Source organism: Lampris incognitus, chromosome 2 (assembly GCF_029633865.1).
Source record: "Lampris incognitus isolate fLamInc1 chromosome 2, fLamInc1.hap2, whole genome shotgun sequence".
Taxonomy (NCBI): Eukaryota; Metazoa; Chordata; class Actinopteri; order Lampriformes; family Lampridae; genus Lampris; species Lampris incognitus.
In genome coordinates this window covers 82,969,676-83,087,102 of record NC_079212.1, presented here as the reverse complement: position 1 = coordinate 83,087,102, position 117,427 = coordinate 82,969,676, and the positions used below count along the sequence as shown (strand labels likewise).

Sequence of the window (117,427 nt, the reverse complement as noted above, 5' to 3'; positions counted from 1 at the left end):
CATGGAACCACCAGCCCGTGGGCCCAGCACACGCGGGGATGAGCATTGAGGTAGGGTGCAATGCAGGCCGGGCTGCAGGTAAAGCTGGGGACCAGGGTATGCCGACTTCCGGCATAGCAGATTGGTCCTCAGGACGTGGAATGTCACCTCTCTGGCAGGGAAGGAGCCTGAGCTGGTGCGGGAGATGGAGCGGTGCCAACTAGATATAGTTGGGCTCACCTCCACACATAGCATGGGCTCTCATTACTTGTCCAGAGTTGGCTAAGGTGACAGGCGCCAGGCAGGTGTGGGTATACTCACAAGTCCCCAGTTGAGTTGTTGGAGTTCTCCCCGGGGAATGAGAGGTTCGCCTCTATATGACTGCGAATCGCTGGGTGGAAGGCTCTGACTGTTGTGTGTGCTTATGCACCGAATAGCAGTTTGGAGTATCCGGCCTTCTTGGAGTCTCTGGGTGGTGTCCTGGATAGGGTTCCGCCTGGGGACTCTATTGTTCTGCTGGGGGACTTCAACGCTCACATGGGCAACGATGGAAAAACCTGGAGGGGCGTGATTAGCAGGAATGGCCTCCCCGATCAGAACCCGAGCGGTGCCTTGTTATTGGACTTCTGTGCTAGTCATGGACTGGCCATAACAAACACCATGTTCGAACATAAGGTAGTTCATAAGTGTACTTGCTACCAGAGCACCTTAGGCCGAAGATCAATGATAGTCTTTGTGGTCATAGCATCACATCTGCGACCGTATGTTTTGGACACTCGGGTGAAGAGACGAGCAGAGCTGTCAACTGATCACCACCTGGTGGTGAGTTGGATTAGATGGCAGGGAAGGCTGCTGGACAGACCTGGCAAACTCAAATGTGTAGTGACGGTGAACTGGGAAAATCTGGTGGAGGCCCCTGTACGTGAGGTCTTCAACTCCCACCTTCGAAAAAAGTTCTCGTGTATCCCGAGGGAGGCTGGGGACATGGAATCTGAGTGGGTTATTTTCAAAGACTCTATTGCAGATGCGGCAGGCAGGAGCTGTGGTCATAAGGTCATTGGTGCCTGTCGAGGTGGCAACCTAAGAACCCGCTGGTGGACACCGGCGGTGAGGGAAGCCGTCAGGATGAAGAAGGAGGCCTTTTGGGCTTGGTTGGCCCAGGGGTCTCCTGAAGCAACAGTCAAGTATTGTAAGGCCAGAAGGGCTGTGACTTAGATGGTCGCGGAAACAAAACCTCCGGTGTGGGAGGAGTTCAGTGAGGCTATGAAGGATGACTTTCAGTTGGCCTCAAGGAAGTTCTGGCAAACCATCCAGCGACTCAGAAAGGGGAAACAGGGCCTGACTCAGGCTCTGTTCAGCTGGGGAGGGGGAACTGCTGACCCGGACTGGGGATGTTATCAGGCGGTGGAAAGAACACTTTGGGGACCTCCTGAACCTGGCTAACATGTCCTCAGTGGAGGAGGTCGAGTCTGAAGACTCAGGGGAAGCCCCACCCATTTCCCTGGCAAAGGTCTCTTAAGAAGCTCCTCGGCGGCAAGGCGCTGGGTGTGGATGAGATTCACCCTGAGATGCTGAAGGCTCTGGACATTGTTGGGCTGTCTTGGCTGACACGCCTCTTCAGTGTTGTGTGGAGGTCGGGGACAGTACCTGTGGAGTGGCAGACTGGGGTGGTGATTCCCTTTTTTTTTTAAAAGGGGGCCAGAGGGTCTGCTCCAATTATCGGGGCATCACGTTGCTCAGCCTCCCTGGGAAAGTCTACTCTAAGGCCCTGGAAAGGAGGCTCTGACCAATTGTCGTCGAACCTCAGATCCAGGAGGAACAATGCAGATTGCATCTTGGCCATGGAACAACGGGCCAACTCTTTACCTTTGCAGAAGTGCTGAGGGAGGCATGGGAGTTTGACCAGCTAGTCTACAATGTATTTTTTGGAGAAGGCTTATGACCGTGAACCCCGGGGCACACTGTGGGGGGTACTGCGGGAGTATGGAGTGCCGGAGCAATTGCCACAAGCCATCCGGTCCTTGTATAACCAAAGTGAAAGCTGTCTCCACATTTTCGGCGCAAAGTCAAACACGTTTTTGGTGGGTGTCAGACTTCGCCAAGGTTGTCCCTTGTCTCCGGTTCCGTTTTTGATATTCATGGACAGGATCTCAAGGTGCAGCCAATGTGAGGAGTGTGTCCGTTTAGGGAATCTCAGAATTGCATCTCTGCTCTTCGTAGATGATGTGGTTTTGTTGGCTTCATCAGAACGCGACCTCCAGCACGCACTGGGACGGATTGCAGCTGAGTGTGAAATGGCCGGGATGAGAGTCAGCACTTCCAAGTCTGAAGTCACGCTTCGCTACAGGAAAATGGTTGATTGCTCCCTCCGGGTGTAACACACACTAGGCAGAGGACACAATAGCACGACACAAGAGACGAGGTCAGAGTTCAAAAGTAGTCGTTACCGAAAAGCAGGGTACGGTAAAAGGCAGTCCAGTAATCCAAGCAAACAATACCAAAGGAGTAGGCGAAGGCAAGGTCCAGGGACAAAGCAAGGTAATCAAATCTTTTAGTACAAACAGATCTAAAAGGGTTAAGCAGAAGCGAGGTCCGGGGGTAGAGCAAAGATATACACAAGAAATCCAAACACTAGAGAAAGGCGGGCGCGAGTTGACGCTAGGCACAAAACGAACTGGCACAATGAGAGAGCGGCACAGAGACTGGATACACTGCAGGTAACAAGGCGCACAGATGAATCCAATCAGGGCGGGGAAAGTAATCATGCTGGAGGACACAGACACTGGGGCAGGAATAGTCCATGGGGCAGACGATATTTCGGTACACTCAAGGTGGCAAAACTTACTTATAATTTTTGAAAGGATCCATGTCTGTAGATGATATTTTGGTATGATAACCATTCCTGAGTGGCAGCTGTATCACAGTTATCAGCTCATGAAGTTAACCACCCGCTAAACTAAATTGCATTTTAGACGCTGGTGCATATCCTGGTTTAGCCTCATGGTCAGGACATTTTTCAATGTTCTATAATATTGTCTTTGGTATCATTTTAAAGGGGACCTTCTTAGCTTTCATTCAAGCCCTGTTGTGGATATTTCTCACAAATATAGAGGTCACTTGAGCTCTTCAACCCGTCAATAACACACATCTTTCTGCAATTTTCGCCTAAACTATATACTTTCTTTTAGCCCTGTGGCATCTAGGAATATCAGGGACACAAAACACAAAAACTGGAATACTCACAGGACTGTAAAGATTCAGAAAATGTATAATATACCCATACTATTTCATTGTGTGAGGTGACTGTGAGCCTTAAATGAGAACTAGACCAAAGCCAGTTAGGTCACAAACTGGTCTCTATACATTTGTTTAAATACACAATCAAAATACATGATAAAAAGGAATACCATAGTGAGGTAATGAACTATTTTAATATTTTAAACAACATTGACATTTACATATACTTAGTCAATGATACATGTAATCCCATATCATTAGTGGGTATATGTAATGGTAATGGGTAGGGTATTGGGTATATGTGAATATGGTTACATTATTGTTATCAATCTCTGGGTAACCAAGTCCAGAATCAACATCCTGTGCATCAATAGACTACTACCACAGTAATACCATCAGAATCATCACACTGTCATTCATCAAACTGCTCGTTTCTCTCATCATCTGACTCCCCAAGTTCAAAGTCCAGTTCTGGACCATCCTGCTGTTTTTGGTTACTGCAGGTCTGTAACCTGCACATGTCTGTGCATGGAAGTCCATTTGACAGGGACATGCAGCTTGGCATTTTGCATGAATGCACACACTTGCATGTTAGCATTTCCAAGACCACATCTGGTGCAGGTGGGGAGCGCATCCAGTAAATGGCCAGTTTGCCTTCATCGTCTGTCCATCCATACTCAGTAGGGCTTGGCACCACAGGGTTAACCTGCAGACAGCACTTCCATATTGCTGCCTGATAGTTGGCTCGTTGAACATGCATAAAGAGACAGTCTCTACATGGTGGCAGCTGGCTGGACTCAACCTCTCCCCTTTTGGTGCAGAAGAGCTGGTAACGCAGTTTGTTCACCTCAGCAGTGCTGCTATTAGCAACATACATCCGACACGTGAACTGCTCAATTTTCTGGAACAGCTCATCACTCACATTCCATGTCTGTCCCAGTTGACTAAAAGTCTCTTGGCAGGAAGTGTGCTTTTTCACTATCTCCAGGGCATTCAGCTTCCCTCGACCAGCGAATGCACTGACAGTGTCGCAGCCTGTGAAGGCATGTAAGCCAATTAGGCTGTCACAGATGCTGTCTCCAAGTGAACTTGCCAGTTTGGTGATGTCGACAAACCGTGTGCGGTTCTGAGTCCCACACTTCTGGTAGATGGGACAGGTGATGTCCTTCTGGAAGCCAAGACAAAGCACCATGACATCAGTGTCCTCAGCTGTGATGATAACTGACTTTGAGCCCGCATTTGCTGCATGCAATGCATGCAGGAGCAGACGGGTGTCAGCTTCTTCATGTGTGGAGTGCAGTTCTGCTGCTTCCTCACACCCATCTTCTGTCAACTTGTAGCAGGTTTCCTCACAGGTCATGTACAACACCTTGCCATGCAGCATAGCTCTGTATCGTGGGAGTTTCCACTCTTCCACCAGAAACTTGATGAGACTGGTCTTGTTGGAGGAACTGCACAGAAATTTTCTCCACTGCTGGACGTGGTGTCCCCCTGCAAGATTCTTGTACTGGAGAGTGATGTCTCCACCCCGGTTCAGTCGTTCAGCATCTTTGATCGAAGTCTGGTGATAGACATCAAAAACAACATCAATCCTCCCACTCTGTACTCCCTCATGGAGGACCTGGGTCAAGGCTGACTCTGCCACCTGTGCAAAGGTTTTGTTGTTGCCATTCATTTTTTGGACCAGGCTCATCCCATCAATGATGGAAGTAGATGGGATTGGGATGTCTTCTGCAGGAGATACATTCTTTTCAAGCTCTCTGGCAAGTGCAGCCTTGTTTGTTTTTCGTAAGGACCCATCAGCATTTGCCAGTGCCCATGGTAGTGGGCCCAATGGGTAGGCAAGGACATCCTTCAGATTCACCTTCCTGCTTTCAGCCACCAGGATCATGTGACTGAAAAGGTTTCTATCTGCCTTCAGAACCACATCCTGTGCTTTCTTTCCATGAGCTTGTTTTGTGCTGACATTGGAGAATGTTTTCAGACTTTGCTTGGTCATCTTGTCGTGGAATTTCACAGGTGGTGGGTCTGCATCTAACCTTGTTTGCTGGAATGCTTGGTAGGCCTCTTCTCCTTTCTCAAGAGCTCTCAAGAGATCTATGGTCACATCAGGTGGAGCCATGTTGCCAGTGGAGAGGCTAACCAAATCAATCTCATCAGGGGACATAGGATTGAGCCAGTTATTCTCCATAAGGTCCATGAGAGACTGGACATCTGCTTCATCTCTCTTGATCCTTGGACTCTGTAGATCTGGATGAGACCATTTGCACCTGCCTTGACCTGTCAGGTCTCTCAGCTGTCTGAGGTACATGCTTCTATACTCAGCTGTGAGATAATATTTGGTCACAGCTCCTGGCTTCAAGCTGAATCCCTTTGTCCCTCCAGCTGTTTGGGTGTCTTTGTTCACCGTTTCTTCTATAGCTTGGTCAACAGGGATTCGGCCAAAGGGATTGGTGGAGCCCAGTTGGACTGAGGAGCCTCCTTCCATGAATTCTGTGTACACATCTGGGTGTGTGATGGGCAGCTCAGACATCTGGGCGTAGTAGTAGGGGAGGTAGCGTGCATAATTCATCCTGTCATAAGCAAAGCACCATGGGATCATTGCTCGAATGCTAGCCAAGTGTAGCATCCAGTCTCCCTCTCTGGATGCTCGGATGAGCCCCAACAAGATTTCAACCATGTCCAAATAGGACATCCAGAAGTTCGAGAGGCTGCCGTTTCCACCTCTAAGGAACTCACGGTAGACTTCAAATAGATCCATGATGCGTGTACAAGAGCTGTTCTCGAGGACCTCCTTCAAAGCATGTTGTGAGACTTCTTTCCCAAGGCTGTCAATGGTCTTCAGTGTCTCATTCAGGTGAACCATGTCATTCCTGTGAGTTTCTTCCAACCAGGACAGGAAACCATTCAAGGTCAGTCGCATGAGAGCCTCATACAGGAGCTTGTGTAGTCGCACTGCCCTGTTGTACTTGCGGCCATCCATAACACCAGCAATTGAGCCTTCTGCAATCATGCCAGACTCAATGCAGAGGTCTTTGAGTCCAGCATCTTGGAAACGCTTTCCTATTATTGCCAGCAGTGTGCAGATGGTGTGGAATACCCCAAGCCTAACGATGATATCATGGAACTTGTCATGGTGTTTCCATGTGATCTCGACAGCCTTCGCATACAGGGCTTGGTCAAAGACACAGACAATCTTCCTCAGGCCTAAGCACTGCATGATGCTCAGTGACTGGTTAAGCACCTCGTTGACAGTAGACATTTGTGTCGCTGGAGCATTGATGGTAGGCAGATAGCCTATATTGTCGGGGATGACCGTCATCTCTCCTCGAGTCAGGATGTTGAAGCCTGTCCAGCTGCTGACTGACTGTTCTTCTTGTTGTGACATGCGTGCTAGGACCCAAAGGAGGTTTTTCTCTCTGGCAAGCTTAGTATTGGCTGCAGTATCGGCATCTGACTTTTTGCTTTGTGGTGGCCCTACCCGTTGTCCAGCATTGTAAGTTGGTAACATTGGTGGGGGTCCATCAATGCTTCTCTTCTTTGTTTTGGGAACAGTGGGCATGGGTTGGACAGGAAGTGGGTTGACTGGCTTTGCTTGCACAGCAATCCCATTGACTCTGTGAGATGTTCCCTCACCACTGAAAGTTTCTTCAAGACGGTCGATATTGTCCCAGGCTAAAGTTGTGAATATGCCAGGATGGATGTTAGCTGGAAGGGCAATGCCACTCCCTGATGATGAGAGTTTCTGGAGACACAGGGCAGTGTTGATCTCTTCCATCTGTGAATAGGACACACTGTGACCAAGTCGGTTGAGGATGTTTATCAACTCTACATTTCCTGTCAACGATTTGACACTGAATGGCAGAACAATGTGCTTGGAAGGCTTGGTATTTCCACATGTCACTGCATATACTATGTCATGGCCAAATGACTGCAGAAGGCACTGCACTCTCTGGGATGCATGATCAGGATCATTTGAGCCTGTGAGTAGAGAGTACAGGAAGATAATGAGCGACTCTGGAATGGTAGGACATTCTGCTTCTGGTTTGACTTCAGGCGGCCAGGTTTGAGGAACATCTTGACTTTTAATGTCTGCTCTCAATTTGATGGCTGCTTTGGCTATAACATTTTGTGCACTGACACTTTTCAGGGTCTGCAGCTCCCTTTTGAGAGACTGATTTTCTTTGGCAAGTTCCCTCATGGACAAGTTATCGGGATAGAGGAGGAATTTTCCTTTCTCATCAGGGAATATCTGCAAGGCTCCAGCAAACTCACTCTCCAGGTTTCGCCTTATGTGCTTCTTGGTTGATTCCTTGACTTGGGCAATGCCTTGGGAGTTCATTGAAGCTACCAGTTTAGAAGAGAGATCAGTCATTGTCATCACTTGAGGATTGCCAAAAAGCTCCATCCTGATGAAGAGGAACAGCTCATTGTATGCCTTATTCACAGCAGCTTCATACTGGGCTGCAGCATCATCATCTTCATTGCTGGCAACCTCTCCTTTGGAAACCTCTTCTTTGGTGTAAAGTCTATAGCATGACCTGTGGTAGTGCCCTTCAGCTGCTACAAGGTCTCTACTCACAATGGCAAGGATTCTGCTGTCCCTTTTCTTTGTGGCTGCACTCCTGATCTTTGCATCAGCTCGCAGTTCTCGACACTGCACCAGTACTTCTCTCGTATTCTGTCTCTTGGAATATTTGCTGTTTTTCTGACAAAATATACACTCTGCATCATAAGTCCTAGATGTACTTGGAGCATGTCGAGCTACTCTCTTAGATTGTTTCTCTTCAGCAGAGACACACCTTTTCTTTTCTTTTGCAAGGAGGCCATCAAGAATTTGCTTCATAGTGAAGATACTGCGACACTTTCTGTGGTAGTAGATTGCTGGAATCTGTCCCTCAGGAATGTCTTTTGCCAGTTTCAAAACTGGTGCATGATTTCGTATCTGAGCTGCCCTGAGCAGAGTTCTCCATGAGTCGACACTTTGTAGTGAAACCAGCTTATCTGTATCATCAGAACAGTGGATAATGCACTCCACCCGTGGGCGCTTTGGTATTGGGTAAAAACTTGCTTGTTCACCAGTGGCCATATTCAGTCAGTTTTCACCTGCCACATACAAACAAATACATGTAACTTAGGTGTATGAACACTACTAAAACAAAGTTTACTTTGCTTCACCAGCGTCATATTACCATTATTTATCTTACATAGCCACAAATAGATACATTACCTAGTTGCTATGCAACAGCTGTATTTTGTCCACATGAGGCCGCTAAAATCAACACAAGATGAAAGTTCCTCGTAGCCACTTTAACTAATCATATTAACATATACATTAAAAGAACATGCTAACATTATGGGAAATTAGCTTACAATCTTCTCCAGAGTGAGACAAGAAGATAGATACCAGTTTCCTCTATATGTGTTTAGTAGAAAGCTATCTGGCTGCACGTTAGCCTAGCTTAGCACAATGAATGGAAGTACACAGTACTGGTTATCCTTGGTTGTTGGCCAACTAAGAACTGTCCCAGAGTTTAAGCTAGGCTAATCAGTACCATGGGTGTTGAAATGCTATATTTGTAAAAATCTGGGCAAATACACAATCGTGAGAGGCACAGAAACAGGTTTCCTGAAAGAAAAATGAAATAGCTGCTCATTTGGAAAGGTTATCATGTATTATTTTACGTCTGTTAGTGTACCAAATAAAATGGCACCAGTGAAGTTGTGTCACCTTGGGTGATATCGATATCTGGTCTGACCCATGGACTAACTGACTTTGGTCTAGTTAGTTTCTTAGTAATAATGCCCTTCTAATTTTGCAGATTTGTCGGCTGCACATCCATGATGCGAATCTCCCGGTCCACCACATCCCAAAGGTGCTCTATTGGATTGAGATCTGGTGACTGTGGAGGCCATTTGAGTACAGTGAACTCATTGTCATGTTCAAGAAACCAGTCTGAGATGATTCGAGCTTTATGACATGGCGCATTATCCTGCTGGAAGTAGCCATCAGAAGATGGGAACACTGTGGTCATAAAGGGATGGACATGGTCAGCAACAATACTCAGGTAGGCTGTGGCATTGACACGATGTTCAATTGGTACTAAGGGGCCCAAAGTGTGCCAAGAAAATATCCCCCACACCATTACACCACCACCACCAGCCTGAACCGTTGATACAAGGCAGGATGGATCCATGCTTTCATGTTGTTGACGCCAAATTCTGACCCTCCCACCCGAATGTCGCAGCAGAAATCGAGACTCATCAGACCAGGCAACGTTTTTCCAATCTTCTATTGTCCAATTTTGGTGAGCCTGTGCGAATTGTAGCCTCAGTTTCCTGTTCTTAGCTGACAGGGGTGGCACCCGGTGTGGTCTTCTGCTGCTGTAGCCCATCTGCCTCAAGGTTCGACGTGTTGTGCGTTCAGAGATGCTCTTCTGCATACCTCGGTTGTAATGAGTGGTTATTTGAGTTACTGTTGCCTTTCTATCAGCTCGAAACAGTCTGGCCATTCTCCTCTGACCTCTGGCATCAACAAGGCATTTTCGCCCACAGAACTGCCGCTCACTGGATATTTTCTCTTTTTTGGACCATTCTCTGTAAACCCTAGAGATGGTTGTGCGTGAAAATCCCAGTAGATCAGCAGTTTCTGAAATACTCAGACCAGCCTGTGTGGCACCAACAACCATGCCACGTTCAAAGTCACTTAAATCACCTTTCTTCCCCATTCTGATGCTCAGTTTGAACTGCAGCAGATCGTCTTGACCATGTCTACATGCCTAAATGCATTGAGTTGCTGCCATGTGATTGGCTGATTAGAAATTTGCGTTAACGAGCAGTTGGACAGGTGTGCCTAATAAAGTGGCCGGTGAGTGTATGTAGTATATGGACACAACATCTTCCCCTTTTGAACAAATACTTCTAGTACCTTAGATTAGAACTGACAGCATTACACTCTGAATAATGTATGTAACCCAATAACATTCACTTTTTACATTTTCTTTTCCCTCCCCACATTAGTCAGCAGTATTTTTTTTCCACTTTCCCATGACAAAGTCTTTGGTCCAGCTAGGTGGATTTCTAATCCTGGTAAACCTGAGCTGGTTATCAGAGTTAGAGTCAGGTGGTTTATCAGTCTCTGGTTTAGTACAGTCCATTGGTCCGTCAGAGTCAGTATTCGGGATCAACTCTGGCAGTGCAGATAAGCGTGAGGCGTTCCAGATCCTTCCATCATCCAGTAAGTAAGTCGTTGGTCCTTTTTTTTGTCACAACAGTCCTTGGTTTTGTGAACTTCAGTTCTCCTTTCTTTACTTTCCATGGCTTCCTAATCTGTACTTTGTCACCGGACTGGAAATCAGTTGATTTAGCGTGTCTGTGAGCATCTGTGCATTCTTTTGTCTTCACTTGTTTTTGCCTCACACTTTCAGCACAGTGTGTCCATCTTTTGGAGGTACAGGCATCTCCATCACCTGTAGCTTTGTTCTCATTTGTCGACCATGGTGCAGTTCTGATGGGGATACTCCAGTCGTAGAATGAGGCGTTGCTCTGTAATCCATCAGGTAAATTCTCAGGAATGATTTCCAGGGTTCTCTTTGGATTGATGCGGTCTGTAGGCAGTCTTTAAGGCTTCTGTTGAATCTCTCAACTTCTCCATTGGATCTTGGATAATAAACTGAAGATCTCAGGTGTCTGATTTCCCTCTTTTTGAGAAAGTCAGAGAACTCAAAGCAGAGGAATTGAGGTCCATTATCACTGACCAGTTCTTTTGGATTCCCTTCTCAAGAGAAAACAGTGGTCAGGAACTGGATGACAGTAGCTGTGTCAGCACGCGGAGCAAAGGCTACTTCAGGCCATTTACTATAGTAGTATAACAGTGTTATGGCATATCTGCAATCAGCAGGTGCCATCTCAAATGGACCTACGATGTCCACGGAAACCTTTTCCCAGGCAGCAGCTGGTAGGGGAACGGTTTGGAGTGGAGCATCGTGGGTTACAGTCGACTTATCATTCCGTCCGCAGGCTGTACAGTTCTTAATCAATGTCTGTATCTGGGAGTCCATTTTGGGCCATCAATACAGTTCTCTGAGGCGTTGTTTAGTGTGCACAATGCCTTGGTGGGTTTCATGAGCAATATTAATTAGTCTTTTCTGCAATGACTCAGGCACTAGCAGCCGATGAGTACCTCTGACAATACAGTCATCCATGACTGCAAGCTCATGGCGGATCAGGAAGAATGTCTGTAAGTCAGGCTCAGTTGCTTTCTTTCGTGAGGGCCAGCCCTTCCATATCTGTGCATGGAGCTTTGTGAGCACTGGGCAGGCACAGCACTCAGACTGGAAGTCATCCACAGACACAGCACTCAGATCAGTGAGAATGATTCCACATTCTCTGCACATGCAGTGTCTGTCTCGGGAAGTGGGAGTCTAGATAGACAGTCAGCAACATAGTTCAAAGATCCATTTCTGTATTCAACATCATAGTCAAACTCCATCAGGTGAGCAGACCATCTGGGTATCCGGAGACCAGCATGGTTATTGCCTTTGGTAATCATGAGTGTTGTACGTGCTTGATGATCGGTGCGTAACAGGAATTTCCTTCCCCAGAGCCATGTATGCCATTTCTCAGCAGATCAGACGCAGGCCAGTGCTTCCTTCTCGGTGATGAAATATTTTCTCTCAGCGTCCGACAGACTGCGAGATGCAAAAGCAACAGTCTTTTCCTCACCAGTACTGTCCAGCTGAGTCAAGACGGCACCTAGCCCATAGCCTGAAGCGTCTGTAGAGACTATGGTAGGCTTGTTGGGTTTGAACAGCACTAGAGCAGGGCTATTCATGATCATCTTCTTGACTCGGTCAAATGCTGCTTGAGCTGCATCATTCCACTGGAATGAACTGTCCAGCAGAGCTCTCATAGGTTCAACAGTAGCGTAGTTGGGCACAAACTTGCTGTACCATGCACGCAGCCCAAGAAATGAGCGCAGGGTTTCAGGATCAGTAGGGGGCGGGGCATTCAGGATAGCAGTGACATGAGAGTCATCTGGCTGCAGACCTTCTGTACTGATCTTTTGGCCAAGAAAGCTCAGAGTAGTTTGACGGAGCTGACATTTGTCAACATTGAGTTTCAGTCCCGCTTCATTGATTTTGTGCAGCACAGCACGGAGATTGGCCTCATGTTCAGCTTCTGAGGATCCGTAATGATTACATCATCGAGGTAACATTGCACCCCTTTGAGGCCACTGAGGATCGTTGTCATCATCTTCTGAAATGTAGCAGGGGTAGAACTCAGTCCATAAGGAATTCTGCAGTATTGGTACAGGCCTTCATGCGTAATGAAAGCAGTGAGCCCTCTGCTCTCTTCATGCAGCTTCAGTTGATGGTATGCAGATTTGAGATCCAGGGTAGAGAACATGACAGATCCACGCAGCTCAGACAGTATGTCCTCAATCAGTGGTAAGGGATGGCTGTCAACGACTACTGTGTTGTTAGGTTCCATCAAATCGATGCACATGCGTATGCCACCTGTCTTCTTCTTAGTGACTACAATTGGGGATACCCATTCATATGCATCAACTTTCTCAATAATCCCATTTTCCTCCAGGTTCTTGAGTTCATCGGAAATGGCATCACGGACTGAAAGTGGTAAGCGTCGAAGCTTTTGTTGTACCGGCTTCACTTCTGGTCGTACCTTCACTTTGTGTGCAAAGTCCTTTGCACATCCAAACGCAGCTGAAGTCTCACTTTTCTGTTTGCTGGTAGTGGGCGGAGCTTCGGTTTGATGGAGTGTCGCACAGACATTGGCAGTCTCAGGTATTAACTGTCTTCCTTTGATCTGTAGCTGGAGAGCAGTCACCAGGTCCATACCTAGTATAGGTGTCCCTGTTTTCACTATGTAAAAGTCTGTGGAGGCACTCTTGTCATAGTAAGTAATGTCAGCTTTGAGACATCCTAGCACATTCATCTCTCTCTGGAATATGTAACAAGCTGCATTCTATGTTCACTTAGCTTACTTGAACCAAAATATTCACTGTAAACATTCTCAGGCAGTACAGAAACACCAGACCCCGTATCAACAAGTAATTCAACAGTGCATACCTGTGCAGTAGTAGAACCCAGCCGCTGAGGATGCACAAGCCAGTGCATCCTTAGTGCCGGTCCCAAGCCCGGACAAATGGGGAGGGTTGCGTCAGGAAGGGCATCCGGCGTAAAATCTTTGCCAAATCAAATATGCGGATCATAAATAAGACTTACATACCGGATCGGTCGAGGCCCGGGTTACCAACTACCGCCACCGGTACTGTTAACCAGCAGGGTGTCGGTGGAAACTATGCTACTGTTGGGCGAAGGAGAAGGAGAGGGGGAAAGCATGTCCAGAGGCAGCTAGAGAGGAGGAAGGGTAGGCATGTGGAGGTGAGAGTTGGAACTTTGAATGTTGGCACTATGACTGGTAAAGGGAGAGAGCTGGCTGACATGATGGAAAGAAGAAAGGTAGGCATACTGTGTGTGAAAGAGACCAGGTGGAAGGGGAGTAAGGCCAGGAGTATCGGAGGTGGCTTCAAACTCTTCTACCATGGTGTGAATGGGAGGAGTAAAGGGGTAGGGGTAATTCTGAAGGAAGAGTATGTCAAGAGCGTGCTGGAGGTGAAGAGAGTGTCAGACAGAGTGATGAGTATGAAGCTGGAAATTGAAGGTTTATTGCTGAATGTTATCAGCGCATATGCCCCGCAAGTTGGGTGTGAGATGGATGAAAAAGAAGAATTCTGGAATGAGTTGGACGACATGGTGGAGAGGGTACCCAAGGAGGAGAGAGTGGTGATTGGAGCGGACTTCAATGGACATGTTGGTGAAGGGAACAGAGGTGATGAGGAGGTGATGGGAAGGTATGGAGTCAAGAAGAGAAATGTGGAAGGACAGATGGTGGTGGATTTTGCGAAAAGGATGGAAATGGCTGTGGTGAATACATATTTCAAGAAGAGGGAGGAACACAGGGTGACGTGCAAGAGTGGAGGAAAGTGCACACAGGTGGACTATATCTTATGTAGAAGGCGCCATCTAAAAGGGATTGGAGACTGCAAGGTGGTGACAGGGGAGAACGTAGCTAGGCAGCATCGGATGGTGGTCTGTAGGATGACTTTGGAGACCAAGAAGAGGAAGCGAGTGAAGACACAGCCGAAGATCAAATGGTGGAAGTTGAAGAAGGAAGACTGTTGTGTGGAGTTCAGGCAGGAGTTAAGACAGGCACTGGGTGATAGTGAAGAGTTGCCAGATGGCTGGAAACCACTGCAGAAATAGTGAGAGAGACAGCTAGGAAGGTACTTGGTGTGTCATCAGGACAGAGGAAGGAAGACAAGGAGACTTGGTGGTGGAATGAGGAAGTACAGCAAATTATACAGAGGAAAAGGTTGGCAAAGAAGAAGTGGGATAGTAAGAGAGATGAAGAAAGTAGACAGGAGTACAAGGAGATGCAGCGTAAAGCAAAGAGAGAGGTGGCAAAGGCAAAAGAAAAGGCGTATGGTGAGTTGTATGACAGATTAGACACTAAGGAAGGAGAAAAGGACTTGTACCGATTGGCTAGACAGAGGGACCAAGCTGCAAAGGATGTGCAGCAAGTTAGGGCGATCAAGGATAGAGATGGAAATGTGCTGACAAGCGAGGAGAGTGTGCTAAGAAGGTGGAAGGAATACTTTGAGGGGCTGATGAATGAAGAAAATGAGAGAGAGAGAAGGTTGGATGATGTAGGGATAGTGAATCAGGAAGTTCAGCGGATTAGCAAGGAGGAAGTGAGGGCAGCTATGAAGAGGATGAAGAGTGGAAAGGCAGTTGGTCCTGATGACATACCTGTGGAGGCATGGAGATGTTTAGGAGAGATGGCAGTGGAGTTTTTAACTAGATTGTTTAACACAATCCTGGAAAGTGAGAGGATGCCTGAGGAGTGGAGAAGAAGCATACTGGTACCGATTTTCAAGAACAAGGGCGATGTGCAGAACTGTAACAACTACAGAGGTATAAAGTTGATCAGCCACAGCATGAAGATTTGGGAAAGAGTAATAGAAGCTAGGTTAAGAGGAGAGGTGACGATCAGCGAGCAGCAGTATGGTTTCATGCCACGAAAGAGCACCACAGATGCGATGTTTGCTTTGAGAATGTTGATTGAGAAGTATAGAGAAGGCCAGAAAGAGTTGCATTGTGTCTTTGTAGATTTAGAGAAAGCTTATGACAGAGTGCCGAGAGAGGAGGTGTGGTATTGTATGAGGAAGTCAGGAGTTGCAGAGAAGTATGTAGGAGTGGTGCAGGATACGTATGAGGGAAGTGTGACAATGGTGAGGTGTGCGGTTGGAATGACAGATGGGTTCAAGGTGGAGGTGGGATTACATCAAGGATCGGCTCTTAGCCCTTTCTTGTTTGCAATGGTGATGGACAGGTTGACGGACAAGATCAGGCAGGAGTCTCCATGGACGATGATGTTAGCGGATGACATTGTGATCTGTAGCGAGAGTAGGGTGCAGGTTGAGGAGAGCCTGGAGAGGTGGAGGGATGCACTGGAGAGAAGAGGAATGAAAGTCAGTAGGAGCAAGACGGAATACCTATGCGTGAATGAGAGAGAGGACAGTGGAATGGTCAGGATGCAAGGAGTGGAGGTGACAAAGGCATTTGAGTTTAAATACTTGGGGTCAACTGTCCAAAGTAACAGGGAGTGCAGTAGAGAGGTGAAAAAGAGAGTGCAGGCAGGTTGGAGTGGGTGGAGAAGAGTGTCAGGAGTGATTTGCGACAGAAGGGTATCAGCAAGAGTTAAAGGGAAAGTTTACAAGATGGTTGTGAGACCAGCTATGTTATATGGTTTGGAGACAGTGGCACTGACGAAAAGACAGGAGGCGGAGCTGGAGGTGGCAGAGTTGAAGATGCTAAGATTTTCACTGGGAGTAACGAAGAAGGACATGATTAGGAACGATTATATTAGAGGGACCGCTCAGGTTGGATGGTTTGGAGACAAAGCAAGAGAGGCAAGATTGAGATGGCTTGGACATGTGTGGAGGAGAGATCCTGAGTATATTGGCAGAAGGATGCTGAATATGGAGCTGCCAGGGAAGAGGAGAAGAGGAAGGCCAAAGAGGAGGTTTATGGATGTAGTGAGGGAAGACATGCAGGTGGCTGGTGTGACAGAGGAAGACGCAGAAGACAGGAAGAAATGGAAAGGGATGATCCGCTGTGGCGACCCCTAACGGGAGCAGCCGAAAGTAGCAGTAGAGATACCTGTGCAGTAGTAGGCGCAGTAATAGTAGCAGTACACATTAGCTTAGCAGCTGTTTCAGTAGTAGAACTAACAGTTAAGACAGTAATATCAGGCACAGTCACTTCATTAACAGACTTTTGGGAGGATTTGCACACTCTAGAAAAATGTCCCATCTTACCACATGTTTTACATTTGCAGTCCTTCGCAGGGCTAGATTTATCGTTGGCTAGGTGGTCAGCTGAACCACAACGATAGCATGTGTGGGTTGCATCCATTTTCTGAACGGTCTTGTATTTTGGCTTGCGCGCCTTCTTTTACACTTGAACGGCGGCGACGTGCTTTGTGTCACCGTCAGCAATTACTTTTGCATCAGCTATAGCAGCTTCAGTACGCCTAGCTACTTCCAAAGCGCTATCAAGTTTCAGGTCCTCCTCCATTAACAGTCTCTCACGGATACGAGGATTATTTGTCTTCTCTACGATCTGATCACGCAGCATTTCACTTTCCATATTGCCAAACTTACATTTTTTCACGAGCTCGCGCAGCGATGCCATACGTTGACTCACCCACAGCTCGAGCTCGTTGCCTAAAGCGGCACCTCTCCGTGACAACGTTCAGTTTCGGGGGGAAATACGCCTCCAAAGCCTGCACAGATCCATCGTATGTATCAGCCGTGAGCGGCAAGGGGCTGTAGATTCTTTCTCCCTCTGTTCCTAAGCAGTGAACTAGCAAGGCTCTCTTTCTCTCGGCAGGAAAGTCACTTCCCCCGATAGCAAGCAGGTAATTGTCGGAACAACTTTTTCCACGCAGCAAATGTGGTTTTCGGTTCACCTGGGCACTCCGGGAACACAGCAGGAGGTTGCAAGGGGAGCAAAGCCATCTCTTCGTCTCTGCTACTCTCGTCGCCACTTTGTTGTGTAGTTGGTTCAGTATCAAACATCAACACACGAAGCAGAGGAACAGGGGAGCAGGTACTTTACTTAGCACTTTTTTTCATCGACACGTTTTACTTCTTCTACTCCTTCTACACACACACGTAACTCCGAGTACCTGGAACATATTAACCATAGTAGTGCCACCTAGCGGTCTCCAACGTAAATAGCTTCAACAGAACACTGCATCACTATGTATGTGTAAGGACCTTTTAGAATCTGGAGATCTTTGGTGTTTAATTTGCCAGCATGCTTGTGTCTTTAAACGTTTCCTGTGTGGGTGTGGTTTCCAAACGTGTGGACCAATGGGATGTATTTGTCTTTAAATTTTGTTATCGGCCAATGATAGGATGAGGAGTGTTCTGCCCGCGAAATCGCGGGGTGGCAACGGTCGATCTCCTCGCGAAAAGGAGGGAGCTTGAAGATTCAGCAGGACTCCAAGGAGAGAGGTCCCATTTTTTTATCTCTCTCTCTGCGGCCCCGTTTGAGTGCCCGTTTCGCGGAGACTTTGTACACAGCCGTGTATTGGCCCGCATTTGAGGACCCGAGGGTTGCGATTGGCCCACGGTCGTGTGCTTGCTGGTGGGGTTTGTTTCGGGTCGGATTGCTTCGTTTCCCATCGGAGGACCATTGTCTTCGCCGGGGTTTTCGGAACGTTGCGACCTGTGGCCATCTTGCGGACGGAGGCCCTGCCGGGGAGCCGACGGCAAGCACAGCGCCGACCACCGGAGGCCCTGCCGGGGAGCCGACGGCAAGCACAGCGCCGACCATCCTCTGAACTACACACAGCCTCGCGGTCGTGGGAGCGTTGGGTCGTGAGTAACTTGGACAGAGCACTTATACACACACACCCACGCACTTTTGTCTCGTCGCCTGGGTATCGTAGGGTGTCTGCCTTGCCCTGCGCTTAGAGAACTGGTTTAATGTGCACCAACGGGCCCCAACAGAAAGCGCTTGGTATTTTGTATTCTTTTGATACTTTCTTTCTGTGTATTGTGAACGGTTGTCACACCCTGTGACATTTTAATGAGTTTAGTTGATCAACAGTACCACACTCGTGTGGTACTCTCTGTTTTTTCTCTCTCTCTCTCTCTCCCTCTCTCTCTCTCACACACTCTCTCTCTCTCATTATTATCCAATAAATTATATTATTATTAATTATATTTCGGGTGTATTGGCAGCTCATTTACTTTTGGAGTGCTGGTAATAAGCGTGTACGGTATTTCAGTACACAGCAGGGTTACACGATCTGCCTTAACCACAGGTTTGTTTAAATTCTGGGAAGATACACCATTCACTAGCCTTAGGTAAGTGTAGTATTTTCTCAGTGGAGGCACCGCGCTACTACACTGATAAATATCCTGGTTAATTATTTCTATTATCATTTATCACTATTATTGTCATTAGTGGCACTAGCCTACTAGTGCACAGGAGGTTCGGCCAGCTCAACATTCCACCGCTGAGAACTCAGGATCCTGTTGCGCCATTTGATTTGCTTGTAACACTTTAGTAACTGGTAGCATTAGGATGTTGTCTTGTTCAAATGTGCTTGGCGTTGCCCGCCAGTGAAGAAGGGGTTACATATGTATATGGACACAACAACTATCACACACATTGCACCCAGGGGTGTAGTGGGGGGTAAACCCAGCTAAACTCATTTTACCCACCTTCTTTAAATGAGACTGTTTACTCGCTTATTTTCTGATCAACTGTGTTAATAAATGAGGGGAAACAAGGTTGGTAAACTCTGCACTCGACAGAGTTTACCCACCTCTGTATTTACCACTACACCCCTGATTGTACTAAATTGTATCCCACACAGTTATATTCATGCGATATCTAACATCTAATTTATTATGTATTCAGAGCTGAGGGGATGAAGACATAAAGAAACTGAAACTACTGGAACCTTATGCCGCTGTGCTCACTAGTCTGGACTGCAGCGACACCGACTCCACATCGGAATCTGACAAAGAGAACGGAGACCCGCTGGAGCCACTGGTAGCTCTGTATGGTGCCAATCTGAGAGGCCTCTGCCCAAGTGAATTACAGGAGAAGAGTAAAGAGACCTTTTCCAAACTGGGGCAGGAATTAACACAGGACCAGTGTGTAAACCTTGAGCATATCACTAAAAATCAGGCCCAATCCCAGGCTTGGCACACACACAGAGCTGGACGGATAACTAGCACCATCGTACATCGTGTATGCACTGTAAGAGCCGAGACAGCTAAAACGAACTTAGTCAAACAGGTAATGCAAAGACAACAAAGACTTGTCCCATGTAAATGCAATAGATTGGGGAAGAAAGAAAGACGTCCCCGGTTAGCCTTAAAAGGGGTGCGAGTTGACGGAATTCGGTAAAAATTGAGCGTTTTGTTTTGTTTGTCAAAATGATTCTGGGAACCGACTGCACAACACGACATGATGATGCCGACCACTTCCTTGCTGCAGCCGACATGCACAGTAGAACCTGCGTGACGTTCGAGTGGCACAGACTGATAGTGCCCCTATAAAAACTTGCAAGAAACGTTAACAAACTAGCTAGCAAACGTTAGCTTGTAGCTGCTAGCGATGCGATGTTTAAAATGGCGGCATTCACAAACAGTGAAATTTGCAGGACGTAACCAAGACGTAAGGAACGTAGTTCATGCGTATGACGTACTTCCACCCTAAGCCCCCGGGGCTTACTGCTGTGGCCCTGCCTTTTTAAAAGTTTTTATGGCAGGGCTTAAGTTCTCGGATAAGCCCGCCTGAAGCCCCAGGAAAGCCAAAGGAAACACAACAGGAACCAATAGGCCGAGTTCAAGCACTAGGTTAAGCCCATAGTGGAAATGGGGCTATTGATATTGTAGTAACAAGACAGCACTCTGGAGAGGTCTGGAAAGTCAGAACCAACAAAACTGGAGGTGACGCGTAGGCAGGAGTCACAGAGGTATCAGGCACAGGAGACACAGGAGATGAGTAGTCAGGATGCTGAGAATGATCCAGGGTGGAAACGGAACACAGGCAGGCGCCAGAGCAATTCCGGCCCCACCCTGTCACCTCCCCAGTAGTCCAGTCAGGGTGAGGGTTATGGTGTTGCAGCCAGGGTAGGCCAAAGATAAGAGGATGCATTGGGGAAACGGGGGTGGTTTGATGGGTAACTCTGCAGAGTGGACGACCATCCTGAGCGTTGGCCTCTAGAGGCTCAGACAAGGGAACGTGACTGAGTTTCAGCCGTTTGTCTAACCCCCAGTCCATAAAATTCCCATCCGCCCCAGAGTGCACTAACATTGAAGATGAGATGAGCCGTGCCTGAGTGGGTCGAGAGGAATCATTGGAAAAAGTTGTACGGCTCACCAGCGCCCCCTGCCTTACTGATGAGCACGTGCGTTTACCAGACAGGAGGAGATGAAGTGGCCCAGCTGAGCGCAGTAAATGCATCTTCCCTCCTGCAGGCGGCGCTGCCGTTCTTCGGGAGTGAGTCTGGCTCTGCCAAATTGCATCGGTTCCTCCGGAGCAGCAGGGGACGACGAAGAGACGGTCACCGGAACGGCACGGGCGGACGGACGCCGGGGAGGAGGACTAGTGACCGCAGGCTGCCCCCTCTGGACAGGCGGGAGGCCAACAGGCGTGGGTCTTTCCTGCTCTCTCACTTGGAGCCGGGTGTCAATCTTAATGGCGAGGAGCGAGGACTGGCTCTGGAGCTGGATTAGCAGGATTAGGAACGAGAGTGTCCATGTGTGCAGCAGCCTGCTGAAACCGGGTAGTCGCCTCCTGGAACTGGGTAGCCTGGGTATCGAAGGTTTTCTGGAAAGCCTCATGGTGTGCTGCCATCTCCTTCACCCCTGCACAAATAGCAGCGAATTGCTCCTCCTGTTGGTGGGTTCGCTTTCCTTGGGCTTGGAGTGTAGCGCGCAATGTGTCGGCTGAGTCCATAGTATGGCCAGTTCGTACTGTAACACACACTAGGCAGAGGACTCAATAGCACGACACAAGAGACGAGGTCAGAGTTGAAAAGTACTCTTTACTGAAAAGCAGGGTACAGTACACGGAAAATGCAGTCCAGTAATCCAAGCAAACAATACCAAAGGAGTAGGCGAAGGCGAGGTCCAGGGACAAAGCAAGGTAATCAAATCCAATAGTCTAAACAGATGATCCAAAAGGGTTAGGCAAAAGCGAGGTCTGGGGGCAGAGCAAAGATATAGGCCAGAAATACAAACACTAGAGAAACGCTGGCATGAGTTGACACCAGGCACAAAACAAACTGGCACAGAAAGGGGGGGGAGCACAGATACTAAATACACTGGAGGTAACAAGGCACAGATTAATCCAATCAGGGCGGGGAAAGTAATCATGCAGGAGGACACAGACACTGGGGCAGGAAGTGAAGTTTCTGAAACGAGAGGAGAGGTGAGACTCTCAAAATAAAAGACCAGGCAATAGGCAGACATGACATTGTCACCTTCTTAAAATAATGGCCAAAGTCATATTTTCAAGTTTTTCAAAAAACAGAATAAACTGACAAAGTTTTTTTCAGTTTCAGTTTATTCTATGTCTAGTTGGTACCCCTCCACCTCTCGCACCAGCTCAGGCTCCTTCTCTGCCAGAATAAACTGACAAATTTTGTTTCAGTTTCAGTTTATTCTGTTTTTTGAAAAACTTGAAAATATGACTTAGGCCATTATTTTAAGAAGGTGACGACATAAAGAAAACAAAATCTAGGGCACAGAGTGGGGTGTGTCACCGGATTGGGGATGAGTTGTTGCCTCAAGTGAAGGAGTTCAAGTATCTCGGGATCTTGTTTACGAGTGAGGGTAGGATGGAGGGGAAGATTGACAGGCGGATTGGTGCAGCATCAGCAGTAATGGGAACATTGTACCAAACCGTTGTGGTGAAGAGGGAACTGAGTTGGAAGGCAAAGCTCTAAATTTACCGGTCAGTCTTCATTCCAACCGTCACCTATGGTCATGACCCTTAGGTAGTGACCAAAAGGGTGAGATCGCGAATACAAGGGGCTGAAATTACTTTCCTCTGTAGGGTGTCTGGGCTCAGCCTTAGAGATAGGGTGAGGACCTCGGACATCCAGAGGGATTTTGGAGTAGAGCCGCTGCTCCTTCATGTAGAAAGGAGCCAGTTGAGGGGGTTCGGGGATCTGATTAGGATGCCTCCTGAGCACCTACATTTGGAGGTTTTCCGGGAACGTCCAACTGGGAAGAAACGCCGGGGTAGACCCAGAGCTCGCTGGACTACATGTCCAATCTGGCCTGGGAATGCCTTGGGATCCCCCAGGAGGAGCTGGAAGGTGTTGCTGGGGAGAGGGACGTCTGGATTGCCCTACTTAGCTTGCTGCCACCGCGACCCGACCCCGGAGAAGCAGCTGATGATGAGATGAGATGAATTGTTCAAAGTAACGGGAAGTGCAGAAGAGAGGTGAACAAGAGAGTACAGTCAGGGTGGAGTGGGTGGAGAAGAGTGTCAGGAGTGATTTGCGATAGAAGGGTACCAGCAAGAGTTAAAGCGAATATTTACGAGATGGTTGTGAGACCAGCTATGTTGTGGTTTGGAGACAGTGTCACTGACGAAAAGACAGGAGGCAGAGCTGGAGGTGGCAGAGTTGAAGATGCTAAGATTTTCATTGGAAGTGAGGGAGGAGGACAGGACAGGATTAGGAACGAGTATATTGGAGGGACAGCTCATGTTGGACAGTTTGGAGACAAAGCAAGAGAGACAAGATTGAGATGGCTTGGACATGTGTGGAGGAGAGATGCTGGGTATATTGGGAGAAGGATGCTCAATATGGAGCTGCCAGGGAAGCGGGAAAGAGGAAGGCCAAAGAGGAGGTTTATGGATGTGGTGAGGAAGGACATGCAGGTGGCTGGTGTGACAGAGGAAGTTACAGAGGACAGAAAGAAATGGAAACGGATGATCCGCTGTCGCGACCCCTAACGGGAGCAGCTGAAAGTAGTAGTGGTAGTCCTACATTTTAGCCACTCTGGTCAGACTTCCCCACAGTTGGTTGCAGCGGTGGGATCCAGGCCTTCCTGAGAAAGGAAACTTCAAGCAACTGATGTGCTGAAGTCCATCATGACCTTGACCAGCAGGGAGCAACGGTCAACTGCCAGATCAACTAGGTTGTGCTGAACTGTCCAGTCTTTGGTGATATCTGGTGTGGAAAGCCTCATGGTGTGCTGCCATCTCCTTCACCCCTGCACAAATAGCAGCGAATTGCTCCTCCTGTTGGTGGGTTCGCTTTCCTTGGGCTTGGAGTGTAGCGCGCAATGTGTCGGCTGAGTCCATAGTATGGCCAGTTCGTACTGTAACACACACTAGGCAGAGGACTCAATAGCACGACACAAGAGACGAGGTCAGAGTTGAAAAGTACTCTTTACTGAAAAGCAGGGTACAGTACACGGAAAATGCAGTCCAGTAATCCAAGCAAACAATACCAAAGGAGTAGGCGAAGGCGAGGTCCAGGGACAAAGCAAGGTAATCAAATCCAATAGTCTAAACAGATGATCCAAAAGGGTTAGGCAAAAGCGAGGTCTGGGGGCAGAGCAAAGATATAGGCCAGAAATACAAACACTAGAGAAACGCTGGCATGAGTTGACACCAGGCACAAAACAAACTGGCACAGAAAGGGGGGGGAGCACAGATACTAAATACACTGGAGGTAACAAGGCACAGATTAATCCAATCAGGGCGGGGAAAGTAATCATGCAGGAGGACACAGACACTGGGGCAGGAAGTGAAGTTTCTGAAACGAGAGGAGAGGTGAGACTCTCAAAATAAAAGACCAGGCAATAGGCAGACATGACATTGTCACCTTCTTAAAATAATGGCCAAAGTCATATTTTCAAGTTTTTCAAAAAACAGAATAAACTGACAAAGTTTTTTTCAGTTTCAGTTTATTCTATGTCTAGTTGGTACCCCTCCACCTCTCGCACCAGCTCAGGCTCCTTCTCTGCCAGAATAAACTGACAAATTTTGTTTCAGTTTCAGTTTATTCTGTTTTTTGAAAAACTTGAAAATATGACTTAGGCCATTATTTTAAGAAGGTGACGACATAAAGAAAACAAAATCTAGGGCACAGAGTGGGGTGTGTCACCGGATTGGGGATGAGTTGTTGCCTCAAGTGAAGGAGTTCAAGTATCTCGGGATCTTGTTTACGAGTGAGGGTAGGATGGAGGGGAAGATTGACAGGCGGATTGGTGCAGCATCAGCAGTAATGGGAACATTGTACCAAACCGTTGTGGTGAAGAGGGAACTGAGTTGGAAGGCAAAGCTCTAAATTTACCGGTCAGTCTTCATTCCAACCGTCACCTATGGTCATGACCCTTAGGTAGTGACCAAAAGGGTGAGATCGCGAATACAAGGGGCTGAAATTACTTTCCTCTGTAGGGTGTCTGGGCTCAGCCTTAGAGATAGGGTGAGGACCTCGGACATCCAGAGGGATTTTGGAGTAGAGCCGCTGCTCCTTCATGTAGAAAGGAGCCAGTTGAGGGGGTTCGGGGATCTGATTAGGATGCCTCCTGAGCACCTACATTTGGAGGTTTTCCGGGAACGTCCAACTGGGAAGAAACGCCGGGGTAGACCCAGAGCTCGCTGGACTACATGTCCAATCTGGCCTGGGAATGCCTTGGGATCCCCCAGGAGGAGCTGGAAGGTGTTGCTGGGGAGAGGGACGTCTGGATTGCCCTACTTAGCTTGCTGCCACCGCGACCCGACCCCGGAGAAGCAGCTGATGATGAGATGAGATGAATTGTTCAAAGTAACGGGAAGTGCAGAAGAGAGGTGAACAAGAGAGTACAGTCAGGGTGGAGTGGGTGGAGAAGAGTGTCAGGAGTGATTTGCGATAGAAGGGTACCAGCAAGAGTTAAAGCGAATATTTACGAGATGGTTGTGAGACCAGCTATGTTGTGGTTTGGAGACAGTGTCACTGACGAAAAGACAGGAGGCAGAGCTGGAGGTGGCAGAGTTGAAGATGCTAAGATTTTCATTGGAAGTGAGGGAGGAGGACAGGACAGGATTAGGAACGAGTATATTGGAGGGACAGCTCATGTTGGACAGTTTGGAGACAAAGCAAGAGAGACAAGATTGAGATGGCTTGGACATGTGTGGAGGAGAGATGCTGGGTATATTGGGAGAAGGATGCTCAATATGGAGCTGCCAGGGAAGCGGGAAAGAGGAAGGCCAAAGAGGAGGTTTATGGATGTGGTGAGGAAGGACATGCAGGTGGCTGGTGTGACAGAGGAAGTTACAGAGGACAGAAAGAAATGGAAACGGATGATCCGCTGTCGCGACCCCTAACGGGAGCAGCTGAAAGTAGTAGTGGTAGTCCTACATTTTAGCCACTCTGGTCAGACTTCCCCACAGTTGGTTGCAGCGGTGGGATCCAGGCCTTCCTGAGAAAGGAAACTTCAAGCAACTGATGTGCTGAAGTCCATCATGACCTTGACCAGCAGGGAGCAACGGTCAACTGCCAGATCAACTAGGTTGTGCTGAACTGTCCAGTCTTTGGTGATATCTGGTGTGGAAAGCCTCATGGTGTGCTGCCATCTCCTTCACCCCTGCACAAATAGCAGCGAATTGCTCCTCCTGTTGGTGGGTTCGCTTTCCTTGGGCTTGGAGTGTAGCGCGCAATGTGTCGGCTGAGTCCATAGTATGGCCAGTTCGTACTGTAACACACACTAGGCAGAGGACTCAATAGCACGACACAAGAGACGAGGTCAGAGTTGAAAAGTACTCTTTACTGAAAAGCAGGGTACAGTACACGGAAAATGCAGTCCAGTAATCCAAGCAAACAATACCAAAGGAGTAGGCGAAGGCGAGGTCCAGGGACAAAGCAAGGTAATCAAATCCAATAGTCTAAACAGATGATCCAAAAGGGTTAGGCAAAAGCGAGGTCTGGGGGCAGAGCAAAGATATAGGCCAGAAATACAAACACTAGAGAAACGCTGGCATGAGTTGACACCAGGCACAAAACAAACTGGCACAGAAAGGGGGGGGAGCACAGATACTAAATACACTGGAGGTAACAAGGCACAGATTAATCCAATCAGGGCGGGGAAAGTAATCATGCAGGAGGACACAGACACTGGGGCAGGAAGTGAAGTTTCTGAAACGAGAGGAGAGGTGAGACTCTCAAAATAAAAGACCAGGCAATAGGCAGACATGACATTGTCACCTTCTTAAAATAATGGCCAAAGTCATATTTTCAAGTTTTTCAAAAAACAGAATAAACGGACAAAGTTTTTTTCAGTTTCAGTTTATTCTATGTCTAGTTGGTACCCCTCCACCTCTCGCACCAGCTCAGGCTCCTTCTCTGCCAGAATAAACTGACAAATTTTGTTTCAGTTTCAGTTTATTCTGTTTTTTGAAAAACTTGAAAATATGACTTAGGCCATTATTTTAAGAAGGTGACGACATAAAGAAAACAAAATCTAGGGCACAGAGTGGGGTGTGTCACCGGATTGGGGATGAGTTGTTGCCTCAAGTGAAGGAGTTCAAGTATCTCGGGATCTTGTTTACGAGTGAGGGTAGGATGGAGGGGAAGATTGACAGGCGGATTGGTGCAGCATCAGCAGTAATGGGAACATTGTACCAAACCGTTGTGGTGAAGAGGGAACTGAGTTGGAAGGCAAAGCTCTAAATTTACCGGTCAGTCTTCATTCCAACCGTCACCTATGGTCATGACCCTTAGGTAGTGACCAAAAGGGTGAGATCGCGAATACAAGGGGCTGAAATTACTTTCCTCTGTAGGGTGTCTGGGCTCAGCCTTAGAGATAGGGTGAGGACCTCGGACATCCAGAGGGATTTTGGAGTAGAGCCGCTGCTCCTTCATGTAGAAAGGAGCCAGTTGAGGGGGTTCGGGGATCTGATTAGGATGCCTCCTGAGCACCTACATTTGGAGGTTTTCCGGGAACGTCCAACTGGGAAGAAACGCCGGGGTAGACCCAGAGCTCGCTGGACTACATGTCCAATCTGGCCTGGGAATGCCTTGGGATCCCCCAGGAGGAGCTGGAAGGTGTTGCTGGGGAGAGGGACGTCTGGATTGCCCTACTTAGCTTGCTGCCACCGCGACCCGACCCCGGAGAAGCAGCTGATGATGAGATGAGATGAATTGTTCAAAGTAACGGGAAGTGCAGAAGAGAGGTGAACAAGAGAGTACAGTCAGGGTGGAGTGGGTGGAGAAGAGTGTCAGGAGTGATTTGCGATAGAAGGGTACCAGCAAGAGTTAAAGCGAATATTTACGAGATGGTTGTGAGACCAGCTATGTTGTGGTTTGGAGACAGTGTCACTGACGAAAAGACAGGAGGCAGAGCTGGAGGTGGCAGAGTTGAAGATGCTAAGATTTTCATTGGAAGTGAGGGAGGAGGACAGGACAGGATTAGGAACGAGTATATTGGAGGGACAGCTCATGTTGGACAGTTTGGAGACAAAGCAAGAGAGACAAGATTGAGATGGCTTGGACATGTGTGGAGGAGAGATGCTGGGTATATTGGGAGAAGGATGCTCAATATGGAGCTGCCAGGGAAGCGGGAAAGAGGAAGGCCAAAGAGGAGGTTTATGGATGTGGTGAGGAAGGACATGCAGGTGGCTGGTGTGACAGAGGAAGTTACAGAGGACAGAAAGAAATGGAAACGGATGATCCGCTGTCGCGACCCCTAACGGGAGCAGCTGAAAGTAGTAGTGGTAGTCCTACATTTTAGCCACTCTGGTCAGACTTCCCCACAGTTGGTTGCAGCGGTGGGATCCAGGCCTTCCTGAGAAAGGAAACTTCAAGCAACTGATGTGCTGAAGTCCATCATGACCTTGACCAGCAGGGAGCAACGGTCAACTGCCAGATCAACTAGGTTGTGCTGAACTGTCCAGTCTTTGGTGATATCTGGTGTGGAAAGCCTCATGGTGTGCTGCCATCTCCTTCACCCCTGCACAAATAGCAGCGAATTGCTCCTCCTGTTGGTGGGTTCGCTTTCCTTGGGCTTGGAGTGTAGCGCGCAATGTGTCGGCTGAGTCCATAGTATGGCCAGTTCGTACTGTAACACACACTAGGCAGAGGACTCAATAGCACGACACAAGAGACGAGGTCAGAGTTGAAAAGTACTCTTTACTGAAAAGCAGGGTACAGTACACGGAAAATGCAGTCCAGTAATCCAAGCAAACAATACCAAAGGAGTAGGCGAAGGCGAGGTCCAGGGACAAAGCAAGGTAATCAAATCCAATAGTCTAAACAGATGATCCAAAAGGGTTAGGCAAAAGCGAGGTCTGGGGGCAGAGCAAAGATATAGGCCAGAAATACAAACACTAGAGAAACGCTGGCATGAGTTGACACCAGGCACAAAACAAACTGGCACAGAAAGGGGGGGGAGCACAGATACTAAATACACTGGAGGTAACAAGGCACAGATTAATCCAATCAGGGCGGGGAAAGTAATCATGCAGGAGGACACAGACACTGGGGCAGGAAGTGAAGTTTCTGAAACGAGAGGAGAGGTGAGACTCTCAAAATAAAAGACCAGGCAATAGGCAGACATGACATTGTCACCTTCTTAAAATAATGGCCAAAGTCATATTTTCAAGTTTTTCAAAAAACAGAATAAACGGACAAAGTTTTTTTCAGTTTCAGTTTATTCTATGTCTAGTTGGTACCCCTCCACCTCTCGCACCAGCTCAGGCTCCTTCTCTGCCAGAATAAACTGACAAATTTTGTTTCAGTTTCAGTTTATTCTGTTTTTTGAAAAACTTGAAAATATGACTTAGGCCATTATTTTAAGAAGGTGACGACATAAAGAAAACAAAATCTAGGGCACAGAGTGGGGTGTGTCACCGGATTGGGGATGAGTTGTTGCCTCAAGTGAAGGAGTTCAAGTATCTCGGGATCTTGTTTACGAGTGAGGGTAGGATGGAGGGGAAGATTGACAGGCGGATTGGTGCAGCATCAGCAGTAATGGGAACATTGTACCAAACCGTTGTGGTGAAGAGGGAACTGAGTTGGAAGGCAAAGCTCTAAATTTACCGGTCAGTCTTCATTCCAACCGTCACCTATGGTCATGACCCTTAGGTAGTGACCAAAAGGGTGAGATCGCGAATACAAGGGGCTGAAATTACTTTCCTCTGTAGGGTGTCTGGGCTCAGCCTTAGAGATAGGGTGAGGACCTCGGACATCCAGAGGGATTTTGGAGTAGAGCCGCTGCTCCTTCATGTAGAAAGGAGCCAGTTGAGGGGGTTCGGGGATCTGATTAGGATGCCTCCTGAGCACCTACATTTGGAGGTTTTCCGGGAACGTCCAACTGGGAAGAAACGCCGGGGTAGACCCAGAGCTCGCTGGACTACATGTCCAATCTGGCCTGGGAATGCCTTGGGATCCCCCAGGAGGAGCTGGAAGGTGTTGCTGGGGAGAGGGACGTCTGGATTGCCCTACTTAGCTTGCTGCCACCGCGACCCGACCCCGGAGAAGCAGCTGATGATGAGATGAGATGAATTGTTCAAAGTAACGGGAAGTGCAGAAGAGAGGTGAACAAGAGAGTACAGTCAGGGTGGAGTGGGTGGAGAAGAGTGTCAGGAGTGATTTGCGATAGAAGGGTACCAGCAAGAGTTAAAGCGAATATTTACGAGATGGTTGTGAGACCAGCTATGTTGTGGTTTGGAGACAGTGTCACTGACGAAAAGACAGGAGGCAGAGCTGGAGGTGGCAGAGTTGAAGATGCTAAGATTTTCATTGGAAGTGAGGGAGGAGGACAGGACAGGATTAGGAACGAGTATATTGGAGGGACAGCTCATGTTGGACAGTTTGGAGACAAAGCAAGAGAGACAAGATTGAGATGGCTTGGACATGTGTGGAGGAGAGATGCTGGGTATATTGGGAGAAGGATGCTCAATATGGAGCTGCCAGGGAAGCGGGAAAGAGGAAGGCCAAAGAGGAGGTTTATGGATGTGGTGAGGAAGGACATGCAGGTGGCTGGTGTGACAGAGGAAGTTACAGAGGACAGAAAGAAATGGAAACGGATGATCCGCTGTCGCGACCCCTAACGGGAGCAGCTGAAAGTAGTAGTGGTAGTCCTACATTTTAGCCACTCTGGTCAGACTTCCCCACAGTTGGTTGCAGCGGTGGGATCCAGGCCTTCCTGAGAAAGGAAACTTCAAGCAACTGATGTGCTGAAGTCCATCATGACCTTGACCAGCAGGGAGCAACGGTCAACTGCCAGATCAACTAGGTTGTGCTGAACTGTCCAGTCTTTGGTGATATCTGGTGCGGAAACAGTCTGACAGGGGTGTGAGGATGGAGCAGGCAGGCAAGCAGAAGGAGCAGAGGTGGAATCGAGTCCAGCAGCAGTGTGCCCAGCCTCAGGAGGGAGTGCAGAAGGACCGTCAGGAGTGCCTGCAGCTGTTGGAAGGTGCAGCAACCGTCTTTAACCTCTCTGCCGAGCTCAAGGCAGAGTACTCTTACAACCAAGCTATTTGGGAGAGGCCTGATGCGCAGCCATTGGGGACATCCAGTGTAGAACATTTCAGTCAAGTGAGGTTCCCTTACTGGAGAGGTCCAAGGATTCATGAAGAACGGAATGGCTCCGAGAGTTTTTCAAGGACCTTGCTTTACCCCCCCCCTCCCCAAAGTCCACTGGTGTTGCTGCAGAGCCATGGGAGCAGGGAATGATCATCCTGGAAGCTCCTAGCTCCAAAGGCACACAATTGGCGGCAAGGATCTGATGGTCGCCTCTACATGAACCCAGGAAACTTTGTGTGGATTCGGCAGCAACCTTCTGATGGAGCAGCCCTTTTTAGGGACAGCGCTGCGCCCCCAACCAGGGGAAGGCCCTAGAACATCTTGGCTAAAAACAGCTGTTTCCCGTGTCTCCTGACTGGAATACCGCGTCCAGTGGGAAATCCATTTCTTGTGGGAGAAATACAAGTTTTTACACTACTGACTTTTGGAACCTGGAACATTAGGACTCTTCTTGATTGGAATGACTGATAGACCAGAACAACGAACTGCCCTTATTGCACAACAACTCTCTCGTTTCAACATCGATCTTGCGGCTCTCCAAGAGACAAGACTTGCAGATGAAGGCCAACTCGAAGAAAAAGGTCTCAGATATAGGTTCATATGGAAAGGATTAATGGAAACGGACTGCCAAATTTTTGGAGTCGGCTTTGCGATCAGATCCAAACTTGTCCGTGACCTGAATCTAACACCTGTCTGCATAAACGAACGGACTGATCATAGGCTGGTCATCTCCAAGCTCCATCTGCGACTCAAACCCAAGCCTAGACGCCCTGCCATGACCATCCCGCTAAAGAAAATCGACATCCGAAAGCTTGAAGATCTCAGCGTAAGAAGAAGCTTCCGGAATAACGTCATGGAAATCCTCAAGGATGTTGCCCTCATCGAAAACAACCCCATATCAAACTGGATAAACCTAAAAACGACCCTTCTCGAAATTGGTATTCTGAAAAGACGTCACCAGGATCTGTTTGATAAGAACAACCAGGAAAATTTCAACCTGATCAGCCCAAAGAATCAGACTCGTCTCTCCTGGGAGAAAGATAGAACCTCCAAGACGAAAAAAGAGCACTACAAGAACTGAAGTCAAACACCCAAGCTCAACTCCGCTCTATGAAGGATGCTTGGTGGCAAAGTAAAGCCCTTGAGATCCAGGGCTACGCAGACCATAACCACCTTCACGACTTCTTCTCTGCTACCCGTGCCATCTACGGGCCCATCAAGCCAGCACCAACACCAATGAAAGCAGAGGACAATGTAACAATTCTGAGGGACGACATAGCCATCAGTCAACGATGGAAACAGCACTTCCACCAGCTCCGCTGCAAACCATCACTAACATCTCTGGACTGCCTAGATGGCTTACCTACTCTGCCACAAAAACCGTGGATATCTGCACCTCCTTCCACCAAGGAGCTTCAAACAGTGATCGCTCAGATGCGCAACAACAAAGCGGCTGGCCCTGATGGAATCCCTGCAGAACTGTACAAGTATGGAGGACTACCTCTTCAGAAGCAACTGTACGAAATCATCCTGCAGATCTGGAAAACCCGGACCGTCCCAGCTGATTTCAGAGACGCAAACATCATTACCATTTTCAAAAAAAGGGACCGAGGAGTGTGCGGCAATTACAGAGGAATTTCCCTCCTCTCAACAGCTGGGAAAATTTTGTTGTGTATCCTTCTGAATCGTCTCACCACCCTGGCTGAAGAAGTTCTCCCTGAATCCCAAAACAGTCATCGATCCCATGACAGCTCATGGAGAAGGCAAGAGAACAACAGAAGACGATGTTTTTCATCTTTTTCGACCTTGAGAAAGCATTTGATTCTCTTCCGAGAGCCACTTTGTGGGGTGTGCTATCCAAATCTGGATGCCCTGACCATTTCATCCAGATGATTCGCGCCCTCCATGAGGACATGAAAGGCTGTGTCTGTTTCCGTGGAACCCTTTCCGAGCCTTTCCTCATGGATTGTGGTGTAAAGTAAGGCTGTGTTCTATCACCTACATTATTTTCCATATACCTTGCTGCTCTCTTGCAGAAGACAGATCGGTCACTCGACGGTAAAGTCAATATCCATTACCACTTTGATGGCAGCCTGTTCAATCTCCAGCGCTTGAAGTCTAAGAAAAAGACATCCACCAACGTCATCATTGAGCTTCAGTATGCCGATGATAATTCTGCTCCTGCCATGACTCCAGAAGGTCTTCAGTCGATCACCAACTCCTTTGTTCAGGCCTACGAAACTTTTGGTTTTTCTGTGAACATCAAGAAAACCAAAACGCTTGCTGTTGTGCCTTAGGATACCCCAGGATTTCTGCTTCAAATCACCATCCATTGCCAACCTATAGAACAAGTTCAATCCAGACAGCTGGCTGATATGATGGAAAGAATAAAGGTAGGCATACTGTGTGTGCAAGAAACCAATTGGAAGGGGAGTAAGGCCAGGAGTATCAGAGGTGGGTTCAACCTCTTCTACCATGGTGAGAATGGGAGGAGGAATGGGGTAAGCGTAATTCTGAAGGAAGAGTATAGTGTGCTGGAGGTGAAGCGAGTGCCAGACAGAGTGATGAGTATGAAACTGGAAATCAAAGGTGTATTGATGAATGTTATCAGCGCATATGCCCCGCAAGTTGAGTGTGAGATGGAAGAGAAAGAAGAATTCTGGAGTGAGTTAGATGACGTGGTGGAGAGGGTACCCAAGGAGGAGAGTGGTGATTGGAGCAGACTTCAATGGACATGTTGGTGAAGAAAATAGAGGAGATGAGGTGGTGATGGGTAGGTATGGTGTCAAGAAGAGAAATGTGGAAGGACAGATGGTGGTGGATTTTGCGAAAAGGATGGAAATGGCTGTGGTGAATACATATTTCAAGAAGAGGGAGGAACACAGGGTGTAGAAGGTGCGATCTAAAAGGGATTGGAGACTGCAAGGTGGTGACGGGAGAATGTAGCTAGGCAGCATCAGATGGTGGTCTGTAGGATGACTTTGGAGACCAAGAAGAGGAAGCGAGTGAAGACACAGCCGAAGATCAAATGGTGGAAGTTGAAGAAAGAAGACTGTTGTGTGGAGTTCAGGGAGGAGTTAAGACAGGCACTGGGTGGCAGTGAAGAGTTGCTGGATGGCTGGGCAAGCACTGCAGAAATAAGTGAGGGAGACAGCTAGGAAGGTACTTGGTGTGTCACCAGGACAGAGGAAGAAAGACAAGGAGACTTGGTGGTGGAATGAGGAAGTACGGCAAATTATACACAGAAAGAGGTTGGCAAAGAAGTGGGATAGTCAGAGAGATGAAGAAAGTAGACAAGAGTACAAGGAGACACAGCATAAAGCAAAGAGAGAGGTGGCAAAGGCAATGGAAAAGGTGTATGGTGAGTTGTATGAGGTTAGACCAGGGGTGGGCAATCTTATCCAGACTAAACAGAGGGACCGAGAGGGGAAGGGTGTGCAGCAAGTTAGGACGATCAAGGGTAGAGATGGAAATGTGCTGACAAGCGAGGAGGGTGTGCTGAGAAGGTGGAAGGAGTACTTTGAGGGGCTGATGAATGAAGAAAATGAGAGAGAGAGAAGGTTGGATGATGGGGGGATAGTAAATCAGGAAGTGCAGTGGATTAGCAAGGAAGAAGTGAGGGCAGCTATGAAGAGGACGAAGAGTGGAAAGGCAGTTGGTCCTGATGACATACCTGTGGAAGCATAGAGATGTTTAGGAGAGATGGCAGTGGGTTTTTTAACGGGATTGTTTAACACAATCTTGGAAAGCGAGAGGATGCCTGAGGAGTGGAGAAGAAGCACACTGGTACCGATTTTCAAGAACAAGGGTGATGTGCAGAACTGTAGCAACTACAGAGGTATAAAGTTGATCAGCCACAGCATGAAGATATGGGAAAGAGTAATAGAAACTAGGTTAAGAGGAGAGGTGTGATGATTAGCGAGCAGCAGTATGGTTTCATGCTGGAAAGAGCACCACAGATGTGATGTTTGCTTTGAGAATGTTGATTGAGAAGTATAGAGAAGAGCAGAAGGAGTTACATTGTGTCTTTGTAGATTTAGAGAAAGCATACGACAGGGTGCCGAGAGAGGAGGTGTGGTATTGTATGAGGAAGTCGGGAGTTGCAGAGAAGTATGTAGGAGTGGTGCAGGATATGTATGACGGAAGTGTGACAATGGTGAGGTGTGCAGTTGGAATGATAGATGGGTTCAAGGTGGAGGTGGGATTACATCAAGGATCAGCTCTGAGCCTTTTCTTGTTTGCAATGGTGATGGACAGGTTGACGGACGAGATCAGGCAGGAATCTCTGCGGACGATGACGTTCATGGATGACATTGTGATTTGTAGCGAGAGCAGGGTGCAGGTTGAGGAAAGCCTGGAGAGGTGGAGGGATGCACTGGAGAGAAGAGGAATGAAAGTCAGTAGGAGCAAGACGGAACACCTATGTGTGAACGAGAGGGAGGACAGCGGAAGGGTGAGGATGCAAGGAGTACATATGAGTTTAAGTACTTGGGGTCAGCTGTCCAAAGTAACGGGTAGTGCAGAAGAGAGGTGAAGAAGAGAGTGCAGGCAGGGTGGAGTGGGTGGAGAAGAGTGTCAGGAGTGATTTGTGACACAATCTGGTGACTGTTTCCCAGCAGCTGACAGTAGTAATTTGTCTGTGACTGGATCAGAAATATTACATCCTCAAAAAATGTGTCATGATGCAGTGAAATGTCGCCTCGTATTCCTTTATTTTATTTTATACAGCAGGTGTAAATGTCATAACAAGAGACTGCAAAGAAAAATATTCCATAGCTGGACAATATAAGGGACACTTAAAAGCCAAACCTGGATGACGCTGATCACTGGTTTTAACTTTCTGTAGTCAGATTTGACATGCTTTGTGTCAGCAGAGTCATGTGCTGTAATGATTTTATTTTCTGTGTTCATATTGTAAAAAATAGCATGTCGCATGAAACAGGCTTGTAACGGTCTGATTAAAGAAATTACTTGGATCACTGGATTTTTCTAAAAACTATTACTCCTAAAATTATTTCAGGAGGAATATTCAGGATTAGAATGAGATCTAGCGCAGTGAAAAATTTAAACTAATGAAAGAACGTTTTCAGAACACAGCATTCGCAAAATTACGCTACATAGACTTTATAGAGGATGTCCCTAAACAGTAACAAGCAGCCGTTCATTATTGTACAATCTGGTCTACAAATCTACACAAGAATTTTACTTCATAATTTATTATTTGACCATTTAAGATATTAACCATTGTCATTTCATCTGAAGAATTAGGGAAAGTGAAGATGACCTCCCATTTAATGTGAACTACATGGACTATTATAAAATACAGACATTGAGAGAAACGTCTCAAAACAGGCCTTTGTCTTTCTTCATGTGTAACTGTTTCCACTGTGGAAGACCCACAAACTCGTCTCTGGACATCCCAAATGTCTTGTTGAAGTCCGGGTCAGAGAGGTGCTTCTGGAAAGCAAGCGGTGGAAGCATTAGAAAGAGATGCAGATCTGGTTGTGACCGTTCTTACACCTGCAGCATGACGCTGCGGGACAACAGGTGTGCGCTGGTCCTGCATGTAAGCCCATCAATTCAAGTCCTGTTGGAACTAAAAGTCTTGTGTAAGATTAACGTGCATGCCATCCTGCAACTAGTTACTGACATCCATTTTCATAATGACATCCCAACAATGGCAGGTACATGAGGCACTTAAACAGAAACCACACCTGTCAACCTGAACACACTAGATGAAGGGAGGCGGTGATGGAAAACCTGTCAAAACATCTTTTTACAAAGTAGTCGCTTATGCCTACATACACAAAGTCATTCCAATGGTTAAATAAGGGAGATCATGAAATGCGATAGGTTTATATAGACCTGCTCCTCTTACTTATAAGAGGAACGTTCTGTTCTTATTACAACATAGTGTTTGTTGTTTCGCACCGTTTGACTCCCCAGCCTATATATGGCTAATATGCATATATGCATAATATGGGGGGGGTTGCATGTAACTCATGCAACTCATGTAATAGATGACCATAGATGGCTTTGGATCAATGCCTCTGGGACACAAGCCAGGGCCTGATCAACCCTGGCTGGGTCACCTGAGTGAGTGTGTATGATGTTGAAAGACTGGAAACACCCGAGGACCTGAGAAAACATCCCTGATGATGTGTCCCAGTGCATCCTAGGATGTCTCTTCCAGTCTGCCAATTTACTGACTTCTTTCATAACGCAAAGCCATGTAATAAGCGGGATAATCCATTCCGAAGTGGTCTTCAACTGAAAAACATGTTCCCTCGCAGGACGAAAAACCTGCAGTTATTTTTCACTAGAGAACCACCTCGATGTGGATTATCCCTTACTAAGTGACAGTAACACCTTCATTGCTTTTGTCTGTCTTAAACATGCCGCCTCACAGATACCTGACTTCTGTCATCATGCTGCACCGTAGGCACCTGAGTGAGGGAGCAAGGGACGTTTTTACTCCCTCCTTACCAGAGGCGTTTCCTTTCAGATGTTTTTACTCCCTCCCTACCAGCGGCGTTTCCCTCACTAACCAAACTGTTATTTGAACATATTGAATCATGTTCTCTCTCTTGTTCTGTGTTCTGTATAATGCAACATGTCACGGCTCTCTGCCTCGTTTCTTGTTAAGTTCCTTCAAACTGGTGGAAAAGCACCCCTCTAAAATATTTGGAAAACTCGACTGATTGACAGATTTTCTAGGCTTTCGTGGCTACACCATTACTTGATGTAGCCACGAAAGCCTCGAACTTTAAAAGCTATTTTGAAAAGTCAACTGCCCCTGTCTTTTAGTATACTTTACAGAAAGCGTAAATATCCTACAAGTATTGTTTGTTTTTTGGTATTGAAAGCTTGAAAAACAAATAACTGCGTCAGCTGCAGGCCACGTATCTCCACGAGGAAGTGATCTGATAAAAAGTGAAAACATTCAGCTAGTGTTCTGCAGCTGCTTTTATCTTGCAGTTCATACCATCAACCTGTTTGCAGTTCATACCATCAAGCTGTTTGCACTTCATACCATCAAGCTGTTTGCAGTAGAAACTCTCACTGGGTGTAGAAAAAAAGAATTTCATTCTGTGTGTCCTACACAAAGTGTTGATATGAATTGTTGACATCAGGTTGTGCGTATCATTGTGTACAATACATACACAGAGAAATAGGCTATTTAATTCTAGAATATTATAGAATGTGTCATGTATGAAGACATTTCATCACATCACACCCAGTACCTCCCCCTGTCCTCACCGTCTGAGATAGCAGACAACAGGTCTTTCCTAAAGTCTTTGGATTGTGAAGCAGATATGAAGGATTAATCCTCTCAAATCAACAGTCCTAATTTAATGCCCCCCCACACACACATACATAAACTACCTCTTTATGGGTGGGGTCAACCCCCTCAGGCAGCTCATTGGCAGGCTTGTTAATCAAAGCCTCGGGTGGGTACATGTTGGAGCTGCTGTCATTCTCAACACAATTCTGCTCCTAAGAGGTAAAAAGAATTATAAAGTAATGAAAACCTACACCAAGTTAGTGAGGTTGCTGACATCTAAAGGTTAAAAACCATATAAAAGTTAAAAACATGGCAGGCTGGTCTTGGTACCCTGTGGTGTAAGCATAGCAGGATAAACACAGCTGCAGTTAATAACATTATTAATGGATCTGTTTAATTGAATTGACAGACAAACACACATGATGATGACAGATGTAATAAGAGTACATCTGTCGCCATATTACAATGCTGGGATTGCAACTATTCGCCAATCCTCTGTCAATAGTACACATGGCCATTGTAACTCTAGTTAATGGTCACACCATATTTGCATATGAAACTGGTCGTTGGTTTGTGTCGTTATGCCACTGTATTGTTTATAAGGGTGGGGACACCTGCAGTCACTCTATTGTTTATAAGGGGGGGGGGGACACCTGCAGTCACTGTATTGTTTATAAGGGTGGGACACCTGCAGTCACTGTATTGTTTATAAGGGTGGGGACACCTGCAGTCACTGTATTGTTTATAAGGGTGGGGACACCTGCAGTCAGGTGAGACTGAAGAGGTCACTTAGATGATGATGAAACATATCTGTCATAAATGTTGTGTCCAGATGAACCGATTCACCTTTCTGTGATTTCCTTATCTGGATTATTGAGCATGCATAATGATCCTCCGGTCTTTACTTTTTTAAACACTGAAAATAATCTTTGGTGTTTTTTTACAATTTCTCCTTTTGAACAATTTCCCCATCTGGACAGCATCCTCAGATAATGACATTTGACTGTCTGTATCCTCAGATAATGACATTTGACTGTCTGTTGCCACAGGCTGGGAAATGTTGTTCAGTGATTTGGTGATGCAACCAGACCTTGGAAGAGATTGGTAGTAATGCTGGCAAGATGGCTACAGCCCATAAGTACCTGAACTGCCTCGAAAATCTGAAAATAATGAAAACTTCGTTTCCATTGTCACAAGTGCTTGCAAAGGGTCCAAGTAGTATAAGGGTCAGGATATATCGTATACGACATTAATTAACGAGCTTGAATGAAACCATTGCTTACGTTTGTAACATGAATTGGTGATGTTACATCTCCCAGCTCCCTCTTCATCTCTTCATAGGATCTGCCTCTCTGAAATAAAGATCCACAGAGTTTGCTTTTCAAAAATTCTGCTGATATATGCACATAAAAGGGTCGATTTTTTTTTAACTTACGCTCCACTTGTAAGGGTCCCAGGCAGTGAACCAGCCGGTAAAGGTGGGGGGTTCATATCCTTGCTTGATTAAGATGACCGGAGTGTGTGAGTCCCTGCTCCCTGGATGGGTACGCAGGTATTCCTGGCTGGTTGCCACCGCTTCCCTCCGCTCTACTTCATTGGCTTCGTGACCCACCCAGAGAAAGACCTGGATATCACACAACATATGCCAGAATCAGGAAAAGACAGCTGTCAGTCAAAAGGGATTCTCAATGTCAACTTAAGACTTGCATCAATAGTCCTTCTGGTGCTTGTTGAATACAGAAGGTGTCGCTATTGAGCTTTCATGGCGAGAAAATCAAAAGTCTAGGGGCGCTCTGACACACATGTAGTTTGTTTGCTTTGTTACAACTCAGCGACTGATTCAGTACACATGTTCGGGATGCGGGTGGACTGTAAGACCTCAGCCTCTCGCTCCTTCTGATTTTCTCCCTGTGCATCTTTGATGTTGTCGCAGGAATGAGGAAAAACACATGAGACCAAGGCGAGTTTGATGTTTATTCCTCAACTCCAAAAACCAACTGCAGCAGGAACAACCCTGCACCGGCGAGCCCGGGAACGTAAACCACGCCCCCAGCTCACAGTCCTGCTGGGTGAGAGGCATAGCCCCTAGTGTCCGCCACACAGCCCCCCCCCCCGAACACCCAGAAGGGACTCCTGGAAAGAAACTTAGTGTCTCAGCGCTGCCTTGAGCGACCGCTGAAAACGTTCACACAAGCCGTTAGCCTGAGGGTGATACGCGGTAGTGCGGTGTACCTGCACACCCAAGGATCGCGCAAGTGCCGACCAGAGCTCTGACACAAACTGGGGGCCCCTGTCTGAGGTGATATCTGACGGAGTGCCGAAACGGGCGACCCAGGAGGAAAGAAAAGCGCGTGCAACATCCGAGGATGTTGTGGAGGATAGAGGGACAGCCTCTGGCCACCTTGTGGTCCGATCTACCTGTTGAGATATAACACCAGTGTATTTGTATGACTATGTGTTACTGTGTACTATTATTTTGTTTACGACTTTGTTTGTCCACAAGTGGGCGGTGTTGCGCTTGCATGCGTGGATTGATTACGTCACTGAGACGCTGTTCATTTTCTTCTTCTCCCAAAACTACCGAATAAACGGAGGCTGCATTTTTCCCTCCAGCAGAAGTTCGGTAGTCAGTACGATTCTTTATAACGGTTTAATAATCCACTTCATCTGCGCAGAGATAGACATAAAGTATTAGTCTAGTCTTCTAACAGGTTATGGGCCCAGATAACGTTGGATTATTTAGTAGTTTGATAAAAGAAGTACACGAAGTGTGATAACCTCGGATGGCGGGATGCGCGCAGGTTAGCACGGAGTAGCAAGTTAGCAAGTGTGACGCTAGTTAGCATCGAGAGAGGCTATCGGGAAGCTAACGGAACGCTAAGCTAAGCTAACGCTACCTAGGGAGATGGAGCGAAAGAAGAGCAGGTGGCCCACATTCAACGGACAGGCCCATGAGTATGAACTGTGGGAAGAGCGAATGCTCTGTTGCATGCATGGTGTGGGGCTGAAAACCACCATTCTTACCGAGCCCGCGGGACCTTTGACAGCGGAAGAGCAGGCCCTAGACGAGGAGCGGAACGCGGACGCCTACTGCGCATTGGCGCCTTTATTGGACAACACAAGCTTGGGATTGATCTTCAGAGAAACGAAGAACAACGGTAGAGAGAGTCTACGGGTGTTGCGGGAACATTACATTGGTAAGGGCAGACCCCGGATTGTCACTCTGTATGTAACATTGACTGGGCTAAAGAAAGCTGATAATGAGACGATAACCGAATACATTATCCGAGCTGAACAAATCATTACGGCTCTCAAAGGGGCGGGAGAAGCACCGAGTGAGGGACTAATGATGGCCATGGTGATGAGGGGGTTACCCGAGAGATATAAGCCATTCACTCTAATGGTGACACATGGCGACAGTGAGTTGACATTGGGACAATTTAAGGCCAAATTGAGAAACTTTGAGGCGGCTGAAGATGTAGCTAATGCTACAGCATTGGACGAGACGTCCGAGAGGGTGATGAAGGCCCACGCAGCGCCTAAGAAAAAGCCAGTGAAACGCTGTGAGGGAGATGATGAACAAACAGTGTGCTGGCGATGCGGTGACAAAGGCCATCGGAAATCGGACTGTTCACGCAGCGTGTGGTGCAGCTTCTGCCGGATCAAGGGTCACACGGACAAAGTGTGCAAGAAGAAGGACCACGCTGATGGAGCCAGGTGTGCACGCGAGCAAGGTGGCGGCGGCGGTGGTGGTCACGGAGCAGGTCGAGGTCAGGGACCGGGGAATGCTGCGGAAGAAGAGAACTACATCTTCAGAGTGCAGGCTGGAGAGACCAGCTCAGCAGGACCAGGACGACGGCAACAGTTCAAACCAGGATTGATTGTGGACTGTGGGGCTTCTTCCCACATAGTCAATGATAAGAAGAAGTTCAAGAGCTTTGACAGCTCGTTCGAGCCAGAGAAACACTGCATGGAGCTGGCGGACGGTAAGCGCACCTTTGGTGTGGTGCAGGGCAGGGGAGATGCTACGGTATGTCTGCTCGACAGTGAGGGGCGACGGTGTAGAGTGACACTGCGGAACGCACTATATATTCCATCGTACCCCCAAGAGGTCTTCTCTGTGAAGTCTGCGACAGCACACGGAGCCAGTGTGTTCTTCGAAGACGGCAGAGATGCCCTGATGTCACCGGATGGTACCAGGTTTGACATTTTTGTACAGGGGAAATGTACTATTTGCAAACTGAATGTGTTGTTGAAAAGTGCCATGTGAGCCATGATATAGAAACTTGGCATGAGATAATGGGCCACTGCAACTATGACGATATCATAAAGCTACAGGATATCACTGATGTTATGCATATAAAGGGTAAAGTGTGTAAACCTGACAAAGAGTGTGCAGTATGCATAGAAGGGAAGTTTACCCAAAACAGGAACAGGAAATCTACAGACAAAGCCAAAACAACAACGGGAGTTGGTAAACACTGATTTAGCCGGTCCTGTGGCAAACGAGTCCATTAATGGTTTCAGGTACATGCAATCATTTACAGATGTGTGCACAGGGGCAGTGTGTGTTTATTTCTTAAAAACAAAGAGTGACACAGTGCAAGCGACCGAGAAATTTCTGGCAGATGTAGCTCCCTATGGGACAGTGAAATGCATAAGGTCAGATAATGGAACTGAGTTTACAGGCAAGGAGTTTCAAACCCTGTCGAGACGGAACAAAATAAGACATGAGACGTCCTGCCCATACTCTCCCCATCAAAATGGCGTTGCAGAGAGAGAAGGACGCACACTATTCGAGATGGCAAGGTGTATGCTAATAGATAGTGATCTACCAAAGAGCCTCTGGCATTACAAGAGGCAGCCCACACCAGAAACAGATGCTTCAACAAGCACACAGGCACTACGCCATACACGGCAATGACAGGAAAAAAGTGCAACATGGCTAGAATGCAAAAGTTCGGGACAGAACGCTATGCTTACCAGCAGGACAAGGGAAAGTTAGATTCTAGATGTGAGAGGGGGCGTTTTGTAGGACACGACAAGAACAGCCCGGCCTACCTAGTCTACTACCCTGACCAAGAGAAAGTACAGAAACACAGACTAGTTAAATTTGTACACAAGGCAACTAGTGAAAATGAGACTCAGACACCAGGTCTGCACCCAGAAGACTGGGTAAGAGAGAGAAAGTCTGTTGAGACAGCTGCAACTCAGCCTAGAGTACAGAAAAATGTACAGACTGACGGTACACAGTCAGCACCCGAGGATGATGACGAGGAGCACCCAAAGGTGACGTCACAAGCCTCAGCCAGTGGGAGGTACCCCCAAAGGGAACGCAACCCTCCGAGATACCTGATTGACTATAGTCAGGGCGACAGTGATGACAGCTCACTCACTACTATAGATTATGCATACAGGGCAGTGTGCGGTGTCCCTCTGACCTTTAAAGAGGCCATGGAATCGCCAGAATCAGAAAAGTGGTCCAGGGCAATGGACGAGGAAATGGAGTCTCTAAGAGACAACAAAACATTCACCCTTATGAAATTGCCAGAGGGCAAGAAAACAGTGGGAGGAAGGTGGGTGTATGCGATAAAGACAGATATAGACGGACACGACAAGTACAAGGCTAGATTTGTAGCAAAGGGATATAGCCAGAGAGTTGGGGTGGATTATGGGGAGACATTTTCGCCGACGGCCAACCTAACAAGTGTTCGAGTGCTTCTACAGAAGGCGGCTCAGTATGACTTGATTTTACACCAGATGGATGTAATGACGAAGCCCGCATCCAAGGTAAATCTGAAGACATTTGCTAAGGCAATGTTTGGTGTGTGAAATGTGAGTGGTATGGGTTATACCAAGTTTCTTTTCATTTGTTCTATGAATATGAAAAGGTATACAGTAAGCACATGATTCATAAGTGGGAGTGTTGAGATATAACACCAGTGTATTTGTATGACTATGTGTTACTGTGTACTATTATTTTGTTTACGACTTTGTTTGTCCACAAGTGGGCGGTGTTGCGCTTGCATGCGTTGATTGATTACGTCACTGAGACGCTGTTCATTTTCTTCTTCTCCCAAAACTACCGAATAAACGGAGGCTGCATTTTTCCCTCCAGCAGAAGTTCGGTAGTCAGTACGATTCTTTATAACGGTTTAATAATCCACTTCATCTGCGCAGAGATAGACATAAGGTATTAGTCTAGTCTTCTAACACTACCATTGTGAGCAGGTGCGTAAAACCCTGTGAAGAAGGTAGAGGGCCCACCAGGTCCACATGCACGTGGTCGAAACGTCTGGCCGGGATCGGAAACGGTTCGAGGGGCGATTTAGTGTGCTGGGACCTTAGCGCGCTGGCACGCTACACATGCAGCTGCCCACCCCTTGACGTCCTTGCGGAGGCCAGGCCAGACGAACTTGGAACCGACCAACTTCAACGACGCCCGAACTCCAGGGTGCGAGAGGGAGTGAATCGAATCGAAAACTCGACGGCGCCAGGCCACTGGAACAACGGGGCGGGGACGGCCGGTGGAGACATCGCAGAGGAGGGCAGGACTGCCTTCCTGCATCACAGCGTCCTCTAGCTTGAGACCGGTACACGTTGACCTAAGGGCAAGGATGTCCGGGTCGCTGGGCTGGTCGGCAGCCATAGCGGAGAAATCCACACCGAAGTGCACAGGACACACAAGCACACGCGACAGACAATCAGCAACAGGGTTGGACTTCCCGGCCAAATGCTGAATGTCCGTTGTGAACTCGGAGATCGCCGCTAGGTGGCGCTGTTGAGCAGACCACGGCTCAGTCACCTTGGACATGGCAAAAAATCAGCGGCTTATGATCCACATAAGCCGTGAATGGGCAACCCTCCAACAGGAAGCGGAAATGCCGGGTTGCAAGGTACAGTGCCAGCAACTCCCGGTCAAAAACGCTGTACCTGCGCTCGCTATCTCGCAGTTTGCGGCTAAAAAATGCGAGTGGCTGCCACGCATTCGCCACACGCTGTTCAACCACAGCCCCCACGGCTATGTCAGACGCATCGGTTGTTAAAGCTGTGGACGCCGTGGGTGTGGGATGGGCGAGGACGGCAGCGTTAGCCAGGGCGCACTTAGCTCCGTCAAAGGCCTGGACCTGTTCGGGAGTCCAGTCGACAGGGTCGTTAGCCTTCTTAAGCCGCAGGGCTTCGTAAAGTGGCTGAAGGAGGTGGGCAGCGCGAGGGAGGAAACGGTTATAGAAATTCACCATGCCCAAGAATTCCTGCAATGCCTTAACAGAGACCGGGCGGGGAAATTCCGCTACCGCTTGCACCTTAGAAGGCAACGGGACCGCGCCTTGCGGCGAAATGCGGTGACCCAAGAAGTCAATCACCGGCAGTCCAAACTGACACTTGGCCGGGTTGACTATCAGGCCGTGTTCGTCCAGACGACGGAAAACCTGTTTCAGGTGCGCCAGGTGCTCGTCAGCTGACGGACTGGCCACTAATATGTCGTCGAGATAAACGAACACGAAATCAAGGTCACGCAACACCGAGTCCATCAGCCTCTGAAAGGTTTGCACAGCCCCCTTCAAGCCAAAGGGCATGCGCATGAACTCAAAAAGCCCAAATGGGGTGATCACTGCGGTCTTGGGCACGTCCTCTGCGCGCACGGGAACCTGATGATAACCGCGCACCAGGTCCACCTTAGAGAAAATAGTGGTACCTGGCAGGAGATAAGTCAGCGGATTATTATCTGTCCAAACGGTGAAGCTTTGACCCTTCAGCCAGTGGCTGAACTTTTCACAAACACTCCACTTCAGCGCCATGAACTCCAGTCTATGAGCTGGATACTTCCGCTGTGAGGCACTGAGGGACTTGCTTGCAAAACCAACAGGTCTGGCCTTGGACTCTCCTCGGGGCACTTGAGACAGCACCGCGCCGAGTCCGTCCAAAGACGCATCGACCGACAAAATGAAAGGCACCTCAAAGTCTGGATGGGCAAGCACCACACACTCCAGTAACATCGTCTTCAACAGATCAAATGCTTCCCCACATTCCACCGTCCAGTCTGCGGAGGTAAGCTTACGGAAGCTGCCATGGGGCTTCTTATCCTTAGCCGACCTCCCCCTCCTCTTTTGTCCAGCTGTAAGGGCGAACAGGGGCTTAGCCACGGAGGAGCAGTTCGGGAGGAAATGCTGGTAGTAAAATACCATACCAAGGAAAGATTTGATCCTACGAACAGAAGGCGTGCACCCATCACCTTCCATGAGATCCTGCACTGTCATGTTGGAGATGACCTCTACTTTGGAGGGATCGACAGACACACCTCCGCCATCAACCACGTGGCCCAAAAACCGCACCCGCTTCTGCAGCAGATGACACTTCTTCGGAGCCAGTTTCAAGTTGTTCTCCCTCAACCTCTGAAACACAGTGCGGAGCCTCGATAGAGCCTCAACCTCTGACGGCGCGAAGACAAGAAGATCATCAAGATAGCACAAAAGCTTCGTGAAGTTCAGATCCCCAAAGATCCCAATCATCATTCTCATGAAGGCTGCAGGGCTATTACAAAGGCCCTGTGGCATGCGATTGTATTCATGCAACCCAAGGGGAGTCGTGAAAGCAGTGTACTTCTTGTCATCTTCATGCATTGGGATGTTGAAGAAGCCAGAGGTGAGGTCCATCGTACTAAAGAGGCAGTTACCACCCAGCGCGGCAAGACAGTCCGACTGGTGTGGCAAGGGATGAGCGTCTTTCAAGGTCCGAGCATTCAGCCATCTGAAATCAGTGCAGATCCGAAGCCCGCCATCCTTCTTCCATACCATAACCAGCGGTGAAGCGTATGCGCTCGAGGACTTCCGGATAATCCCTTTCTCCTCCATATCAGTGAGAACTTGTCTCAACTTCTGATAGTGGGCTGGGGGAACCCTCCTGTAGGGCAAGCGAAAGGGGCGCTCATCCACCAGATGGATGCGATGTGTGTATCCTGTGACCTCGCCACAGTCCAGAGAGTCCCTGGAGAAGATGTCATGGTACTCGGTGAGCAGCTGAGTGAGCTGGGACTTGCATGCCTCACTAACCTGACAGGAGCTGAGGTCAATGTCACTGAGTCCGAGCTCTGACAAACTCCTAGCTGGCTGGACAGGGGGACAGGCACTATCTGTGGCGTTGGACTCACGCCTCCCTGCAACTGATTGCAGTCCCTGGAAAACATTAAAGTCCTCAATCGCCAAGCATGGAAACACATCAGCCAACTTGCAGTTCCTTTTCAGTGTGATGGCTTTGTCAGATGGATTGACAACAGTCATGGGTACCCACCTATCACCCCAGAGCGGTGTGACAAGTCGACCTACGAGGACACTGCGTGGCATGGCCTTGGAGTCTGTCGGCTCCACAACAACAGTGCTTCCAGCTGACATAGGCACCTTAGCAGGAAGTCTGCCCCAGACTAAGTGCTCGTGCCTCGGTAAGAGTGTCACGGCCTGGGTGAGCTTAACAGTACCTATCTTCTCAGGAACTGCACCACCCCTCCAGCGCTCTACATTCGTGAACATGGACAAGAACTGTTCAACGTCAGGACTAGACGGATGTTCCTGTCTGGACGCGATGTCCCAGTACTCAGTACCACTCTTGAGTACATGGGCCACATGTTTAATGACGTTTGTGCCGACTATCAGATCATCATGCTGACCGGGCACGACCAGAGTGGGTATGACAAAGGAAACACCATAAAGCTGCATGTTGAGGTCATAAAAACCATCAGGCCTAGTCTCCAGACCACCGCAGCCAATCAAGACAATGTTCTCTTCAGGCTGCTGCTTCTCAGGTAAAACACCCCCAGAGCGGAGCTTCTCTACTGCATTTTCACTGATACTGCATGACATAGAGCCAGTATCCAACATGCCATTAAGCTGCACACTCTGGTTGATAAGAACAGGAGCATAGAACAAGTCACTGAAAGCCTGAATCCTCTGTGTCGCCTGAATGACCATACGCGAACCCTGAGGTGCTTTGGCACACTTGTCTTCATACAAGTGAGCCAGGTCGGAGACATCAGTGAGGGATACATCTACATTACCCACACCATCCCTCTCTAGGTGTGGGTTTAGTAGTTTAACGGACGAGACTGACGACCAGCTCTTCCACCAGGCTGAGAACGGAGCTGGTTGGGCGGCTGAGGGTGAGGACAGTCCCTCTTCCAATGACCAGGAGACAAACAGTTTATACATCGGTTCTCCCGGCTGCAGTGGGAAAATGTGGAGTGATCCGGAGACTTACAAACCCTGCACAACCGCTGCGGTGCGTCTGGCACCCGCCCTGCGGCGCTAGCTGGCGGTTGAGTCCGCGTCGGTGTCTGGACCGCAGCGCTAACTGGAACCTGAGTCTGCATTGTGACCAAACGGTCTAGCAAGCTCACAAAACTCCTCATATAGTCATCACCGCCAAAGACAGGTGCGGGAGACGGTGTAGGACACCTTGCACAAAATGGTGTAGATGACGCATGAGCCGGGACGGGAGATGGCACCACCGGCACGGTCGTGTTCAAGTCGGGAGCCACGTCGACTACAGGGACATGAACCTGTGAATGGAACCTACGCTCTACCGCGCCTGCTTCACGTTGTCCACCTGCAGCAACACGGTACTTCCTCTCCAGCATGTGCTCATCAAGCCTCTCTTGGATCTCGCTAGCAGACCATTTCCCTGCGGACTTGAACTTAAAAACATTGGCAAGAGACTGATCTGGACAGTGTTTGATAAACATCATGCTTACCTCATGGCTTGGGTCTTCAATACTACGGCCTTGCCGCTTCAAGCATTCGTCAGCCACCTCCACTGTCTTATTAAGCCTAATCCAATACTCCATAGCGTCCTCACCTGGCTTGGGCAGCGTACTGTAAAAGTCCGCCAGGGGCATGCTCGAGTATGTGAAGTCACTAAAGTGTTGCTTCAGTACATCAAAAATAATGTGGGGGTTCGCTATGTGGTCGACAGATGTGTTGCGCAGCTTTATCCTCACCACGTCCCTTGCTTTCCCCATAAGCTTAGCTAGAATCTCATGTGACTGCTCACTAACTGGAATGGCTCGCTTCCTCAAATACAAAGTCATAAGGCTCTCCCACTCATGAACTGTAAACTTATCAGAGCTGTCGCCCCTGAAAATAGGAGGCTCCCTAGCGTCTGTCTGCATTACTACTCTAACACTAGGCACTGTCTCCGAACACTGTTCAGCAGACCTAGCACTGTCTGTGTGTGTGTTTCTAAGCATTTGTGTTTCCTGCAGCTTAGCAGTGATTGACTCTCCTATCTTCTCTGCTAACCGAGTAATGAGCATGGCTAACTCACCCACCGGCTGCTCGCTGTTACCCAGCACAGCCCCTTCGCTGATACCTGGCCTGGCCCGTTCTACGTAGCGTGTGGAGGTGAACTGAGGAGTGCCAAATGTGGTCGGGTCTCTAGGTCCTGGTGCTCTGGTGTCTGGTTCCCCGCCCTCTAAGAGCTGCCCGAAACTCCTACCTACACCTAGCCGTAAACCCCCACCCACATCTAACTGGTACCCCCTCTCCATAGCACACTGGCGATCCAAAAGATCCTGATCAGCAATGTTACCCCCACCTACGTACGAACCACCCTCTGCCATGTTCCTACCTCTAACACTCAGATAAAATAAAAAATAAAATAAAAAAGTGAAAAGCTCAATTCATTTAAATAATTGAATCTAGAAATCACTAAGAGATTGAAACAATCACACACAATCAACCTTTTTTTCCTTTTTTTTTCGTGTGTTTTTCTTCCTTCAGTATATACAAATGTCCTGTTCACAAGCCCAGTCCATGGTAACCACAGCTATGACTGTCCAGTGTCCACACAGCTCAACTCCAGTCCACTGTAACATGAGTGTACAGTCTGTAGAAATACCTGAGGACGTCTGGGGCTTGATGACGACAACAGCCTCCCGCGGCGAGCAACTGATGTCACTCTCAGGATCCAGGAGGGTCACGGCACCAATGTAACGGGGGCAGTCCTATGCTGTTCTATGCTGGTCAGCCTGCTGCATGCCCGTCACTCTCATCAGTAGTTCTGCGTTGTGTTCTAGTTGTGTGGGGCCCCAGGTGTTGTGGGGGGCCCTCAGTCTCTCATCATCATCATCATCATCATGATCAAGGAAGGAGCGGGGACACACAGGACTCTATTTGGCCCACCTTGCCATTTATTTACCCTTGACAACCGTCCAGTCCTCCAGCGGGAGCGGTGTTTCTTACGGACGTGGGGGTCGAAGTTCAACCACTGCCCGGACTCCACTCGTGTGCGTTAGAAGTAGAAACCGTCCACGGGACTCCGATGTAAAAAAGGATAAACACGTATTTTATCCCACAGCTTGCAGTATCTTCTTACAGGGATACTCAAGGTTACGTTCTCCTCAACCAGCAAAACTGTCCCACGGTAAGAAACACGTGTGGCTCGGCTCGATTGCTGCTTGAGACTCCTCCCACAAAACAAAAATGGCCTCTCCCGCGTTCCGTCTTCCGTGTACCCATAAGACCTCTCTCTTAAAGCGACAGTACACGTATATGACGGTCGTTGTAAAACGCATAAAAGTAAATAATGACATAAAATAAAATGTAGTAAACACAAATAACAGCACACAGACAGGATTTGGTGATATTTCATACTCAAACAAAATAAAATAAAAACATTAATTTTAACCTGGTTACACAGGCGTATGGAAAAGTCCTGTATGTGTGTGATGGGATAGCGGCCATTGGCGGTGACGTTGTTCAGGCGGCGAAAATCGCCGCAAGGCCGCCACGCCCCATCCGCCTTGGGCACCATGTGAAGCGGCGAGGCCCACGGGCTGTTGGAACGCCTCACTACACCCAGACGCTCCATGATGGCGAACTCCTCCTTAGCAATAGCCAATTTTACCGCGTCGAGGCGCCGCGCGCGCGCAAAAACTGGCGGTCCCAGAGTGGGAATGAAATGTTCTACCCCGTGTTTAGTAACCGCGGTGGAAAAGGCAGGTGTAGTCACCGATGGAAAATCCGCCAGCAAACGCTGAAAAACATCACCTAATGCTAAAAAGTTAGCGTGTGTTAACGGCCCGGCTCCCCCTGTCTCGCACGAAACAGTGGCGAAAGACACAGCATCAATTAAACGGCGGTTTGCAACATCAACCAGCAGACCATTAGCACACAGAAAATCCGCGCCGATAATAGGAACCGTAATGGCGGCCATTGCGACCTTGTGCCAAACGTCGCAATGGACGAACCCTTAGCTTCACTCAACTGTGGGCCGCCGCCTTCGGCCGACCTGTCTGTCTTAGCAGGAGGGAGTAGGCTCTTTTGCGAGCCTGAGTCCACCAGAGACCGTCTTCCTGACATCGTGTCCTTAATGAAGAGCAGCTCACTACGTCCGCCAGCGTCCACAGCTGCTACTGAGCGCTGGCCCTGGAGTTTCCCGCCGCCTCAAACGTGCACGGAGGGACGCAGCGCCTCGCCTTGCCGCCGAACCGCTGGTGGAAGAAACAGAGGCCTCTCCCGCGCCGTCTCCGGGCAGTCACTCCAGCCACCACTGCCGGGTCCGCGTCCTCCGACGTCGGCTGCAGAGGCTCCGATGCCACACTCTGCACAGAGAACCGTCTGGTAGCCAGCAGGACCTGATCGGCCTCCTCAGCCAAACCTCGGCAGTCACCAGCGGCCAGACACGGGGAGTTAGCCAAAGCCGCGCGCACAGGAGACGGGAGCTGGCGCAGGAAAACGTGCGGGAAAAGGAACCCACTTTCGTCTGAGCCTAGCAGCGACAGCATATTGTCCATGAGATCCACAGCCGTCCCGTCGCCCAAACCGGATAGGGAAAGGATTCTATCTGCCCTCTCTGCGGTAGATAGACTGTACCTCCGGAGCAGAAGATTGAGGGCGACGTATTTATCGTGTTGCGGAGGGGCGCGCAACAGCTGCATGGCCCAGCGTGTGGACTGCTGGTCCAGCGCAGCGACGACCAGATAGTATCTGGAGTCGTCCGCGGAGATTCCACGCAGGTGGAACAGCGCCTCGACATGCTGGAACCACGAGGCCGGGTCGCTCTGCCAGAAATCTGGGAGTTTCACAGCCGCGGCGAGAACGGCCGGCTGTGAGAGTTGGGGCGGCGTGGCCGAAGTGGATTCACACACATCTTCCGCTCCAAACATGTTCAATTCAGGGTCACCAATGTCGCAGGAATGAGGAAAAACACATGAGACCAAGGCGAGTTTGATGTTTATTCCTCAACTCCAAAAACCAACTCCAGCAGAAACAACCCAGCCCCGGCGAGCCCGGGAACGTAAACCACGCCCCCAGCTCACAGTCCTGCTGGGTGAGAGGCATAGCCCCTAGTGTCCGCCACACAGTCACACATTTCTCGGTGATTTAATTCAATTTAATTCAATCACACTTAAACAAGCTAATTCAATTTTCATTGTGTGTAATGTTTATGGTCACAGCTCTCATTCCTCCAACAAGGTGCTTTTTTGTGAGGTAATTTCTAAACTCAATGATCACTTATATAAATATTCAGACTGTTACTTAATTTTATGTGCGGACTTTAATGAATGTGCTGATGATGTGAGGGATAGGTTTCCTCCAAAAATTTGCCAGGGTCTTCAAAGAAGTAGTCTTGTTTTGAGACTGTTCTTGTCACAACCCCTCTCCCTTGACACCTGCTCACTCCTCCGCCTCCTCTTTCACTCTGGCACACCTGTCCATGGTTTCAATCAACACCCCTGCTGGCCATCAAGCAATCACCCCCACCTTTAAGAAGCCTCCACTGTGGACCAGTCTTCGCTGGTTTGTTCATGGTTTGTTGCCTAAAGGTTATTGCACGTCCAGTCCTAGCCTGCATTCTCTGATGTTCATAGTTTTTGCACTCTTGCATGCCTGTCTGATTTTTTGCTCTCTGCTCTCCGGGACTTCAACCTGCCAGTCTCCCTGCCACTGAGCCAACTCCTGCTCTACTCCTGGGATCTTCCACTTCAATAAAGACTTAATTTCTTCCTTACCTGGTTGTCCCGTCTGCTTTTGGGATTTTCCAGATACGTGACAGTACGTTCCAGCCACTATGGACCCAGCAGACCATTCCACCACAGACCTGGCCACGGTCTGCCAGGCTGTAGCCAACCAGGAATCGGTCCACAGCCAGGTGCTGCAGGGGATGGCTGACGCCCTCCGTGAGCTCAGCTCAAAGATCTCCGGAGTCCAGACCCAGCTTGGTGCCTCCGCTAGCCCGGGTCCGGCCCCTCCAGCTCCGCCACCCTCAGCGCCATCAACTGCGGCTAAGGAACCATGGGTTGCCCCGCCCGATAAGTATGATGGAGATTTTGGACTTTGTCGCCCTTTTTTGATGCAGTGTGAGATTGTGTTTAACCAGCAGCCCCAGTCATATTCCACGGATGGAGCCAAAGTCGCTTACATCATGGGTCTTCTCCGGGGAAGCGCTCTGGATTGGGCTACAGCGGTGTGGGAGATGCGGACCCCCACTTCTTCATCCTACGCTGAATTCACCGCTGCTTTTCGCCAGGTTTTTGATCATCCCGTGCGGGGAAAGGATGCGTCAAAAAGACTGATCTCTCTCCGCCAGGGTTCCCGCAGCGTCGCCGACCACTCAGTTGAGTTCCGTACGCTATCAGCGGAGAGCGGATGGAACAACCAGTTCCTCCAGGCCGGCTTTTCCAACGGTCTAAGCGAATCAATAAAGGACGAATTGGTTTCCGAGCCTGGAGGGTTGGAGGGATTGGTTACCCTGGCCATTCGTGTGGACAACCGTCTCCGGGAGCGGAGGAGAGCGAGGACGCGCCGCTTTCCTGGTCACAACAACTTTCCACGGGCCACACCTCCAAACTCTGGGGGCCGAGCTCGCTCGACTGAGGTTGCCGTCCTCCGAGAAAGCCCGAGGCGTGACTCTTCCCCAGCTTCGGAGCCGATGCAGCTCGGCCGCTTCCGGCTCGACCCGGAGGAGCGTCAACGCCGCATCACCAAGAACAGCTGCTTGTATCGTGGTCAAGCCTGGTCACTTTCTCGCCTCCTGTCCTCACCGTCCGTCAAACTAGCAGGCTCACGAGGGAGGAGGAGGATCCTCGTGAGCCCAACTGTCTGCCCTCTGTCTCCTCGTCCACGTACCCAGTTGCAAGCTACCATCAATTTTAAAGGTCAGTCCACTAAACTTTTGGCTTTAATTGACTCTGGAGCTGATGAAAGCTTTTTGAATGCAAGTGTTGTGAAGCAGTTAGGTCTTGCCACTGAGTCTGGACCAGCCTCTTGAAGCTAATGCCCTGGATGGACGTCTCCTGGCCCGGATAACCTCTAAGACCGAGCCTGTTGTCGGGAAACCATCAAGAGGAGTTGAGTGTTTTTTTTTTTTTTATCAATTTTCCCTTTGTTCCCATTATACTTGGTCATCCCTGACTTGTCCCCATATTGATGGGTCATCGGCCAGAATTTCAAGTTGGAGTCCCGTCTCTCATGCAACATGCCTCCAGTCTGCTCTGCCTCAGTCTGTCCCCTGTCAGGTGTCAAGCTCTGAGACCTCTGACCTGTCACTGGCGCCTCCAGAGTACCATGACCTCCAAGCCGTGTTCAACAAGTGGCAAGCTCTCTCCCTGCCTCCTCATCGCCCCTATGATTGCGCTATTGACCTGCTGCTGGGCGCTCCCCTCCCCAGCAGCCGTCTATATAGCCTCTCCAAGCCTGAGCGGGAGTCCATGGAGAGGTACATCAAGGACTCCTTGGCTGCTGGTCTTATTCGCCCTTCATCGTCACCCCTTCGTGCGGGGTTTTTTTTGTGGACAAGACCCTCCGGCCGTGTATTGACTATAGAGGCCTCAATAACATCACAGTCAAGAATAAGTATCCTCTGCCCCTCATGACTTCTGCTTTTGATTCTCTCCAGGGAGCCACAGTGTTCACTAAACTAGACCTCCGCAATGCTTACCACCTGGATCGAGACGAAGATGAATGGAAGACTGCCTTTAACAACCCCCTGGGGCATTTTGAATATCTGATGCCATTTGGTCACTAATGCCCCAGCTGTCTTCCACAGTCTGGTCAATGACATCCTACATGACATGTTGGATCGTTTTGTTTACCTGGATGATATCCAGATTTATTTTTTCTTTTGCCCAGAGACCTGTCAGAGCATGTCATGCATGTCCTTCAATGGCTTCTCGAGAACCGCCTTTTCGTGAAAGCAGAGAAGTGCGAATTCCATGCTCCTTCAGTCACCTTCCTGGGCTACATCGTGGCCGATGGGCAAGTGAGAATGGACCCCGCCAAGGTCAGAGCGGTTCTTGAGTGGCCAAGCCCGACTAGCCGTAAGCAGCTTCAGAGGTTTCTCGGTTTTGCCAACTTTTATAGACGGTTCATCCGCAATTACAGCCGTGTTGCGGCCCCACTAACTGCTCTTACCTCCACCTCCAGACAGTTCCTGTGGACCCCTGTAGCAGAGGCAGCTTTCCAAGCCCTCAAGCACCGCTTCACCACAGCTGCTATCCTCATACAGCCAGACCCAACCAAGTAGTTCGTTGTGGAAGTGGACACCTCTGAGATTGGGGCGGTCCTTTCTCAGCGATCCAGTGAGGATAGTAAGGTACACCCCTGTGCCTTCCTGTCTCGCCGTCTCTCCCCAGCTGAAAGGAACTACGATGTGGGGAATCGTGAGCTCCTGGCAGTCAAATTGGCACTGGAGGAATGGCGACATTTTCTGGAGGGGTCTGAGCTTCCTTTTATAGTGTGGACTGACCATAAGAACCTGGAATACATCCAGTCAGCAAAGCGACTCAACGCGCGCCAAGCCAGGTGGGTGCTCTTTTTTTTTTTTTTTTTTTTTTTTTTTGGTCGTTTTAATTTTTCTGACTTGCAGACCTGGCTCCAGGAATGCCAAGCCCGATGCTCTGTCTCGTGTGCATGGGGAGGAGTCTGAGCCCAAGCTCCAACCTGACACCATCGTTCCCTCTGCCTGTGTGGTTGCAGCTGTCACCTGGAACATTGAAAGGGAGGTCATAGCAGCACAACCGACCCAGGTAACGGTCCCCCTGGGCGCTTGTTTGTTCCGGATGTTAAATCTAGAGTTTCAGTGGGCTCACTCTTCCAAACTTACCTGCCATCCTGGAGTAACCCGTACCCTAGCCTTCCTCCGTAGGCGGTTCTGGTGGCCTTCCATGACGAAGGATACTGGGTCTTTTGTTTCTGCCTGTCCTGTTTGTGCCCAGAATAAGCCCTCAACTCGGGCCAGTGCCGGTCTGCTGCGCCCCCTGCCTGTTCCACACCGTCCCTGGTCGCATCTGTCCTTTGATTTTGTCTCTGGTCTGCCCGCCTCCGACGGTAATACCGTTGTACTGACTGTTGTTGATCGCTTCAGTAAATTTGTTAATTTTTTGCCCTTGTCTAAACTGCCTTCGGCCCGAGAGACTGCGGATCTGCTGGTCAGGGAGGTTTTCCGGGTCCACGGTCTTCCCCGTGATATAGTGTCTGACCGTGGCCCCCAGTTCACTTCTGCTTTCTGCTCTGCCATCGGTGCCACCGTTAGTCTGTCATCGGGGTTCCATCCTCAGACCAACGGCCAGGCCGAGAGGGCCAACCAGGTATTGGAGACTGGTGTCTGCCAACCCATCCTCTTGGTCCTCAACTTCCCTGGGTAGAATATGCCCATAACACCTTGCCATCGTCTGCTACTGGGTTGTCCCCTTGTCAATGCCTTTACGGCTATCAGCCTCCCCTTTTTCTTTCTCAGGAGGACGACATTCCGGTTCCGTCTGTCCAGGCCCATGTCCGTCGGTGCCGTAGGACCTGGCGGCGAGCCCGTGCTGCACTGCTCAGGGCCTCGGGCCGTTACCAGCGCTTAGCTGATCGTCATCGCACACCTGCTCCGGACTACTCCCCCGGTGACCAGGTATGGCTCTCTACCAAGGATCTACCCTTGAAATCGGACGCTAAGAAACTGTCCCCCAGGTATATTGGTCCCATTGTCAAAGTCATTAACCCCTCTGTGGTCCGTCTGAAGCTGCCCCACACTCTCCAGGTTCATCCTTCCATGTGTCCTGTCTCTACCAGCCCTCTAGTTCCTCCGCCCCCCCCACCTCATCGTATGATCGACGATCATCCTGCTTACACTGTTCATCGTCTCCTGGACTCGTCGTCGCGGCCTGCAATATCTCGTTGACTGGGAGGGATATGGCCCGGAGGAAAGGTGTTGGGTCCCTCGTCGCCTTGTCCTGGACGCGACCCTCGTCCGGGACTTCCACAGGACGCACCCTGACAGGCCTGGTGGGTGGGAGGGGGGGTACTGTCATAACCCCTCTCTTGACACCTGCTCACGCCTCCTTCACTCTGGCACACCTGTCCATGGTTTCAATCAACACACCTGCTGGCCATCAATCACCCTCACCTTTAAGAAGCCTCCACTGTGGACCAGTCTGCGCTGGAACGTTGCCATTCATGGTTTGTTGCCTAAAGGTTATTGCACGCCCAGTCCTAGCCTGCATTCTCTGATGATCATAGTTTTTGCACTCTTGCCTGTCTTTTTTTTTTTTTTTTTTTTTTTTTTTTTTGCTCTTCAGGACTTCAGCCTGCATGCCAGTCTCCCTGCCACTGAGCCAACTCCTGGGATCTGCCACTTCAATAAAGACTTGATTTTTCCTTACCTGGTTGTCCCGTCTGTTTTTGGGTTTTTCCAGATACGTGACAGTTCTGATCTCTCTGACTGATGCGTGGCACTTTTTAAATCCTGATATACAGAATTTTACTTGGTCTAATAAGAACTTGTCCTCTCAGTCCAGAATAAATCTCTTTTTAAGCTCATATGTTCATCTTGTAGAAGATGTCTGTCATTATTTTGCTCCGTCGTCAGATGATAAGCAAATTATTCTAAAGCATGGTGGCCTACAAGATACTCCAAAATTAAGAGGCTACTGGAAACTCAACAACGCCCTTCTTAAAGACAGCCCCTTTAATGACGGTGTAAAAAAGTTAATTAACGAAATCTCTATTGATAACACAAATTTCTAATATAAACAAAAATGGGAGTATTTTAAGTACATGATTAGAGGTGTTGCTATAAAGACAAGTAAAGAGTTAAAAGCCCTTCAAAGTAAAACAGTCTAATTTATTGAACAGAATAAATGTCCTCTTATCTCAGTCTAACATATCTGCTGAAGAGGAACGGGAATTGAAGGAGATTCAACTAAAAATAGATCAAATTTATCTGGATTTGGCCAAGGGTGCATTTATAAGATCCAGAGCCAAATGGCTAGAGGATGGGGAGACAAACTCCAGCTACTTTTCTGCTCTTGAAAAAAGAAATGGCAAAAGAAAGTCACTAGCTGCTCTTAATATTAATAGAACTCAGTGTACAGACCCAAAATTAATTTCCAACTTTGTCTCTTCCTTTTATGGGAACCTGTATACGTCTGAATTCAATGACTGTTCCTGTGAAAGTTTATCAGTAAGATAAGGAAACATATTTCTGCTATTGATGAGGACTGTAAAATACTCTGTGATTCTGATCTAACAGTAAATGAAATTAAAACCGCTCTTTTCTCAATGAAAAATGGAAAATCGCCAGGTATTGATAGTCTTTCAGTTGAATTTTATGTTCATTTTTGGGACCTCATTCAAAACCCATTATTTTGTATGTACAATAAAGTATCAGTCTGAGAGAGATGAGCACAACTATGAAACAAGGTATTATTTCCCTTATTCCAAAACCGGATAATGACACATTGTTAATCGTTAATTGGTGGCCTATTACTCTTCTAACTATTGATTATAAAAATTTGGCCTATGTGAACAGACTGAAGACAGGGCTTAATCATATTGTTGCTGAAACAGTCCGGTTTTATTAAAGGCCGGCATATTAGCAATAATATCAGGCTTATCTTAGATTTATTGGACTATGCAGATTCAGTACATTCAAAAGCTTTTATTTTTTTTTTTAGATTTCTACAAAGCCTTCAATACCATTGAACACAAGTTTCTTTTAGAATGTCTTCAGTTGTTTGGTTTTGGAAAAACTTTTATAGATACTATGTTTTATAAAAAGCTCTGTGGTTATCAACTTCAACACCGCCCATAGATTTGATGTAACGTGTCCGTAAAAGTTGCCCGATTTTACCCTTTTTTATTTATTTTAGTTGTTGAATTATTATCCCTAAATATTTTACATGATCCAGAGTTTAAAGGCATCTCCATATTTAATAGGGAAATAAGAATTTCACAACTAACTGACGACACAATTCTTAAGAGATAAAGATCAGTTGCCGAAAGCAATAAACCTAGCTAAACAGTTTTCACAAGCTTCAGGTTTGAAACTCAATGTTTCTAAATGTGAGTTATTGCCCATACATGATTGTGAAGATGCATTAATTAAAAACGTTCCTGTAAAGAACACAGTTAAATATTTGGCCATTTATAACTAGAAACCTTGTAGCCAGACAGCAACTGAACTTTAACGGAAGGATTAAGAAAACCAAGAATGTCTTTAACCTCCGGCTTCAAAGAGACTTTACATTATACGGCAGAGTCCTTTCATCTAAGGCTGAGGGCCTTCCTCGCTTCGTTTATCCTTCCCTTTCTCTTTTTGTTAATGACCCCACAGTTAATGAAATCAGCAAGTTATTCCTTGACTTCATCTGGAAAAATAAGTCTCACAAACTTCAAAAGGCAGTACGTTCTAACAGTAGAGCGGAGGGAGGTCTTGAAGTTTTACATTTCATTGATACTGTAAACACTTCTAAGTTAATTGGCTAAAAAAAATGTCTGGCAAGCCCAGATTCTCTGTGGTTCTTCATCTCAAATTATAATTTTGATAAAATTTGTGGTCTCTGTTTTATACTAACATGTAATTACTCACCTAACAAACTTCCCGTGTCTTTCATCAGTAATCCCTTCTTGCCTGGAAGTTATGCTTCATCCACAATTTTTCTCCTCATAAAACTTTCTTATGGAAAAATGATTAAATAACTATGAGGAAGAAGTCTCTTTTTTATCCCAAGTGGTTCCAAAGAAATATTGTCATTGTTTTATCCATTGTGGATGAACATGGCTGTATACTGTCCTATGAGCTTTTTATAACTAGACACAACTTTCCAATTCCTTTTAAAGAATACAGTTCCGTTGTCAAAGCCATTCCTTCTGGTCTAATCCATCTTATTAGCAGTCACTTATGTTTTGGTGGAGGAAATACCACAGATGCTCCACCTGCATTGCTTTTGAATGGTCTCATCTCATCTTCATCTGCTTCTCCGGGGTCGGGTCGCGGTGGCAGCAAGCTAAGTAGGGCACTCCAGACATCCCCCTCCCCAGCAACGGCCTCCAGCTCCTCCTGGGGGATCCCAAGGCGTTCCCAGGCCAGATTGGACATGTAGTCCCTCCAGCGAGTTCTGGGTCTACCCCAAGGTCTCCTCCCAGTTGGCCGTGCCCGGTAAACCTCCAAAGGAAGGCGCCCAGGAGGCATCCTAATCAGATGTCCGGACCATCTCAACTGGCTCCTTTCGATGCGAAGAAGCAGCTGCTCACTCCGAGCTCCCTCCGGATGTCTGAGCTCCTCACCCTATCTGTAAGGCTGAGCCCAGACACCCTACGGAGGAAATTAATTTCAGCCGCTTGTATCCGCGATCTCACCCTTTCGATCACTACCCAAAGCTCATGACCATAGGTGAGGATTGAAACAAACATTGACTGATAAATTGAGAGCGTTGTCTTCCGGCTCAGCTCTTTCTTCGCCACAACGGTCCGGTACAACGTCCGCATTACTGCTGATGCTGCACCAATCCGTCTGTCAATCTCCCGCTCCATCCTATCCTCACAAATGAACAAGACCTCGAGATACTTGAACTCCTTCACTTGGGGCAGCAACTCATCCCCAACCCGGAGGGAGCAATCCACCATTTTCCAGTAGAGAACCATGGCCTCGGGATTTGGAGGTGCTGACTCTCATCCCGGCCATTTCACACTCAACTGCAAACCGCCCCAGTGCGCACCGGAGGTCGCGTTTTGCTGAAGTCAACAAAACCACATCATCTGCGAAGAGCAGAGATGCAGTTCTGAGGTTCCCAAAACGGACAGACTCCTCACCATGGCTGCGCCTTGAGATCCTGTCAATGAATATCACAAACAGAATTGGAGACAAGGGACAACCTTGGCGGAGTCCGACACCCAAAATGTGTTTGACTTTGTGCCATGAATGCGGACACAGCTCTCACTTTGGTTATACAAGGACCGGATGGCTTGTAGCAACTGCCCCGGTACCCCATACTCCTGCAGTACCCCCCACAGAGTGCCCCGGGGTACACGGTCGTAAGCCTTCTCCAAGTCCACAAAAAAACATGTAGACTGGCTGGTCAAACTCCCATGCCCCCCCCTTCAGCACTTCCACAAGGGTAAAGAGTTGGTCCGTTGTTCCACGGCCAGGACGGAATCCGCGTTGGTCCTCCTGGATCTGAGGTTCGACAATTGGTCGGAGCCTCCTTTCGAGCACCCTAGATTAGACTTTCCCCGGGAGGCTGAGCAATGTGATGCCCCGATAATTGGAGCTCACCCTCCGGTCCCCTTTTTTGAATATGGGAACCACCACCCCAGTCCGCCACTCCACAGGTACTGTCCCCGACCTCCACGCGACACTGAAGAGGCGTGTCAATCAAGACAGCCCAACAATGCCCTGAGCCTTCAGCATCTCAGGGCGAATCTCATCCACACCCACGCCTTGCCACTGATGAGCTTTTTAACCACTTCAGAGACCTCTGCCAGGGATATAGGTGGGGCTTCCCCTGAGTCTCCAGACTCTACCTCCTCCACTGAGGACCTGTTAGTCGGGTTCAGGAACTCCTCAAAGTGTTCTTTCCACTGCTGGACAACACCCCCAGTCCGGGTCAACAGTTCCCCTCCCCAGCTGAACACAGCCAGAGTCAAGCCCTGCTTCCCCTTCCTGAGTCGCCAGATGGTTTTGCCAGAACTTCCTTGAGGCCAACTGAAAGTCCTCCTCCATAGCCTCGCCGAACTCCTCCTCCCCGAGTTTTTGCTTTCGCGACCGCCAAAGCAGCAGCCCTTCTGGTCTCCCGGTACCTGTCTGCTGCTTCAGGAGACCCCTGGGCCAACCAAGTCCAAAATGCCTCCTTCTTCATCCTGACGGCTTCCTTCACCACCTGTGTCCACCAGTGGGTTCTTGGGTTGCCGCCTTGACAGGCACCAATGACCTTTTGACCACAGCTCCTGCCTGCCGCATCTACAATAGAGGCTTTGAACATGGCCCACTCAGACTCCATGTCCTCAGCCTCCCTCGGGATACACGAGAACTTCTTCCAGAGGTGGGAGTTGAAGACCTCACGGACAGGGGCCTCTGCCAGACGTTCCCAGTTCACCCTCACTACACGTTTGGTTTTGCCAGGTCTGTCCGGCAGCATTCTCCACCATCTGATCCAACTCACCGCCAGGTGGTGATCAGTTGACTTTTGAATGGTATCAACATAAATGACAAGAAATGTAATAATAGACATACTCGTCAACATTTTTAAAAGTAAAAACAAAATCACTCCAAGAGGAAAATTTTACTGGATCTCACATTTGGAAGAAACCAACTGGCAAAAAACATGGCTTTTACCTTATAAGTTTTGTATTCCTAACAAAGTCAAAGAAGTTCATTTTAAAATCTTACACTGAATCTATAAAGTAATCTATAAGTAAAATCTATAAACTCCAGATATGTGGATGATGATCATTCTTGTTCTTTTTGTGGACATGCTGATGAAACGTCGATCCATTTATTCTTTCAGTGTAAAATAACAATGAAAGTTTGGTCTGATTTAAATTCTCATGTTTTCAATATCACTAGTGTTACTCATTGTTTTACTCTTAAAGATTTAATCTGTTCAACGTATTCTCATGAAACGGTTCGTGTGATATTGTACGAAAAGTAATGGACTAAAATTCGTATGTAACCCACGTAATCGTGGGCCAGGCTGCGATCACGTGACCTAGGCGCTGGCTGTCGTGAAAAAAATGGCGGACGTTTCTTTTATTCTCAGTGGAAAATGCAACATTTTAAGATAGTTTGGCCATTAAAATGCAGTTTGATAACATTTCTAGCGACGGTAAGTACACCATTCTTCTTCTAAAATAAAACATCACTAACCAAGCCGGAGGTTACACGGGGTTTCGTACCGCGTTCTCCGTGTTGGTAGGCAACGGAATAGACCACCACGCTACCCGGATGCCATATTCGACCATTTTTGGCCATGTGGACAAATTGCAAGGGATTGCGCAGGCGCCCCGAATCGCTCGTGTAGTGGGACATTCGTAGGACTATCCACAAAAAAATTGTGCATAACTTTTCGTACAATATCACACGAACCGTTTCATGAGAATACGTGATCTGTTACTATGACAATATGAGTAACAAATCTCTGAAATGTTGTTCATTTTTTTATTGGAAAAATTCTTTATTCATAAACAGAGGTTTTTAGATTCACGACCATCCTTCCCTCTTTTTTGATCGAATTTAAGTCAATGCTTAACTCTCTTGCTCTCACACAACAGAAGTAACAGGTTCTTAGAATATTACAGAAACATATTTGATGAAACCCCTGACGTCAAATGAATTTTTTTAAATTTTAGTTAGTTTAAGATTTTTATTTATTTTTGTACTGTTACTATAATTATTTATTTTTCATCTATTTAGAATGTCATTCATCTCATATATATTTGTTTTTTGGTTTTATTTTTTGGGTGTTGTTATCAGCTCTCCTGTATTGTGTTTTTTTGTTTGTACCCGACGTATTATGTACATTGTCTTGCTGAAAAAAGTTATATGTATATATAAAAAAAATTCTCTATGACTAATGGACAAAACCCGGTGGCAGAAAGAGCAGTTGACCTTGTAGATCTTCTCACGCATTCCAGAAATTGGTATTCATTTTCCCATTCCCTTCTGTATTTTTGTAATCTTTTTTGGGGGGGGGGGGCCTGCGTACTACGCTCGCATGTTGCTACGATACCTCCGTTATGCGTATCGTAGCAACAGCGCGTCTCATTTGTCGTGACTCTAGACCAATGGGCGCTTCGCTTGTCGTGACTCTCGAACAATGAGAAGCGTTGTTGCTACGATACCCCGCTGTCACGCGTATCATATTAACAGTACTTCTCATTGGTCGAGAGTCAGAACCAATGAGAAGCGTATTCTCTTTTTTGGTAGTGGACGTGGATAGTGGAACATAACGTGACAGAGCAGGAGGGTTTCCTTCTACTTCTAGTATTTTCGGCTGCTCCCGTCAGGGGTCGCCACAGCGGATCATCCGTTTCCATCTCTTGCTGTCCTTTGCATCTTCTTCTTCTTCTCCACCAGCCACCTGCATGTCCTCCCTCACCACATCCATAAACCTCCTCTTTGGTCCTCTTCCCTGGCAGCTCCATATGCAACATCCTTCTCCCAATATTGACCTTTTGCACGTGACGTCACGTCCCACTCGCGGGGAATATGAACGCCATGACGGACGGCAGGAAGTGATAGACCGGGAAATTCAAAAGCGAACACAAATAAACAAAATATTGCGACGGATGAGTAGCTATTATAGTTTAAATTTAAGTGATGGCTACCAATAGTCAGGGTAATGTTGTGGAGTTGTCCTGTGAAGTGAGTCACCTTGTAGGACGGCACAAAGAGCGACATGTGGAGAAGCTAGCGATAGCAGGGTTAGCTACTGACCCGTACCTTCTTCCTACCGATGTGTTCACGGATCTAGCAAAACCGTCCAGTCTGCCCGAGTTCAATCCACACGATCTGTACCACTATGCTACCAACGGAGTGTCCCCACACACAGGTGCTGACCTAAAAGCATACAAAAGTCTGGATGCTTACCAGTTCTTTGTAGCTGGTTGGGTTACAAAATCGCGGCGCTACGCTCACAGCAGGGGGATGTACCTCATAATGGCAAAGGTAAGACATAGCTAGCTAGCCAGCTGTGTATGTTTTTAACCTGTTTCCCCTAGGATGCCATCAAAACTCAAATCAACTGTAACCAAAAGCAGCTCATACGCCCTTTCATAGTAGGTTACACAGTCTTGCCATCTAGCTAGCATTTGGGTCATTCCATAGAAAGTGTTAAGTTTGAGTCCACAACATTCAAAGGGGACAAGGAGGCATAATAAAACTGTCAGTAATGTTTTCAGTGTCTGAAGCCACTGATTCAAGTGTACTGGTTAGCATGAAGCAAAATACAATTACATAATAAATATACAATTTGTATATTTTTAGCTGTTTTTGTTAAATTACAATCATTTTCTCATGTCCACTCTGACCATTTCTCACATTCATGTAAGGTAACACTTAAAAAATATCACATAAATCTCAGACTTTAATTGTTCTTATGAGCAAATAAAAAAAAAATATATATATATATATATATATATATATATATATATATATTTTAACCAAAAATTATGCATTTTTAATTTTAACTTTTATTGTTCTTATGAGCAAAAATACACCCCTCTTCATATGAAATGTGTTAATTAAATTAAAAATGCATAATTTTTGGTTAAAATATAATATATATATATTAACATATTATATTAATATATATTTTAACCAAAAATTCCTGCTATATTTTATTTACAGTAATATTACAGTGGAACTGTGGTTCATGGTTATTGTGGTTGATGGTTATTATAACATTTCTATTGTGGGAAGTTGTGTTGATGCTGATAGCACTTGAGTTATTGTACTACTGATGTCTGTGACATAGGACACAGTATTTTCATGTACGGGTAAGCTTCTTAAGAGAGGGGGAATATGTTGTGTAGTCGGTTCATTCATTGTTCATGCATTGCAATACAACCACGCCACCAGAGGGCGCAGTTGCCTAATGATTGTTGCTGATTGTAGTACGGTGCTGAGGGTGATGAAGAAGTGAGATAAAAAGAAAGGAGTTGAAAACGTGCGGTGCTCGTCTCTTGCCTCGTTATTATTTTACTGCTATACTAATGTGATAAAGTCTAGTATAGGACAGATTGGCGACGAGAAATTGCGACTGCAGCTGTGCCCTTACCTGCTTTATTTCTGTCGTGTGCCGGACCACCTACAATTCCGTTCGACATGTGGGCTAGGATGTTCGAGAACTATCTGCTAGCCATTGATGCGGATGGTGATGACTGGCCAGACACGAGGTTACGTGCACTTCTTTTACATTGTCTGGGTACAGAGGGCCAGCGTGTGTTTTATACGCTTGCAAATGCAGGTAGGACTTACAAAGAAGCAATGATGGCACTGCGTGCACACTTCAACCCAGCCATAAATGTTGTGGTGGAACGTCATAAGTTCAGACAGAGAATACAGAGACCGCAGGAGTCCATTACAGAGTACGTTGCCGCGCTGCGCGAGCTTGCCACAACATGTGGGTTTGACAACAGTAGAGACGAAATGATACGTGACCAGATCATCGAGCATATCCATTGTGCAAAGATACGCGAGAGACTGCTAGGACAAGCAGATGCAAATTTGACACTTGAAAAAACACTCCAGATTGCATGCCAGGCGGAAGCTGCCATCGGGTATGCGCGCACCCTAGGTTCAGAGTCCCAGTTTCCCGTGCAAGCTGTAACGGCGAAGCCTAAACCGTCCATTCAAAAATAAAGGGAAATACAACCGCTCTGCAGAGCCTGCAAACGCCACTCCAAGACAGGACAGATGCTGTTTTAGGTGTGGGTCGTCTACTCATCTTGCAAATGCTCCAGACTGCCCTGCCCTGAAAATGACTTGTCGGAAATGCAATAAAGTAGGTCATTTTGCCAAAGTTTGTAAATCTTCTGAAAGGTCAGGTGAAAAGTCTACCAAAAAAGTAGGTGAAGTTGTTGTGCAAGTGCTGGGAATTAATGCAACCCAACCAGCTCAGAAAATATCATGTGAAGTGACTATTAATGCCAAGTCAACTTCTTGCCCAGTAGAGCTAGTGGTGGATACGGGCGCCGCTGTGTCCATCATTCCTGAACCCGTCTACAGAGAGCATTTCAGCGATGTGCCCCTGACAGAACCAGAGGTTAAGTTAGTGTCATATACAAAGTCAGACATCCCAGTAATAGGCTGTCTATCAGCTACAGTGCAGCACGAAGATACTACAGTTCCGGCTACACTATACATTGTCAAAAAGACAGGTACCGCTGTCTTGGGGATGGACTTATTCAGGGCACTGAGACTTTCTATAGTAAATAATACTGTGCTCTCAACTGCGGCTCCAGTGACAGAGGTTAAAACTGGACCAGTGAAACTGGGCTTAGCCAAGGGTTTTGTCCACCGTGTTAAAGTGAAGGAGGGCAATGAAGCAGTACAGCCCGTCCAACAGAAGCTGAGGAGACTTCCCCTCTCCGTGAGACAAGCTGTCTCCACAGAACTTGAGAGGCTGTTAGAAATGGACGTGATAGAGAGGATTGATGCATCTCCATGGGTTTCACCCATCGTGGTCACGCGACGGAAGAACGGTGCGGTGAGACTGTGCGTGGACTTACGTGAGCCTAACAAGGCTATAGTGATGGACAGTTACCCACTTCCACACATGGATGACTTGTTCTCCGAAATGAGCGGTGCTACTGTATATTCTTCCATAGATCTCGCAAACGCATATCATCAAGTCCTTTTAGCGCCGGAAAGCCGGGACTTGAGTTATTGTACTACTGATGTCTGTGACATGGGACATAGTATTTTCATGTACGGGTAAGCTTCTTAAGAGAGGGGGAATATGTTGTGTAGTCGGTTCATTCATTGTTCATGCATTGCAATACCAACACGCCACCAGAGGGCGCAGTAGCCTAATGATTGTTGCTGATTGTAGTACGGTGCTGAGGGTGATGAAGAAGTGAGATAAAAAGAAAGGAGTTGAAAACGTATGGTGCTCGTCTCTTGCCTCGTTATTATTTTACAGCTATACTAATGTGATAAAGTCTAGTATAGGACACATCCAGACTTTTGTATGCTTTTAGGTCAGCGCCTGTGTGTGGGGACACTCCGTTGGTAACATAGTGGTACAGATCGTGTGGCTTGAACTCGGGCAGACTGGACGATTTTGCTAGATCCGTGAACACATCGGTAGGAAGAAGGTACGGGTCGGTAGCTAACCCTGCTATCGCTAGCTAACCCTGCTATCACTAGTTTCTCCACATATCGCTCTTTGTGCCGTCCTACAAGGTGACTCACTTCACTTCACAGGACAACTCCACAACATTACTCTGACTATTGGTAGCCATCACTTAAATTTAAACTATAATAGCTACTCATCCGTCGCAATATTTTGTTTGTTTTTGTTGTTCGCTTTTGAATTTCTCGGTCTATCACTTCCTGCCGTCTGTCATGGCGCAGTCTCCCTCGTCACGTGATAATTGTGACGCGTCTGCAAAGGGTGAATACCCAGCATCTCTCCTCCACACATGTCCAAACCATCTCAATCCTGTCTCTTGCTTTGTCTCCAAACCGCAACGTGAGCTGTCCCTCTAATATACTCGTTCCTAATCCTGTCCTTCTTCATCACTCCCAATGAAAATCTTAGTATCTCGAACTCTCTGGAGTGTTTCCTTCTATCATACAAATCACCCTGTCTTAATAGTCTGACCTGGTCTATTTCTCTCCGATGGATTTGCACTGAATTGATTCTTAAAAATACGGAACAAAGCATGTCCCATAGCAGTTCAGTACGGAACACGTCTTTTAGTTTGCAATCACGGGATAATTCTGTATTTTATGGGACGGTTGGCAACCCTAGCACTGAGACACTGCAGGGCAGGGCTGTTCAACTTCAATAGCACGTGGGCCAAACGGGAAAATCACCGGAGGTCCGTGGGCCACACAGAACACTCAATTAATGGCCACAAATAACTCTGACAGTATAATGCTAATAATACATCCATCCATCCATTATCTGAACAGTTTATCCTGCTCTCAGGGTCGTGGGGATGCTATCCCAGCAGTCATTGGGCGGCAGGCGGGGAGACACTTGGACAGGTCGCCAGGGCATCACAGAATTTTAATAGTATAAGTTAATATACAGTTGTGGGAGTGCAGGAATGAGGAGACGGAGAGATCGAGTCGAGTCAGTTCTGTTTACTCGCCACACAAAACGACACCGATACAGCACAATCACTCGTGGCAACCAGCTAACCGCTAGGCTGCTGCAAACATGGCTCCACCCCGGAAACTCTAAGCAGTGCCTATGTCGGCACTCTGAATGTCCGCCTTAAAGGAGCAGCAGCCCCTGGTTAATCTACCCTCACTTGTGTATCATCACACAGCCCCCCCCCCCCCCCCCCCAGAATTCACCATCATGAAAAAATGCAACACAACAGTACTCAGCGAAACACACACAGCCAACAAGTGAACAGTCCTCAGTGAAACAGTCAACGTCTCGGGGGGCGGACCAAGCGGCCAAAATGGCTGCGCTGAATGGGTATGGGGGCGGGGGCAGGGGCAGAGGCAGGGGACAGAGCCGGGGCCCTGGCAGGGGCCGAGGCAGTGCCAGGGGCCTGAGAAGGGGGGCGTCCACGCCGTGAGGGCAGGGCCAGTTCGACCAATCCACCCAGGTACAAATGGGCAGGCTTGAGACGGTCCACTGAGACCCGCTCCGGCTTGCCTCCCATGTCCACCACAAAGTTCTTAGGCCTCGCTTCCAGGACTTGGAAGGGCCCGTCGTAGGGGGGCTGCAGGGGGGTACGGTGGCTGTCGTGGCGGATGAAGACGTACCTGGCCGACAGCAGATCCTTGGGGGACGTAGGACTGAGGGAGGCAGTGGTGAGATGTAGGGATCGGAGCGAAGGCGTTGGCACTGTCCCGGGCCACAGCCCGATGAGAAGCTGCTGACCAGGGGGCCACAGCGTCCGGGAGAAACTCACCCGGGATACGCAGTAGCTGGCCGTAAACCAGCTCGGCAGACGAGGGCTGGAGGTCTTCCTTGGGGGCAGAGCGAAGGCCGAGCATGACCCACGGGAGGCGATCAACCCAGTTACTGTCCGTGAGGTTGGCACGAAGAGCGGCCTTCATAGACCGATGAAACCGCTCACAAAGTCCGTTGCCCTGCGGGTTGTATGCTGTGGTGCGGTGGAGCTTCACCCCCAGCCCCCCCCCCCCCCCCGCGACTGCAGTCCAGAGCTCTGACGTGGATGACAGGGGAACAGCTTCCGGCTACCTGGTGGTCCTGTCCACCATGGTGAGAAGGTGAGTGAACCCGTGGGAGGGGGGCAGGGGGCCCACCGGGTCCACATTCACATGGTCAAAACGCCTCTCGGGCACCAGGAATGACGCCAAGGGGGCTTTGGTATGACGGTGTACTTTTGAATGCTGGCACACCACGCAGGAGTTAGCCCAGGCCTTGACGTCCTTCCTGAGGCCGGGCCAGACGAACTTGGCCCCCACCAGCTTAGTGGACGCCTTCACATCCGGGTGGGAAAGGCCATGGATATCGTCAAAAACACGGCGCCGCCAGCCGGTGGGCACCATGGGGCGGGTCTGGCCCGTGGAAACGTCGCAAAGGAGCGTGGCGTTGGCGCTGTCAAACACCACATCATCCAACCGCAGCCCCGTAGCAGCCGTCCGATAGGACTGGATGTCCGCGTCTGGAGCCATGGCAGCGTAATCCAGTCCCAAGTGAACGGACCCTGCCACCGCCCGGAGAGGCAGTCAGCGACCAAGTTGTCCTTGCCAGCCACGTGCCGGATGTCTGTGGTAAACTCCGAGCTGGCAGACAGCTGACGCTGTTGGCGCCCGGACCACGGCTCGGAGGTCTTGGCAATGGCAAATGTCAGCGGCTTGTGGTCGACGAAGGCAGTGAAACGGCGGCCTTCCAACAGGAACCTGAATTGTCGGGAGGCGAGGAAGAGACCCAGGAGCTCCCGGTCGAAGGTGCTGTACTTCCGCTCGTTGTCCTTAAGCTGTTTGCTAAAGAAGGCAAGGGGCTGCCAGGCGCCGCCCACCCGCTGTTCGCACACCGCCCCGACCGCATAGTCAGAGGCGTCGGTCGTGAGGGCAATCGGGGCAGTGGGGGACGGGTGCGTCAGCAAAGCGGCATTGGCCAGCGCAGCCTTGGCGTCGTCGAAAGCTTCGTCCATCCCCGGGGACCAGTCTACCTTGCCCTTGGCTTCCTTGCCCCGCAGGGTCTCGTACAAGGACTGCATGCGGTGAGCTGCGTGGGGAATAAACCTATTATAAAAGTTCACCATGCCCAAGAACTCCTGCAGGGACTTCACAGTGCGGGTGCTTGGAAAACTGTTGACGGCGTCCACTCTGGCAGGAAGCGGAATGGCTCCTTGTGGGGAGATGCGGTGGCCGAGGAAGTCGATGGACGACAGGCCAAACTGGCACTTGGCTGGGTTGACTATGAGTCCATGTGCACTGAGCCGCTCTAATAACTGCCGGAGCTGCGTCAGGTGCTCCTCCGCGGATGCGCTGGCCACGAGAATGTCATCCAAGTAAACAAACAAGAACGGCATATCCCGTAGCACAGAGTCCATCAGCCGCTGGAACGTCTGCGCTGCCCCCTTGAGACCGAAGGGCATCCGCAGGAACTCGAAGAGTCCAAATGGCGTGACGACCGCTGTCTTGGGCACGTCCCGGACACGTACCTGGTGGTAGCCCCGCACCAAATCTACTTTGGAAAAGATGGTGGCCCCCGCCAGGTGGGCTGAGAAATCCTGTATGTGCGAGACGGGGTACCGGTCAGGGGTTGTGGCGTTGTTCAGGCGACGAAAATCGCCACAGGGGCATCAACCGCCGTCAGCCTTAGAAACCATGTGCAGGGGGGAGGCCCACGGGCTGTCCGAGCGGCGCACAATGCCGAGGCGTTCCATGGTGGCAAAATCTTCCTTGGCGATTGCGAGCTTAGCAGAGTCGAGGCGCCGAGCACGTGCGTACACCGGGGGGCCTGTTATGTCTGCACACATCGACAGTGCTGCATTTGATTTGGTGCTGTTCTATTGTGCTGGGATCGATTGGTGATGCCTGCGGGCTCTGGGTTGTTTGATCGGGTATGCCTTTGATGCTGTGTCAGTCTAAATAAAGAATGCCATGGAGAGGTTGTGTCGAGCGACAGCGCTGTGTCCTGACGTGATTTCTAAATACAATATTGGCGACGAGGATGGCTGATATCTCTCTCCCACCACCTGCCCCCTTCCTGGCATTACCTGGCGAGCCTCCGGTACTATGGACTCGCTGGCTACATAGTTTTGAAAATTACATCATCGCCTCAGGGCTCGACGACGTGAGCCAGTCTAGGAAGACGGCTCTGTTGCTACACTGCTTGGGAGCAGAGGGTCATCGTGTGCTCGGGACTCTGGGGAACGTCACAGACTTTGACGAAGCTGTGGGACTTATGAGCACCCATTTCGCTGCTCCACAGAGTGCCCTCCTTCGGCGATTTATATTCCGTCAGCGACACCAACTGCCTGGTGAGTCTGTGCGGCAGTATGTAGCTAATTTGCGAGGGCTAGCTAGCTCATGCAAGTTTGGCGCGCTTCAGGACGAGATGGTTCGCGACCAGCTAATCGAACACACCAACAACGCAAAGGTGAGTGAGACTCTCCTGCTGGAAAAAGACGATCTGCTGCTGTCCAGAGCAATTACCATCGCACTACAGGTTGAGGGAGCAGCTGAATGTGCTGCTGTGCTAAATACACAGCAAGTGGCCACCTCCAGTCAAGCTGCCAACGACTCCTCCCTCTACTCACGGCTGCCCCTCGGGACGCAACCCGGCCAGAGCGAGGCGGGCGCCGACTCCACTGGGGACGTCTTGCAACTGCAACGACGGCGTTCTCGGCCCCGCCCTCAACAGTCCTGTGGTAACTGTGGGTCTCGGTCTCATGTTTCAAGGGCTCAGAACTGCCCTGCCCGTGGCGAGACATGCCGTAGCTGCGGTAAGCAAAATCACTTTGCCAACGTCTGTCGATCTTCCCCGGCTGGGTCAGAGGGCCACGCCCCCCAGTCTTCGACCGCCGTCATTCACAAGGTGAGCTCTGGGCCAGTGTCATTCAAATCATGCACAGTCAACATTAATGATGTGTGCATCCCCCTGCTGTTGGACACCGGTGCAGGTGTGTCTCTCCTGAATGTTGATACCTACCGTCAATTTTTCGGTTCACTGCCACTGTCCGCACCCTCAGCTGTCCTCTGTGGGTATGGTGACTCCAAAATCAATCTGGTTGGCTCTCTCCAAGTGACTGTCCGCTATGGAACCAAGCTGGTGCCCAATGCAGTTTTTCATGTGGCACGCCGTGGGGCCAACCTGATGGGCCTGGACCTGTTCTCCACTCTGGGGTTCTCCCTCTTAGACACAAGGGGGGCAGCAATCCTGACTGTTGCCACACCTTGGCAGCAGAAGTGGCCATCGCTGTTTATGGGGCTGGGCTGCCTCTCCGCCTTCGCCCATCAACCTCTCCTCGACCCTGCTGTGAAATCTGTCATCCAACCACTGCGCCGCATCCCGTTGGCTCTCCGTGATGGGGTCTCCGCCGAGCTGCAACAACTGCTGGAAGCTGGCATCATTGAACCGGTGGACACGTCACCTTGGGTCTCAAACCTCGTGGTGGCTAAGAAGAAGTCGGGGGGCCTGCGTGTCTGCGTCGATCTACGTGCAGTAAATAAGGCAGTGGTCCCTGATAAGTATCCACTGCCCACCTCAGAAGAACTCACTGCTCAGTTCTATGGCTCTGAGGTGTTCTCCAAGCTCGACCTCAGACAGGGGTACTTACAGGTGCCCCTCCACCCCAGCAGCCGAAACCTCACAGCCTTTGTGACACATGCAGGAGTGTTTCGCTACACCAGGATGCCTTTCGGTCTCAGCTCCGCCCCTAGCTGCTTCCAGAAAATCATGGTCTCTGTGCTGGCTGGCATACTGGGCGTGGCCATTTATCTGGACGATATAGTGGTACACAGGCCCACCAGTGAAATCCACGACAAGCGCCTCAACATGGTCTTCGCAGCCCTGTCCAAGCACAAGCTAACTCTCAATGCTGAGAAATGTGTCCTCTCTGTGCCAGCCATCAAGTTCATGGGGTTCCGGCTGTCAGCGAGCGGTGTAACTCCACTACAATCCAACGTGGACGCCATTCAGGCCATCCCTGAGCCCAGCTCGGCCGCCCAGGTCGCCTCCTTCCTGGGTATGACAAGTTACTACCTGAGGTTTCTTCCCCAGTACTCTGCGACCACAGCCCCCCTGCGCCAGCTGCTGCGTAAGGACGAGCCATGGGTGTGGTCAAAGGCATGCAGTGACGTTGTGCGTGATCTCAAGACTCAACTGACTTCACCACCAGTGTTGGCTCACTTCGACATCTCCAGCTCCACCTTTGTGACCTGTGACGCATCAGCCACAGCGATAGGGGCTGTGCTGTCTCAAACCCAGAACGGTGTGGAGAAGCCCATCGCCTTCGCCTCCTGTGCCCTCAACCTGACTGAGCAGCGGTACTCCATGGGTGAGCGTGAGGCGTTAGCCTGTATCTGGGCTTGTGAAAGGTGGCACCTCTACCTCTATGGCCGCTCCTTCACCCTCAGGACAGATCACCAGGCCCTTACAGCACTGCTGTCCACATCTGGGACAGGCCACAAACCCCTGAGGCTGCACCGCTGGTCTGACTGCCTCCGCCAGTACAACTTCAGCCTGCAGTTCACCCCAGGCAGAGACAATGTTGTCGGCGACCTGCTCTCTCGCTCTGTCTCCACCCCAGCTCCACAGACGGACACTGACTGTGTGGAAAAGGACATTGTCCAAATGCTACACACACCCCTCCAGGCCACTGTCTCTCTGCAGGAGCTGAGGGCAGCCTCTGAACAGGACCCTGTCCTCTCCCAGCTCCGCACCTACATCCAGAACGGCTGGCCTCACAAGGTCCCAGAGGAGCTGGCTGCGTTCGCCCGAGTCAGACAGGAGCTCTCCTGCTGGAACGACACCTGCGTGGCACGTGGGTTTTGCACAGTGGTCCCAGCTGCTCTCCGTGCACGTGTTTTGAATACGGCGCATGAAGGCCACCTGGGCATTGTGAAACTGAAACAGCGCTGCCGAGACCTGGTGTGGTGGCCGGGGATAGACAGACATATTGAGGCTCTGGTGAAGGACTGTTCTGCCTGCCTTGTGAGTGGCAAGACTGGCCACCAGGCTCCCCCACCCCTGCAACCTCTCGCCTGGCCCTCTCAGCCCTGGGAACACCTATAGTTGGACATTTGTGGTGAGATCCCCACCACCAACGCTTCATGGTTGTCGCCTACGATCTACACTCAAAATGGCCTGAACTCACCACTTCCGGCACTGTGACCTCACAGATCATCATCGACTTCCTGGACTCTCTTTTCTCTCGCTGGGGCCTCCCAAAGACCATCACCACTGACAACGGCCCTCAGCTGGTCTCTGCTGAGTTCACTGCTTATCTCGAAAGCAAGGGCATCCGTCATATACGCACTGCGTACTACCACCCCCAGGCCAATGGCGGCGTTGAACGTTTTCACCAGTCACTGAAGAACGGCCTCAGAGCACACATGGCCCAAGGGTGCTCTTTCACGCAGGCCATCCGTCACACTCTGCTGCACTATCGGGCCACACAGCACTCGACCACAGGCGTCTCCCCAGCCTCTCTCATGCTAGGCCGGGAACTGTGCATGCCCCTTGACAGGCTCCGCCCCTCCACACCTCAGGCACCTCCCTCTGGGGTCAGAGCCTCAGTCACTCGTCAGCAGACGCGGATGAAGCAACGGTTTGACCAGTCAAAACGAACCAGGGTGCCAAACATCAATGTGTCAGACTGGGTCAGGGTCCGCAGGCCCCACAGGGACAATAAAATGGCTTCATACTGGTCCTCTCCTCTCCAAGTCACCCGTCAGCTGGGCCCAGCCACTTACCTCCTCAGCGATGGCACTCGGTGGCACTCCAGTGGTCTATGGAAGGTGTCAGCTCCGCCACACACAGCTGGTGACACAACCTTAGCCATTCCCTCAGCATGGCGAGACGCCCCGGGGCTTCATGCAGCTCCTACACGGGCCCCAGACATTCCTGGGCCTCAGCTTCCCCTGCCTTCTCCCTCCCCACCTCGGCCTACCCAGCCTCAGGCCGCCCCGTGACCTGTTCGCACACGTTTACGCCCTGGCCACCTAGAGGACTTTGTGTCAACCTTTCATGTTTGAAATCCTGCCGGGGGGGGGGGGGAGGGAATGTTATGTCTGCACACATCGATAGTGCTGCATTTGATTTGGTGCTGTTCTATTGTGCTGGGATCGATTGGTGATGCCTGCGGGCTCTGGGTTGTTTGATCGGGTCTGCCTTTGATGCTGTGTCAGTCTAAATAAAGAATGCCACGAAGAGGTTGTGTCGAGCGACAGCGCTGTGTCCTGACGTGATTTCTAAATACAATAGGGCCGTCGGTGGCAATATGGTGCTCCACGCCGTGCTTAGCCACCGCTGACGAGAACGTAGGTGTGGTGAGGTCAGGGAACTCTGCGAGCAGTCGTTGATATGTATCTCCGGCGGCGAGCATGTTTGACAGGCCGAGCGTCCCTGCACCTCCCAGTGTGCACAGGTATATAGCGAAAGAGATGGCATCGATTAAGCGACAGTTTGTAACATCCACCAGCAGCCTAAAGGCGCACAGGAAGTACACGCCCAGGAGGGAAACCGACACCGCGGCCATAACGAAGTCCCAGCCGAAACGCCGCCCGCCGAAACACACCTCCACATACCTGGTGCCGTAGGTACGTATGGGTGTGCCGTTCGCGGCATCCATCGGGGGGCCTTGACCGCCGGCCTTGGTGTCCGCGGCCGATGCAGGCAGGATGCTACGCTGAGCGCCCGAATCGACCAGCAGCCGCCGGCCAGATAAGGCGTCCTTGATAAACAACAGCCTGCTGTTCTCGCCGGCACTCATAGCTGCTATTGAGCGCCGGCGCTGGCGTTTCCCTTGACGCTGAAGCTGCATTGCGGGCGACGCTGCTTGGCCCTGGCACCAAACCTGTTGTGATAATAACACAACCCGCTGTCACGCTGGCGGCGGGAAGCCACCGCAGCCGCGGTGCCCGCTGCGTCCTCCAGTGGCGGGGGCGAGGTCTGGGTGGGGAGCATCGTGTGAACGAACTGCTGCCGGTTGGCGAGGAAAATCCTGTCCTCCTGAAGGAGGGGTCCGCCGAGCCCAAAACCGCCAACAACTTCTCCAGCAGCTCAGAAGGTTTGCTATCACCGAGTCCGTTGAGTGACAACAGCGATCCGCCTTCTCCATCTCCGACAGGTCGAAGAGCTGCAAAAGGAAGGCCTTGAGTGCGCCGTATTTTCCCACAGCCGGGGGGGCTTCCAGTAGCCCCATAGCTCGGGCCATCATCTGGGCATCCAACGCCGCCACCACATGGAAATACCTCGTAGCGTCCCGCGTTATTCCTCCCAGCTCGAACTGGGCTTCAATGTGCTAAAACCATGGCCGGGACTGTGCTGCCAAAAGTCGGGCAACTTCACCGTCGCTGCTGAGATGCTAGCGCTATCATGAGTCATACCGTTAGCATCACTCGGAGCCGGAGCGGTGTCGTCATCGCTTTGGGTCGACATGTTCGTTGTCAACGTGCCGCATCACCAATGTGGGAGTGCAGGAATGAGGAGACGGAGAGATCGAGTCGAGTCAATCCCGTCTACTCGCCACACAAAACGACACCGATAAAACACAATCTCTCCTGGCAACCAGCTAACCGCTAGGCTGCAGCAAACATGCCCCCCCCCCCCGGAAACTCTAAGCAGTGCCTATGTCAGTACTCTGAATGTCCGCCCTAAAGGAGCAGCAGCCCCTGGTGAATCTACCCTCAATTGTGTATTACCACACAGTACAGTACTGTTACGGCTCGCCCACCCCGCGCCGTGGCCCGCCCACCCCGCGCCGGCAGCCAATCAGCTCGTCAGGGCTGAGCTTAGTCGTCAGGGCTGGGCTTAAGTTTGCTGGTCTCCCAGCGCCCGTTGTCAGTTCGTGCCGTAACCTCCTCGCAGGAGTGGTTACTCTCCCCTCCCAGTGCATTTCTCTCCGAGTTTATCTCAGCCCTTGGTTTACTGTTTTCTCTGTGAAGTTTCCCTGGGGAAGTATCCTGCCGCGTTCCCAGTTTGGATTACCAGTGAGTTTTTTCTTGGACTTCCTGTTTTCTAAGTTGCTCATTGCCCTCCTGTGTTGACCGTTGTATGAGCTAGTAATAAAGTACGCCAGTTTCGGCTAACTCCATCTCTGCCTGGTGTCGTGCGCTTGGGATCTTCCACAAACCATAACAGCACGAACTGACCATGACGACCCCAGCCGGCACAGAAAGCGTACCGACCAGTCCGGTTCAAGCAGCTCCCATCAGACAGATCCAACTGACCAACTTCCACACCCAGCAGCTAGAGGCGGCCTCTGTTGCGGTGAGGGGTCTTCAGACTCAGGTCCAGCCCCTCCAGGCCTCTGTGGGTAACCTAACGGGCCAGCAGGCGGGGTTGGCGAGCCAACAAGCAGAGATCCTGCGCAAGTTGCAAACCATCACGGTGGCTCTCACCAACCAGCCGCCGGGCCAGCCTGCCCCTGGAGTCGTGGGTGACCCGCCCCCTGGGCCCGCTGCCCCAGTTAACCCTGTGGGGCTCAACCCAGTTCCCCGGGAGCCCTGCCTTTCCAGCCCACGACCATTTGATGGCAACTTTGAGACCTGTGCCACGTTCATCATGCAGTATGAGCTGGTCTTCATGCACCAACCCAGCATATTCACATCTGATGCTGCCCGTGTCACTTACGTGACCAACCTGCTCACAGGCCGAGCAGCTTAGTGGGCCACTGCTTCCTGGTCCATGAGGGCCAGTTTCTGCGTCACCTACGGGGACTTTGTGGCGGAACTGCGGAAGGTATTCCACCATCCAGTCTGTGGCCAGGACCCTGGTGCTCGGCTGAGCAGTATCCAGCAGGGCAATGGCAGTGTCACAGACTACTCAGTGGAGTTCAGGCTGGCCGCAGCTGAGAGCGGCTGGAACGACCAGTCACTTCGGGTCACCTTCCGGAGAGGTCTCAGCGAGGCTGTCAAGGACCAGCTAGCCACCCGGGAGGAGCCCACCTCCCTCGATGACCTGATCAAACTTGCCATCCGCATCGATGGACGCCTCCGGGAGAGGAGGCGCGAGCAAGCCCTGTGTGGATCCCCGTCCATTCCCCAGTCGTCCAGCACTCCTGACAGAACTCCTGCTCGCCCCACTTTCCCTGTGGCCGTTTCTCCCTCCGCACCCCAGACCACGACGGGGGAGGAACCTATGCAGCTGGGGCGCACACGCCTTAGTCCGGCCGAACGGGAGGCACGGTTCAAGGCGGGTCAGTGCCTCTACTGTGGCCAGAAGGTACATCTGATCAGCGGTTGCCCCACTCGGCCAGAAGACTAGGCTCACTGGGGCCCCGGGAGATCCCAGTGAGCCGCCTTTCCTGTTCCCGCCGTCCTGCCCCACAGAACCATCTGGTTAGCGTTACCCTGGCCTGGGCTGACCAGCGGCTCACGGTGGGTGCACTCCTCGACTCAGGAGCTGACGAGTGTTTCCTGGACTCAGAGTTTGCTGCCCAGGCTAACATCCCGCTAGAGATGCTGGAGAAGCCCATGGAGACCTTCGCGCTGGACGAGCGCTGCCTGGCCAGCGTCACCCAACGCACCCACCCTGTCTCTCTCACCATAGCAGGGAACCATGTGGAGAGACTTCGGTTCTTCATCATCCAGTCCCCTTTAGTCCCTGTGATCCTAGGGCGCCCCTGGTTCGTGCAGCATGAGCCACACATCGCCTGGGCCTCCGATACCATCATGGAGTGGAGCTCCTGCTGTCATGCCCAATGTCTCCAGGCTGCTCCCGGCCCATCCCCCCTAGTGCCCCTCCTCCCGACCTCTCCTCTGTTCCTCCTGAGTACCATGAGCTAGGTGAGGTTTTCAGCAAGACCCGGGCCCAATCTCATCCTCCTCATCGGCCTTATGACTGTGCTATCGACCTCCACTCTGGGGCACCCCTTCCCAGCAGTCGTCTGTACAGTCTGTCCATCCCTGAGAAGGCTGCGATGGACGAGTACATCTCCGAGTCCTTGGCAGCGGGGCTCATTCGGCCCTCGTCCTCCCAGGTGGCAGCTGGATTCTTTTTCGTGAAGAAGAAGGACGGGGGCCTCCGACCCTGCATTGACTATCGCCAACTCAATGAGATAACCATCAAAAACAAGTACCCCCTTCCCCTCATGAGTTCCACCCTTGAGCCCCTCACCCAGGCTACTGTCTTCACTAAGCTGGACCTCCGATGTGCCTATCACCTGGTCCGGATCCTGAAGGGGGACGAGTGGAAGACAGCCTTTATGATGCTCCGGGGTCATTATGAGTACCTGGTCATGCCGTTCGGCCTCACCAACGCCCCGGCGGTATTCCAGGCTCTCATGAATGACATTCTCCGCCACATGCTCGACGAGTTTGTTGTGGTCTACCTCAATGACATCCTCATCTTCTCCAGGACCCTCCAGGAACATGTCCAGCATGTCCGCCGGGTACTCGAACGTCTCCTCCGGAACCGGCTCTTCGTCAAGGCAGAGAAGTGCCGGTTCCATTCCCCTTCCGTTGACTACCTGGCTTTCGGCGTTGAGAGGGGACAGACCCGGGCCGACCCCCACAAGATCCAGGCCGTGGTGGACTGGCCCGATCCCACATCACGGAAGGAATTACAGAGCTTCCTCAGGTTTGCGAACTTCTATAGGAGGTTGATCAGGAACTACAGCCGCGTGGCAGAACCTCTCACAAGGCTGACCTCCCCCTCCCAGCCATTCATCTTGTCCCCGGCTGCCCGCTCTGCATTCCAGTCCCTCAAGGAGAGGTTCACCAGCGCCCCGGTCCTGCTCCACCCCGACCCCAAGAGGCAGTTCATCGTGGAGGTGGACGCTTCGGACACCGGGTTGGGGGCTGTCCTCTGCCAGCGGTCAGTGTCTGACCAGAAGGTCCATCCATGCGCCTTCTCTCGCCGGTTCCTCCCCGCCGAGGAGAACTACGGTGTCGGGAACCAGGAGCTGCTGGCAGTGGTGGCTGCTCTGGAGGAGTGGCGCCATTGGCTGGAGGGGGCGGAACAGCCGTTCACCATCTGGACTGATCATAAGAACTTGACGTTCATCGAGCAACCAAGCGTCTCAGTGGTCGGCAGGCACGGTGGGCCAGCTTCCTCAGTCGGTTTGACTTCACGCTGACTTATCGCCCCGGGTCCCGCAACACTACAGCTACAGAGGAGCCGGCTCCCATCCTTCCTGAGGCCAGGGTGGTTGGCGTGGTTACCTGGGGCATCGAGACCGTGGTCAGGCAGGCGTTGCGCTCCCATCCCGCCCCGAGCGACATGCCTCCACGCCGTATGTTCGTCCCGGACTCAGTCCGGTCCCGGGTTCTTCAGTGGGGCCATGCCAGTCAGTTTGCTTGCCACCCAGGTGTCCACCGCACCTTCACCTTCCTGGCTCGGCGTTTCTGGTGGCCCACCATGAGGAACGACGTCAGGGACTTCGTAAAGGCCTGCTCCGCCTGTGCTCGCAGCAAGGCCTCTCACCAGGCACCCGCGGGTCTGCTGCAGCCCCTCCCAACTCCAAGCCGGCCCTGGTCCCATGTGGCGTTGGATTTCGTCTCCGGACTGCCTCCCTCCCAGGGTAACACTGTGATCCTGACAGTGGTGGACTGCTTCAGTGAGGGAGTGCACCTGGTGGCCCTCCCCAAACTCCCATCGGCTTCTGAGACGGCGGACCTCCTGACGAGCCACGTGTTCCGTCTCCACGGCCTTCTCCTGGACGTCTTCTCGGACCGAGGGCCCCAGTTCGTCTCCGAGGTATGGCGGGCTTTTTGTAAGGGGTTGGGTGCCTCTGTTAGTCTCTCCTCTGGATATCACCCACAGACTAACGGGCAGACGGAGAGGATGAACCAGAGCGTGGAGTCTGCCCTCCGGTGTGTGGCCGCCAAGAAGCCCAGCTCCTGGAGCCGGTTCCTCCCCTGGGTCGAGTATGCCATCAACTCCCTGGTCAGCTCTGCCACCGGCCTCTCACCTTTTGAGGTGTCCCTGGGCTACCAGCCGCCTCTCTTTGCTGTGCAGGAGTCGGAAGTGGCAGTTCCCTCTGTGCAGGCCCATCTGAACCGGTGTCGTCGTGTCTGGGAGGTGACTGGAGCTGCTCTGCTCCGGGCAGCTGATCGCGCCAGTCGGGGAGCCAACCGACGCCAGTCCCCAGCGCCTACGTACCAACCAGGCCAAAGGTTGTGGCTGTCCTCGAATGACCTCCCGCGTCAGTCCACTGCGAAGAAGCTGAACCCCCGGTTTGTCGGGCCCTTTGAGATCAGGAAGGTGCTCAGTCCCGCGGCGGTGAGTCTGAAGCTCCGGCTTCCTTGAAGATCCATCCTGTTTTTCATGTGTCTCGGGTTAAGCCTGTCTCCCACAGTCCTCTGATGCCTCCGGCCCCAGCTCCGCCTCCCCCTGAGATCGTGGATGGGCACCCTCAGTGGAAGGTCCGCCGGCTGCTGGACGTCCGGTGCCGAGGAAGGGTGTTCCAGTATTTGGTGGACTGGGAAGGCTACGGTCCGGAGGAGCGTAGCAGGGTCTCCCGCCAGCTCATCCTGGACCCTGGGCTGCTCACTGAGTTTCATCGTTTCCATCCCGACAAGCCGGGCAAGTCGCCTGGTGGATCCCGTGGAGGGGGGGGGGTACTGTTACGGCTCGCCCACCCCGCGTCTTCCACAAACCATAACAAGTACAGTGGTACCGTATAACGTTAATAGATATATTACTACATGGAATAAATTAGTCATGCACTTCTCTTTTGTTTCACTTTAACCCTCGTGTTGTCCACACATTGTTTATACTGCTCTTGTCTTAAGGGTCATTTATGACCCGCATTCATTAAGCCTCTAAATTAAAGTAATTTAATTTAATTTAATTTTAAACCCCAAATCTATTTTGCACGAAGAAACAAGCTGTCATTCATCACAAACTGTGTGACTATCTGGGTTTTCCCTCCTCACAGTGCAGAGAGACGGCATTTAATCAGTGGACACTGTAGAACATTGTATTGTTCCAACACGTTTGACATGTAACGAATCCGGGAGACAACGCAACCACAGGAACTGCCGCGGCCGGGAGGCGAACCCGTATCGCCCGCACCGCAGGAGACATCGCTAACCGCTCGACTAAAGGGTCAGACCCGCGAGCCAGCGGCCAGCGTGTTTTCTTATCCATGCACGTTACACTACCCCCCTCCTTCGGGAAGCGCGTCCCCGCGCTTGAGCATATCAACTCCTTCACGCCTCAGGGCGCATACGCTTCCGATGGCCTTACGGTCGCTCCATCCCACTTCTGACACCAGTGTAGCGAATTCGGGAGACAACGCAACCACAGGAACTGCCGCGGCCGGGAAGCGCACCCGTATCGCCCGCACCGCAGGAGACATCGCTAACCGCTCGACTAAAGGGTCAGACCCGCGAGCCAGCGGCCAGCGTGTCTTCTTATCCATGCACGTTACATAACAGCCACCGTACTAAGGTAATCGCCTACTACTGCTACAGGAAGTACGTCAGCAATCGGCCTGCCGGTTACGTACAAGGAGTTCTGTTAGGAGTCTGGGTAGCGTAGCGGTCTATTCCGTTGCCTACCAACACGGGATCGGTCGGGCGTCCCTACAGACACAATTGGCCGTGTCTGCGGGTGGGAAGTCGGATGCGGGAATTTGTCCTGTTCGCTGCACTAGCGCCTCCTCTGGTCGGTCGGGGCGCCTCCCGGATCGGCAGGGGAGGAGGAGCAGCGACCGGGACGGCTCAAAAGCAGCGGGGTAATTGGCCAGATACAATTGGGGTAGAAAAAGGGGAAAATAAAAAAAAGAGACAAAAACAAAGAGTTCTGTTGAGTTTCTGATGGGGTGTAATTACACCGTCTCTAAATAGCTTGTTTGCAGTCACGTGATTCTGGTGACGCGCGAGGTTCAGACGGAGGGCAGGAAGTGAAAAGCAGAACGGACGAGATGGAGTGCGCTGGTTTAGACGACATCATGAGAAGACGGTGTAAATAGGAAGTGGGACATGTTGGACATGATATGATGGTATGTTATGAAGAGGGATTTCTTTGACGAAGTGGTCACTGCACACGCGCGCGTTATCCGCCCTCGCTCCTCCCGCCCGCAGACGACGGTTCGCGAGCCGGTTTTTTTCCGGCGTTTTCGGTCAATTTCCTTTCTTATATGTTTGTATATATGTATGTATGCGTGCGTGTGTGTGTGTGCGCGCGCGCGCGTGTGTGCGTGTGTATTGTAACGTGCATGGATTAGTAGACACGTTGGTCCTTGACTAAGGAGTCGGACCGTTTAGTCGACTGGTTAACGTTGTAGCTTGCGGAGCGGGAGACATGGGTTCGCGTCCCGGCTGTGGCGACGGTTCCCGGGCTGCCCCCCGAATTCTCTACAATGTATATATTGTGGCGAATTCTACTAGTGTTTCTGCCCCGAGGTTCATTCACATATTACCCACAATGCAACTGAACAGTCGATGTTTTAGTTATGTTGTGGGATATGGAACATGTTAAAAACGGGCATATCTGTTACAGATAGCGGTGATGTGGTGGAAGGTAATGGGGACGTTATGGGAGAAGCTAGATTAGATAACATGCTGCTTCCCACCATGAGGGTAAAGAGTAGGCAGGTAGATGGGGTCGCTTCGGTGGCCGGAAAAGGGGAGAGCGAAGACCCATACAAACTTGTGTCTGTTCTGACTTTAATGACTTGCGATCATTAAAAGCTTACTTGTTAACTCTGAAAGGGTGTCTAAGAAGTCCATTATTTAACCACGTCACAATATATATATATATATATATCAACAGGATACAGGACAACAAAAGATGTTAATGCATAGCAGTACAGCAGTACAGGCCTGTTTGGTGCGTCTCACACTCATCAGCTGCTAATGTGGTTCAACAAAGAATCATACAGTTTGCGTTGCCAAGCGTCACGCCCCTAATTTCGGTTGGACAGCAACCAATCAGATGGGGAACCATTCAAACTATAACAACCAATGAGGTAGGTACTTATGATGCACAGCAACCAGTGGAGGGGTAGAAAACATTACAACCAGTGGGACTGAGGTTTGTTTTGAAAAGCATTTAGGGGTCAGGGCGCTGTTGAAATGGCCTACATTAAAAATATAACAAGGTAACTTATGTGAATTACATAGTGGGGTGGTATTGGGGCATGGTTGGAAGGACAGGCAGTTAAAATATTAATATATATAAAAAAACTCTAATAAATGGCATATGTGTATCATCTAATGGGGTGGGGGGATATAAAGACGTTTTACTCATAGTTACAAAGGAGATATGTTTTTCGGTATCTACAACTGGTGGCCAATTCGTTTCTATTATTCAAGATGGACATATCAGGTCTGCAAATAATAAAATATTTTTCTGCCAGGGACAGGTTACATCTTTTAGATAGAGGGAGTCATCTACCAGGTGTCGGTGACAAGAGAAGACAACTGCAATGTGGACACTTACATGAGATTAACAGAGGGCCCTTTTAAAATGAGGTTTAACGCCCATATGAGTAGCTTCAGAAATGAGCATGCAAAAAATGCAACGGCCTTAAGCCGCCACATTTGGTCATTGGTAGACAAGAATGTCAGTTATTCCGTCTCATGGAAAATCCTTACAAAGAGTAGTGCATAATATTCAGTTAGGGATAAAAGATGCCAGTCCCATTGGTTGTAATGTTTTCTACCCCTCCATTGGTTGCTGTGCATCATAAGTACCTACCCCATTGGTTGTTATAGTTTGAATGTTTCCCCATCTGATTGGTCGCTGTCCAACCGAAATTAGGGGCATGACGCTGGGCAACGTAAGCTGTATGATTCTTTGTTTACCCACATTAGCAGCTGATGAGTGCGAGACGCACGAAACAGGCCTGTACTGCAATGTATTAAACTTTTTTTCCTGTATCCATGTTGATATTCAGCTCCTCATTAGTTGAACACTTGTGCAGTGACAGTTGATGACATCATTGTCAGAGGAAGCATCGAGAAAGAACATGACAAAAACCTCAAGAAAGTCCTCGATCGAGCACGTGAAGTCAACTTGGGGCTAAACCCAAAGAAGTGCAGATTCAGACTGAAGGAAGTCAGTCAGAAGGAAGTCAAGTTCACAAGCCAAGGGCTAAAGCCAGACCCATCCATGACAAAAGCTATCAGTGAAATGTCTGCTCCAGAAGATACCACAGCTCTGCAGCGATTCCTTGGAATGGTCAACTACTTGGGGAGGTTCATCCCAAACTTTAGTGAGGTCTCAGCTCCCCTGTGACACCTAACACACAAAGACATAGAGTGGTGCTGGTACAAACAGCATGAAGATGCATTTAATGCACTAAAACAGAGTCTCTCAAACCCACCTACGCTAAAGTACTACAATGTCCACAAGCCCGTCACACTTACATGTGATGCTTCACAGTACGGTCTAGGTGCAGCATGTTTACAGGAAGCCCTTCCAATTACATATGCATCTCGTATCTTAACACAAACGGAAATGTGATACGCGCAGATGCAGAAGGAGCTTCTTCCTGTGGTGTTCGCATGCTCCAAATTCACTGACTTCATATACAGAAAGTGAGTCCAAATCGAAAGATCATCAACCACTAGTCACTATCTTATCCAAGCCCATACACACAGCTCCAGCCGGACTGCAATGTATGATGCTAAGACTACAAAAGTATGACTTTGAACTGATCTACAAAAGAGGGAAACACATGTACCTTGCTGACACGTTTGCATGAGCCCCCAGACAGACCACCGAGCAGCACAGCAATGAAAAGACTGATTTTGAGGTCATGGCATTAAGACACATCTCTTCTTTATGTTTAGAAGAGCTCAAGGAACACACAGAAAGGGACCCAACCCTTCAGAAAATATGCAACATCATCAACCATGGATGGCCTACAAAAGAGTTCAAACTGCCAGCAGATGTTTATCAGTACTTTACATTCAGGGGAGAGCTCACGATCGAAGATGGCTCGTTATGAAAGGCCCAAAGGCAGTAATCCCCAAATCGCTACAAAGGGACTAGTACATCACAATCCTACATAGAGACCACCCCGGGACAGAGTCAACAAAACGCCGAACCACAGACATTGTGTTTTGGCCCACTATGACAAAGGATATTGAGAGGAGAACACTTTCATCCCCCGTCTGTAACAGCACAAAACCACACCAACAAAAAGAGTGACTCAAGCTACATCCCATCCCAGACTTACCATAGTCAACTGTAGCAACAGACATTTTTGAGTGGAATGGCCAGCACTACCTAGTATTGGTCGACTCATCCTCTGGATGGTTTGAGGTCGACTTGCTTTGTGACATCACATCCAACACTGTGATAGGAAAACTAAAAAGACATTTCTCAGTTCATGGAAGCCCACACAAAGTAATCTCACACAATGGGGCCCAGTTCACAAGCCAATGATTTAAAGAGTTTGCCTCAACCTGGGATTTCATCCATGTGACCAGCAGCCCAGAGTTCCCTCAGGCTAATGGATTAGCTGAAAGAGCTGTGCACAGTGCATGACAACTGATGGGAAGGTCCAAGCGAGATGGAACAGATGTTTTCCTGCACCTGCCCAACCTTCATAATGTACCTCGTGACCAGACTCTTGGTTCACCAGCTGAACGACTTATGTCAAGACAGACACGTACCACCCTCCCCATCTGCAAAACTTTGCTGGCTCCAGCTGCCAAGAACAGCAGTATGATCAAGGTGCAACTTACAAAAAAACAAAACAAAAACAAACGAACGCAACGCTAGGAACGGTCTATTATCAGTGCCCGCGTCCCCTTCCCCCTGTTCAACATCTTCAAGCACATTCACTTTTTTTATTTTGTAGGACTGACATACTATAGCTGTAGTGTATGGAGATACACACGAAAGCAAAGGTTTTTATTTGCAGTAATATGTAGTTTATGTTTGACCTCTGACCCTCGATGTCTATTGGTTGTGTATGTTGTGTAAATGTACGCGCGCCACTCTGGTGCGCGCCCTTGGAAGAAGACGGAGCACGAGGGTCACTCATGTGTTTCCTGGCCTGCTTAACGCAGTCGTGTTGTAATGTTGCTACGGTCTAGCAAATAAAAGAGGAAGACCAAGATACACCTTGATCGTTGTATAATTCAGTTATCCTGGAGATACACGACAGGTTTTGGGCACGAGGATGGGATTTCCTCTTATTTTGATGTGCAGCGGGTTGCTCCCGTCTGGACCGGTAATGTTGGAACGATGATAGCAGCTTAGCAGCTAGCGTACGTGACGGCTCTGTATAGTCCAGATATACCAGGACTGCAGTTCCGCGACACGGCGGAAACCTTCGCCCGTTATGAAGAAAGGCTTCTGCAGCTCTTGTCTGCTAACCAAACTGAGCAAGACAGGAGAAGAGCCGTGTTTTTGTCCGTGGTTGGACCGAAGACTTTAGCCTTGCTAAAGGACTTGATATCCCCGGAAAAGTTAAGTGAAGTTGCTTTGGCAACCTTGCTACAGACGTTGCGGGGTTTTTACACGCCAGAGAAGAACGTATTGGCGGAAAGATTTGCTTTCAGAAGCCGTCGACAACAGTCTGGAGAGACTTTTGCTGATTACATTGCTACTATCTTGAAAGGATTAGCTTCTACATGCCATTTTGGCGCGAGCCTGGAGGAGCGGCTCCGAGATCAGCTCGTGTGTGGGACGTCTAACAAAGAGCTGCGCCGGAAGTTACTGATGCCGCCATTGGCGAGGGATTAACGTGGCAAAAGATGGCGGAAGTAACGAACAATTTCCAATGCAGGAACTCTGGAGTAGAAAGCAGGCAGAAGGGACAGTCCTCTGTGCATATGCGAGCGGATCATGTCGGGGTGCGGAGACACCGAGAGCCCAGGACTGAGCGGAACCAGTGGGAGGTCAGCGACAGCCACCAGGATTGCTACAGGTGCCTCGGGGAAGGACACGGACCGGGGAGCTGCCGCTTCAAAGACTTCCGGTGTCGCGGATGTGGAAAGAACGGACATCTGGAGCGAGCCTGTCGGAACAAGCGCACCGACGCCGGTAGGGACCAAGGGAGGCGGTCTGCTGGACATTGGTCTGCCCGCCCGCCTCGGACCAAAGGCGGCCCGGAGGTGAACTTCGAAACCACAGGGGAGGGGAAGGTGTTAAATGGGTGCCTGGGTGCATTGTAAAGGCACTTGGTCCTGTCACATATCTTGTGAAAGTGTATGGAAAGGTGTACAAGAGACATGTCAATCAAATGATCAATACTGAGATTGAGAACTGTAATGTGTCAGATGAATCTGATGATGATCTGAGGGTTGTTCCAAATGTATCACATGCATGTGTAGCAACGCCTGTAAACGTTCCAGAATCCACTGAGAGGGTTGTGCAGCAAGGATCCGGTGATCAGTTGGGTGTCCAGGGTGTCCAGAGGCCGCAGCGGCACGTGAAGCCGCCTGATAGATTAAATCTGTGAGAACCCAGTTGTTGTTATAACAATGTCATGTTGAAAAGATGTAAAAAAAAATGACATGTTGTTGTACTGTAAATGTACTGGGTTCAGATTTCAGGGGAGGCGTGTAGTGTATGGAGATACACACGAAAGCAAATGTTTTTATTTGCAGTAATATGTATTTTATGTTTGACCTCTGACCCTCGATGTCTATTGGTTGTGTGTGTTGTATAAATGTACGCGCGCCACTCTGGTGCGCGCCTCTTGGCAGAAGACGGAGCAAGAAGGTCACACATGTGTTTTCGTGCCCGCTTAACGCAGTCGTTTTGTAATGTTACTACGGTCTAGCAAATAAAAGAGGAAGACCAAGATGCACCTTGATCGTTGTATAATTCAGTTATCCTGGAGATACACGACAATAGCAAAGTGATTTGAAACGCCGCATGCTCGGCATGTCTTACCATAGGCTGGGCATTGCTCTCTGCCCCGCTTGTGACTGTTTCCACAATATTTACAGGTCCAATGTGGGTCTATCCTCGCCATTTTTCCTTGAGTTTCGTCCACGGCATTCACACTGTCTGTGTGCCCTTGTGAGCCCCCATCATTTTCATGTGTTTCTCTGTCAGTTCCGCAAGCCGACAGATTTCAACTGCTGCAGTTAGCGTCAGGTCTCGTTCGCGCAGCAAGCGCCTCCTGACGTCCTCACTTGCAGCACCTAGCGCGAGCCTGTCTCGAATCAGTTCGTCCTGAACTCGCATGGTGCTGCTTTCCCTTAGCCTCGTTAGAAAACTGTCTATCGGTTCAACCGTTTCTTGTTTGCAACACCCGAACACGTACCTCTCGTAGAAGTGATCCCCCAAAGCATCCAAGATAGCAGTTGGGTCTTTCTTTTGATCCTCGGTCAACGTGAGGTTGTGCATGTAAATATGACGGTGTGAATACTTGATCTACTCGCCTACCGGATGTGCTCGAGATCCTGCGACTACAGATGACAACATCATTACTTCACGCATTATGATTGGGTAGGGGCTTGGGTAAGGGCTAGTTCAGTTTAGGAACAGCGGGAAACAGTAGATTGACGTTAGACGCCGCTCGTTCGGTCGTCAAGAACCCTGAGCCTGCGGCCTCGCTCCTTAGACGCTGCTCGAGACTTCGGCCCTCTCACCTTTACTAAGGGGCAGATAAGCTTGTATATGGAAGGTATTGTGCATTTTATGACTAAAGCATGAAACTTTCTCCAGTGTTTCTATACACCATGAAGTTTGTTTGACGTGGAAACACCAGAATTGACCCCTGGAACTCGTCAGAGGGTGAACACATTTCGGGCTGTCAATTTTTTTTCACATTTTTCGCAGGCATAAAGGCAGTATAGATCAGACAACAAAAAGGAGAGTTCTGGAGCACACTGATCATCTTAAAATTGCTGTAATAGGTGAAGGCAGACTGACATTTCAACAGCAGTATAGGCTATATCATTTGTGTTTTATTTTCCAAACATGAACAAATGGGGGAAACACCCACCACACACAAAAACAAAAACTCAAAAAAGTGGACTTCACACAATTTGTGTTAAATTTGGCTGAACAGTGTTGTCATGTCGGCATCTCTTAACCCACCCTACGATGACATTATTAGTTCAGTATGGTCATGTGTTTCCTTTCTAAGCCTAACAGTCTCCTGAGCATAAGCAAAGGGCAGTACACTTGAGGGCAGCCTTTTTGCACTTGCAGCGCGCAGTACACCCTTTCTTGCAGCCACAATGGATAAGTTCGTAGCAGCTCTGTGAGGCTTCTGGAAGGGTGGTCCACAGTGGCTGCCATCCCATTGCGTCCTTCACCCAGCCCCAATCAGAAGGGCTTGGCAGCTGAGGGTCAAGAGGTCTGCTTTTGTACCAAGCCGCATCTTCCCTCCCTGAGACAAAGATGGTGGTGCTTCCTGGTTTTCGTGGCTGGAGAAATTGATCCAGATTGCCATCACGTATTTGGCAAGACACATACAGCCGTGAGAAGAGATTGCAATCACGCTTCAGTGTTTCAAGTTGTATCTGCTGCTTTGACTGTGTTTTCACTGGCGGGTGGCTGAAGAGAGGCATCTTGTTCTTGGGCAGGGTATCTGTGACTGGCTTTGCTCGCTGCTCCAGCCGTTCTTCCACAAAGGTCTTGTACTGTTGTGCCCCCAAGGACTCCACCTTCCTCACTGTGTCTGCAACTGATGAATTCATGATATCTCTGGAGTCAAGCACCAGAAGACCCCGACTCTTTTCAAGAAATGGGTTCCCCATCTCTTCGATCACTGCTGTGAGGGACCTAACATGCTTCACGAAGGCTTCTTGCACTGCTGGCTGCTGCTCATGGTGACGGTTTTCACTTTTTGGGGAGCTTTCAATTCTCAAAATCTGTAGTCATTCTGGCAATTTCTGGTCCTGCCACCATCCAGCAATGCAGTGCCCCAGGATACTCTGTCAGGCCAATTGCTCCACCAGATACTTTGATTAGTGCATTGTTGTGTTCATGGCAGTGCTCAATTGCCATAGCTGAGAACTTGCAATTTGTTTTATACACAACAAACTTCCCGGCACGGAATTCCTCCAGGATTGCTGGATGTTTATCAGAGAGGACCATCATGTCACGAACATGTACTGAGAGCCACCTGGAGTAGTGAGTGTGGCCCAGAGCAAACATCCAGGGTAGGAGCTGTGTGAGCTGAAAGTTGCCCTCCCGCAGTGATCTGATGTACATGAGCATTAGGACCTCGAGTGATAGGGTTTTTAACCAGTAGTCGAAATGCATGTTTTCAATGACTTGCTGTAGGCACCATTCTTCAAATGTTGGAGGGACTGCTTCAGATGTGCAGTGCTGATTGTAGGCCCGGTGAAGTAGCTTGCGCAGGTTAGCATAAGCTATATTTTATTCGACAGGCCTTGTGCCACTGTGCCCTGTTGTTCATCACTGTGGCTTCTATGCTATTTCCATCATCCAGCCGGTACAGATCCAGCTAAGCTGGTATTTGTCTAATTTCCTGAAATGCAAGGAGATCCCTGGCCAATGACACATAACCACTGCCTACTGGTGGCTTGCTTGACCTGGCAGGGCATTGCAAATCTTCCCCTGTTTCTATTTGGCAGAGAGCACAGAGTTCCCAGTTAGTGGGGCAATGCAGCTTAGAATGCTTAGATGTAGAAGGCTGGGCTGGATCAATCAGTATATGGCGTTTTGACATGACGCAGACAGTGTTGAAGTGTCAAAGATCTGAAGAGTGCAGTAGCTAGCTAGCCAGTAGCTAGCTGACACATACAGAGGGATCCTGTAATGCACAAGAACATACCACATTGTAAGTGTATATTCATATTATTTTAAAAATTTATACTACATTCATAGTGAGTGAAATGTCATTAACACCCTCTTTGGAGGAAGTAAGGGTGAAGAAGTTAGAGGTGGATTTGCTAACACTACTTCATTTCATTCATCAACAGCTAGCTAGTATAAGATGCACTTAAAATACATAGCCTATAAATAATGTGAACATGAATGAAATGAAATAGCTACCTAGCTAGCTATTTAATTTCATTCATCAACAGCTAGCTAGTATAAGTTGCACTTTAAATACATAGCCTATAAATAATGTGAACATTTTTTTCATAAAATATTGCCATAACGGCACAAAAGTAATTACGCTGATTCAGTATAGTCTTTGATCAGAAAGAACATGATTAAATTACTCACTTCTCCAGACATCAAAATGTCACTCTTCTCTCGTGTGCACTCCTGTGAGTCTTCATGTCCAAATCACACCTGTGAAGTACAGTAAGCGGTGCGGCCTAGCTCTACTGCCCTCTGCTGGTCTGCAATGGTAGTATCATGCTATGAACTGACACACATTGACACAAGGCGATGGCTGAGCAAATAAATGCAGTTCTAGCAAAGATATACATTATTATAATGGAGAGTGATGGGTCAAAAACTGGAAAAATGCAATGCTGAGGTCAATGACCTTTCAAGGTCACCAGAGGTCAGACAGAAAGTGTTTCCACATCTGAAATAAAACCTTGGGGTATGTAGATTATACAGTGCATCCGGAAAGTATTCACACCCCTTCACTTTTCCCACATTTTGTTATGTTATAGCCTTATTCCAAAATTGATTAAATTCATTTTTTTTCTCATCAATCTACACACAATACCCCATAATGACAAAGTGAAAAAGGTTTTGTAGAAATTTTTGCAAATTTATTAAAAATAAAATACTGAAATATTTTATGTACATAAGTATTCACACCCTTTACTCAGTACTTGGTTGAGGCACCCTTGGCAGCGATTACAGCCTCAAGTCTTCTTGGGTATGAAGCTACAATCTTGTCACACCTATATTTGGGGTATTTCTCCCATTCTTCTCTGCAGATCCTCTCGAGCTCTGTAAGGTTAGATGGGGAGCGTCGCTGCACAGCTATTTTCAGGTCTTTCCAGAGATGTTCAATGGGGTTCAAGTCTGGGCTCTGGCTGGGCGACTCAAGGACATTCACAGACTTGTCCCGAAGCCACTCCTTCGTTGTCTTGGCTGTGCGCTTAGGGTCGTTGTCATGTTGAACGGTAAACCTTTGCCCCAGTCTGAGGTCCTGAGCGCTCTGGAGCAGGTTTTCATCAAGGATCTCTCTGTACTTTGCTCCATTCATCTTTCCCTTCATCCTGACTAGTCTCCCAGTTCCTGCCGCTGAAGAACATCCCCACAGCATGATGCTGCCACCACCATGCTTCACTGTAGGAATGGTATTAGCAAGGTGATGAGAGCTGCCTGGTTTCCTCCAGATGTGACGTTTGGCATTCAGGCCAAAGAGTTCAATCTTGGTTTCATCAGACCAGAGAATCTTGTTTCTCATGGTCTGAGAGTCCTTTAGGTGCTTTCTGGCAAACTCCAAGCGGGCTGTCATGTGCCTTTTACTGAGCAGAGGCTTCCGTCTGGCCACCTACACCATAAAGGCCTGATTGGTGGAGGGCTGCAGAGATGGTTGTCCTTCTGGAAGGTTCTCCCATCTCCACAGAGGAACGCTGGAGCTCTGTCAGAGTGACTATCGGGTTCTTGGTCACCTCCCTGACAAAGGCCCTTCTCCCCCGATTGCTCAGTTTGGCTGGGCGGCCAGCTCTAGGAAGAGTCCTGATGGATCCAAACCTCTTCCATTTACGAATGATGGAGACCACTGTGCCTTTTGTACCCTTCCCCAGATCTGTGCCTCGATACAATCCTGTCTCGGAGGTCCACAGACAATTCCTTTGACTTCATGGCTTGGTTTCTGCTCTGACATGCACTGTCAACAGTGGGACCTTATATAGACAGTTGAATTTACTACAGGTGGACTCCAATCAAGATGTAGAAACATCTCAAGGATGATCAATGGAAATAGGATGAACCTGAGCTCAATTTTGAGTGTCATAGCAAAGGGTGTGAATACTTATGTACATGCAATATTTCAGCCTTTTATTTTTAGTAAATTAGCAAAAATTTCTACAAAACCTTTTTCACTTTGTCATTATGGGGTATTGTGTGTAGATTGATGAGAAAAAAGAGGAATTTAATCCATGTTGGAATAAGGCTGTAACATAACAAAATGTGGGGAAAGTGAAGGGGTGTGAATACTTTCCAGATGCAGTGTATGCTGAAAGTTTCGTGCTTTAGTCATAAAATGCACAATTGATTTGCTTATCTGCCCCACCATCTATGTCAATGTGGATTGTAAAAAACACACAGCCAAATAACAATAAAGCTAGCTAGCAAAATAATCAGTGACGCCATATGTAGTCGAAGGACCCTGAGTCAATATTGTACCCGAGCAGAAGTCTCAGCGAGGCTGCCTGCATGTCTTTCGGCTTCTCATGTAGACCTGTTGCTAGCAAAAAAAATCCTCGAATTCTGCTCAAAAAACTTCCCAATTCTTTCCCAAATCCCCGGACATTTGCATGCCCGCGGGCGTCGGAATGCTACTCGTCATGGCGTGGATTTATTAGTTTATTTGGTAGCTAAACCACTTCTGGCACCATATTTCAGCTCAAATGAACGATTAGCAGTGTCTCTGATACCTGGTCCCATGTGTCTAGTAGCATGACGTCATCCTGCGTGAGGTCATCCTGTGTGAACTGGGGCACCTCTGTTACCATAAAGCGGCCAGTCTTATTTGAGCACTCAAACAGACGCGGTGGGTGGTCTAAAACAGTCTGTTGTAATCTTCACACACACACACACACACACACACACACACACACACACACACACACACACACACACACACACACACACACACGACCCCAAAAGTGTAATAATATAATAACTTTACTTACATATATAGCACTTTTCTAAAACAACGTTACAAAGTACAAAAAGGCAAGTATAAGAGTAATTACAAGTAATAGATATAAGTAATTATAGGTAATAGGTGTAAGTAATATATATATAAATAATAGATATGGTTGATAGATATAAGTAATAGATATAAGTAACAGATATAAGTAATTATAAGTAATAGATATAAGTAATTATAAGTAATAGGTATAAGTAATAGACATGGTTGATAGATATAAATAAGAGATATAAGTAATATTAGTAATTATAAGTAATAGATATAAGTGATAGATATAAGTAATAGCGATAAGTAACAGATATAAGTAATAGATATTAGTAATTCTAAGTAACAGATATAAGTAATAGAGTTTAGTAATTATAAGTAATAGATATAATGGATAGACATAAGTAATATATATAAGTAATAGATATAAGTAGTAGATATAAGTAATAGGTATAAGTAATACATATAAGTAATAGGTACAAGAAATAGATATAAGTAATAGATATGGTTGATAGATATAATTAAGAGATATAAGTAACATGTTAGTAATATAGGTAATGGCTATAAGTCATAGATATAAGTAATATATATTAGTAATTATAAGTAATAGATATAAGTAATAGATATACATGATAGATATAAGTAATAGATATGGTTGATAGATATAAGTAAGAGATATAAATAAGAGCTATAAGTAATATTAGTAATTATAAGTAATAGATATGTGATAGATATAAGTAATAGCGATAAGTAACAGATATAAGTAATAGATATTAGTAATTCTAAGTAACAGATATAAATAATAGAGTTTAGTAATTATAAGTAATAGATATAATGGATAGACATAAGTAATATATATAAGTAATAGATATTAGTAATTATAAGTAATAGATATAAGTAGTAGATATAAGTAATCGGTATAAGTAATACATATAAGTAATAGGTACAAGAAACAGATATAAGTAATAGATATGGTTGATAGATATAATTAAGAGATATAAGTAACAGATGTTAGTAATATAGGTAATGGCTATAAGTCATAGATATAAGTAATATATATTAGTAATTATAAGTAATAGATATAAGTAATAGATATACGTGATAGATATAAGTAATAGATATGGTTGATAGATATAAGTAATAGGTACAAGTAATAGATATGGTTGGTAGATATAAGTAAGAGATCTAAGTAAGAGATATTACTAATATAAGTAATGGATATATGTAATAGATATAATTAATAGATATTAGTAATTATAAGTAAGAGATATAAGTAATAGGTATAAGTGATAGATATAAGTAATAGATATGGTTGATAGATATAAGTACTAGATATAAGTAATCAGTATAATGAGTAATAGGTATGATTGATAGATATAAGTAATAGATATAAGTAATAGGATAAAGGTGTTTCTATGATCACTGTAATTTTTATGACATTTGAACTGAGTTTTAGATCTCATTGGTTTGCTGGTCCAATTTATAACCTACTCCCCTCGTGTCATTACCTCTTCTCACTGGCATAAGGTGCTTTCCCACCAAGCAATTCCCAGAATTCAGTAGGTTCCTGACCCTCAGCTACCGTCTCCTCACCGATACAATTTCGTCCTATCACAGAGCTGATCTCCTTTGCCATGGCCCTCTCGTCTCCACTTGAACCCTTGCAAAACAGTAACAATTACATCACATCCTTTACGTACATACTGCTGCAGAGTCAAGCTGAGTGGAGGTGGCTGCATACTGTAGTTACTGCAAGTGTGATGAGGCAGTGAAATGGGGTCAAGTATAGGTGTATCATCCATCCATTCATCCATTTTCCAAGCCGCTTATCCTAATCAGGGTCGCGAGGATGCTGGAGCCTATCCCAGCAGTCATTGGGCAGCAGGCGGGGAGACACCTTGGACAGGCCGCCAGGCCATCGCAGGGCACACACACACACACACACACACACACACACACACACACACACACACACACACACACACACACACACACACACACACACACACACACACACACACACACACACACACACACACACATTCACACCTAGGGACAATTTAGTAAGTCCGATTCACCTGACCTACATGTCTTTGGACTGTGGGAGGAAACCGGAGCACCTGGATCAAAAGGAGGACCAATAGGCCTCCATCCAGCCATTGTGTCAGATGCCAGACAGGGAGCTGAAAAACCGGATTGTCTCTCCAAAAGCCGGGCATATGGTCATGTAGGGTGCACAATAGCCAGCAGTTAGGGAAGACTAGCCCTCTTTAGCCTACATTACCCGCTGCCCCTGATTTCACTGGCCCATGGGTCACAGAAATGGCTGAACTTATTCAAAAATATGTGAACAAACCAGCTGAGTATTTCTATAATTGGATACGTGTATCATTTACAGTTGAAATGAGAAGAAAAAACCGAGGATTTCCTCAGTGTCTCTTTTTCTTCTTGGTATTCTGATGACATCTGTCCTACCTTCCCACACCAAACATACATTGCTGATTGGCTCTTCAGCAAAAAGACATCGTTGGAGTTGAGGGAAGGGGCCAGGGCCGGCACCTCAATGGCTTTGGTGTTGAAGGGGTCGGAACCGTGGATCTGGAACAGTCTTATTGGTGGTTCCGGGTCAGAACCACCCTTCCTAGAAGTGCCGCCCTGAAGAAGAATAAAGAGGGTGTAAAGATCTATTGTTACTGCTATTTGCACTGTACATTCTAGTCAGAACTTAGTCATTATCGACCATGAATAATTTGAAGTCACAGATCTGTGAGAAGAGAAACTCAAATGAATGTCTCCAGTTACATTACTACAAGTACAGCAGATGCTCATACCTCAAAGATGACCATTTTACCCTTGAACATGGCCATAAAGTGTCTCGGTTCTTTTCCCATGGCTACTCTTATTTGCACTGGCTCTCCTCCATACTTCTGGTCCAGCTCGACAGCCTGAAATGCTGAGGCTGCCAACTCGTCCTGTGAAGCATGACGCCCCTAAAGACAACATTTTGTAAAAAGCAACAACTGTAGTATTACTGTGAAAAATACACGAAGTGTGGAATGAAGAATCAGTAGCGTATCGTGGGGTTTCAGTCAGGGCCTTCAGTAATGAACTGCAACCCCCCCCCCACACACACACACACAAATTTCTCATTTGGATGACGATACAGTCAACACAGCGACATACAAAATACACTGTCATGCACTATATGCACTACTGCATCAACATCAACAAGACAGCTGATCTTCAACCAGCACAAGGCCCACCACTGTGCACTATAGCAGCTATGGCAGCATCACCATCACTTCTTCCTTTATATCCCCCAGAAACCCGCCTGCACACGCACACCGCATGGCACAAAAACAACTACTGCACTTGGTAGAGTGCAGATCTCCGCCAGGCGCATCCCCCCTTCTCCGGTGCTCCGACTTGGTGACAAACCACCCTTTTTTCACCTACCGTAAGAAGGGGCCCTTATTAAAAGACTTCAGATGTGCTTAACCATTGCAGTTTTCATGATACTTCAAACATCATGACACCAGAAAGCTGACGGATTGTTGTCAAACTTGAGGAAGGCAAGGCATTAACAACTCAAACTTTGGTTTGGCAGTTGCTCTACTAGGACAGTATCACATGTAGAGCTGTTACGTACGTATGTTCAATCACAATACTTATTTGTGTAAGAAACGGATACATACCAGACATAAAATGTTCTCCACAAATCTTCACGTTTGACATTTGCTCTTCTGACCACGTCTTCCAGTCCCCGCGACGGAACGCATGAATCCACGCCTGTCTTCTTCGTTTTTTGGTTGGAGTTTTCCCTTTCGGCATGCGATAAAAATGCAGATGCTTGCTTTTACCATCTTCACGATTTTTGCAACCGACAACGCAACAACAGTGAGGCATTTCGTTCCGTTTTAAATTAATTTCCCCGTGATGATCGGTTCGAAATAAACATAGTAATATTTACAAACACAAGACTCGTGGCCCCTTTTTGCCTCACGGTCTGCGCACGCACATTTGACGCATGTAAGTAAGTGAACACATCTACGGCACTTCCACGTCTAATCCCACTCATGGTGTCAGTTATACAAACATGGCGGCGAGGTGAATAGTGAATTATTTTTGGTTCCTGCAGTTCTCCTGTGCTGAGATCAGCAGTGAATAATTTAATGATTTGCGTAACACGATTTGCGTCTCATTTCTCATTTATTTTCAGCACTCATGCACGAATACATAATGAGCACTGTCACTGCGCGCGGCATCGGTCGAGCGAGATAGAATGAAGAGAGGGAGCGGCGATAGTGAGAACAAACGTTTTCCCAAGGTTTTCAATCACCGCAACCATGAGAGGTTCTTGATCATACAGTCATAACTGTGCACAGAAGAATAAATAGGCTGATAGGTCCAGTAGTTTGGATGCAAACACGCAACTTCTTGGCGGAGATAACGAAAAGGTTTCCACAACTGATATGTAGAGTTCACCAGTCACTCGCGCAACTTCAACAGATTCAATAAAGTGTGGCCACAATTTTATCAGTGCACCGCCTTCAATTAAATAAGAAAAATGTGCCCACCACCTGTAGTGATATAACGCCATGTATATCCACTGGAACTACACTAGGTGTTATGTACTACCCGGACTGTTATTATGGTTACACCACTACCATGTATGGTTATTACGTCTGCCTACTGAGCCACGATTAAACCTGAGTTCTATAACCCGGTGTGGTCATTGATCCTCGACCAATACTACCCCAAGTATTACTTCATGGTGGCAGCGGTAAAGTACTCTCTATGAAGAATGAAGATAGACTGATAAAATTGTCCGTGGATAATTTCTGTCATCATTCAAGCAAGAGTGCGCCGGAGCTGAGCTAGCCGCAAAGCTAACTAACTAGCTAGTAACAGGAGACGTCATGGCATCGCATCTACCGACGATGAATTGGTCAGACCCGGACCTGGGTGAGGCAATTTCACTGTATAAACAGAAAATGACTCTGTATTTAGAAGATGAAGAAATAAATGGCGCAGCTAAACAAGCTAGGAAAATATGTCGTGGAATCGGAGATGAAGGATTAAAAAGACTGAACGCCATAGGTCTCACCGATGATGAAAAGAAAAAGCCTGCCAAACTATGGGACTTCTTTGAAAAACAGCTAAAGTTGAACGTAAATTTAAGAATCCATAGACTGCAACTGATGCAACACAGACAGAAACCAGACGAGAATATTGATGATTTTGTGACCAGAGCCAGAACACTAGCACAGAAATGTCAGTTTTCAGACGAAGAGCTTAACGAGCGTATGATTGAGCTTATTATTGCGAGCACTCCCCATGATGCCCTGAGGAATGATCTGTACAGCAAACCAAAAGGATATTCCTTAGCAGAGGTTCTGGCCGAGGGACGAAAATATGAAGCCCTGACAGCAGGCAATGAACAGTTAGACAAACTTAGCCTGTCACACAATGAGAGAATCCACGCTGTGGACAGGGACCGCATATGTCGTAACTGTGGGAGAAGCCACAAACCACGTCGATGTCCTGCATATGATGATGAATGCAATGCATGTGGTGCAAAAGGTCACTGGGAGCGGTGCTGCAGGAAGGCCAAACGAGAGCGCCAGGAACACTCCAGCCAGAGCAGGAGCAGGGGAAGTAAGTCCCACACACCACAAGACAAACGGCACAAGCGCAAAACCTATATAGACAAAAAGCAACAGAGCAGGACTCGCATACATGCTGTAGAGAGTAGCAGTGAAACAGACAGTGAGAACGAAAGTACTTACCAGAAACAGTTCCACTCCATAACTATCAGTGAAAAGTGCATGCATAGCATAGACAGCAAGCCAGCCAGAGAGGAGGAGTACACAGTCCTGAAGGTGACACCACCTGACCTACCTGGTCGTGGATACACACTATGTCTGAAGATAGACACAGGTGCGTCAGGCAACACACTCCCATTGCGTACCTTCAAGCAGATGTACGGTGAAAATGCATGCACCCAGAAACGACTGAAAAAAACCAACAGGAGGCTATCAGCATACAGTGGTCACGCCATCCCCTGCCTAGGCACCATTGACATTCCATGCCAGTACAAAGAATCCAAATGGATCAATGCAAGGTTCTAGGTTGTAGACGTACCAGGGCCAGCCATAGTTGGGCTGCCAACATGTGAACTGTTAAACCTAGTGACTGTCAATGTAGATGCAGTGACCAAGAAAGGACATGCAAACCAGAAAAAAGTCAACACAAGACAGACAAAACCCAAAATGACCATATCTAACAGTGCAGACCTGAAGAGAGCATACCCAGACCAGTTTGACAAAATTGGCAACTTCAGTGGAAAGGCCAAGCTCTTCCTGAAAAAGGATGCTGAACCATTCATAGACCCACCACGTAAGTGCAGCATTCACATCAAAGACAAACTTAAAGATGAACTGAATAACCTAGTCGAACAAGATGTGTTAAGAAAAGTAGAACAGCACACAGACTGGTGCTCGAGTCTGGCATACAGCACAAAGAAAGACGGTTCCCTTCGCATATGCTTAGACCCCCAAAAGCTTAATGCCAGCCTTAGGAGATGCCCACACAATATTCCTACTGTGGAGGAACTGAACCCGAAGTTTGCAAATGCAAAAATATTCAGCAAACTTGACGCAAAAGCTGGATATTGGTCAATACAACTAGAGGAAGAGTCACAACTGCTAACCACATTCCGAACTCCATTTGGTAGATACTGCTGGAAACGTTTGCCATTTGGTCTCAGTGTCTCTCAAGATCTCTTCCAGGCAAAGATGGACCAAATCCTGGAGGGGCTCGACGGTGTCGTCAGCATAGCCGATGATATCGCAGTCTACGGAGCAAGCGAAGAGGAGCATGACAGGAACCTGACCAACCTGATGGAGAGAGCAGCCAAGACAGGTATTGTGTTCAATAGTGACAAGTGCACAATCAAACAGACAAGCATCTCATTCTTTGGCAACCTGTACACAGACAAAGGTATCAAACCTGACCCAGCCAAAATCAGGGACATCCAGAAAATGCCGACACCCCAGAACAAAGATGAACTGAGCAGATTCTTGGGGATGCTGACCTACCTGTCACCCTACATCCCAAAGTTCGCAGACAAAGCACACACACTGAGGGTGCTGCTGAAAAGTGACGTGCCTTGGACATGGGACACTGACCACCAAAAGAGCTTTGAGGACCTGAAATCAGTTATCAACGAACATGACTGCCTGAAGTACTATGATCCAAACACACCTCTGACACTTGAGGTCGATGCATCACAGAAAGGACTGGGCGTGGCATTAGTGCAGAACAAAAGACCCATAGCTTTTGGCTCAAAGACACTGGACGACTGCCAATCCAGGTACAGCAACATAGAGCGAGAAATGCTGGCCATAGTCTATGGAATGCAGCGATACCATACCTACCTGTATGGGAAGTCATTCATTGTAGTTACAGACCACAAACCCCTCGTTACCATATGCACAAAGCCACTGCATGCCGCTCCGCCACGGCTTCAGCGAATGCTGATAAAAACACAAGGATACAACTATGAGGTCACGTATCGACCAGGAAACCAGATGGTCCTGGCAGACACACTCAGCCGACTACCCAACCCTGAGAACAACAGCAACATCGAGCTGGACGAGCGCATTGACGGAATAGAGGCAGAAGTCGAGGATCCAGAGATGCTCACTGTTGCAATGATAAACTTCTCTCCCGAGAAACAGGACGCACTCCGCACGGAAACCACCAGCGACCCCAGACTCAATGCACTGAAAGAGCTGATCCACCAGGGATGGCCAGACAACATCAAAGCTCTACCAAGACAACTACGTGAGTACTGGTCATTCAGAGATGAGCTCGCAGTTGAAGCAGGAGTCACACAAAAGGAGGGCTCTGAATATGTTTATATTTTGATACTGTAAAAATTGAAAACTAAACAGGGGAGATGTAGTGATATAACGCCATGTATATATACTGGAACTACACTAGGTGTTATGTACTACCCGGACTGTTATTATGGTTACACCACTACCATGTATGGTTATTACGTCTGCCTACTGAGCCGCGATTAAACCTGAGTTCTACAACCCGGTGTGGTCATTGATCCTCGACCAATACTACCCCAAGTATTACTTCACCACCCTGGAGTTGAAGTTCCACCTCACTTGAGAGACTCGTGGCAGCTTTCTCTCGCTAAATTCATCCAGCAATTTAGTCCACTTATGAGAACGTGTAAAAAATGCAGATAATCCTACCAGATTCGCCAAACAAAAACAAAAACCACTAAAAAGACCGGCAACAAGATCGTCAGTAGCCGGGAATGCGGCGGCCATTGCGGATAGTTTGCTCACAACCTGCCACGATCACAAATCCACGAAATTAACACAGCGAATATTTGCTTTCCATTCACCTCCATTCTGAGTTCAATTTTGGTGAACTTTGACCGGCGAATCCGCAGCCTCTGCGCAGCCTCAACCAATAGCAAAGAAGTGTGCGCGTGGTTGTAGTTTTCTTAGTGAACCAGCAGGAGACTTTGATTGTTGCTGTGTCGAACCAGCCGGTATTGTACGACAATAGCCGTGAAAACTACAAACTGCCCCACAAGAGAAATGCTGCCTGGTTGGAGTCGGGAGACAGGCGTTGAACGGAATAAGTGGAACATTTACTAATAACATCAATTCATATTTCGCGGTATACAAATATAACTTGTACACTAATGTTCTTCCTCCGTGTTTGTCCATAAACTATTGTAAGTTATTTTATTGAGTTACCTCTAAGTGTAATGCTCTGGGTGATTTGTAGTTCAGTCATGCAGTTTATATTGTAACGTGCATGGATAAGTAGACACGTTGGTCCTTAACTAACGGATCCGACCCTTTAGTCAACTGGTTAACGTTGACGCTTGCGGAGCGGGAGATACGGGTTCGCGTCCCGGCTGTGGCGGTTCCCGGACTGCCCCCCAAATTCGCTACAATATGGTCAGTGGCTCTTATTGTGAAGTGTATGAACGGAAGTGGTGTATCTGTCATATAGGGGAGTGGACACTGTGAAAAAAGAAAGCAATAAAACATTCTACCCTAGTTCAGTCTTCGGAAACTCTGTGTTATTATTTTCTAACTTTAATAAGTACAGGCGCACTTATGACGCTTGGCTACATTGGTGGCAGCGGTGGGATCACTTTCTGCCCCGACGCCCATCGCCGGATAAGTGAATTGTGAGACAGACGATGCAGTTTACGGAAGTTGAAGCTAGTTAGCTAACAACCCAGCCACTGAGGATGCACAAGCCAGTGCATCCTTAGTGCCGGTCCCAAGCCCGGACAAATGGGGAGGGTTGCGTCAGGAAGGGCATCCGGCGTAAAATCTTTGCCAAATCAAATATGCGGATCATAAATAAGGCTTACATACCGGATCGGTCGAGGCCCGGGTTACCAACGACCGCCACCGGTACTGTTAACCAGCAGGGTGTCGGTGGAAACTATGCTACTGTTGGGCGAAGGAGAAGGAGAGGAGGAAAGCATGTCCAGAGGCAGCTAGAGAGGAGAATGGGTAGGCATGTGGAGGTGAGAGTTGGAACTTTGAATGTTGGCACTATGACTGGTAAAGGGAGAGAGCTGGCTGACATGATGGAAAGAAGAAAGGTAGGCATACTGTGTGTGCAAGAGACCAGGTGGAAGGGGAGTAAGGCCAGGAGTATCGGAGGTGGGTTCAAACTCTTCTACCATGGTGTGAATGGGAGGAGAAATGGGGTAGGGGTAATTCTGAAGGAAGAGTATGTCAAGAGCGTGCTGGAGGTGAAGAGAGTGTCAGACAGAGTGATGAGTATGAAGCTGGAAATTGAAGGTTTATTGCTGAATGTTATTAGCGCATATGCCCCGCAAGTTGGGTGTGAGATGGATGAAAAAGAAGAATTCTGGAATGAGTTGGACGACATGGTGGAGAGGGTACCCAAGGAGGAGAGAGTGGTGATTGGAGCGGACTTCAATGGACATGTTGGTGAAGGGAACAGAGGTGATGAGGAGGTGATGGGAAAGTATGGAGTCAAGAAGAGAAATGTGGAAGGACAGATGGTGGTCGATTTTGCGAAAAGGATGGAAATGGCTGTGGTGAATACATATTTCAAGAAGAGGGAGGAACACAGGGTGACGTACAAGAGTGGAGGGAAGTGCACACAGGTGGACTATATCTTATGTAGAAGGCACCATCTAAAAGGGATTGGAGACTGCAAGGTGGTGACAGGGGAGAGCGTAGCCAGGCAGCATCGGATGGTGGTCTGTAGGATGACTTTGGAGACCAAGAAGAGGAAGCGAGTGAAGACACAGCCGAAGATCAAATGGTGGAAGTTGAAGAAGGAAGACTGTTGTGTGGAGTTCAGGCAGGAGTTAAGACAGGCACTGGGTGGTAATGAAGAGTTGCCAGATGGCTGGACAACCACTGCGGAAATAGTGAGGGAGACAGCTAGGAAGGTACTTGGTGTGTCATCAGGACAGAGGAAGGAAGACAAGGACACTTGGTGGTGGAATGAGGAAGTACAGCAAATTATACAGAGGAAAAGGTTGGCAAAGAAGAAGTGGGATAGTCAGAGAGATGAAGAAAGTAGACAGGAGTACAAGGAGATGCAGCGTAAAGCAAAGAGAGAGGTGGCAAAGGCAAAGGAAAAGGCGTATGGTGAGTTGTATGACAGATTAGACACTAAGGAAGGAGAAAAGGACTTGTACCGATTGGCTAGACAGAGGGACCAAGCTGCAAAGGATGTGCAGCAAGTTAGGGCGATCAAGGATAGAGATGGAAATGTGCTGACAAGCGAGGAGAGTGTGCTAAGAAGGTGGAAGGAATACTTTGAGGGGCTGATGAATGAAGAAAATGAGAGAGAGAGAAGGTTGGATGATGTAGGGATAGTGAATCAGGAAGTTCAGCGGATTAGCAAGGAGGAAGTGAGGGCAGCTATGAAGAGGATGAAGAATGGAAAGGCAGTTGGTCCTGATGACATACCTGTGGAGGCATGGAGATGTTTAGGAGAGATGGCAGTGGAGTTTCTAACTAGATTGTTTAACACAATCCTGGAAAGTGAGAGGATGCCTGAGGAGTGGAGAAGAAGCATACTGGTACCGATTTTCAAGAACAAGGGCGATGTGCAGAACTGTAACAACTACAGAGGTATAAAGTTGATCAGCCACAGCATGAAGATTTGGGAAAGAGTAATAGAAGCTAGGTTAAGAGGAGAGGTGACGATCAGCGAGCAGCAGTATGGTTTCATGCCACGAAAGAGCACCACAGATGCGATGTTTGCTTTGAGAATGTTGATTGAGAAGTATAGAGAAGGCCAGAAAGAGTTGCATTGTGTCTTTGTAGATTTAGAGAAAGCTTATGACAGAGTACCGAGAGAGGAGGTGTGGTATTGTATGAGGAAGTCAGGAGTTGCAGAGAAGTATGTAGGAGTGGTGCAGGATACGTATGAGGGAAGTGTGACAATGGTGAGGTGTGCGGTTGGAATGACGGATGGGTTCAAGGTGGAGGTGGGATTACATCAAGGATCGGCTCTTAGCCCTTTCTTGTTTGCAATGGTGATGGACAGGTTGACGGACAAGATCAGGCAGGAGTCTCCATGGACGATGATGTTCGCGGATGACATTGTGATCTGTAGTGAGAGTAGGGTGCAGGTTGAGGAGAGCCTGGAGAGGTGGAGGTATGCACTAGAGAGAAGAGGAATGAAAGTCAGTAGGAGCAAGACGGAATACCTATGCGTGAATGAGAGAGAGGACAGTGGAATGGTCAGGATGCAAGGAGTGGAGGTGACAAAGACATCTGAGTTTAAATACTTGGGGTCAACTGTCCAAAGTAACGGGGAGTGCAGTAGAGAGGTGAAAAAGAGAGTGCAGGCAGGTTGGAGTGGGTGGAGAAGTGTGTCAGGAGTGATTTGCGACAGAAGGGTACCAGCAAGAGTTAAAGGGAAAGTTTACAAGATGGTTGTGAGACCAGCTATGTTATATGGTTTGGAGACAGTGGCACTGACGAAAAGACAGGAGGCGGAGCTGGAGGTGGCAGAGTTGAAGATGCTAAGATTTTCACTGGGAGTAACGAAGAAGGACAGGATTAGGAACGATTATATTAGAGGGACCGCTCAGGTTGGACGGTTTGGAGACAAAGCAAGAGAGGCAAGATTGAGATGGCTTGGACATGTGTGGAGGAGAGATGCTGAGTATATTGGGAGAAGGATGCTGAATATGGAGCTGCCAGGGAAGAGGAGAAGAGGAAGGCCAAAGAGGAGGTTTATGGATGTGGTGAGGGAAGACATGCAGGTGGCTGGTGTGACAGAGGAAGACGCAGAAGACAGGAAGAAATGGAAACGGATGATCCGCTGTGGCGACCCCTAACGGGAGCAGCCGAAAGTAGTAGTAGTAGTAGAAGCTAGTTAGCTAACGTTAGCCACTACTAACTCGCGCGTAATTTAACTACAGTTTCCGTGTGTGGCGACTTTATTCAACTCCTCAAGTTGATAAATAGAGAGGGTATTTAAAAAAAAGAAAGAAAGAAAACGACAAAATGTGGAGGTTCGGCAAAGACTCGCTGGATTACCAGGAGCGGCGTGGGGAGAAGCCCTGTGCCAGCCACGTAGAAATCGAACTCCCGCCGCCCTTCTCCAGAGAGGAAAATCGAAGCTTCCCCTGCTGGGCCAGGCAGTACGAAGTAGCTGTGAGGCCGCTGATTGGAGGCACTGGAGGTGACTATGATTTTGAACTCGTCAGGATTTTACCAACACGGTTTACTAAAGCTGCTTTTCTCCTGTGGGACAGCCTGCCAGCAGCCGTGCAGGCCAACTACTCTGCAGTTAAGGAAAAATTACAGAGGCGTTTGGACAAAGACATTTTCTAGACTGTTTCAGAGCAAACCTCGCCGCCCGTCCTCGTGCTCCAGATGAGAGTTTGGAAGTGTATGCAGCAGAAATAAGCAAGCTAGTTCAAGAAGCATTCCCAGGTTATGGTGATATAGCTCAGAGAGGAGAAATTTCTGATGGCCCTGACAGGCCACCACTGTGAAGAAGAAACATTTCTGAAAGACCACAACTAAAATCATCAAACAATGTGTCAGTTTAAGATCCTTAGCATAAATATTTTTAGAAACAGATTTAGTTGCACTGATGAACACTTCTTTCCCACCTGCCATATATAGAGCAGGTAGTTCTCCTTTCTGTGGATCATGTAGGTGTAGAGAATAAGGTAGCAGTCTCCTCCAAAAAAGTAGCCATGCCACTGAGGAACCACAGGAACAAGCTCCAGGTTCTCTATCCGCCACACCTGGGCACACAATATACACAATCACTTTTGAACATTGCTTTATGACAGAATCTTGAACTTTGATTTGATTGGGCTAATTACCTCCACCTGGCCTGTGCCATTATCTACCATGCGCTCCTGTGCAGCCACCTCAGGCATATTATGCATCAGCGTGGCATCGAATTTCTCCTGTGTGACATTTGCTAAAGCACATGTGTTTATTAAACAATGTGGAATCTGAGGTACAGGGAAAAAATGAATGGTAAATTAAGAAATGAATTAAGAGAAAAAGGCTACATTTAAACTCTTAAATTTTGAAAATTTTAAAGTGTTTAAACATTTAAACACTTAACCCAGCCACTAAGGATGCACAAGCCAGTGCATTCTTAGTGCCAGTCCCAAGCCTAGATAAATGGGGAGAGTTGCATCAGGAAGGGTATCCAGCGTGAAATCTTTGCCAGATCAAATATGTGGATCATAAATTAGACTTCCATACCGGATCGGTCGAGGTCCGGGTTACCAACGACCGCCACCTGTGTGGCTGGCCAGCAGGGTGTCGGTGGAAACTGCTACTGTTGGGTGAAGGAGGGGAGGAAGGCATGTCCAGAAGCAGTGGGAGAGGAGGAAGGGTAGGAGCATAGAGGTGAGAGTCGGAACTTTGAATGTTGGCACTATAACTGGTAAAGGAAGCGAGCTGGCTGATATGATAGAGAGAAGGAAGGTACTGTGTGTATACTGTGTGTGCAAGAGACCAGATGGAAGGGGAGTAGGGCCACGAACACCAGAAGTGGGTTCAAACTCTTCGACTATGGTACGGATAGGAGGAGAAATGGGGTAGGGGTAATTCCGAAGGAAGGGTATGTCAAGAGTGTGTTGGAGGTGAAGAGAGTGTCAGACAGAGTGATGAGTATGAAGCTGGAAATCGAAGGTGTAATGATGAATGTTATCAGAGCATATGCCCCGCAAGTTGAGTGTGAGATGGAAGAGAAAGAAGAATTCTGGAAAGAGTTGGATGAAGTGGTGGAGAGTGCTTCGAAAGAGGAGAGACTGGTGATTGAAACTGACTTCAATGGGCATGTTGGTGAGGGGAACAGAGGTAATAAGAAGGTGATGGGCAGGTATGGTGTCAATGAGAGGAATATGGAAGGACAGATGGCGGTGGATTTTGCAAAAGGATGGAAATGGCTGTGCTGAAGACATATTTCAATAAAAGGGAGGAACACAGGGTGACACATAAGAGTGGGGGAAAGTGCACACAGGTGGACTATATCTTATGCAGGAGGCGCGATCTGAAAGGGATTAGCGAGTGCAAGGTAGTGAGAGGGGAGAACGTAGCTAGACAGCATCGGATGGTGGTCTGTAGGATGACTTTGGATATCAAGAAGAGGAAGATAGTGACGGCAGAGCCAAGGATCAAATGGGGGAAATTGGAGAGAGAAGACTGTTATGTGGAATTCAGGGAGGAGTTAAGACATGTGGTAGTGAAGAGTTACCAGATGGCTTGGTAGCCACTGCTGAAATAGTGAAGGAGACAGCTAGCAATGCACTTGGTGTGTCATCTGGACAGAGGAAGGAAGACAAGGACACTTGGTGGTGGAATGAGGAAGCACAACAAAGTATACAGAGGAAGAGGTTGGTAAAGAAGTAGTGGGATAATCACAGAGATGAAGAAAGTAGACAGGCGTACAAGGAGATGCAGCGTAAAGTGAAGAGAGAGGTGGCAAAGGAAAAGGAAAAGGCATATGGTGAGTTGTATGAGAGGTTGGACATAAAGGAAGTAGAAAAGGACTTGTACCAATTAGCTAGACAGAGAGACCAAGCTGGGGAAGGATGTGCAGCAGGTTAGGGCGATGAAGGATAGAGATCGAAATGTGCTGACAAGTGAGGAGAGTGTGTTAAGAAGGTGGAAGGAGTACTTTGAGGGGCTGATGAATAAAGAAAATGAGAGAGAGAGAAGGTTGGATGATGTGAGGATAGTGAATCAGGAAGTGCGGTGGGTTAGCAAGGAGGAAGTGAGGGCAGCTATGAAGAGGATAAAGAGTGGAAAGGTGGGTTGGTCCAGATGACATACCTGTGGAGAAATGGAGGTGTTTAGGGGAGATGGCAGTGGAGTTTTTAACTAGATTGTTTAACACAATCTTGGAAAGTGAGAGGATGCCTGAGGAGTGGAGAAGACGCATACTGGTACCGATTTTCAAGAACAAGGGTGATGTGCAGAGCTTGAGCAACTACAGAGGTATAAAGTTGATCAGCCACAGCATAAAGACACGGGAAAGAGTAGTGGAAGCGAGGCTAAGAGGAGAGGGGATGATTAGCAAGCAGAAGTTTCATGGTTTCATGCCACGAAAGGGCACTACAGATGCAATGTTTGCTTTGAGAATGTTGATGGAGAAGTATAGAGAAGGTCAGAAGGAGTTACATCATGTCTGTGGATTTAGAGAAAGCATATGACAGGATTGTTGTATGAGGAAGTCGGGAGTCACAGAGAAGTATGTAGGAGTGGTGCAGGATATGTATGAGGGCAGTGTTACAGTGGTGGTAAGGTTTATGGAAGGAATGACAGATGGGTTAAAGGTGGAGGTGGGATTGCATCAAGGATCAGTTCTGAGCCCTTTCTTGTTTGCAATGGTGTTGGACAGGTTGACGGACAAGATCAGGCAGGAGTCTCCATTGACGATGATGTTTGCAGATGACATTGTGATCTGTGGTGAGAGTAGGGAGCAGGTTGAGGAGAGCCCGGAGAGGTGGAGGTATGCACTGGAGAGAAGAGGAATTAAAGTCAGTAGGAGCAAGACGGAATACATATGTATAAATGAGAGGGAGGACAGTGGAATGGTGAGGATGCAAGGAGTGGAGGTGACGAAGGTGTATGAGTTTAAGTACTTAGGGTCAACTGTTCAAAGTAACACAGAGTGAGGAAGTGAGGTGAAGAAGAGAATGCAGACAGGGTGGAGTGGATGGAGAAGAGTGTCAGGAGTGATTTGCGATAGAATGGTACCAGCAAGAGTTAAAGAGAAGGTTTACAAGATGGTTGTGAGACCAGTTATGTTGTATGGGTTGGAGATAGTGGGACTGATTAAAAGACAAGAGGCAGAGCTGGAGATGGCTGAGTTGAAGATGCTAAGATTTTACTTGGGACTGACGAAGAAGGACAGGGTTTGGAACAAGTATATTAGAGGGACAACTTAGGTTGGACGGTTTGGATACAAAGTGAGAGATGCAAGATTGAGATGGCTTGTACATGTGTGGAAGAGAGATGCTGGGTATATTGGGAGCAGGATGTTGAATATGGAGCTTCCAGGCAAGAGGAGAAGAGGAAGGCCAAAGAGGAGGTTTATGGATGACGGGGGGAGAGGACATGCAGGTGGCTGGCGTGACAGAGGAAGATGCAGAGGACAGGAAGAGATGGAAATGGATGATCCGCTGTGGCCACCCTAACAGGAGCAGCCAAACGTAGGCTATATTTAAACACTTTGTTGGCTGACAGTAAGAACAAAAAGAAGTATGTTATGAAATTGTTTTGTTTACTTTTGTATTATCACTGTACAAACATGGACACATACCCACTTTCCCCTTTGTATATTTCCTGCCCAGACCTTGAGTCTGGTCCTTGACAGTCCAGCTGTGGAACAGTTGCTTGAAGAGAGCTGATTCTGCCCCATCATTCACCGTTTCCACATTGGTGGTAATTGGATAATTTTTCAGCTTAATAAACTCCTGGAAACAGCCACTTAGGTAGTGAATAACTCATAGATCCAAGATATAGGTCATGGCATCACTACCAATTTGGTGTTTGCCAGAAAAAAAGAACTAGAGTAAAATACGTGTAAATGCACATTATCAATTGACATGCATAAAAAGGTGATCAATGTCCCTCACCACAGCCCTGGACATGGCGGCCTGTTTTTCTGCTTTGTTTGCCTGCTTTCCCTTCCAAACAAAGATTTTCAGTCCTCCCTGGTCCAGGATGTAGCAGTCCTAAATAGACAATAACATTAAATATAAATGCCCAAGCCATTTTTCATCTTCTATAAAGACTACAACCACAAAATCAGTTCCATCATATGCCTAAACTCACATCATGATTCAGGAGGTCCTGAACCAGTGGCCTGGTACCAACATCTGTGACCTTCATCTGACCTTCAGCATCTGACACACTGAAATGAAGGACAAATATCTTAGATGAAGATCAACACATCCCCAGGAGCATGAAATATTGCAAAAGGGATTTATGTTCATTGTGGACATCTCTGGTCAGGTACCAACTCACTGGTAGAGGGAAAGCTGCACCATCTGGTCCTGGCAAGCCTTGTCATCAGGAGGTCCAGTTGTCAGTTTAGATGTTCTTTCTCCAAGAATGCGTGTCAGAACCTCCATGGATTGTGGGGAGTTATTCTCTGCATCACCTTCAATTATTTTTATGTCTGCTCGACCTCCTCTTTCTCTGTCTCGGATATCTTTAGCTAACAGCATGCCCTTGGAATCACAAATACATGATATTGAGAATTGTAGGTATTTGGTCAAATGTTAGAAGTTAAGAATTAGAATCCACACTAATGCAAATACATTAAAAGGTAAAAACATTCACATGCAGACATAATCAGAACATTGTTACCATTTGTCATTCTAAATCTGTTTTTAGTAATAGAACTTCAGGGATGAAATGTTTATTTGCTTATTTTTATTAGATAAAGACATTTAAGTAAGCACATCACACCAGCAAACTGAAAATTTGGAAGGAAGGTTTCAAAAGATGATTGTCGTAAATGTTTAGTTCTGAAATTAGTCTGTTGCGAATTTCTTTTTAAATTTGTGGGGTTTTTTTTCTCAAGATTATGGTTAAGCATATCATTTAAAGTGTTGAGTCATCAGGGCTTACTTTGGACATCAACATTACTTCCATCATGTCATTTCAAGTTTAAGACTGAGTCAATGACAATTCTTTTGACGGAAATGTGATTTCTTCAACTAAAGGAAAATGCACTGTTTTGAGTAAACGGTAAATATTTGACCCCTAACTCCAGCTGTGATTTCCGCTGCTGTCTTGACAAAGCCACATATAATCAAAAAAGTTAAAGTGCCATAAATATAAACGCTGCCGGGGGGGAAAATCATAGCTGTGATCTGCTGAGAGGAAAGCAAGTTATGATTATCTTTGTAAATATCCTACTAAGGCATGTGAATAGCTTTTCATAAGCCTTCTGCAAGCACTATAATGACAACACACACACACACACACACACACACACACACACACACACACACACACACACACACACACACACACACACACACACACATCCTCAGTTGGCAGTTGTGGTAATTATACCTTTAGCCTTTCTTGTTTGTTACTTTGCGGTCCATTCCACTGAATAATGGTCTTGCCAATGTCCAACAAAAACACATCTCCAAGGTTAAAGCCCTGCCAGCTCATCTCAACCTTTAAATAGTAACACAAAAAGGTCAGTTTTTCTGGTATGACTTTCTGTGTCTTATACTTGTATAACCACTGCATGGTCAAGGCTCACCTCCATGGCCGTGACCCTTCTCTTCCCTTTCACATGAAGTAGTCTCTCGATGTCATAGCTGTTGGTTTCTGTGTGTCTCATGCCTGATGCAACTCCACCTTTATGATAACTACATGAGAGAGGGTTAGACTATATTAATTAAAACCACAACAGCATGAACCACTAAGCAAACAAATGTTCTCATTCCTACTTCCCCATGGCAGTCTATTCAAGTTGCAACGAATGCACCCCAGCCTACAAACTATGAACTGAGTATATGCACCAAAAGCTCCAAACTAATGTCAATGCTGTCCTGATAACAATATTTGACTTGCATATGCAAATTTACCCACATTATACCCTGTTTGAAGTAGCCCCTGAATGTGTCAGACTCATGACACTGAACTTCTCGATGCTGGACTGGACTGGAGCCCAGAAACTCATCAAGCTGAATTGTGTACACAGCAGCTGCGCCCTGCTCATCCTGAGATGACTGGGAGCCGATCCAGTAGTGGATATCATACCAAACAGAGCTGCCCATTGTCTGGGTCTACATGTGGATCAAGGTAGATAAATATATCAATAAGATAAAAGGAAATACAGAAGAATTTTAATGTTGTTCTGTCTTTACATATTTAGCTAGCAAAGTCTGCACAGGTAATGCAAATGTGAGCCGGCCACACAAAGCAAGGGTTTTCCCATCAACTTTCAGGACTTACAGAGAGTAGGATGTAGCAGTCACCCTCATAGAAGTTTCCATGAGCTTTTTCTGGGACTTGTACCAGCACCATTTGTTATTGAACAGCAAGAAGCATTTTATTACTTTTATTCCCACCAAAATGGAAGCGAAACAATTCTGCTCATTTGAAGACGACAAAAGTAGCAATCATCATTATACATATAGGAATCAAGAACACTTTATTTGCCATTTCTGAAATATCGTTTCCCCAGCCCACAGCAGTGCAACACAAAGACAAAAACACAAATCCAAAAACTACAAGAACTTCAAGATCACACATACTAACACATATCAAAACAAAGTAAATAAATCACTGTCCAGGAGAAGGAAGGCCAGCCAGCATGACTGTCGGAACTTCCGGTCTGCGTGGGCTAGCAGTTAGCTTAGCCTGCCCCGCTTCCGCGTCCTGTCAGACCGCCCTACGTGTTTCCTCCTCGGTCGCAGCTCCAGGCAGGGCCGTGGTCCCTGGGCCCACAGCACACAGCAGACCAGGCTCTCCCAGCCGACCCAGCGCCAGCTCTCCCAGCCATCAAACGAATACAAAACTTAAACGCAGACGTGGACAAAGACCCTGCATGGGCGGTGCTGGGTGAGGCTGCTGCAAACGTGAGTTTGCGCCACCATCTTCCCACCCCAAACAACCTCAAAACCTCCAGTGCAAGATGGACAATAACCATCCAGCTCTGCAACACATTTCTCTTTGTTAAAAACACGAAGGGGTTTTTACATTATAGCAAATCTAAGGGTGAACCAACAATTATTTTGGGGGAGCTCAATTGTTTAGCCCACATAGAAGTGTTGCTCATTGTAGAGTCATTGTAGTTCATCCATTTAGAAAGACATCTGAAGTTAAATTTACCTCAATTCGCCAGACGATGATGCCAGGGTTGTGAGTTACTGCTCTGAACGTGTACTCCATGTTGCTCAAAAGCGGCCAGTGTCAACCTATGCTGTTTTTGATTTATCTGCTCCAAGGAAATATGGAAAGGATTTTATCAGGAAAGCAATTGTGAAAAACACTGATTTTGTTTTCACACGAAATGCAACATTTATTTTTCAAAATACATTTTGGAAAATAATTCTGAATCTGGTTCTTTAATCTCCTTCAGTGCAACAATACAACATTCAATTTGAATCTATCAGCAAGCCACATATAGCTGCAGAGATTTATAGACTCAGAAAACTGAAACGCTCAGCCAGAACAAAATGAAAATAACATCATCACACAATCCTGTGAGTGTTTGTACGGAACAGAGTATATCAGAGAAGAATATTTGTAGAATTACCTGTTAGATTATTTGACCTGCTAACAGCTCACAGATTTCCAGAAGATAACAAAAGGATGTCCACCCTCTTCTCCACATAACCCCTGGGAGATTTACCTAGGTTTGCATGTCCGTATCCCTCTGTCCAATCATTGGTGGAGATACACAATCCTGCAGGCAAATTTCTCCAATGCAGGACTGACTCACATTCAAATCACCAGATCCCAGTAAGAACAAACTACAACTGTTTGTGTTGGTGGCAACAAGTAGGAAGGACGTGGCATCATGAATATACCCCTGTAAACAACAGGTATTTGAACTGACAGAATTGTCAGGACAGAAACTATATGTCTAGTTGAGTATGAGCTAAACATTGGCAGAGGCAGTGATGCAGTAAACAGAAAGTTGTTTATGATCAGAATCAGAATCAGAATCATGTTCATTGGCCATGTAGGTTTGCACACACAAGGAATTTGACTCCGGTTTCGTGGCTCTCTCAGTGTACTTAGAATATAGAATACATAGAAAGAACATAGAATAACAACACAATCGTTATTGCAACACAATAGAAACAACACAACACAATAGAACAACAATAACAGTAATTGTACTGGCCTCACAAAATGCCTTATTCCATTATCCATCAAGATAAACACCTCCACATAACATGTCTCGTACACCGGGGGCGAAGCTGAGAGTTTTATTATGCAAATGGTGT

The 117,427-nt window shown here is 48.2% G+C and overlaps 1 protein-coding gene across 1 annotated transcript; it reads right to left on the bottom strand.

The window, feature by feature from the left end:
• Positions 1-35,924: 35,924 nt before the first annotated feature.
• On the bottom strand, positions 35,925-116,363 carry avil (advillin). Its single transcript, XM_056272934.1, has 19 exons — positions 116,300-116,363; positions 115,425-115,498; positions 115,059-115,255; positions 114,727-114,835; positions 114,528-114,638; positions 113,469-113,674; positions 113,277-113,355; positions 113,078-113,176; positions 112,762-112,915; positions 109,301-109,401; positions 109,082-109,219; positions 98,739-98,897; positions 98,383-98,562; positions 97,416-97,567; positions 95,645-95,789; positions 39,582-39,770; positions 39,430-39,498; positions 38,248-38,358; positions 35,925-36,318 (listed from the first exon to the last, which is right to left on the bottom strand). The coding sequence occupies exons 1-19, from the start codon at positions 116,361-116,363 to the stop codon at positions 36,205-36,207; spliced, it is 2,451 nt and encodes an 816-aa protein (XP_056128909.1). The 3' UTR covers positions 35,925-36,204.
• Positions 116,364-117,427: the final 1,064 nt, after the last annotated feature.

What these genes read in the sequence shown, in the direction of transcription:
- avil (XM_056272934.1), bottom strand. Translation starts at nt 116,363, where the DNA reads ATGGAGTACACGTTCAGAGCAGTAACTCACAACCCTGGCATCATCGTC. An exon ending in GAAGGGTCACGGCCATGGAG is followed by an intron (nt 114,639 to 114,726) that starts GTGAGCCTTGAC and finishes TACTATTTAAAG; the next exon opens with GTTGAGATGAGCTGGCAGGG. An exon ending in GTAAAATGGTCATCTTTGAG is followed by an intron (nt 98,563 to 98,738) that starts GTATGAGCATCT and finishes ATTCTTCTTCAG; the next exon opens with GGCGGCACTTCTAGGAAGGG.